At 45.1% G+C, this 144179-nt stretch overlaps 4 protein-coding genes and 1 non-coding gene across 5 annotated transcripts in view; 4 read left to right on the plus strand and 1 right to left on the minus strand.

The window, feature by feature from the left end:
• The window catches only part of LOC120023029 (rhomboid-related protein 3-like), a 52161-nt gene extending 34334 nt beyond the window's left edge, over positions 1 to 17827 (plus strand). Inside the window, exons 4-9 of the mRNA XM_038966982.1 lie at positions 1133 to 1360; positions 1854 to 2002; positions 8291 to 8403; positions 15946 to 16046; positions 16960 to 17020; positions 17556 to 17827. Of these exons, the coding sequence (XP_038822910.1) occupies positions 1133 to 1360; positions 1854 to 2002; positions 8291 to 8403; positions 15946 to 16046; positions 16960 to 17020; positions 17556 to 17827 (924 nt within the window). The remainder of the gene's footprint in view (positions 1 to 1132; positions 1361 to 1853; positions 2003 to 8290; positions 8404 to 15945; positions 16047 to 16959; positions 17021 to 17555) is intronic.
• Positions 17828 to 30600: 12773 nt separating this feature from the next.
• On the plus strand, positions 30601 to 36938 carry LOC120066508 (BUB3-interacting and GLEBS motif-containing protein ZNF207-like). Its single transcript, XM_039017930.1, has 10 exons — positions 30601 to 30758; positions 31290 to 31416; positions 31521 to 31656; positions 31777 to 31968; positions 32207 to 32288; positions 32499 to 32563; positions 33144 to 33277; positions 35314 to 35544; positions 35776 to 35932; positions 36097 to 36938. The coding sequence occupies exons 1-10, from the start codon at positions 30718 to 30720 to the stop codon at positions 36240 to 36242; spliced, it is 1311 nt and encodes a 436-aa protein (XP_038873858.1). The 5' UTR covers positions 30601 to 30717; the 3' UTR covers positions 36243 to 36938.
• LOC120028480 lies at positions 32585 to 32718 on the plus strand. Its single transcript, XR_005473456.1, has one exon. It is a non-coding gene; the product is annotated as a small nucleolar RNA SNORA49 (small nucleolar RNA).
• A 4897-nt stretch (positions 36939 to 41835) lies between the features above and the next one.
• LOC120066523 lies at positions 41836 to 46607 on the plus strand. Its single transcript, XM_039017953.1, has 5 exons — positions 41836 to 41924; positions 42678 to 43034; positions 44417 to 44520; positions 45021 to 45277; positions 45534 to 46607. Exons 1-4 carry the CDS (start codon positions 41870 to 41872, stop codon positions 45267 to 45269), a joined length of 765 nt encoding a protein of 254 aa, XP_038873881.1. The 5' UTR covers positions 41836 to 41869; the 3' UTR covers positions 45270 to 45277; positions 45534 to 46607.
• Positions 46480 to 118658, minus strand: LOC120066515 (trinucleotide repeat-containing gene 6C protein-like). The gene is made up of 20 exons (XM_039017942.1): positions 117896 to 118658; positions 98635 to 98725; positions 96638 to 96659; positions 88184 to 88549; positions 76938 to 79805; positions 73323 to 73532; positions 72473 to 72720; positions 70752 to 70809; positions 68608 to 68753; positions 68156 to 68299; positions 65668 to 65808; positions 65376 to 65495; positions 64538 to 64621; positions 61972 to 62209; positions 61598 to 61762; positions 57054 to 57251; positions 56669 to 56818; positions 55283 to 55504; positions 54289 to 54502; positions 46480 to 53868 (listed from the first exon to the last, which is right to left on the minus strand). Exons 2-20 carry the CDS (start codon positions 98686 to 98688, stop codon positions 53502 to 53504), a joined length of 6015 nt encoding a protein of 2004 aa, XP_038873870.1. The 5' UTR covers positions 98689 to 98725; positions 117896 to 118658; the 3' UTR covers positions 46480 to 53501.
• Between the last annotated feature and the right edge of the window lie 25521 nt (positions 118659 to 144179).

The following is a 144179-nucleotide window of genomic DNA, read 5'->3' on the forward strand; positions in this document are numbered from 1 at the left end:
CTGTCGGTGAATAGATAGAACGTCACTCCCTTTCTCTCTCTTTAGATTGAAAATAAGAGGAGAAGAATCGCCCCAGCACTGCTGGAAGAAAGAAGAGTGTGTCTTTATGCGGTTGGGCCACGTGGGGTGACCTGGAGAGGAATGTGTGTGTTTGGGCGTGTGCGCACGGGTCCATTGTCTTGTACAGTGGGTGCGTGTGTGTGGTGCAGAATGTGTATGTTTGGTACCGTTTGATCCCACTCTCTGTTGGCTTTGGGCTGGGAGTGGCCATGGTAACCTACAGTCATGAAGAATCCCACACTATCTCTTGACTGCAATCAAGACTCACATAATTGGAGATCTGTTCAATTTGAATGGTCATTATAGATTGAAGAATGGTGCTATTGTAAACTACTTTTAGGATCGGAGAGAGAAAGAGAGAGAAAGAGAGAGAGAGAAATGTGTGAATGAGAGAGAGCGAGAGAGAGAGAGAGAGAACGAGAGAGATGGGAATCAGAGGGAGAGGAATCAGGGAGGGAGAGAGAGAGAGAGGTCCACATTCCATGTTCTATAGGAGGACCATGAATATTGCTGATCTGGGTAGAAGGGCTGCGTTGTCAGGCAGCTGCCGCCAGTACTTGGGACGAGGAGAAGGGCTCAGCGGTTGCTAGGTGCTGACGGAGGCATTCTGTTGCTGGGGCGAGGTGGGAGGGTATGGCAGCGTGGTTGCTGTCACAGTGGGATGAAGGATGGGGGGGCTCACGACTTAGGGGAGCTATGACAACACAATTGGGTGTTGTAGGGAAGCCAATAGTGTCAAGACCTGTATGGCTGGAATTTCTCCTAATTGAAAATAGACAATTATTTTATGGCCATGTTTCTATGAAGTTTCTGTCGCTCACATAACAGAACTAAATTACTTATTGCAATGAAAGTCTCACTGAATGGTCTGACTGTCAATGAAGCCTGACCTGCAGATGGACACTGGGTATTTGATTATGTATTTTGACTGACATCTGCACATGTGCTCATAACAGTCTCACTCTCTCCATCTCTCTCTCTCTCTTTCTCCATTCCTCTCTCTCCCCTCTCCCATCCCTCCCTCTCTATAAATCTCTCTCTACTTCTCTCTCTCCCCCCCTCTCCCTGCTAGATGTCCAACAAGCGCAGCAACAGCTTCCGGCGGGCCATCCTCCAGGGAAGTCGTCAGTTGAAAGGGGCCGGGGCCCTGGGGGAGGAGGTGGGTCTGGGTTTGTCCCAGAGGCTGGTGAGGCACATCGCCTACGAGACCCTGCCCCGGGAGATCGACAGGAAGTGGTACTTCGACAGCTACACCTGCTGCCCACCACCCTGGCTCATCCTGGCTATCACCATCGCTGAGGTAACGTTTCGCTCATGGATGGGTAAATCCTAAATTCTACTTCAGTCAAATTTCCCTTAGTCATGCATGAATGTCAATGGGAGACAAAGTGAATATTCGACTGAAGTGTAAAGTTAGGACGTGCCCCTGAGAGATTTAGGGCGTAGGTTCTTCAAGCATCTCTGATGAGGGTTTGATGCTATAAAGTATTGGTTTTGATAACAAAGAGAACTTCTGTTTTCAAGAGAGGGTGAATTGCCTTTTGTACAGTTGGTCTTTCTTTTCTTCTAACTTGGTAGGACTGGGAGATAGCAACAGTATCATTTATCTTTTGCCCTTGGTGTCAACTCTCCATCGAGATAAGCCTTTGAAATCAGTCTAGACTACTGTGAAACGCTACATTCTTCATGGAGACAGCCTAAATATCTCTGTGAAAACTAAAACGTATCTCTTAGCCTAGTACCCAGGCTAGATCTTATATTCCTCAACGATAACTTCCCCTCCCGTCCTCTAGGTGGCAGTGTTCATGTACTATGGCCTGCAGTTGGACCGCTGGGTGCTGCAGGTGTCCAGTCCCCACTTCCTGAGGGGCCCACTGCCATACCACCCCCAGCTACGGATTCAGGCCTGGAGATACCTCAGCTACGCCTTCATGCACGCAGGGTGGGTACCTAGCTTGGCTCGGGGAGGGTAAGACTATGCCCTCCTATAATCAGACTATGTTCAAATATACATACTTGCATACTACTTAGTATTTGGTGATGTATTGACCGTGCATGTTAATGCTAAGTATGAATATTGGGACGGTCTGATCAAATCAAATCAAATGTATTTATAAAGCCCTTCTTACATCAGCTGACATCTCAAAGTGCTGTACAGAAACCCAGCCTAAAACCCCAAACAACAAGCAATGCAGGTGTAGAAGCACGGTGGCTAGGAAAAACTCCCTAGAAAGGTCAGAACCTAGGAAGAAACCTAGATAGGATCCAGGCTATGAGGGGTGACCAGTCCTCTTCTGGCTGTGCCGGGTGGAGATTATAACAGAACATGGCCAAGATGTTCAAATGTTCATAGATGACCAGCAGGGTCAAATAATAATAATCACAGTGGTTGTCGAGGGTGCAACAGGTCAGCACCTCAGGAGTAAATGTCAGTTGGCTTTTCATAGCCGATCATTCAGAGTATCTCTACCGCTCCTGCTGTCTCTAGAGAGTTGAAAACAGCAGGTCTGGGACAGGTAGCATGTCCGGTGAACAGGTCAGGGTTCCATAGCCGCAGGCAGAACAGTTGAAACTGGAGCAGCAGCACAGCCAGGTGGACTGGGGACAGCAAGGAGTCATCAGGCCAGGTAGTCCTGAGGCATGGTCCTAGTGCTCAGGTCCTCCGAGAGAGAGAGAGAAAGAAAGAAAGGAAGAGAGAGAGAATTAGAGAAAGCACACTTAAATTCACACAGGACACCGGATAAGACAGGAGAAATACTCCAGATATAACAGACTGACCCTAGCCCTCCGACACATAAACTACTGCAGCATAAATACTGGAGACTGAGACAGGAGGGGTCGGGAGACACTGTGACCCCATCCGACGGTACTCCCGGACAGGGCCAAACATACGGGATATAACCCCACCCACTTTGCCAAAGCACAGCCCCCACACCACTAGAGGATATCTTCAACCACCAACTTACCATCCTGAGACAAGGCCGAGTATAGCCCACAAAGATCTCCGCCGCGGCACAACCCAAGGGGGGGCGCCAACCCAGACAGGAAGATCACGTCAGTGACTCAACCCACTCAAGTGACGCACCCCACCTAGGGACGGCATGGAAGAACACCAGTAAGCCAGTGACTCAGCCCCTGTAATAGGGTTGGAGGCAGAGAATCCCAGCGGAGAGAGGGGAACCGGCTAGGCAGAGACAGCAAGGGCGGTTCGTTGCTCCAGTGCCTTTCCATTCACCTTCACACTCCTGGGTCAGACTACACTCAATCATAGGACTTACTGAAGAGATGAGTCTTCAATAAAGACTTAAAGGTTGAGACCGAGTCTGCGTCTCTCACATGGGTAGGCAGACCATTCCATAAAAATGGAGCTCTATAGGAGAAAGCCCTGCCTCCAGCTGTTTGCTTAGAAATTCTAGGGACAGTAAGAAGGCCTGCGTCTTGTGACCGTAGTGTACGTGTAGGTATGTACGGCAAGACCAAATTGGAAGATAGGTAGGAGCAAGCCCATGTAATTCTTTGTAGGTTAGCAGTAAAACCGTGAAATCAGCCCTTGCCTTAACTGGAAGCCAGTGTACAGAGGCTAGCACTGGAGTAATATGATCAAATTTTTGGGTTCTAGTCAAGATTCTAGAAGCCGTGTTTAGCACTAACTGAAGTTTATTTAGTGCTTTATCCGGGTAGCCGGAAAGTAGAGCATTGCAGTAGTCTAACCTAGAAGTGACAAAAGCATGGACATTTTCAGATTTTTGCAATGTTACGTAGATGGAAAAAAGCTGTCCTTGAAACAGACTTGATATATTCGTCAAAAGAGAGATCAGGGTCCAGAGTAACGCCGAGACAACTCAACTATTTGAGGCAACTGTACAACCATCAAGATTAATTGTCAGATTCAACAGAAGATCTCTTTGTTTCTTGGGACCTAGAACAAGCATCTCTGTTTTATCCGAGTTTTAAAGTAGAACATTTGCAGCCATCCACTTGATTAGCCCTCCCCAGGGGCAGACTGGCTATCTGGCATTTTGGGTAAATGTAAGATGGGCTGGTCCATTTTTAGCCCCGTGGACCTGTAACTTGGGTTTTTGCACAAAATGATCATTATCTGGATAATAATGGGGGCCTCAAGCAAAAAAAATTGCCAGTGTGTTAAAAATGCTAGGGCCGATTTCTGGTCCCAGTCTGCCCCTGGCCCTCCCCGAATCCTAACCTCTAACGTTTGTCAATCAAGTCCTGGATGATCGTGTCAAAGTCATATACAGTTCTGCAGTGCATTTGGAAAGTATTCAGACCACTTGACTGTTTCTACATTTTGATACGTTACAGCCTTATTCTAAAATGGATTAAATCGTTTTTCCCCCTCATCAATCTACACACAATATCCCATAATGACAATGCAAAAACCTGTTTTTCGAAATTTTTGCCAATGTATAAAAAAAAACTGGAAATATGACATTTACATAAGTATTCAGACCCTTTACTCAGTACTTTGTTGACGCATCTTTGGCAGCGATTACAGCCTCAAGTCTTCTTGGGTATGACGCTACAAGCTTGACACACCTGTATTTGGGGAGTTTCTCCCATTCTTCTCTGCACATCCTCTCAAGCTCTGTCAGGTTGGATGGGGAGCGTCGCTGCACAGCTATTTTCAGGTCTCTCCAGAGATGTTCGGTCGGGTTCAAGTCCTGGCTCTGGCTGGGCCACTCAGGGACATTCAGAGACTTGTCCCAAAGCCATTCCTGCATTGTCTTGGCTGTGTGCTTAGGGTGGTTGTCCTGTGAACCTTTGCCCCAGTCTGAGGTCTTGAGCGTTCTGAAGCAGGTTTTCATCAAGGATCTCTCTGTACTTTGCTCTGTTCATCTTTCCCTTGATCCTGACAAGTCTCCCAGTCTGTGCCGCTGAAAAACATCCCCACAGCATGATGCTGCCACCACCATGCTTCATCGTAGGGATGGTGCCAGGTTTCCTCCAGACGTGATGCTTGGCATTCAGGCCAAAGAGTTCAATCTTGGTTTCATCAGACCAGAGAATCTTGTTTCCCATAGTCTGAGAGTCCTTTAGGTGCCTTTTGGCAAACTCCAAGAGGGCTGTCATGTGCCATTTACAGAGGAATGGCTTCTGTCTGGCCACTCTACCATAAAGGCCTGATTGGTGGATTGCTGCAGAGATGGTTGTCCTCCACAGAAGAACTCTAGAGCTCGGGTTCTTGGTCACCTCCCTGACCAATGCCCTTCTCCCTTCATTGCTCAGTTTGGCTGGGAGGCCAGCTCTAGGAAGAGTCTTGGTGCTTCCAAACTTCTTCCATATAAGAATGATGGAGTCCACTGTGTTCTTGGGGAACGTCAACGCTGCAGAAATGTTTTGGTACCTTTCCCCAGATCTGTGCCTTGTAGAAACATCTCAAGGATGATCAATGGAAAAAGGATGCACCTGAGCTCTATTTCGAGTCTCATAGCAAATGGTCTGAATACTTATGTAAATAAGGTATTTCTGTTTTTTATGTTTAATACATTTGCAAAAATGTTTTTGCTTTGTCATTATGGGGTATTGTGTGTAGATGAATGAGGGGAAAAAATATTTAATCAATTTTAGATTAAGGTTGTAACGTAACAAAATGTGGAAAAAGTCAAGGAGTCTGATTACTTTCCGAATGCACTGTACATACATTGTCATATCTACTCTATGGCTCTGTAGAGCAGTGTTTCTCAATCTATTCCTGGATGTGTGTGTGTCATGATATCACTTAAGTATCAGCTGTCTCCTTTCCAAATGATTATGCTCCCATGATCATACCCTGATAAAGACAGCTTGTCTGTCGAAACCTTGGATATTAGGTTATTAAATTATTGCACCTGAGCTCCTAGTGTGCGGCTCTACTTTAATTTTTAAGCGTTTTACTCCCCTAGCCAGCACCTCGCCTAAATAGGTGTACGTTTCTTTCACCTCTAGATTATGCTCCCACACACACCACATCGGCCTCCTCATGAGAGCACATGGTCGTGGCAAGCCATCCATTATGAAACACACACACGCACACAGCTCTGAGAGAGGCGGAGGCTGCTGGGAATTTAACCAAATATCTAATGTCCCAAAGCTCTGACTCTCTATCAGCAGTGTGTGTAGGAGAGGTCATTCAGTGTTGTGACTGCCACACACACACACAGAATCCACTCACGTGTCCTTTATGCCCACAGGGCCTGTACTCAGCACTGACACATGTGGGTGCCACAGCAGAATCCAAAACACATAAGTTCCCCTAGTTCTCCCTCTCTCTCTCCCAGCTTAGTGGACATACTTTAACCATGTCATTTATACCATAGCGACGATAGCATGCCAAAACCAGGCCCCCCAAAAAACAGTGTGTGTCAGCCTCAGATATTATGAACACATTGGTTTAAAACCCCTACAGCGGATGTATCCATAGAAACAAATCCCCAAACAGAATAAAAGCTATGAGTTGTTTTGTTGAAGCAGACAAGAGCCCTCATGCTGTAGTGAGAGAATGAGACAATCATTCTAGTTGACAATGAGACAAGGGCGATATTGATTGGCTTGTGGAGAAGCAAGGCCCTGTCCAAATACAGAAGGACGTTCCACTGGAGATTAAAAGGACTATTCATTTTCCAGCGCTAACCAGTCCCAGAGGGATGCTTCCGCACACACACACACACACACACACACACACACACACACACACACACACACACACACACACACACACACACACACACACACACACACACACACACACACACACACACACACACACACACACACACGTTCCTATGAGAAGACATCCCGTTGTCTCATAACAATGGCACAGACAAATACATGGATCACTGTCATTCTCTAGACAACCACAAAGGAAAACAAAGAACGCAATGCTGTTTTCACTGAGCTGCTGTACAGTACACTCAATGCCAGCTTAAAGGCGGGAAAATAAGCCAAATCCTGCTTTTATGTTGATGAAAACACAAGGAGTTAAGCAGCCAAAACGTGGTCAAACAGAGGGGCGGTTCAAATCATAAGTGGCTGGGAAACGGCTTAGTCTTTGGTCAATGGTAACCTACTAAAGTTGTCCTAGACCCCCTAAAAACAATTACTAAAATAATACAAATGAAACAAGTTGTCCTAGACCTACCAGACAGAGCAGCTAGTTCCTACCTGTAAGGGTTAGTGGAGTGTTGTCCTGTGCTGTTTCTGGGCTGATATGTGCATTCTGTTTGTGTTGTTGTCGAGGGGTGTAATATGTTGGACTTATCACAGTCAGACAGGTCACTACACGGCCGGTCAGATAGATAGATGGAGAGGAGGGACACTGCCAAAGCCTGTTAGGGATCCTGCATCATCGTTGCAGGATCCCTAACGACGCATCAAATGTGTCAACTGCCAGCACATGGCAGCAGGAGCCAAGCAATGCTGGATCAATACTGAGACATCATCTACAAAAGGTTTACAGGAGGTTTATTGGTGTGTTCTCGGAATGTTGATGCACTAACACTAGAGCCAAAACCAGTGGATAGCACAGCTGCAATACAGTTGGCCTAGTTCGGATGTTGTAGTAAAGCCTACATGCTAACCTCTTTCCCTCCAGAAGCATATTATCCCCAGTCACCATTGGTCCTTAGTCATGTGTTGTTGTTGATAATGGCGGTATGAGCTGCTTCCTAGAGCTACTGTAAGTCCCCCCAGGAGAGACTATTACAGTATGTTCACTGGATAATCAATCTATGTTAAATGTCTTACATGCTCTGTGGGCACGATTATCTTTCAGCAACACATTGCCATCCCTCCATCCATCCATCCCTCCCTCCCTCCATCCATCCATCACTTTCTACGCCCATCGAGTTGGGCTAATTTAATGACAACGAATTTAGTCTGGTGCTCATTGAGCGAGAGGTTACTGATATAGATTCAATTACTTTATGTCACTTACTCTCCTACAAACAGATTCTAAAAGCTATACAGGCATCCAATATAGGGACTTAAAAAAAAATGTCCGGCCCGTATTCATTGAACATCTCAGAGTAGGAATGCTGATCTTGGATCAGTTTGACCTTTTAGATCATAATGCATGAGATTCCATGAACAGGGGGACCTGATCCTAGATCAGGCCTCCTACTTCCAGGATTGAAACATTGCTCTACAGATAAAATAGATAATATGACCATAAACTGTATATGAGTGTGGATGCGTCCTGTCCTCTAACTGACGGTTGTGTGTTGTGACCCAGCAGGATAGAACACCTGGGTCTGAACATGGCCATGCAGCTGCTGGTGGGAGTCCCTCTTGAGATGGTCCATGGAGCGCTGAGGATAGGACTGGTCTACGTGTGTGGTGTACTGGCAGGTGAGTACTGGACTAGGGTACACACACACATGGCGCAGGTGCACACACACACACACACACACACACACACACACACACACACACACACACACACACACACACACACACACACACACACACACACACACACACACACACACACACACACACACACACACACACACACACACACACACACTCACTCACTCACTCACTCAACCCCCTGCTATCAGGCTTCACCCCACTGTGTTTGGATAACAGTCATTCAGAAAACACGTATGTCTGGGACAGATGGGCTTGTGTTCTGACAGGCTTTCTTGCTGAGCATCAATGTTCCCCCACCTGTCCAGAACAACAGAGAGAGCGGGAAGTGAATCATCTTAAAACACACTCCAGAGAGAGAGAGAGCGAGAATGGGGGAGCGAGAGCGTGAAGGAGGGATTGAGGGAGGGAGAGGGAGAGAGGGAGGGAGGGAGGTAAAGGAGAGAACGCAAGGGAGAGAGGGAGAGAGAGAGAGAGAGGGAGGGAGAGAGAGAGAGAGAGAGGGGGAGGGAGAGAGAGAGAGACTTGTCCATGTTCCATAGGAAGTCCATGAATATTGAGAGAGAGCAAAAGGACCAAGCCTCCTGGGATGTTATGCATCAGAGAGAGGAAGAGGACCAAGCCTCCTGGGATGTTATGCATCAGAGAGAGGAAGAGGACCAAGCCTCCTGGGATGTTATGCATCAGAGAGAGGAAGAGGACCAAGCCTACTGGGATGTTATGCATCAGAGAGAGAGGAAGAGGACCAAGCCTACTGGGATGTTATGCATCAGAGAAAGGAAGAGGACCAAGCCTACTGGGATGTTATGCATCAGAGAGAGGAAGAGGACCAAGCCTCCTAGGATGTTATGCATTAGAGAGAGGAAGAGGCTTTGAAGGCAAATGTCATCGCTAGCTCCCTAGTGACATTAGTTGCTAATGTCATTTGAGCGCCCAGCGCCCCTCTCTCCCTCTGCCCCTCTCCCTCCTCTCTCCCCTCTCCCCCCTGGCCCAGCGCGGCTTGGCTCAGTATGGCTCAGTGCTCACTAGATTACCATGTGACCATGGGGTATGTTCTACACTGCCTGCTCATCATGCAGTGTACATGAGGAGTGGAGCGATAATCCAGCTTTAGCTTGAATTACCTCTGGAGCCAAACAAACATTATCAGGGATTTCTGCCTGCTGCCCTCTGGAAACTAAATGCCCAGGAAACATTCAGAGTGGAAATATTTGGATGAAAATTGTTGATATTTAGCAAGGATATAACAGCCCTGTGGGTGGGTGGGAATAAACTGTAGAAGGGCAGGGGATTGCCAGCAGAGAGTGTAATTTTGTACCTTTATTTAACGAGGCAAGTCAATTACGAACAAATTCTTATTTACAATGGCGGCCTAACCCGGACAGCGCTGGGCCAATTGTGCGCCGCACTATGGAACTCCCTATCACGGCCGGTTGTGATACAGCCCGGGATTGAACCAGGGTCTGCAGTGACACCTCTAGCACTGAGTGCCTTAGACCGCTGTGCCACTAGGGAGCCCTATTCCGTGTGTGTGTGTAAAGTTTGTGTGTGTGTTTATTTTACATCGACGTGTGTATTGGTGGAGATAAATATTGTATATACTGTATGTATGAGGTTTTATATCTGGTTGTGTATGAAGATGGCTGTGTACACAGAAGCCTTTTGGCCCCAGCTGTGGTGGCCTGTAGCTAAAAAACCCTCCACACACACACACACACACACACACACACACACACACACACACACACACACACACACACACACACACACACACACACACACACACACACACACACGCGGTGGTGGTACTGAGAGGGCCACTGTCCCCACGGGAACCTGCTGGTTAATTAGATATCGAACCCACTGGAAGGAGGTGTGTGTGTGTGTGTGTGTGTGTGTGTGTGTGTGTGTGTGTGTGTGTGTGTGTAGGGAGGTTGTCTTCTGTGTTGTTTTGTCTGGGATAATGTTGTTATGGTGGAGAGAAGTGCTTAGCTGTACCAACAAGCTCAGGGTCAGAGGTCAAAAGGGACTCAGGTGTCCAATACTCAATATGGGCTTTTAAGGCTGTAATACAAATCAAATCAAATGTTATTTGTCACATGCCCCGAATACAACAGGTGTAGACCTTACAGTGAAATGCTTACTTACAAGCCCCTAACCAACAATGCAGTTTTAAGAAAATACCTAAAAAAATAATAAATAAAAGTAACAAAAAATTAAAGAGCAGCTGTAAAATAACACTAGTGAGACTATATACAGGGGGTACCGGTACAGAGTCAATGTGTGGAGGCACCGGTTAGTCGAGGTAATTGAGGTAATATGTAGATAAAGTTATTAAAGTGACTATGCATAGATAATAAACAGAGAGCAGCAGCAGCGTAAAAGAGGGGGGGGGGGCAATGCAAATAGTCAGTTAGAGAGACTCATGATCGAACGCAGGCACAAACAACAAAAACACATGTTTTACTATACTTGTTGGGACCTAAAATTGATTTCCATTCAAAATCCTATTTTCCTTAACCCCTAACTCTAACTCCTAACCCTTACCCTAATTTATACCATACCCTTAACCTAACCCCTAAGCCTAAAATATTTTTGTCCTCGTGGGGGCCGGCGAAATGTCCCCTTGTTTTACTACCCTTGTGGGGACTTTGGGGGATTTCCTGTATCCACTCTACCTGTCTCTGATGATGAGTAGCACTGATGCTGTGTAGATAATGTGGCCAAACGTAGTATTCCCTCATTGGCAGCAGGATTCATCTCTGTGTCCTAGTTTGGAAGTTTAACCAACAAACAAGATAGATGATACGTCAGTTTCTCACCCAACAACTGACCCAGAGGGCCTCCAGAGAGACTACAAAGGGAAGGAAGTCCTTTAGTGGGTGTGGGGGTTGTTACAGTGATAAAACAATCATATTAACAGAGATAATTGTGGTAATAATGGTCTTCCTATCTGTCTACACACACACACCTTGAGCAGAGGAACCAGGGTGGTGTGTGTTGTCTAACAGGTGTGTGTGTGTGTCTCTCTCTGTGTGTGTCTCTCTGTGTGTGTGTGTGTGTGTGTGTGTGTGTGTGTGTGTGTGTGTGTGTGTGTGTGTGTGTGTGTGTGTGTGTGTGTGTGTGTGTGTGTGTGTGTATTTCTCTCTTTCTCGCTATCTCGTGTGTGTGTGTGTGTGTGTGTGTGTGTGTGTGTGTGTGTGTGTGTGTGTGTGTGTGTGTGTGTGTGTGTGTGTGTGTGTCTCAGGAAACATGTAATCATCTGCTTAGATCTCCATTCAGTGATTGATGCTTAAATACATTTTAATTACACACACACCACCTCTGCTTTGATCTAAATGACACCTGGTAACAGCCTACTCCAGGAGGAGCACTAACTACTACAACTAGTTCAGGTATTTCAGATAATACAGTACATTCATACTTTTTAATTGATGATGTGATGTACTGTTAAACTTCTAAGTGATGATGTAGTGGCTGCTTGGTCTCAGTTTGTGTGTGTGTCTTCAGTGTCTCGTTGCGCTCTCTTTTAGTCTGACATACAGTACTTCCTCACTGTCCTCCTTAAAGGGATATTAATGTTACACTGAAAAAGGTAGATCCGATTTGTCCTTCATCTCCCTCAAATCACTGACAGAAAGGAACCGTTGTCAATGTGGGAATGGGGCTTCTGTTGTGTGTGTGTGTGTGTGTGTGTGTGTGTGTGTGTGTGTGTGTGTGTGTGTGTGTGTGTGTGTGTGTGTGTGTGTGTGTGTGTGTGTGTGTGTGTGTGTGTACATATGTACATGCATGTGTATTTGTATGACCTCACATATGCAGTGGGGTAAAGTACTTAATTAAAAATACTTTAAAGTACTACTTAAGTTGTTTTTGGGGGCGTATTTGTACTTTACTATTTATATTTTTATAATGTACTTTTTACTCCATACATTTTATCTGACACCCAACAGTCACATTTTGAATGATTAGCAGGACAGGAAAATGGTCCAATTCTCCCACTTATCAAGAGAACGTCCCTGGTCGTCCCTACTGTTTCTGGTCTGGCGGACTCACACATGCTTCATTTGTAAATGATGGCTGAGTGTTGGAGTGTGTTCCTGGCTATCCATAAATTACAAAAACAAGAAAATGGTGCCGTCTAGTTAGCTTAGTATAAGGAATGTGAAATGATTTATACTTTTACTTCTGATACTTAAGTATATATTTAACAATTACATTTACTTTTGATACTTAAGTATATTTAAAATCAAATACTTTTAGACTTTTACTCAAGTAGTATTTTACTTGATGACTTTTACTTTTACTCAAGTATGAAAATGGTACTTTTTCCACCACTGCATGTGTGTGTGTGGCTGGGCTCACCCCTGGCTGTTTTTCCAGAAATAGCAGCCTGATTTTGATGACTTATTATCGTATGGTGATTTAACCTTTTACTGCAGTGGGCTAAATCAGAGTCACACAGAGTGATTCTTGGTAGTCTTAAACAAATCTACTTTGAAACAAAAGTATACACCTCACACACATGGTTATGGGCTTAAAAAAGAGGACACCTGTACCATGTCAGATATAGAGTTGATTGTATTACATTTTGAGTTTGCATCCCAATAGTACACTTTATATACGTCGCAGAAGACTGAAATATAACAAAACTGTTTGAAATAGAAACACCGGATTTTCGGCGGGATTTTTGAAATAATGTTGATTTAATTATGAAAAATATGAATAACATTCCACCCATGAGGCCACTAGGTCATTTGACTGCAGGATAGGGCTACTGCTGTGAAGCTCCCATAGAGCGGACTCTTCATGACAGCAGCCATACCTACACACACACACACACACACACACACACACACACACACACACACACACACACACACACACACACACACACACACACACACACACACACACACACACACACACACACACACACACACACAGTGGAGATCATTCATCACCCCACATGTTCCCCAGTGCTGCGTAGGCAGGTGCGTCTCATGTAGTTATCATCCATAATTCAAGCAAGCCAGCCAATGGACGCAGAGCTAAGGAGTGGGGAGAATACACCCCTGGGGTATAGTGTGTGTGGGTCGGTGGGCGAGCGTGCGTGCGTGTACACTTGTGTGTGTTTGTGTGTGTCTGCGCACACATGCCTGCATATAGACTGTGTCAGAACTCCTTTGTCCACACACCTTCCTAGGGAACACTAGGAACTCTCTCTCTATGTGTAATTCAATACTCCCCCTCAGCAAGCAGTTCTCTATTGCTCTGGTTGTGTCTGTTGCTCGTGTTGTGTCTGTTGCTCTGGTTGTGTCTGTTGCTCTGGTTGTGTCTGTTGGTCCGGTTGTGTATGTTGCTCTGGTTGTGTATGTTGCTCTGGTTGTGTATGTTGCTCTGGTTGTTTCTGTTGCTCTGGTTGTGTCTGTTGCTCTGGTTGTGCCTGTTGCTCTGGTTGTGCCTGTTGCTCTGGTTGTGTCTGTTGCTCCGGTTGTGTATGTTGCTCTGGTTGTGTATGTTGCTCTGGTTGTGTATGTTGCTCTGGTTGTGTCTGTTGCTCTGGTTGTGTCTGTTGCTCTGGTTGTGCCTGTTGCTCTGGTTGTGTCTGTTGCTCTGGTTGTATTACACCAATTTTCACTGGGTATTCAATCTTTCACTTGCCCCATATTCACTCCTATCAATGCCTGGTTGACTCTTCTGTGAATGGGGTGAATTGGTGCCACGATGGTACCAGTGGTAAGCCCTATTCAGTGTGTCGTGTCTTTGGCTATGCCGGATTTAGTGATATGACATGCTATTCTATAAAATCCTTTCTCCGTAATTAATATTACCTGATTGAGATAATCATGTAAATGTAATTAACTAGAGAGTCGGGGCACCACGAAAGAATATTTATAGAGCTGTTATCTTCCGAATAAACTCTTAAAGACCTAGTAATATTTTACATCAATAACAGTCAATATTAATCGTCACCTTATTTCAGTCTCATCTGAAAGTTGTAAATTCTTGGTTATCTTCACGAACCCTGGCTAACAAGTTGAATCAGCAATACAAAATTGGGTTTAATTATTTATTTACTAAATACCTAACTAATCACACAGAATTACATATCCACAGAATGAATCATACCTTGATTACAAATTACGTCATAAAGGAAAACGTCCCTAGCGGGCGGAACAGATATGACAGCTGGTTACACAAAATAAAAGGGGCTGGGTTTGAGTGAAAGAGCGGAAAGACTGAGGAACTAAGGGTGAAGCTGTGCTTTCATAAATACAGTATCTTATGCATTCTAAATTACCGCCCATTTGGAAAAGGAAAATGCAACAAATATTTACTCTGAGCTGCGCTTCGGTAGGTTGGTGGTAGATGGAAGGCCGTGTTGCCCAACCTTTGTCCTTTGAAGAATGTCTCTGCTGGTAAATTGGATACATTGTAGTAACGTCGTTGTGTGGTAGACGGGATACTCTGTTCTTTCCTAATTTACGCTTGCAGCTGCTGTTGCTAGCTCAACGTCTAGGAGGTATCACTTCTGTAGTGAAGAAGAGTTCAAAGTTCATACCATTCGCAACCAAAGCTCACGCTGATGTTGGCTTAGTTCTGTAGTTGACAGGTTAGTCCTTTTAACGTATGGACCGTCGTCCTCACATCCTCGGAACAGGAGGTTACATTTTCGTCAAGGGCTTATATAGTGGAGGGAGAAAAGGGGTGTGTTTCATAATTTACAACCTATGTCTCTTCACGTGGGCGGGCCACTGAGTCGGGCCTAATTCACTCATGAAAACCCAATTCTCACATTTTAGAAGCTAAAATCACATTTCATCCCATCACGAATAATTTCATATTCAAATATTTAAATTGAACAACAATTCCATGTGAATCCGATAACTCTGATGTGTAGACTTTCCACTGTAGAGTTTGTCATTCTATCATTGATGAGAATGTCTCAGATGACAACCGAACTGACATCATATTCATTAAGTACCACCGCATATGTTCAATTGGTCGGATTACCAGAATATAGTTAATTTCCCCCCACCTTCTGATGTTCCCAGAATCTCTATGTTAACCAAGGGGTTTTCTAATGTCACATCAGTAGGGTAGAGAGAGGAAAAGGGGGGGAAGAGGTATTTATGACTGTCATAAACCTACCCCCAGGCCAACGTCATGACAAGTGTAACACCAAGAGTCTACTAACGGACCGTGTTGATACGTATTATTCTTAAAATTATCAATGGTTACTCATTGACCAATGTAAGCCTCTGTTTTTGCTTCAATACAGCGACAAAAAACATCAGGAGTGACTGCGTTCATATACAGTATCTACTGTTTCTACCTGTGAATGTTATTTATTTGAAGCTGCTCATTGAATCAATTATCATTATTCGAAGCAGCTCTGAGATACATTATAACGATGGATATGAATTGACATATTCAATATGAATTGCCCTATTGATACAGTGAATATGAAGGTGATTGATTATTTGATTGATTCTAACCTCTGACCTCTGACCCCGGCAGGCTCCCTTGCCGTCTCTGTCACTGATATGACTGCTCCGGTGGTGGGGTCGTCAGGAGGAGTCTACGCCCTGGTCTCAGCACACCTGGCCAACGTCGTCATGGTAAGGATGTGTGTGTGTGTGTGTGCGCGGGCGCGCCTGTGTCAGAGCAGCCCTTTTGTCGTGAGATGACTATCATGCTCAGACATACATCATGTGGCATCAAAGCAGGGCATTTTGGGGCCCAGCAGGTGCTCTGTCAGTCTATGGATTCCATACATTCCTGCCTTTCAGCTTTCCCATTTACAAAGAGTGGAAGGGTGTGTCGACTATCTAGTGTTGAAAGTGTGTGTGTGTGTGTGTTGCACGTGAGTGTGTGTGCACTGCATAGTGTTAAAGAGTGTAATTAGATAATTGTCATATAACTTGATTTTCTCCCATTCTGAGGCTGCATGTAAATTCACCTTTGACCTTAGCTGTGCTCTGATTGGTTCAATCCATGCATACTACCCTACAAGGTTATAACCTTAGAAGCAGGGGCCATAAGGCCATACTGCTGTCTATATAATTGGATGGTCCCTGTCATCGAATATTTACACCAGTGGGCCCTTTACAATCATCGGTGGTGCTTTCTCCTCTCAGACAAATTTCCTACAACAGCAAGAAAAGGGAGAAGGTCAAGGGTCATCACATGATATCTTTATTGGCTCTGAAAGCTATCATGGAAGGGGAAAGATATGTTATTGTTGTAATCTATGTGTCACTCTGAATGTTGACAGTTCTGTAAGTCGCTTTGGATATAGGTGTCTGTTACATTACTATCTTATGTAGGAAATGAAAGATGCTTAGTGTCATGGATTGTAGTATCATTATTAATAGGGCCAGGAGTTTTTCCTGGTCAGGTAACATGGTCAGGGACAAACCCAGGTCCATGTTATCTAACATGGGAAAACTCCTGGCCTGAATCATAAACCCTTTATCTTGCACTCTCTCTCACTCCTTTTCTCATCAACTCACTCTGCTCCTCTCTCCCCAGAACTGGTCGGGTATGAAATGTCAGTTTAAGCTGTTTCGGATGGCCATGGCTCTGGTCTGCAGTAAGTTTTTCTAAACTCTGAAGTTTCTCTATATTAACATCCTATCTGAGATACCCCAGTCAGTCCCTACACCACTGTGTGACTAGCCACAGCCTGCAGGTAACCAAAACCAACACGCGGTTCATTTGGATCATTAAAAAACAAAGTCGCTAGAGGGAACTCCGGTCTTGCGTACTGTTACAACAACCTTGCTCTTGACCTAGTTAGTACCGTGGTGGATGTAGGTTTGGAGACAGAAAGGGCCCTGTGGCTAGCAATAGAAGCTTAGAAAGAACATACCCACTCGTAAGATTAATGTGAGCAACAAGGACGGGTTTGTTGTGGTCTTAACCTTTATAGTACATAACCAACTTCTTATTTTTCACTTTAGTATAAGCATACACTTACAATTTGGCAAGTTACCATGATTTGTAAGAGATAAACATAGCAGTATTTACAATAAAATAAAAAATTAAAATAACAATATCACTTGTTCACTATGGAAACAGGACTATTACCAGCATTATGGTAACACTTCTCTCTCCACCCCCGTCAGTGAGTGTGGAGTTTGGCCGTGCCGTGTGGCTGCGGTTCTACCCGCCGGCCTTCCCGCCCTGCCCCAACCCCAGCTTTGTGGCCCACCTGGGGGGTGTGATGGTGGGGCTCACCCTGGGGGTTGTAGTCCTCCAGAACTACGAGCAGCGTCTCCAAGAGCAGTCTCTATTCTGGATCTTCTTCTCTGTCTACTTACTCTTTGTCCTCTGTGCTGTCTTCTGGAACGTCTTCGCCTACAGCCTGCTGGACGTCCGGCTCCCCCCAACGCTGTGAGCTCCAGAGGTGGCTACATGAGCTGCACCCCCCCCCCCCCCCCCCCAGGCCTCCGAACAAGACTGGTCTCAATAGTGCAGGGCTGCATGCTAAGCCAGTTGGGCTTTTCAGAGAAAACTGAGAGGGCCAACTACGTACCTCAGATCCAATGGAACATAACTATCTAGGCCCAAGACTTCAGAATTTGTATCTTCATTCTAGAGTACTGTATGGAACAGAGTATGGCGGCATCTCCTCTTAAACCCAATGGTGCCTATAACTGTAAGAAAGAGGTTAATATGACAGCTAGCTTCAATAAAGGACAATTTCATAGGGTTGGAGATTGTGATGATACACATGTCTTCAATCTTCAATACTATGAAATTAAGCTATGAAATGTTCCACTGTTGACATGTTACACTGTACTGAGTATCTGATGTGACATGGGTTTGTTCCAACTTCCTGATTTTTGTCTGGTTACCAGACTGTTTATACATTCAACGATGCTACATGTACATTGTTGCCTTTCACAATATGTCTGGCAGGACAAATGGCTAAAGCAGAATGAGATGGGTACTCAAGCTAGATATTTGCAGGGTGAATTGGCTTACGTTTTTGTTGTTGCCTTTGGTGTGTCTTGCTCTAAGTCTTAACTGTGTCAAGCACTCTGGTCACCTCAAAGCAGTGTGTGTGCGCGTGTGTGTGTGAGAGAGAGAGAGAGTTCTCACCTATACAGTATGGCATGCACAGTACTGGAGGAGTGGACAGTATTGGAGGAGTGGACAGTATTGGAGGAGTGGACAGTACTGGAGGAGTGAACAGTATTGGAGGAGTGGACAGTATTGGAGGAGTGGACAGTATTGGAGGAGTGGACAGTATTGGAGGAGTGGACAGTATTGGAGGAGTGGACAGTATTGGAGGAGAGGACAGTATCATCCGGGTTACACTGACTTACATTATTTTGTTATGTGCAAATGGAAATGGAAGTTGAAACGAAGATATATGTGATTTTCAAACCCTCTGTGTTCCTGACTGTTGCCAAAACCATCCCTTAACCAATAGCATACAAAAGACAGAGCACTACAGAGAACATGTACTGTTTTATTAATAGGGGAATATGTTGCCTTTTGGGATGAGTACTGGTTGAGTTGAACGTCAGCATTCTCCCTCTAGCACAGACTTATTGATAGGTATTCAATATTTAACTCTGTTACAGACTGTGGAAATGGTGCTACATGTAAATAGGTCCCTCTCTCCAGAGTTAGCCTTCAGTTAGTACTGTGCTGTCAATGCCCTTATTAAAGAGAACGCTAAGCCATGTTGTATTGGATGCTGTGTTTGCTTCATCAGGAGAACACGTCACATCTCAACCAGCCAAGGCTCAGATTAGCCTGGTCCCAGATCTGTTAGTGCTCTTACCAACTCCATTGCTGTCATTGTCAAGCCACAGATGTTTGGCATGACAATGAGTGACATGGAGTTGACATGGTACCAGGAACAGACGGGCACCCAAGTCTAGCTCAAGAGTGTACTTTAACTTAACCTCACGTTATGCCGCTTCACACAAAATAAATAATAAGAAAGACTGTAAGTATTAACAAATTAATATGTTAACATACAATAGCTGGTTGTTGATTCTTGAATTGGTCTACATTGTGATGTGTAAAATATCCTGTCTATTTAACATTTGTTGATTGTATATAATAAGGTTTATGATACGGAACATGGTGGTAACTGACAATATTTTAACATGTGCATATTTTGTAGATTTGATATGTAAATACTGTACTGGAATACATTAAACTGTTTTTATAATATAGAAACGTATTCTGACCTCTTGGTGTTATTTATGATTCAACCTGCACAAGTGTTTGAAAGACCATTTTCATTCAATGCCTTTTGTTTTACTCCCCCCCCCCCCCCCCCGCACACACACACATACATACAATAACCCTATTGCACAACTACCCCAGCCAGACAGTTTTTTAGCAACACATTTGAACTGAGATGACTGTTCAGCAAACTGATTGTCTAGAGTAGACTAAGGCCTCTTTCACAGAAGCAATCCATGGAGACAACAAGGGACCAACAGAGAAAAGGCCTCAGCGTTGTGAAGATATCTAAACAAACCCAAATGTGTCCTCGCTCCAAACATCATAGTGTCCAGACACACACAGCAGTCTTTCTCTGTGGTCAGGGATCACCCGACCCCCTGTAGTGCGAAGAGACCTCCTCGGACCAAAGCTGTTTCAGTCATAAAACCGGATTAACTTTCCAAATGGTGTTTGGCGAGAGCTCTAGCCTGAGTGGCCGAAGAGGCGTGGGAGAAAACAGTTGATGTCAAAGTAATCAATGAAATGCGTGAGAACATCAGTAATGGCTGATGATGTTGAAAAGGCTTTCGACCGACCGTCTTGAGTGGTGTTTTCTATTCAAAACATTGGAAGCATTCAACTTTCCAGCTAAAATAATACATTTCATAAAAATATTATATAAATATCCTAAAGCAAGAATATACACAAATAATACATTATCTGAATAAATTGCTTTAGAAAGGGGCACCGGACAGGGATGTCCTCTCTCCCCCCTCCTGTTTGCACTGGCAATTGAACCGCTTGCAGAAATAATTGGACAAGAGGACCCAAACGTAACAGGTATCAGTATTGGTAAACATGAATATATACTCAACTTATTTGCCGACGATCTCCTGATATACCTGACTAATATTGAGTTTAATGCCCCCTTTGTTAAAAATATTTTTGGAATACTCTAAAAACTGAAATAATGGCAATAGGAAAAAATAAAAAGAATAACTCATGATCTACAGCAATCCGTTAAGTGGACAACAAAAAATATGAAATACTTAGGATGCTTAATAGGTTAAGACAAAGAAAAAATACATAAAGATAACTTCATCTCATTACTCAACAACTTGAAAGCAGATCTAATTAAATTGATCAATCTCCCCATAAATCTTACAGGTAGAATACACCTCTTTAGAATGGCATTGCTCCCAAAGTTTTTATATTTTGTTTCGGTAATATTAATTACCCCACAGATGACATTCTTAGTATACTTGGCCATAACATACTTTATATGAGCAAATAAAACTCATTAATTAAATAGGAAAGTTTTACATTTCCCTAAGTCTAAGGGTGGTTAGAGACAAAGTAGAGTCGCTCAAACACGAGACGTATGTGGCAGGGTCTACAGTCAATCACGGATTACAAAAAGAAAACCAGCCCCGTAGCGGACATCGACGTCTTGCTCCTAGACAAATTAAACAACTGCGTGCTTTGAGGACAATACAGTGCCACTGACACGGCCCGCTACCAAAGCCTGTGGGCTCTCCTTCACCGTGGCCAACGTGAGTAAAACATTTAAACGTGTTAACCCTCGCAAGGCTGCCGGCCCAGACAGCATCCCTAGCCACATCCTCAGAGCATGCGCAGACCAGCTGGCTGGTGTGTTTACGGACATATTCAATCAATCCCTATCCCAGTCTGCTGTGCCTTCATGCTTCAGGATGGCCACCATTGTTCTTGTTCCCAAGAAATCTAAGGTAACTGAACTAAATGACTATCGCCCCTTAGCACTCACTTCTGTCATCATGAAGTTCTTTGAGAGACTAGTCAAGGATCATATCACCTCCACCCTACCTGATACCCTAGACCCACTCCTATTTGCTTACCGCCCCGATAGGTCCACAGACGATGCAATCGCCATCACACTGCACTCATCCCTATCCCATCTGGACAAGAGGAATACCTATGCAAGAATGCTGTTCATCGACTACAGCTCAGCATTTAACACCATAGTACCTTCCAAAATCGTCATTAAGCTGGACGAGGTCCTGGACTTTCTGACGGGCCGCCCCAGATGATGAGGGTAGGAAACAACATCCACATCCTGCTGATCCTCAACACTGGGGCCCCACAAGGGTGCGTTCTCAGCCCTCTCCTGTACTCCCTGTTCACCCATGACTGCGTGGCCATGCACGCCTACAACTCAATCATCAAGTTTGCAGACGACACTACAGTGGTAGGCTTGATTACCAACAACGACGAGACAGCCTACAGGGAGGAGGTGAGGGCCCTCGGAGTGTGGTGTCAGGAAAATAACCTCTCACTCAACGTCAACAAAACAAAGGAGATGATTGTGGACTTCAGGAAACAGCAGAGGGAGCATCCCCCCATCCACATCGACGGGACAGTAGTGGAGAAGGTATAAAGTTTTAAGTTCCTCGGCGTACACATCACGGACAAACTGAAATGGTCCACTCACACAGACAGCGTGGTGAAGAAGGCGCAACAGCGCCTCTTCAACCTCAGGAGGCTGAAGAAATGTGGCTTGACACCTAAAACACTCACAAACTTTTAGAAATGCAGAGAGCATCCTGTCGGGCTGTATCACCGCCTGGTATGGCAACTGCTCCGCCCACAACCGCAAGGCTCTCCAGAGGGTAGTGCGGTATGCACAACGCATCACCGGGGGCAAACTACCTGCCCTCCAGGACACCTACAGCACCCGATGGCACAGGAAGGCCAAAAAGATCATCAAGGACAACAACCACACGAGCCACTGCCTGTTCACCCCGCGAGGTCAGTACAGGTACATCAAAGCTGGGACCGAGAGACTGAAAAATAGCTTCTATCTCAAGGCCATCAGACTGTTAAACAGCCATCACTAACATAGAGTGGCTGCTGCCAACATACAGACTCAAATCTCTGGCCACTTCAATAAATGTAATATATGGATTCAATAAAGTCACTTTAAATAACACCACTTTAATAATGTCTACATATCCTACATTATTCATCTCATGTGTATATACTGTATTCTTTACCATGCACTGCATCTTGCCTATGCCGCACGGCCATTGCTCATCCATGTACTTACAGTGGGGAGAACAAGTATTTGATACACTGCTGATTTGGCAGGTTTTCCTACTTACAAAGCATGTAGAGGTCTGTCATTTTTTATCATAGGTACACTTCAACTGTGAGAGACGGAATCTAAAACAAAAAAACAGAAAATCACATTGTATGATTTTTAAGTAATTAATTTGCATTTTATTGCATGACATAAGTATTTGATACATCAGAAAAGCAGAACTTAATATTTGGTACAGAAACCTTTGTTTGCAATTACAGAGATCATACGTTTCCTGTAGTTCTTGACCAGGTTTGCACACACTGCAACCCCACACATGAATGGTCTCAGGATGCTTTACTGTTGGCATGACACAGGACTGATGGTAGCGCTCACCTTGTCTTCTCCGGACAAGCTTTTTTCCAGATGGATGCCCCAAACAATCGGAAAGGGGATTCATCAGAGAAAATTACTTTACCCCAGTCCTCAGCAGTCCTATCCCTGTACCTTTTGCAGAATATCAGTCTGTCCCTGATGTTTTTCCTGGAGAGTAGTGGCTTCTTTGCTGCCCTTCTTGACACCAGGCCATCGTCCAAAAGTTTTCGCCTCACTGTGCGTGCAGATGCACTCACACCTGCCTGCTGCCATTCCTGAGCAAGCTCTGTACTGGTGGTGCCCCGATCCCGCAGCTGAATCAACTTTAGGAGGCGGTCCTGGCGCTTGCTGGACATTCTTGGTTCCCCTGAAGCCTTCTTCACAACAATTGAACCACTCTCCTTGAAGTTCTTGATGATCCGATAAATGGTTGATTTAGGTGCAATCTTACTGGCAGCAATATCCTTGCCTGTGAAGCCCTTTTTGTGCAAAGCAATGATGACGGCACGTGTTTCTTTGCAGGGTAACCTTGGTTGACAGAGGAAGAACTATGATTCCAAGCACCACCCTCCTTTTGAAGCTTCCAGTCTGTTATTCGAATGCAATCAGCATGACAGAGTGATCTCCAGCCTTGTCCTCGTCAACACTCACACCTGTGTTAATGAAAGAATCACTGACATGATGTCAGCTGGTCCTTTTGTGGCAGGGCTGAAATGCAGTGGAAATGTTTTTGGGGGATTCAGTTCATTTGCATGGCAAATAGGGACTTTGCAATTAATTGCAATTCATCTGATCACTTCATAACATTCTGGAGTATATGCAAACTGCCATCATACAAACTGAGGCAGCAGACTTTGGGAAAATTAATATTTGTGTAATTCTCAAAACCTTTGGCCACGACTATAGACATTTTCAAATATATGCAACAAAATGTTGACCTAAAAGCTTTTGGACATCAGAGCAATGTTAAGGGAATGCAATTTGAGTCAGAAACAGATACTCATATGATAGATAGGTCCAGTAGCAATTTTAGAATGTAAATCTTGGTGTGGCAAATAGAAAAGAATGGGGGGGATGCATGCAAGCAAAGCCTCTACACAACACAACACTAACCAATACATTAATTGCATTATAAAGGTGAAGAACTGTGGCCACAAACTGTAACGGCCTACATACCTTGCATTCGGAAAGTATTCAAACCCCTTGACTTTTTCTACATTTTGTTACGTTACAGCCTTTTTCTAAAATTAATTACATTGTTTTTTTCCCTTGTCAATCTACACACAATACCCCATAATGACAAAAGAAAAACAGGTTTTTAGAAATGTTTAGAAATGTATTAAAAATAAAAAGCTGAAGTACCACATTTACATAAGTATTCAGACCCTTTACACAGTACTTTGTTGAAGCACCTTTTGCAGCGATTACAGCCTTAAGTCTTCTTGGGTATGACGCTACAAGCTTGGCACACCTGTATTTGGGGAGTTTCTCCCATTCTTCTCTGCGGATCCTCTCAAGATCTGTCAAGTTGGATGGGGAGCGTCGCTGCACAGCTATTTTCAGCTCTCTCCAGAGATGTTCGATCGAGTTCAAGTCCGGGCTCTGGCTGGGCCACTCCAGGACATTCAGAGACTTGTACCGAAGCCACACCTGCATTGTCTTGGCTGTGTGCTTAGGGTTGTTGTCCTGTTGGAAGGTGAACCTTACTAGTCTCCCAGCCCCTGCCGCTGAAAAACATCCCCACAGCATGATGCTGCCACCACCATGCTTCACCCTAGGGATAGTGCCAGGTTTCCTCCAGACATGACGCTTGGCATTCAGGCCAAAGAGTTCAATCTTGGTTTCATCACACCAGAGAATCTTGTTTCTCATTGTCTGAGATTCTTTAGGTGCCTTTTGGCAAACTCCAAGTGGGCTGTCATGTGCCTTTTACTGAGGAGTGGCTTCTGTCTGGCCAGTACCATAAAGGCCTGATTGGTGGAGTGCTGCAGAGATGGCTGTCCTTCTGGAAGATTCTCCCATATCCACAGAGGAACTCTGAAGCTTTGTCAGAGTGATCATCGGGTTCTTGGTCACCTCCCTGACCAAGGCCCTTCTACCCCGATTGCTCAGTTTGGCCGGGTGGCCAGCTCTAGGAAGAGTCTTGGTGGTCCCAAACTTCTTCCATTTAAGAATGATGGAGGCCACTGTGATTTTGGGGACCTTCAATAATGCAGAAATGTTTTGGTCGCCTTCCCTAGATCTGTGCCTCGACACAATCCTGTCTCGAAGCTCTACGGACAATTCCTATGACCTCATAGCTTGGTTTTTGCTCTGACATGCACTGTCAACTGTGGGACCTTATATAGACAGGTGTGTGCCTTTCCAAATCATGTCCAATCAATTGAATTTACCACAGGTGGACTCCAATCAAGTTATAGAAACATCTCAAGGATGATCAATGGAAACATGATTCACCTAAGCTCAATTTCGAGTCTCGTAGCAAAGGGTCTGAATACTTCTGTAAATAAGGAATTTCCATATATATTTTTTAATACATTTGCAAAAATGAATAAAAAACAGTTTTCGCTTTGTCATTATGGGGTATTGTGTGTAGATTGATGAGGGAAAAAAATATTTTATCCATTTTAGAATAAGGCTGTAACGTAACAAAATGTGTAAAAAGTCAAAGGGTCTGAATACTTTCCCGAATGCACTATAAAACTGTCCCAGCAGCAAATCCCAACAACAGTCCCAACACTTAACCACTACCACACCTGGCTATCAGCGGAGCCTTGTCTGGCATCCAAACAGTTCACTCAGACTCATTTACTGTCTTTAAAAAAAACATAGCTGATATGGCATACTTGCTTAAACAAATGCAGTTTCTACTGACAATTGAGATGTTGAAACAATGGCATAAGGGGACGACAAGGGGATAAGAGGCAATCCATAATTTCGATTAAGACATTAATGAGCGAGCTAGGACCGACGTAGTCAATATAACTATTTGTTCAGCACTTTTGAAATGTACAGCGACACCATTCAGAAGATGGGCCGTTCTTACAGTGTTCTCCCTGTACACCAAGTCAGAACCGTAGGATAAATAAAGGGGACATATAAGCAGACAATGAAAGCTCTTACAATATTCGATGATTACATTTCTCTAAAACAGGTTATAGGCTACATGTGCACCACCAAGTCAGAACAGTAACTTTAGGTGAAATTATTAAGAGGGAAAAATAGACCATATTATTAGGGTGCGGCATATGGACGACTAACAGCCTATTACACAACATACACTTAGTATTACTTTCTTAGCTACAGTATACATATCTCCCTGGCATATTACATCATTTATGCAGCAGCATACAAGGCATTTTTGGACTCACCTTGTTGTGCTGTGCAGGACTTGAGCAGATTTTGTCATCAAAGTTAGTCATCAAAGTCTGGCATTCTCTGGATTTATGGTGCTTTCAAGACAACTGGGAACCCTGAAAAAAAAGATTGAATGATGATGACGTCAGTGATCTTCAGGTTGTAGCTCTAGAAAAGGCCAGAGTTCCCGACTTACAATTCCGAATTGGATGACCGTTCAAAAAGTAAACTTGTTTTTTCCCAATTTCCCAGTTGTCTTGAACTCACTGGTCAGATTTCTCAGTTACAAGTTAACAGTTGTTTTGAGCGTGGCAGAAATCATGCTGGATTGACAGCATGGCCAATGTTGAATATTTATCATTTTAAACTTGGAAAAGAGACCCTTAAACCCAGACTTGGGACCACACAGCCACCACTGAATAGCAGGCTAGTGATTGCTTTGCAAAGCTTGCAGTTAGCCACTGATTCCTTCCAAACTCATTGTTGAATTTGCGATTTCCAACTTGTTGTGTAATGTTTAGGTCCAATGGCCGGTTAGCACCGATACGTTTTATCTATAATTTCTCTTCATTATTTCTCTCCATATGACAAGGATAAAAAGGATTTGCCAGTAGATTTTCGACTTGATTCATGATGATGACTGCTAGCTAAGATGTTGAAAGACCTTGAGCCTTCTTGGATGGGCACTTCTAATGTAACTCTATGGCAGCACCCAAGGGGCTTGAGTTTTCGAGCTCCTCATGAGTGACAGAACACTGAGCCAATCACTGTGCAACTATAGACCATTACAAACTGCTACTCTCAGTGTTTTCCGCTGGCTGACCCACCACCACAGAAAATGCTGAAACACATGCATTTTGGATCTGCCTTACTCAAGAAAGCAAAACAAAGTTTGTATGTGGCTTTATTAACTAAATTATTTATTTTCCTTTATTTACATTGTTTGCAAACTGATATGTGACACGTATTAATGGCAAAATAACATGCCCCACATTTGCTAAAAATAACGGGTCGCCACTGGATAGGTCAGATATACAAAACCTTGCAGACAGTCTACTCAACTGACAATCTATTCAAAACATATAGAAACTATTGGATCCAAGACTTAAAAATAACTGATATTGATGGAGGGAGTTTTGAAACATAATAAACGAAATTACATGCCTTATTATTTAAATATATATTTTTAAATCTGGCTACAGACAGAAACAACATAAAACAATTTGAGGTCTTACAAGCATTAGAAACAACATTGGGTGTGGATATGGTGGGAACATGTGGGTCTGAGCAAGTGTGATATCATTAATATTTGTGGAAATGTATGTAAAAGTTAAGTTGTCTATTGTTTTTGATAACGTGTGTTTTAGTTTATTGTAAAAAATAAATACAAGTAAAATAAAAATACATAAAAATAAAATAAATGCTTGAGTACACAAGAGTCAGTCCTAATTCATTCAGAGATGGAGGCCTGCCACTGTGGTCTCTCTTTAGTCTAGTCACTGCCGTATGGGAAACAACAGCAGCTCCCAATGCATACAATTTAACATTCATTAGGAGCCCTGAAATTGGCATCTGTTGTGTTTACTCACTTGCATAAATATCCCATTTTCCAAATGAATCATTTACCTAGGAGAGAGAAAGGGAGGGAGGGGAGAGAAAGGGATGGAGGGGGAGGGATTTAAAGAGAAGGGAGGGAGGATGGAGATGGAGATTCTCTGAAGTAGATTTATTGTTTCCTTTCTGCTCAGACTGCTGAGCACAGCACTGGGTATAGTTATTTTCAGTTATTCAAATGAGTCTGGCTTATATGCAAGGCACTGGGCTGGGGGACTCACAATCTAGGCCCTATTGAGTCTATGTACTGATCTAATACATTTTTCTAGAACATTTTATTGAATCAAATGAAATTGAACATCCATATCATAATGCATGGTATGCATTGCAAGTTTGTGCTATTCAGTATTATAAACGGGGTGGTTCGAGCCCTGAATGCTGATTGGCTGACAGCCGTGGTATATCAGACCGTATAAGTTAGTAACCAGTTTATAATAGCAATAAGGCACCTCGCAAGTTTGTGTTATATGGCCAATATACCACGGCTAATCGGCTGTATCCAGGCACTCCGCGTTGCTCGTAAGAAAAGCCCTTAGCCGTGGTATATTGGACATATACCACATCCCCTCGTGCATTATTGCTTAATTGTTGTTGTTCTATTATAAGGAGGGATATAACTCAATATATTCATATTTATTCAAGTCACGACATCAGTCAGCAGGTCTTAGTCAATGACTATATACACTGCTCAAAAAAATAAAGGGAACACTTAAACAACACAATGTAACGCCAAGTCAATCACACTTCTGTGAAATCAAACTGTCCACTTAGGAAGCAACACTGATTGACAATAAATTTCACATGCTGTTGTGCAAATGGATTAGACAAAAGGTAGAAATTATAGGCAATTAGCAAGACACCCCCAATAAAGGAGTGGTTCTGCAGGTGGTGACCACAGACCACTTCTCAGTTCCTATGCTTCCTGGCTGATGTTTTGGTCACTTTTGAATGCTGGCGGTGCTTTCACTCTAGTGGTAGCATGAGACGGAGTCTACAACCCACACAAGTGGCTCAGGTAGTGCAGCTCATCCAGGATGGCACATCAATGCGAGCTGTGGCAAGAAGGTTTGCTGTGTCTGTCAGCGTAGTGTCCAGAGCATGGAGGCGCTACCAGGAGACAGGCCAGTACATCAGGAGACGTGGAGGAGGCCGTAGGAGGGCAACAACCCGGCAGCAGGGCCGCTACCTCCGCCTTTGTGCAAGGAGGAGCAGGTGGAGCACTGCCAGAGCCCTGCAAAATGACCTCCAGCAGGCCACAAATGTGCATGTGTCTGCTCAAACGGTCAGAAACAGACTCCATGAGGGTGGTATGAGGGCCCGACGTCCACAGGTGGGGGTTGTGCTTACAGCCTAACACCGTGCAGGACGTTTGGCATTTGCCAGAGAACACCAAGATTGGCAAATTCGCCACTGGCGCCCTGTGCTCTTCACAGATGAAAGCAGGTTCGCACTGAGCACGTGACAGACGTGACAGAGTCTGGAGACGCCGTGGAGAACGTTCTGCTGCCTGCAACATCCTCCAGCATGACTGATTTGGTGGTGGGTCAGTCATGGTGTGGGGTGGCATTTCTTTGGGGGCCGCACAGCCCTCCATGTGCTCGCCAGAGGTAGCCTGACTGCCATTAGGTACCGAGATGAGACCCTCGGGCCCCTTGTGAGACCATATGCTGGTGCGGTTGGCCCTGGGTTCCTCCTAATGCAAGACAATGCTAGACCTCATGTGGCTGGAGTGTGTCAGCAGTTCCTGCAAGAGGAAGGCATTGATGCTATGGACTGGCCCGCCCGTTCCCCAGACCTGAATCCAATTGAGCACATCTGGGACATCATGTCTCGCTCCATCCACCAACGCCACGTTGCACCACAGACTGTCCAGGAGTTGGCGGATGCTTTAGTCCAGGTCTGGGAGGAGATCCCTCAGGAGACCACCCGCCACCTCATCAGGAGCATGCCCAGGCGTTGTAGGGAGGTCATACAGGCACGCGGAGGCCACACACACTACTGAGCCTCATTTTGACTTGTTTTAAGGACATTACATCAAAGTTGGATCAGCCTGTAGTGTGGTTTTCCACTTTAATTTTGAGTGTGACTCCAAATCCAGACCTCCATGGGTTGATACATTTGATTTCCATTGATAATTTTTGTGTGATTTTGTTGTCAGCACATTCAACTATGTAAAGAAAAAAGTATTTAATAAGAATATTTCATTCATTCAGATCTAGGATGTGTTATTTTAGTGTTCCCTTTATTTTTTTGAGCAGTGTATATATAATCCATATATATCGACATTTGAATTGGTCACAGCATTGACGCCTTCATCACCATACAATAGTATGGTGCAATGTCGCTCCCATGTGGACATTAAAGTTATTACACCCACACAGAATGCATTGAAATGACGCGAGCAGAAAAACATTAAATAATATAATAATTTGGTATGATTATTCATTTCCGTTTATTTCGGACCAAACTTCGTCAATATACTGGAAAGACGTATTTAAATCACTTTTGTTTAGGGAATTGTGCACGTGTTCCATCAGTACAGCATTGTGGGTGCAAGCATAATCCACTTCCTCCACTTGAAGAAGCGCCATTTTCGGCGTTGTCATACAGCATGTCGCTAATGTTTATGACACAATAAGAACGAATTTCAGTGTTTGTTATTATACGTTAGCTTTCCAAGTACTATCTGAAAGATGGGGCGAAAGAAGAAGAAGCAGATGAAGCCATGGTGCTGGTATCCTTTGGTTTGGGGAATAGACAAAACGCATGAAAAGAAAGTGAGGGCTCGAATGCTTAGCAAGGTAGCTAGCGAAGTAAGATAATGTAGGCCTCACAAGACCTGTTCGCACTTTTGATACTTTGTCGTATTTCTGTAATAATGTTGTGGCAATTACATTTTCCAACACTCTCTTTTAGTTTTATCTCAACAAAGTAAACCCAAATGGTGTATATTGACGAACATTTTAGGCGGAAAACTAGCTATGTTAGCTAAGTAGCTAGCGGCATTATTAGTTAGCAAAGTCAATTATTGTATTCATTATGTAGCTATCTGCAACTACCCAGTTTATGAGGCTTAGTCGGCATACTTTGTCATAGATGGTGGTCAGAAGTTGTGCACAAAGAGTAACTATACCTTACGTTCAAATAAAGGAGTAACGTTAATAGCAGGGAGGAGGCACCCTCGATTGAATGAAACCAACTAGCTAAGTTAGCTTGCTAACGTTAGTATATACTCTATGACATTTCCTTAATTCACAACTTGAAGGTATTGTAATCGAGATTTCGATGATGAAAAGATTCTCATCCAACATCAAAAGGCCAAACATTTTAAGTGCCATATATGTCACAAGAAGTTGTACACTGGTCCAGGGCTGGCAATCCACTGTATGCAGGTTGGTATTCACATTAACAACATGTTGGTTATTCATTAATCTGTGTGGTCATACCTTTTATTTGTGATATGAATCATTGATGGCGTGGGTCGTGTGTGTTTCAGGTTCACAAAGAGACCATTGACGGGGTCCCCAATGCCATACCTGGAAGGGTAGACATAGAATTGGAAATCTATGGCATGGAAGGAATTCCAGAGAAGGATATGCAGGAGAGGAGACGGACATTAGAACAAAAACAGGGTTAGTTAGTGTCAACATAATTTCCTGCATTTGTACTGAGAACCATAGAAGTCTACAGCCATAACAAATCATCTTAAAGAACTGCTGTGTGGCTAAAATACCCCTTTACTTTGTGTTCAGAGAGCCAGAAGAAGAAGCAGAATCAGGACGACTCTGACGAGGATGACGACGATGATGATGCTCCAGGCCCTTCGTTCGTTCAGCAGCAGATGCCTGCTGCCCAGCCCCAGGCTAGCTATGTCCCTCCCATGGCCCAGCCAGGCATCCCCCCCGGGGCCAGGGCTCCAGGCATGCCACCAGGAGCTTACTCAGGTAGAACATGGGCTGAATGGCCATACGATTGCTGTGTTCAGCCAGTAAGACATTCGCATCAAGTAATGATGATTGGCAAAAATGTTCAACTGCTCTGAATTGTGAATGAATCATGCCCATTCTGAACAAACCACAAACTGGAAAAAATACATTCCCAGCATCACCAAATAATGGCTAATAAATTATACCTGGTGTATTGCTTAAAATCTAGTTTCCTTCCCTTTTCTTCCCAATGCAGGAATGCCCCCTATGATGCCAGGTCACGGTGTCCCGCCTATGATGCATGGGATGCCCCCTGGTATGCACGGAATGCCACCAGGGTGAGTACTAACTCATACTACTCAGTGGGTGACATTTTCCTCTCTCAATGACACACAAAGCCATGGTGCGTTTGCTCACTCTTTGCAGGAGTTAAATGTCGCCCTGAACTGGTCCGTCGCTGCAGGATCTGCCTTATTATTAAAACATCAGACAGTTAGATTTGATCATTCAGATTGTAACTCACACCTGTTGGTTTGATCTCCTTACAGCATGATGCATGGGATGGGAGGGATGATGCCTCCAATGATGCAAGGGATGCCTGGTATGCCGCCAGGTAAGCACCGTCGGTACCCCTCTTCCCCTCCCTTACTCCAGTCACTGCACCCAGTGGGGTGGAATGGCATTGACAGGGGCTACAGCACTGTGGCCCTCTCACCTCTCTCATCTAGGACTATTCTCCTATATGAGGCTTGTGAGAGAGCTGACAATTTCAGAAGACTAGCATAGAGCTGGCCGACACTGACACAAATCTATTTAACGATAAGCTTATAACATGAATGTGCACCACAGTTTTAATATTACCCTTAAAAATACTACTACTACTTTGAATGTTGTAGCTATCAATTGTCTGGTTATCAATCACCTATTAGCAAACGTATTTTGTTTCAAACTTCACATTTCTCTAGTAGGGCCCTATAGGTTATCATAATGAACGATATCAGCAATATGCCCACGATAAGTGGTCAATGTCGATCATTTTCGGTTTATTGTCCAAGCTCTAGTAGAGCAAAATCATGTTCATTCTCAATTCTATCATGACCTAGAAACAACCTGCTATGATATTTGTCATGGATTCCCTAACTTCCTGAGAAATAACTGTGATTTGATATTGAGACCTGATGTCTTGTCTTCAGGAATGCCACCACACATGGGTCACCGTCCTGGTATGCCCCACATGGCCCAGGTCCCCACTCCGGCAGGGATGCCCCGACCTGCCGCAGCAGCCCCTGCTGCCGTCAGCAAGCCCCTGTTCCCCAGCGCAGTACAGGTGGGTCACCTTGCCAAGAGGCGAGGTGGGATGTAGCTGTATCTTGTCATAACTGTCTCATTGGTTTACCTTGTTCATTTTAAATGGTGTCCATTGAATAATTCAACAAGAGGATTTCCTCTTTATTAAGATGGTTGTACTGGTGCGCTCATCTCAGGCACATGCATACTATCAGAATATCATCATTAATGATGGGGAGTAGGCTTGGGCAGTATCCAGAGTGTCATACCTTCATACTGACCTTGTGCCATATTGGTATATTCGGTAATACCGGCACTGAACACAAGGGGCACTATTTTCAAACCCCCGCTGAGCTTTTGTAATCCAAAGGTTAGCAATGCTAATAAGTACATGTAAAATCCCATAGAATGCAAACTAAATGATAAAGAGTGCATCGCGAACATTTAGACAGCCTGTGACCTAAACTATTTTCAGGACAGACATCCCAGCTCACAAAGTGACATCCCAGCTAAAAGTAACTCAGAAATGCTACAGGTTGCTGCACGTACAACACAATTATTAGACAGCAAGGCTCTTGATCCAAGAGGGGATTTTCTGCTGTTACCGGCAATATAATACATTTTGTAAGACGCTAACCACTTAGCTAAATAGCGACTAAATTAGCAAACCAAATGTATAGCTGCAGAGCATTTAGTGCATTTTAGACCGTTTTTACTTAAAAGTTGTAAAATATCTAGCTGGTGAACATTTAGTTGTGAATTCCATACTGTAACCTGATCATCTGGCGTGTGCTGCACAACAATGAATGACTCACAAGGCTCTGGTGTCTCGTTATTGTGTGCTTGTAAACAAACACCATGTGACTGGGTACTAGCGGTAAGCTTCATAATGAAAAATTCTGACAGGTGAAATGAAATACGCAATCATTATCGCTTAACATATTGCACAAGTTAACTGCAGGTATTTACTTGAAATGTAGCAACAAATATTCACATTTATGCAATCTTCAAAGAAATAGTTTCAACAGTATTGAAAAACCATCCTGTGGCTATTTCCAAATACCCCGGTATATGGTATACCGCCCAAGTCTAATAGGGAGCAGCAATACCAGCGTTGTATCAGTAATGCATCCATAGTAAGGAACTAAATCTCATTATCAAAATGCCCTCGTTTTCCTCTCCAGAGCTGCTGGTATTCACTCTAGGTTCTGCTAGGGTTGTTCACACTCTGCCTCTCTTCTTTATGCTGCAGATGGGCTCTCATGTTCCAAACACCATCACAGCCTCTCCCAGTAGCACTGCAGACTCTCAGTCTGCTGCCTCTAAGCCTCTGTTCTCTAACACTCCACAAGTAGGCAGGACTCTTTCACTTCCATGTCCCATAGACTCTTGTGGCATGCAGCATATCAGCTTGATTTGGTTGGGAATGCTACAAAATGTCTGTGTTTTGACATATGAACTTAAGTTAATATATTCAACAGGCTTTTTGTCATTCCGTGTGCATTTTTGTGAACCGCTCCACCAAAAGGATGAGCTGACGGTCAGCTTTCCCTTAGGAGGACTTGCTGCATGCCTGTGTGTGGCCTGCCTTAGTTTTCTTAGCACTGGATTGGTGATTTAAAATATGTATTTTTGTTTAGGCACAGCTTGCTTTTTGCTTATTTTTCCCCTCCCCTGACTTGTTGTCATGGATTTCCTCAGATGGTATTTTGCACAATGCAATGCTCATCAGCAATGTGTGATATGATATGAGTTTTTCTTGAGTTTCTCAGCTGAACTGATATTTCAATCACTTTTTGAAACTGATATTTTCCAGTCATTTAAAGTGATAATCTGTTCAGCGTTAGTTTGATGTACAGTGCACTCTGCTTGTGAAAATCTGAGGAATCAACCAATCGCTTGTGATCAAAAATCATGGGACAAATTCTGTTTAGAAAGCACTTCTAAGGAATCAGTAGGTCAAATGTCTGAATATCTGATTCCTATGAGAGGAGAGCATTGTAATCTGTGTGTGTGTGTGTGATCATGATGAGTCACTCACCCATCTGACAGTGCATCTTCCTTCCGGTCTCCCAGGCCCAGCAGAGTGCCTCTGGAGCTGTGCCCCACAGCGCGCCCTCCACCTCCTCTGACCCTCCCAAAGCAACATTCCCCGCCTACACCCAGTCCTCTGCCTCCTCATCCTCCTCTAATCCCCCTAGTAACACTGTGGCCAAGCCCCCCGCCACAGTGACCAATAAGCCAGCCACCCTCACCACCATGAGTGCAACCAGTAAGTTGATCCACCCTGATGAGGATATCTCACTGGTAAGTTGCTCCTGCTTTGCGTTTTGCCCTTTCACAGTAAGTAATGAATGAGAAAGTACATTTTTCTATGTCGCGTTACTGTTGTGATACCTGTAATATTTGTTCAAAACAAATTAGTCAAATATAATGTAATTGAGTTGTGTGATTTGTCCTTGCCGTTGCACTGAAAGGGATAGGCTAGTGTTGTGTCCTGTCTAAGAATCCTCTCTGTGTTTGTCTGCCCGGTAACAGGAGGAGCGACGGGCTCAGTTGCCCCGGTACCAGCGTAACGTGCCCAGGCAGGGGCAGGTTCACATGTCTGCCCCTCCTGTGGCGGCCGTGGGCGGCATGATGCCCCCACAGCAGGGCATGCCTCCGCAGCAGCCTGGCATGAGGCACCCCATGCACGGTAAGATGTTATGGCATCACTAGACCAAAAAATGATCTGATGGAGAGAAACGTGTGGCCTTTGATGGCACGAAAGACCAAGTATCATACCAGTCAAAACATGGGGTTTTTGCGTTTGCTTGCATTGTGATCGTGATGTTTCAATATACTTCCTCCTCCCTCCAGGTCAGTATGGTGGTCCCCCCCAGGGCATGCCTGGCTACATGCAGGGTGGGATGCCTCCGTATGGGCAGGGCCCTCCGATGGGATACCAAGGAGGGCCTCCCATGGGCATGCGGCCCCCCGTCATGTCTCCTGCGGGACGATACTGAAGCAGTCGCAACGACCTGACCCCTCACTAGGTTTGGAGGTTAAACCTTTTCTCACCTTGTGCTTTTTAAAACTAGCCCAAGCCAATGAGCTGTAAGACCAACCAGTGATGGTGAAGAAAAGTATTGATGAAAAAAAATATATATACGCAGCACACGGACATTTAACATGACATCTTTAATGGGGAAAAACATAGAAACAACAAAACACACAAAACAACTTGATGATAATGACAACTTTGTCGTTGTGCAGATTTGATACATGTATGGTGTTTTTCTTATGTTTCACTCAGGTTTGTAGAAGTGAAGTGTGTTAAATATGGTTCATATTGTTTTGACTGCTCGCTGCTGGAGTAACATGATCGTATCGCCCTCCCCTTACAAAAAGGCAAGTTTCCTGTAAATATATGATTTTCTGTTGTGTAGAGTAAGTCGGTGACGAGGCCCTCACAGCACACTTGTGTGTTGTTGGACGCCCTGTCCCCAACCGTATGGTTGGTGAGGGTCCTCCTTTATGATGACGATTCCAACTGTTTAGTAGTTTACCACCAGATCTATGGATTATTATTATTATCTATCAGTCTCTAGCTTCATTCTTATTTCAGGTTTATTCCATGATCAAAAGGGTAACTTGTTTGAATTTATTCTCTGTACTGTTTTAAACAATCTATGTTGTAATAAAACTCACTTAAAATCCAACACTGTTTTCTTCCTGACCCGTGGATGGGGATGAGGCTTCATGAAGGTTTGTACCATGGAGGTTAGTACCTTCATCATGAAGGTTTGTACATAAATGTTGTATTTATGAAATATTGCTCAAATAATAGAATGTCAACATTCCAGATCTGGTATTTTTAAACATGTTTTAATATACAAATAGTCTTGATGCAGATAAGTTTATAGCCTGATGTTCTTTAATAATAGTAATCCAATCATTTAAACCTGCACCCTGAATCAGTTTATCTTCCTCACCTTAGGTTCACTAACATTTGCATGCAAGTGCTCTATACTCTGTGTGAGTGGTTGATGATAAATATACATTTTACTTGATGTTGGGTGTATTTTTCCTAAACTACCTACTCATGTCCTCTGGGTGTCTAGCTTTTCAAGTCAGAGGGCCTTATTTGGTGTTATTCCACTATGGTGCATCAGTGTTTCCCCTATATGTATTTAGCAGCGGCACAACGCCGCTGCTAAACCGTGGCCGCCACTGCAATTTTTTTTTAAATTAAATGACTAAAACCAGGAATATAGATGGCGCAATATATTTTTGAGAACTAAAAATCGCCAAAATAAGGACTAGACAGTTGGAGAATGTAAAATAAAAAAATGTCATGATATAGGGCCCCTTTTGATTTTGTTTGTCATTTAGATAAATTAAGAACAATGCATAAGCCATTGTAGAAAATTTAGCTTTAAAACTAAAATGTTCATGTCAAAATGTGTAGAATTGCAGAAAATTTGTTTTAGAACAGCTACAGGTTCTCTGGCCGAGAGGAGGGCCGCTAAAATGTGCCATTTGTCATGCCCACTACCCCCACATGCTAACTTTGCCACCGCTGTTGGAAACAAAAATACTGGGGGAAACACTGCATAGCATATTAAAATCGAAAAACCATTACTTTGAAACTTTTTGTAAGCCCATGTCTATTTTGATGGTAATGTCCTTATCTGCTTTTCAGCCTAAAACACAGATTTCTTGCGAAACAGGTCAGTTATATCTGTAAGTACCCATTCCCTTACCATAGTGTGGCTGTATCTTGCACCGGATGTACCGTTTAGTAGTAACTAGTTATTGAATCTGAAGTAATGCATTTTGGGAGTTTTTCCAAGATTTGTACATTGTTTTGAGTATTGTAGAGTTATTCTAAAGTACTTGCTCAAGATTTGTTACACCATTTGGTTGCATACAAATGTAATGAATGTTGAATGCTGTGGTGTGCCATTGTTGCCTCTTTCTGTCTGATGGTGAAGGGGGCTGTTCGGTGGAAACTGGACACATTTTTACCCCACTCATTTGGTAAGTAGGATTTCACATCGGCTATGATGTACAGTGGCTTCAGAAAGTATTCATACCCCTTGACTTGTTCCACATTTGGTTGTTACAGCCTGAATTCAACGGATTAAATAGATTCTCACCCATCTACCCACAATACCCCATAATGACAAAGTGAAATCATGTTTGAAAATGAAATACATATGTATTCAACCCCTTGAGTCAATCATTACATGTTAGAATCACCTTTGGCAGCCATTACAGCGCAAGTTTTTTGGGGTAAGTCTCTTAAGAGCTTTCCACACCTGGATTGTATTATGTTAGCATATTCTTCAAACTCGTCAATTTGGTTGTTGATCATTACTGGACAGCCATTTTCAAGTCTTGTCATAGATTTTAAAACAGATTTAAGTCAACTCTTAACTAGGCCATTCAGTAACATTCAAGCAACTCCAGTGTATATTTGACCAGTGTTTTAGGTTATTGTCCTGTTGAAAGGTACATTTGTCTCCCAGTGTTTTTTGGAAAGCAGACTGAATCAGGTTTTCATTTAGGTTTTTTCATGTGCTTAGCTCTATTCTGTTTCTTCTTATCCTAAACTCCCTAGTCCTTGCTGACGACTAGCATACCCATAACATGATGCAGCCGTCACCACCATGCTTGAAAATATAAAGAGGGGGTAGTCATTGATGTGATGGATTTGCCCAAAACATAACAATTTGTATTCAGGACATAAAGTACATTTCTTTGCCACGTCTTTTATGCTGTACAGGCTTCCTTTTCACTCTCATTTAGGTTAGTATTGTGGAGTAACTACAATGTTGATCAATCGTCAGTTTTCGATCACAACCATTAAACTCAAATGTACCTTTTATTTTGAATTTGCAGAACCATCTCATCTTTGCAGATAAATATTTTGTAGTCATTTTGTAATGGTGGGCGTGGCCTCATGGTGAAATCCCTGAACGGTTTCCTCTCCGTAGTGACTGGGTGTATTGTGTGGTAGAAATTCTAATCAATGAGAGACGAGGTCAATCACCAATCAGGACATTACTTTATTCAAAACGTATTAATAAGGAAAGCATAGAGTCATTGCTTCTATAATGATGAGGCTGGTCGGCTCAACACTTCCAAGTGTTGTGGCGAGTAGCTCTGACATACGAAGAATACATATCTTTTATAGAAAAGATACGCCCTTTTAGTCTTCCTGACAAACAACATGCATGGAATGGGTCACAGGGTGAAACTTGATATATGAGAAAGGAGTATCCCGCCAGATAGCATTTGCTTTGAAGACTGTTCTTATTTAGTCTGGCCCCTAAGACGAGGCTCCGATCTCGTTCCTGGTACTTCAAAGCACAGAAACACCAATTAATTCTATGGCATAACTCAATTGTCAACTCCAGATACTTCCATCTCAAGTAAAACCCCTTCTTGACCACACGCCTGGACACTAAGGGGAGTGAGCCTCTAGGTCATACACTCCCCCAGGACAGGTGCAACATCAGAGATGACATACAATGGTTCCAGACACTACCCCACATCTTTTCTCAGACCATATCTCCCCCAAGGAGGGAGTGACTGGCTCACAGACATTGTGGAGACAAGTGGTTCCCCATCAATTACGCCATCCCTTCACATGGTTTAGAATAGGTAAAGACACATTCACATATGAAGACAATGCTCCCTCCTGTCCTCTTCTCTTTCTGATATTCTGCATAGCACTAGCGGCATGTGAAAGACGAGCCTGACTTCTCCCCTCTCTGGGCCCCAGCTGAGGGAGGAAGTGCAACTACCAACACCAGAGTCCAAAGGGATACATTCTAATAACAAGCATATCATATAAGCATATTATGCAGATAAGACATCTTAATTATCTATGTTACCTAACTCATTCTGAGTCTTCCACCACAATTGATATACCATCCAAGTGTTATAACTTCACCATGCCCAAAGGGATATTCAATGTCTGCTTTTTGTTTGAATTGTACCCACCTACCAATAGATACCCTTTGCGAGGCATTTGAAAATCGCCCTGGTCTTTGTGGCGAATCTGTTTTGAAATTCACTGCTCGGCTCGGGGACCTTTTTATCTGTATGTGTGGGGTACAGTAATGAGGTAGTTATTCAAATCATGTTAAGCACTATTATTGCACACAGTGAGTCCATACAACTTTTATTGTGACTTAAGCTAATTTTTACTCCTGAATTTATTTAGGCTTGCCATAACAAAGGGGTTGAATACTTTTTGATTCAAGACGTTTCAGCTTTACATTTAATTAATTTGTAAAAAGTTCGAAATAACAATTCCACTTAAACATTGTGCGGTATTGTGTAAGCCAGTGACACAATCTCAATTTAATCAATTTTTAAATTCTGGCTGTAACACAAAGTAGAAAAAGTCAAGGGGTGTGAGTACTTTTGGAAGGCACTGCTGTTGTAAAATAATGATTGACAAGTTCATTTGAAAACATTCCCAGACCATATTACAGTAATGTTTAAAAAAAAGTTATGATCATTGTTTACAGATTAATAGGTTATTAATACTTATGGATTATAGTATTTGGCCTGTTGGATGTCGTCGTCAACACTCGTCCGAACTCCTCTTCCAACTTTCGCAACAATGCTCAAAACTGTCTTGGATGTGCTGCTGTCATTAATACTTAAAACTGTTACTCGGATTAGCTTCACCATTATAATTGAGTTCTCCCCAGTTTTATAATTGTCAACATGCATCCTATAACGTTCTTTTAAAGGGAACATTGGCCTGTTTGTTCATTAACTATACATTTCACATAAAACAAATAGACATGTTATTTCACAAGACAATGTAGGCAGTATCACAGTTTCTCTCCACTTGCTGATGTGCATAAATGTATCCTAATGTAAAAATCCAAATGCTTTGTATCAAAACACACTATTATAAGAATAAATCATGTGTATTGTGTACAATTTTCACTGTCTGTTTTTTCAAGCCTATCTTGTTAAGAACCCATTTTATACCAGGAACAGGACAGATCTGAACCATCTTTGTAAGAGGACCACTAGATGGTCTTGGGTCGTGAACTTGACTTTCTCAAGTAACTGTTTGCAATATCTCCCACGACGTTACAGTGAATAGTTGGTCATTTGTGATATGTTGTAACTTATATCATAACATTTTATAAACCTTAAACAACTTCAAAGTAACTCATGTTTTGATACCTAAATATATTCTCTTATTAGCAGTATTTGGCTGAAATTGACAGATTTTTGCAGCTTTACAACTGGCTAAATACTCAGTATTTTATACTCTTAGTATAAGGTCAACACACTTTCTGTCTGGCTTCAGTATTTTGCATTTGCAGAACCCTCATCTTTACAGATAAATATTTTGTAGTAATTATGTAAAGGTGGGTGTGGCTTTTTGCTGTGACACGTGTGAGTAGTTTACGAACAACTCTTCCTGTTATGGTTTGAGGTGGAGAAGTTCCTGTAGCTAGTCACCAATTTCCCCTCATCTGGCTGAGACCACCCCCCCTCAGTCAAGTGAGTCACACTCAACAATTCTAGTTTAATACAGACACTTATGTCTGAGGCTCACTGCATGCTGCTCAGTGTGTGATAGCATCATCATATAAGAACAAGGGAAGTCATGACTCTTCATCTGACAGGTGTTTGGCTGTTGCTAATCACACATACAGTGTTGGGTAAGTCTTGTTTTTGCAACTTTTGGTGTGGGGTTAGTTTATTGGGAACTGTGTTGGCCACAGGAGGCTGCTGAGGGGAGGGCGGCTCATAATGGCTGGCGTGAATGGAATGGCATCAAACACATAGAAACCACAGGTTTGATTTATTTGATACCATTCCACTCATTCCTCTCCAGCCATTAACACGAGCTTGTCCTCTCCAATTAAGGTGCTACCGACCTCCTGTGGTGTTGGAATTTTTCTTCTGCCATTGCAAGTTTTGGATGACTTTATCATGGAGTAGTTTAATGTCTATAAAAACAGCACTTGTTTGGTTTGGTCTAACCAGAGGCCTGTATCTGTTCCATATCACTACATTGATCATTATGCAGATGCTTTCTTGACCAGGGTAGGGAGGTCCAAACCATGCGTCAGTACAGTGGGCTTCCCTTATATGACCACCAACAAGCCATAAAAAACAACCAATGACACTTACTGGGCGCCCGAGTGGCGCAGCCGTCTAAGGCACTGCGTCTCAATGCTAGAGGCGTCACTGCAGACAGCCTGTTTCGTTTCCAGGCTGTATCACAATCGGCCGTGATTGGGAGTCCCATAGAGCGGCTCACAGTTGGCCCAGCGTCGTCTGGGGGGTTGCGCCTGGGGAGGCCGCCATTGTAAATAAGAATTCGTTTTTAATGGCACTGCCTAGTTAAATAAAGGTAAAATAAAAACGGAGCTAACGTTGTATTACCTTCTCTATATGTTGCCTCCTAGTGTTCTGTGATATGGAATTCCTGGAGAGAACGCAGGGTGACTCTGTAGAGTTCTACTGTATCTCTGAGTTCAATGCCTCCAGGCCCATTGGGCTCTACCTGAAACGCAAGTGGCTGCAGCCCAACAGAGAGGTCCTGTTCATGTTTACTGAACAAAAGCCTTCGTTTTACGATGACGTCAAAGAGCGCATCCATGTCACGGGAGACCCGAGTACTCACCGGGTCAACGTGACCATCAACCAGCTGAACGGAACAGACACAGACCTCTACTACTGTGAGTTTGTCTTCCCCGATGCCTCCAGCGTCGATCAAAAGATTCCAAGCAATATGGAGTTCTTTCTGTACGTCGACAATGTTGGTGAGTATTCTTTATGGATTCCTTCATTTATTTCCTTTTTTATGTTTCTTGATGCGAATGGAGTTGTTGACACCATGATGTGTGTCAAACAGTCACAGTAGCCTGCGTGTTTTCCCTTTTTTTGGTAATGACTCCAGACGCCACAGCTGAGCCACGCTGTTCATGTTATGCATCCTGCCACTGCTTCCTCCTTAGAATAGCCCTGGTTCTAGCAACATACTCTCCTCTACCCCGTCCACAAAGCCAGTCATACTAGTGTTTGTTTCCCATCTGGAGAAAATGTCCCAGACAACAAGATGGATGTAGGCCTGATAGAGACGTGCGCCGGGGGTTCAGCTGTCCTCCCCTGCCTCGCCCCCTACGGTTCCCCCTCGGCCATGGAAGGGGTATGCCTGAAGAGGCGGTGGGGCCGGGCTCCAGTGGAGGTGCTGTTCCACTCAAAGCGCCCCTCTTCCTCTGCCTCGTTCCCCCCGGAAGAGAGGCTTCACCTGGGCACGGGGCTGGGCGGCCTGGCATACAACCTCACCCTGCTAAAGATCTAGCCGGAAGTTAGCGCCTTTTACAGCTGTGACCCGGCAGGTCCGACAACAGTGCCAGGCTAGGGAGACACGTGTACTTTGTGTCTGTGCAAGGTGGGTGTTTATCATAGGGCTAGTGGATTCAACCTAATAAGACACCTGATTTATATGGGGCTAGTGGATATAAACAAGTAACACTTGATTTAGTAAGGCGTGTTCATTCGTTGAGCTTACACATCACATTGGGAACTTTCTTTGCGTGCCTATGCGTTGTCTGTCTATACAAGTTTTTGACCAGACCTTTACGAAAAGTCTATCCACTTCCCCTCCCCACATCGGTCTCTATACTCATTTTGAAAATAGATAGATGCAGTAGGAAACTGTGGTTTTGGTTTTAACGGATAGTTTGTGATTTTGGCAAGGAACGCAATCTACTTCCCCAGAGTCGGATGAACTAGTGTATATTTTTTTATGTCTGCGTCTAGTATGAAGGAAGTTGGAGGTAGTTTCGCGAGACAATGCTAACTAGCGTTAGCGCAATGATTCAAACTGCACACAGACATAAAATGGTATCCAAAAATGAATCTACCAAAATCCCAAACTATCCCTTTAAACGGTAAATTCATGCCAGTAAATGTCCAGGTCATCTGTGGAAGCTGTTTCTATGACGCTGTATTGTTTATTAACTCTAGTAGCCAATTCAGTAACCCAGGTAACAATTATCAAACAGACAATGGTCTGTTAGTAATTCATTTCATGTCCATCATACACAGTATATGAAAGGTTGTCAATGTATTTTTAATTTAGGAAGTGATTTGACATTCTTTAAAGTCTGACACTACATATTGCTCATTGTTTCCCCAGGTGTTAGGTGTGGCTGTACTGGTTACACTCCACTGCTCTATGCCCTTTCTGCTGTTGTGGGGCTGTTACTCATCTTCCTTATGGCCCTGGGAGTGGCTCATTATGTGAGTAGGACTGTAACCTACTTACTATGGACAAAAAGATTGACACACAGAATATTATTTATATAAATGGTAGCCACTCCAGTTTTTTGCTGCTTTTATTATGGTCATAATTTAAAAAGCATTACAACCTCACATTCTGCAAATTTCTCATATGACATTTTCTTGAAATCAAACAGTTCTTTGCTCTGAGTTTATAAAGCCACTTTGTAACCTCTATGATTGTTGACTGGGGAGACATGATATTGTAATGTATTTAGGTACTTACTCATTTGGTAGCTACTGTATTCCTCAAGTGACAAATTGTCAGTACCATAACAATGATTTCTGACAGGTATGACTAAGAACCAGTGATTTGTCAAACACCTCAAATTGAGGAAGGATGCCACTGAATCAAAGCATCCATCCTCTTACTATTCACATCATTTCACACAGGAAAGACACTAGTTTCACTAGTTGTTTTCACCTGCTGCCTTCTCTGATTGGCTTCTGTCCTCTGTCAGGGTAAGACCCGAGGAGACTGTGTCAAACCGCAGCCCCACCAGGCTTCCACCTACGAGGAGATGGTTGGGGTGCGGCCCCCCAACCAGAATGGAAAAGTGTCTCCCTCTTACCACCCGAGGCCCCCCCTGCATCTGGAGGAAATGGATGCTTCTGCCTATGAAAACCCCCCTCTGAGTTCTCGACAGGAAAACCACTACGAGAGGCCCGAAGAGTCACCGCTAGTATCTGAAACTGCTGGGGAGATGTGAGGAACAAGGTCAGCCCAATCTCACCAACATGGTGTTTGACAATTTATTTATAAACTAGAGTCTGGACTATAACTACAACTTATATAACCTTAAATTTGGACAAACAAACATCCACCTAACTTTGTTGTTTTGTAAATGCTGGCAGCTAAATGTTGTAGCCTTGCTTTACTTTTTTAAAGGTATTGTATTTAAACAAAAAAAAATATTAAAAGTGTAATACTTGTCTTTATTAGTGTTGTATTTTGACATGGTACATTTGTCCAGTCCACAGGGAACTGTCGTTCTTGCCAATCATGGAGATTGATCCTGTGCTGGAAACAGACAAGAATCATGGCCATCCCATTATCAGGACTTACAAAATACCAATTTATACCTGGTGCTAACATCCCGTCCTTTGTCTACGTTCTGAGACAGATGTCGACTATTAAATGCATTGTGATCAGATCTTCCTGACCTCAGAATATAGTCAGGTAAATTGTCTTGATATCAAGTGTAGACTGATATAACCATTATAGCGTCAAGATGTCTCAATATTTTGAATACCGGATGGGACCAGGAAACCTGGTCTTAATGCAGACTGTGGAATGGCTAATATGTGGACAAGCTCCAGGACAAAGGACACATGCTCGCATCAGGTATAAAAGGGGCTAGAGAGCAACAGGGTGCCTTTCCACATTGGTTAATGCAGATAATTTCTGATATGTAGCATGGTCAGAGTCAGTGGGATGGTCCCATGGTGTGCTGAACCACAGCATGGCTTCAAAATCTAATTGTATTTGTCACATGTGCTGAATACAACAGGTGTAGACCTGACAGTGAAATGCTTTACTTACAAGCCCTTAAGAAAAGTTAAGCATATAGAAAAATGAAGAGCAACAAAATAAGTGAGGCTATACACAGGGGGTACCGGTAATATGTAAGCGACTATGCAGTTCAATTGGATGTAAAAGCTGTAATGTCCTTTTGTGATTTGCAAATTCTGAGAACTCACTGACCTGAAAAAAAGTACAATAGAGATTTAACTCAACAGCTTACTGTAAAAAATAAATTTATAACAAGGGGTGCCTCCAGTGTAAAGTGGATTCCTTGGTGGTGTGTGGCTTCTTTGTGTGTGAGTTGTCTAAAGTTGCTTCCTTATCTGGCTTCCTCTGGGGGTTGTGTCGCTAGAGGTGCATTAATACTAAATGTCCACAAGAAATCGACAAGACGCTTTAACAGCCAAGAAAAATGTCAATTTATTAATATATTCCGAAAGAAGCTCCATAACTCATGGAAACATGTTTTTTCCGGTGCATGTCATTAACAATCACATTCTATGAGGAGAAAAATAAACATAAAGCCACAACTTTCTCAGTACAGACATGTCTCCTTAATGTTTTTTTTTTTTTTAAATAAAAAGGCAGAGTACCACCCCCCCCCCCCCCCCCCCCCCCCTACAAAAACCAGACCGCCTTAAAAGTCATGGGCTTTTTCTCAGTATAACCCACAGTGCTTTAGCAGAAGGATAAGCGCTCATTGCTTAAGGATTACACAGCATGGCGAAGCAATAGAAAGTTTTGCCATAAATCTGATGAGGGGGAAGAAAATCTAACATAGCAAATTTGTAGCACAAAGACACACCCCTACATCAAACCCTGAACCCCAGAGTACAAGTCCCAGGCCCCAAGAGAAAAGCAGGCCTAGACTCTCCCTCCCACTTGTGCATAGATCATGATCCTTTAAAAACCAAATATCCCCCCCCCCCTCTCCACTTCAAATCTGTCTCCTGAAAACCATCTATTAGACAGAATCTCTTAACTCATTGAATACCTGCCACAGGAACAGAGACAGTAATGCACAAAGCTCCTGAAAGTTACAGGATGGAACCTCAAAGAAAATGCATAAGTAAAACTATCACTGCCTTTTGACAATTAAAACCATTGATCAATTTTGTTTACATGTAAAGCACTCCACTTTTTCTCTCTCAAAGTTCATTTTCAGTCATTTATTTGGTAAATTATGTAACCACTATGGATTTTTAGAAGCAATGGTATATCATATTCTATTTAAATCCCTAACTTTCAGTGCCTGGAGTTACATTTCTCAAAGTTATTGTAATTTAAAACTCTCAAATTTAAATACAAATGGTGGAGTTTGAACTCTGGAAATCCTGGCCTTTCCGAGACAAGATCCACATCTTTACGAGTGTGCAAGATAGTGAGCAAATTGCGTTGTCTTTTTACAAGACAAAATTCAAATAAATCAATACATACAGTCTGTCGACATCAAAAAAGAGAAATTAGAAATACGACAACACTGATCAATCCCAGAGTTCTGAAAGTAGCATAAATCTTCATTTTGCAAAGTTTGTTTTATGTTCATTTTTTGATGGAAGATGGAATTTGTCTTTTTCAACATTTCTTCTAAATTCCTTTTTCCTCAACTTCAGACAAATGAAATGTTTGTAAACGACAGGTGGCTATGCATAAAAGAAAAGAAAAAGATAGGCACCTCTGAAATGAGTCCTGTAACAAACTCATCTCCCCACATAATCCCTTTCTCCATGAAGTTAACATAGAGATTACTAGTCCTACTATCTATGGCCACAATTCTTAGATCATTTTTTTTGTCTTTTTTTCATTACATTTGTACGTAATCAGAACAAAATGGTGCAATACTCAATGATAATCCTTGTTTTGGATTATTCCACAATAAAAGCCACTATAAGGTAGATAAACATTTTACAGATAAAACAAAAACTTTTTTTCCATTAAGTCCTTGAGTAAACATTTACACATGAATTGTCACCCTCTCCCCTCGTTTGTCTACGATTAGCTGAGTGAGGGGTAGAAGACACTCAGTGCAACGTTAGAAGATAAATGTCTATCAGAATATAGTTTTGACAAGCAACAAATAAACTGAATAAAAGAACAGACAACAATGTCAATACACAACATACTGAATGGAACATGACAGCAGTCCTAAGCCTGCCAAGCACACAGTTGTTTGCACACATACATTTGACTTTCAAGCACACAACCAAATGATTTTTGCACTTTTTTTCTCTCCAATCTTTTTATTTTTTATATATTTTTTAATTGATGACCTCAAAAAGCTTGGAAGTGTACTAGTCAATTTGTTTTTTTTCTTTTTTTCTTTTTACAAAAGAGACTTCACATTACGTTATTGGCGCTCCTTGATTCAAGTATTTGTGTTTATATTTTTGTGTTGATATGTTTAATGATATTTTTCTCTACTGGGAAAGTATGCATTTAAAAAACAGGTGATTTCAGGTTGGGTTATTTAGACAAATTCACATACAGTACAAGTAGTACTGTAATATGTTCATAAATCCAGAACGTGCATATCCAACTCCAGGTAGGAAAGACATTACTCATGATCCATCAAGTACCAGTTTAACCCCTAACCCCATTCCATTTCCTTCATATCACTTATTTGCGGGGGGAATACATATTGCTCATCTTCAGTTTGTATTGAACCCAGACCTTTTAAAAGGAATAAAAAGGTTTCAGAGATTGAGATCCAAGGTGTCTGTTGATGTGCTACCTACCACACACCGTACGTACATATCCGTATATATCTATAGTTAAGCAGTAGAGAGAGAGCATGGCGTGCCCCTCAGTGCTGGTGCACACACACCGAGCGGACGTTTGGAGGCCCCCACCCGGCTAATTGGTCTCTCTGAGCTTGGATCAAGGCAGTTACAGAAACAGGCAATAGTGATTTTTGCTAGTGTGCTGCAGGACGCCGAACAGTCCCAAAAAGGTAGCCTTATGCCATTTTAGTATTTTTATTTTTTTAAGACTTTGTACCTTTTGAAATGCGCCCCCTCTCGTTGCCTACCGCAGACACAGTGAGGCGAGCGACCTGGGCTGATACAGTGGGCCCGAAGTCATCTGGGTCTGTGGAAATATACAGTTGTGGGTCCGCTTTGAGAGGAAACACTAACAAATAGGATAAATACAGCATCCACAAAAAGGCTCCCCAGCCTGCATTCTGACTCCCTGGATGGTAGAAGTTAGAGGTTGCTGGACTGGAGACATTTCAGCTAGAAGTGCAGAGCTTAAGTTTTAACATATTATAGATCTTTTATTTATTTTAGTCTGTTTATTTTTTTAAAGTTTTTTTTAAAAATATTTTGTCAAACTTCATATTAAAATTACGTTAAAATGCAAGAAATTCATTTTTGGTTTAAAAAAATATGTACCCAGGATTACCCAACATCAAACTGACTGTGCACCGTAGGATACTTGGATCCCCCAAACTTAGTAAAGATTATATCCTCGACAACAGGGCATTCCCCACAAATGGCACCCTATGTCCCTATATAATGCACTACATAGTGAACAGGGTGCCATTTGAGACCCGGCCATATTATCTCAGTAGTTCAGGATGAGGTGTGTTGCCCCCACCCATCTGTTTGATCCCTCCTGCCCCCCTGCCTCCATCACAAAGGTAAATCAAAGAGCCTCCATCACAAAGGTAAATCAAAGATCCTCCATCACAAAGGTAAATCAAAGAGCCTCCATCACAAAGGTTATCAAAGATCCTCCATCCTGGGAAGAGAAGAGCTCTTTCTCCAGATCGTATAACATGGGCTAGTTTGAGATCTATATAATTTGATTGTATTGGCACATAGGATAACATTGGCATCTTACATGCATAATGGGCCTCTACATTGTAACATTACAGTAGGCCTATAGTTGGGAAGGGAATTCATTACTATCCCGTTCCCAAAAACAATTCTCCAGCCAAAACAAGTCTATAGTACTACTGCACAGCTTGCCATTAGTTAGTGTAGAACTTGGCTCTCTTACACTACAGCAAAAGGACATACATACAGAGAGCTGCATCTTTTAACGTCGTCTCCTACCCTGAGATCAAGCTGACAGGAGATCTGTCTTCTTCAGCACAGTAAAGAGGCCTACTATACCTCCACTCTAGTGGTACTAACTCCCCATAGAGGGAGGGTGGAAGTTTGGAATACGACAGTGTTGTGGTTTAAACCCAGCTATAAGGACCAGGAGCGGACATATTCTAAGTGCTGAAGGGTACATACAGCAGGAGGTTTGTTGGGTCTAGCTCTGTGAGTCGGTGCTCAACCCTTAAGGCAGGATTGGCACGTTGGCTATAAAGGGCCCGCAGCCTCTAGTCTTTTGCATAGAAACAGAACTGACTGTTTATGTCTGGTCAAGGGGAGGGCCATGGCCGTGGTCTAGGTTGGTTGCTTTGGAGGGGACTGGAGGGTGTAGCGTAGCAGCTGTGTGAGGGGGCGAGAGGGGACAGCCCTGGTGGAACCCAGGTGGAGCAGCTAGGGTCAGGCAGGACACACTCACCCATCTGAGACACCCTATTGGTCTAACTTACACGTCTTGAGATACTACCTGGAAGTACTACAGAATACTGTCCAAAACAAAGCAATGATCAATCAATCAGTTAAGATACTAACTAATAATAGACAATCAATGACGGGCTGTAGTATTGATCCTCGTTTGCATTCAATACACAGGATGAACATACAGAGGCACCTCTGACCAAAGTGTTTCTGCATATGAACAGTGAAAAGGGCTAGTTTCAAGCAGCCATCTTGAAAAGACCACTGCATGTAGACAAAAATAACAAATCAAAAAATACATAACGTCAAACGAAAACTAAATAAAATTCATCAAACACTGGCAAAATTCCAGAAATTTGACTGTCTCTTGACTTCCAGCTAAAGTGATCTTTGTGTGAAAGAAGATTAGGGGAAATGGAGAGGGTTGGTTGAGACGAGGTCGAGTGCTGCTGGCGCGGTCGTTAGCTAGCTAGCTCCGTGCTGATTGGCCAGTCTTGGAGTGAGCGTGGTTTCCTGCCGGGCTGAGGGTGTCCAATGGGAGAGCTTGGTGCCAGCCCAGGAGGAAATGCTGCTGTGGGGGTAGCCTTGCCTAGCGACCATCGCCATGGGCACCACAGCAGAGAGGCACTCAGTGGACCGTCACCGTCCCCCTCCCCACTCCGACCGACCGTTGGCTGGAGACAGGTAACATTGCATGTCTAGCGTCTCCAGACAAGAAAAAGGCTAAACATTTTGGAGTAACAGTGATATTCACTTTGATATAGTTAAAAGAAAATGTCTTTAGAAAAAAATCAAACACTGCAGACTTTTTTTTTTTGTCAGATAAAAGTAGACTTCCTTTTTTTCCTCTTCTCTTCATCCTGCTACCATTTTAAAGTTCATACAAGTCCTTGGACCAAAGAGAAACAAACCAATACCAGAAGTTATTTCCAAGTATAGATACAGTACAAAAAGAGCAAGAGTTATTTTTTGTGTCTTTTTTTTCAGTTTTCAAAGTTGCTGCTCCATTTTTCTGATTTATTGGTTTGCAAGTTGAAGCGTTTAGCTCTCTTCATAAGTGCTATGATAAAACCCTTTGAAATAGACAAAAGGTTACTTAGTCTATCTTTTACATTTTTGTACAGTACCAAATACAAGGAACACTCGTAGTAGATCTACTGCATTAGGAGAAACCCCTCTTATTTGGTATTGTGCCAGATCTCCAGTGACTTCCCCATCTGGATTCAGTCTGTTCGGTGTGGCTGTGGCAACTGGGAGAGGAAGGGCTTTCTGATGGTGCTTTCTCATGTACCCCAGTTCAATGTGTACGTATGAGGAGTTTCAGGGCTGCAGAGACAGTTTCTGAACACACAGTTATAATAGTAACACCATCCTCGCTCCTCCTCTCCGGCAAGAGTTAACGCAACAGTTTTTCATGGGGGGGGGGGGGGGGGGGGGGGGGTCAAGGGGGTGGCCTGGTGGGAATCAAAAATTAGAAAAGGTAAAGTTTCTGTAGTTCTTAAGTTCTTTGCTTTGATCAATGACAACAAATATCAAGAACGAAAAATGTAAAGAAACCAGTTCCTGTTTCGACTTGAGCGTGGACGGAAGAAGAAGGGTCTGGCGTATATATTGCACAATGTAACTGTCACATCAAGTTGAAGCGGGTTTTTTTTGTCGTCGTTTCCAGAAACTGGTGGTCCATAATGGGGACGAGAGGGTCAACAACGGAACCGACAAATAATGTTAATAATTGACAAGAAGCACCTGTAAGTCTCGTTAGGTGAGTATAGCTGAAGTCGTAGTTCTTCTGAGCAGTGGTAATCTGAACTCCCAGACGTGAATGATTAGGTTCCATCAGACATATACTCAAGTACACACATAAAACAGACGCAGCTAGGTCGGTCGATGTGTAATAATCTCTCAGCTTATGTTGCGATAGATATAAAAATGCGCCGATATACAAAAAGAACAAAAACAGCAGTGTAAATCCCTTTAAGAACAAATGAACGACCAAAAAAACAGAAAAAGGTTTTAACTGATGATTGGTTGGGTCAGTGTTGACAGGCCTCATACTGCCGAGTGACTTGGGGTCATATTCATTAGGTGCACACGTGGCAAAACGTTTTGCAACAGCATGCGAAAACAAGCATTTCTTATTGGACAAAGTTCAGGTAGTCCCTCAGTTTCAGTCCGCTTGCTTCCGTTTCGTTCCTAGTGAATACGACCTTGGTTGATCACACTTGTTCTGTTCCATTCACTGGCTCAGAGATGGGAATTGTGCAAGCTTTCAAACTCACAATTTCTCTTCAGTTTCAAAACAATGAAAAAGGCTTGAGATTGAAGGAGGACCTGGGCTGCAGTAGAGCACTTAAGGCTAATATTAGTGCTTGGAAACAAAACAATAACATAAGTAAAAGGTCTCTGAGCCACATCATTGGCCACGGGCATGCTGGGAATGGTCTTTTTTTAATCAATTTGGAGTTTCGTGGGCAAAGGAAAGATTCAAAATGGCAGCTTCTTCGATTGCTTCTCCTAAAAACACTTCACACAGAATGTGCGATATTCATGGAAAACTTAAAAACACTTAATGGTTCTCTCTTCATTGAGTCTTTTCGGCATTTCATTTTTGTTTGCTTCCAACATTTATCAAATACTAAAAACAAAATCCCCTTTAAAAAAGAAGAGAAAGAAAAACGTAAAAACCGAAGGGCGTAGGGGTCAGCAGTCTTGTGTCGTCGCCCCCAGCCTTTCCGGTACACGATTCACAGTTCCGTTGATACTGATTATCGCCACATGATTTGCTTGGTTTTGTTCCTGTTCATTGTCATTTTTTGTGTGTATTTATTATTATTTTTCCACTGTCTGTTCCAGCGTTGAAACATCCATCCTCATGGTTGGTTTGTTAGTGTGTTGTCCTACATGGACTCTCCACTCAGCAGGTCGCCTGGCAACAGCGTGTTGATGGGGTTGGGGCTCCCGATGACGCCGCGACTATCATCGCCACTAGGGGGCCCCCACAGGCTGGAGTACTGGGGCACACCCCCCCACAGCAGGTCTCCGCCTCCGCCGGTCTTGGCTCCTCCCCCCAGGCCGCCGCTGCTCCAGTGATGGCCAATGGCGTGCTGCTGCGAGCCTCCGCCCATGCGCGTCTGATTGGTGCCGGGGTTGGGCTGCCAGCTGGTGGTGGGCGGGAGCTGCTGCTGCTGGCCTTGCGCAAAGTAGCGGTTCACCTCCTCCTCCCCAGCAAACTCTGCCAGGATGGTGGTGTTCCCCAGCACACACCTAAGAGGACAGGGCTCAGTTATATATCACATACTTACAGGTGTTATAGTATCAACATGGATTTTCTTACACGTAGTGAAGTACAGTACAAGCATTTCTTTATAGGCTTTGATATTTTGTCAGTGAGATGTATATAGCCTAGAAGTTGAGACAATATTTGGGGTTTTGTTTAAGGTCAGACTGAGATAATCACTACCCTGAAGAGCATAGAGTATGGATAATAGAGAAAACCCACTCCAAAACTATCTTTTGGTATTTTTTTTTCATTAGTCCACTGATACAGTCCCACAATGCTTTTTTGTGTCAGCAGTCAAGTTCACACGATATTGGACTTTCAAGAAGCAAACGAGTCACCGGCCACATCATCATGACGACACAAAATCCAGATTGGTTTTCCCCATTCAAGTTCGGTAGTCTTACATGTGCAGGGACTTCTGGGCCTTGGCAGCTTCCTCCTTGGAGCTGTATCGCACCACAGCGTTTCCCTGGGTCAGGAAGAGGTGGAATGTGATGAGGGGGCCGTGCTGCATGCACAGCGTCCGCAGGGTGGAGCCGTCTATCTGGGGGGTGAGGTTCCTCAGTACCAGCCAGCTACTGGTCCTGTTGGAGCTGTCTGTGCTCCAGGTTGTGCCCTCTGAGAGAAACAGAGAAGGGAACATGATCAGTCAATATTCAGGTCCACATAAAATATAAAGCAATCATTTTTGGTCAATAACTTGTCTTCTATTGATGACAACATATTTGTATGGATGTTCATAAGTTGTCCATTGTTTTTGTCTATGGATGTTCTTTTTATCAAAAATACATATTTTCATTGTCTCATGTAAGCACTTTTACACTTGTACTATTACCTTAGTGTGACCTTAGGACTCATGTCAAAATAAGGTCACACGGTTTAGGTTCTCTTTGAAGACATGACAAAAGTCCTTTAAGTCTTATCTGGTAAGCTGCAAGACTTCAGTTTGACAAGGGCCTCTAACCACAGCGGGGTGTGTATTGCTCCACCTTGCTACAGCGAGTGACGAGGGGAGAGGAGCTCAAAACATAGTGGGGGAGAATCACACTCTACAATGAACACACCTAGGAAAATGACACGCCTATGTGGTTTCCTACACTATGCTTCTTTAGGTAAATGTGTCAAAAACATTATGTTAGGGTAGGGTGTTGACAAAGCACAAGGTAGTGTAGTCGAACATCTAGGGTCAGCTCAATTCCAGAGTCAATGGTTTTCAATGAGCATCAAGTCATGAATTGACTTTAAAAATCAAATCTCAAAACGACTAACTCCAAACCACAGCGTTCATTGATTTTCCTCTACTAGGTATATTACCAGGTTTAAGTCTTTCCAGTCTTCTTACAGAGCAACTCCCCCAGTCTATATTTCAGGCTGAGGAGTTCTACTGTGGCATCTCACCTGAGGTGTATGAGCTGCTCCAGCCTTGGGCCAGGCCCAGGGAGTTTCCTCCCCAGGTGGAGGAGGGCTTGGTGGGGTTGGTGAGGCCCGGAGGTGGCCTGGAGGGGGCTGTGTTGTTGCGGGGCCCCTGGGGGACCTTCCACAGCTCGTGGGACAGAGAGGCCTGGGAGGGGTGGGAGATGGGCCCCGGGGACCAGGTGGACTTCATGTCAGATAGTTTACCTGAGAGCGAGAGAGAGAAGAGGGGAACCTATGAGATACTGTTGTAGAGATGGAGACCCTCTGTGGAAGCCTATGTTCTATGACAGAATGAGGTCATTTATCTAGGCCTATAATCTGCTATTAGAAAGATTCTTAGACCTCTAACTTTGGGCAGATGCAAAGTTTAAAAGAAGCCCCACATTAACACTTGTTCATCAACAATAAACCTCGGCTTCATGGGTTTATATGTTTCATATATCGGAGATCACATTGAGGACTACAGGAAACATGAAGGTAAAAACAGAATGCGGGTCACTCAGACATTTAAAAAGGGGACAGTTTTTAAATATTCATAACAATTCTCAGTGGGTTGCTTAGCGGCAACAAAAATGTCACGTCAACACATGCTTATGTATAGGGGTCTAGGGCCACAACATTCAAAGCATTTCTTAATTCAAACACTCAAACTTTTAATTCCATGAGGAGCACAATGCAATCACATCGTGGAGCACTTGATACACCAGCACTGGGTAGTTGGTAGTAGGATTACATTTGGCAAAGGAAGGACCTATCTACCGTAACACTCAACAAACACAGACCACAGACAAACAATAGGATAAAGGTGTGTTGCTATGGTGGTAATTAGGGGAAAGGAGGGGGGTCAAGCATGGGGACCATGGGTCAGCTTGTCCACATAGGGGGCTGGAACCCCCTAGGGGGCTGTGGTCTGTACCTGCACTCTCCTCATCCGGGGAGGACAGACTGAAAGAGCTAGTGAAGCAGCCACTGACTGGCCAGTCCATGGACGGGGGCAGAGCACCGTTCTGAGGCGGTGAAGGAGGGGAGGAGCCTAGCCGTGGTGGCCCATTGTTATGGACAGAGGGGGTGGTGGGGAAAGAAACATGTACAACTTGATTTAAAGAAAGTATAAATACAATAGGACCTGTGCTACTGGGTGGCACGGTCACAACAAGTGAGGTAGTACTGTAACCCCTTCAGTGCCATGGAAAGGAATAGGATATAAGCTTAAAGTTGTCAATACAGTGAAATGTCAACACAGTAATACAAGTCAACACATGTGAGACCTGCCCTGTTAATGAATGTATATAGTCTATTTGACGATCCGTGTATCTTAAAGCCAACTATCTCCAGACCCTGTCTCCCTGATAGACCCCCCCTCCTCACCTCCGCTGCGGTCCCGGAGCAGGTAGCGGTTGACGTCCTGGATGTTGGTGTTGATGGTGGGGCCGCTGGGAACACTTCCTGGGGTCATGTTGGGGTCGTTCTCAGGGTCAATGTTCTGCAGGCCCTTCCAGGGCACACCTGGACAGAACTCTGAGACGACAACATGGAGGACAATACAGTCAGTACATTGGTTATTTAACATTTAAAAACTCACATGTTGTGGGGAACAATTTAAATGCGTTTATCTTTGTAAAATCAAAAGCGTTTAGAAGAGTTTTAAATCGCTTTTCTTTGTCCTCCATCAGTAAAGTGTGTCAGGATCATGTGTGAAATAAAGTTTGATCTGATTGAAAGGGAGTTAGGAATGTCGGTCTTCTCTACCAACCTGGGGGCCAGTTGATATTTGTTCCGTTGGTGATCTGGTCCTTGGGGCTCTTTCCCGGTCCCTGGCCCCAGCTGTCAGGGGGAACCAGGGGGGAGGTGGGGGACTCAGACCCACCCATCATACTGTAGGGGCTGTAGGAGTCATCCATGTGGGGGGGCTTTCCAGGGGGGCCCAGATTAGAAGCAGCAGAAATGGCACCTAGGAAAAGTCAAAGGAATTCATTAATTAATTTATTTGACATTTAAAATACATACAGTACCAGTCAGAAGTTGACACATCTACTCATGAGTTTCTTTATTTTTTTTACTATTTTCTACATTGTAGAATAATTCTCTCAACCAGCTTCATGAGGTAGTCACCTGGAATGCATTTCAATTAACAGGTGTTCCTTGTTAAGTTAATTTGCGTTCTTAAAGCGTTTCAGCCAATCAGTTGTGTTGTGACATGGTAGGGGTGGTATACAGAAGGAAGACCCAGAGTAACCTCTGCTGTAGAGGATAAGTTCATTGTTACCAGACTCAGAAATTTCAGCCCACTAAGCCACTGCATCGCAGTGATAGCTGTGCCACTAGAGATCCTGGTTCGAGTCCAGGCCCTGTCGCAGACAGCCGTGACCGGGAGTCCCATGGGGCGGCACACAATTGGCCCAGCGTCATCCGGGTTAGGGGAGGGTTTGGCCGGCCGGCAAGTCCGTGTCCCATAGCGCTCTAGCAACTCCTGTGGCGGGCCGAGCGCATGCACGCTGACACGGTCGCCAGGTGTGCATTGTTTCCTCGGACACATTGGTGCAGCTGGCTTCTGGGTTAAGCAGGCATTGTGTCAAGAAGCAGTGTGGCTTGGCGGTGCTGTGTTTCGGAGGACGCATGGCTCTCGACCTTCGCCTCTCCCGAGTACGTACGGGAGTTGCAGCGATAGGACTAGACTAACTACCAATTGGATACCACAAAATTGGGGAGAAAAGGGGATAACAAAAAAAAAGATTGCAGCCCAAATGCTTCAAGGTTCAAGTAACAGACACATCGCAACATCAACTGTTCAGAGAAGACTGCGTGAATCAGGCCTTCATGGTCGATTGGTGCATAGAAACCACGACTAAAGGACACCAATAAGAAGATGAGACTTGCTTGGGCCAAGAAACAGGCAATGGACATTAGACCGGTGGAAATGTGTCCTTTGGTCTGATGAGTCCAAATTTTAGATTTTTGGTTCCAACCACCGTGTCTTTGTGAGCCGCAGAGTAGGTGAACGGATGATCTCCGCATGTGTGGTTCCCACCGCGAAGCATGGAGGTTGTGGTGTAATGGTGCTTTGCTGGCGACACTGATTTATTTAGAATTCAAGCACACTTAACCAGCATGGCTACCACAGCACTCTGCCATCCCATCTGGTTTGCGCTTAGTGGGACTATCACTTGTTTTTCAAAAGGACAAATCAAATCAAACTGTCACATGCGCCGAATACAACAAGTATATCAAGAAAGAGTTTTAAAAATATTTACCAAATAAACAAAAAAAATTACAAAAAAAAGTAACAAAACAACAAGGCTATATACAGGGGGTACCGGTACCGAGTCAATGTGCGGGGGTACAGGTTAGTCGAGGTAACTTGTACATGTAGGTCGGGGTGAAGTGACTATTCATAGATAATAAACAGAGAGAAGCAGCAGTGTACAAAACAAATGGAACGGTCATTGTAAATAGTCCGATGGCCAATTGATTTGTTCAGCAGTTTTATGGTTTGGGGGTAGAAGCTGTTAAGGAGCCTTTTGGTCCTAGACTTGGTGCTCCAGTACCGCTCGCCGTGCGGTAGCAGAGAAAACAGTCTATGACTTGGTGACTGGAGTCTGCCAATTTTTTGGTCTTTCCCCTGACATCGCCTAGTATATAGGTCCTGGATGGCAGGAAGTTTGGCCGCAGTGATGTACTGGGTCATACGCACTACCCTCTGTAGTGCCTTACGGTCAGATGCCGAGCAGTTGCCATACCAGGCAGTGATGCAACCGGTCAGGATGCTCTCGATGGTCCAGCTGTAAAACTTTAAGGATCTGGGGACCCATGCCAAAACTTGAGGGGGAAAAGGTGTTGTCGTGCCCTCTTAACTGTCTTGGTGTGTTTGGACCATGATAGTTTGTTGGTGATGTGTACACCAAGGAACTTGAAACTCGACCCGCTCCACTACAGCCCCCACGATGTTAATGTGAGCCTGTTCAGCCCGCGTTTTCCTGTAGTCCTCCTTTGTCTTGCTCACATTGAGGGAGAGGTTGTTGTCCTAGCACCACACTGCCAGGTCTCTGACCTCCTCCCTATAGGCTGTCTCATTGTTGTCGGGTGATCAGGCCTACCACTGTTGTGTCGTCAGCAAACTTAATGACGGTGTTGGAGTCGTGTCTGGCCAGGCAATCGTGGGTGATCAGGGAGTACAGGAGGGGACTAAGTGTTGAGGATCAGCGTGGCAGATGTATTGTTGCCTACCCTTACCACCTGAGGGCAGCCCGTCAGGAAGTCCAGGATCCAGTTGCAGAGGGAGGTGTTTAGTCCCAGGGTCCTTAGCTTAGTGATGGGCTTCATGGGTACTATGGTGTTGAACGCTGAGCTGTAGTCAATGAACAGCATTCTCACATAGGTGTTCCTTTTGTCCAGGTGGGAATGGGCAGTGTGGAGTGTGATTGAGATTGCGTCATCTGTGGATCTGTTGGGGCGGTATGCAAATTGGAGTGGGCTAGGTTGTCCGGGAGGATGCTGTTGATGTGAGCCATGATCAGTCTTTCAAAGCACTTCATGGCTACCGACGTGAGTGCTACAGGGTGGTAATCATTTAGGCAGGTTACCTTCGCTTCCATGGGCACAGGGACTATGGCGGTCTGCTTGAAACATGTAGGTATTACAGACTTGGTCAGGGAGAGGTTGAAAATGTCAGTGAAGACACTTGCCAGTTGCATACTCAAAGCATGAGCGGACCGTCCTGGTAATCCGTCTGGCCCTGCGTTTTTGTGAATATGACCCGTTTAAAAGTCTTGCTCACATCGGCTACCGAGAGCGTTATCACACAGTTGTCAAGAACATCTGGTGCTCTCATGCATACTTCAGTGTTACTTGCCTCGATGCGAGCATAAAAGGTATTTAGCTCATCTGTTGCCTGTAATCCATGACTTCTGGTTGGGATATGTAAATACGGTCACTGTGGGGACGATGCACTTATGGATGAAGCCGGTGACTTAGGTGGTATACTCCTCAATGCCATTGGATGAATCCCGGAACATATTCCAGTCTGTGCTAGCAAAACAGTCCTGTAATGTAGCATCCGCATCATCTGACCACTTCCGTATTGAGCGAGGCCACTGGTAGTTTTTGCTTGTAAGCAGAAGGATAGAATTATGGTCAGATTTGCCAAATGGACGGCGGGGGAGAGCTTTGAACGCATCTCTGTGTGTGGAGTAAAAAGCCTGAGGTCAGGTAACTGAGGTCGAGAAGTTACCTGACCACCTGACCTCAACCTGACCTCAACCCAATTGAGATGGTTTGGGATGAGTTGGACTGCAGAGTGAAGGAAAAGCAGCCAACAAGTGCTCAGCATATGTGGAAACTCCTTCAAGACGGTTGGAAAAGCATTCCAGAGGAAGCTGGTTGAGAGAATGCCAAGAGTGTGCAAAGTTGTCATCAAGGCAAAGGGTGGCTTCTTTGCAGAATCTCAAATTTGTTTAACACGTTTTTGGTTACTACATGATTCCATGTGTTATTTCATAGTTTGTCTTCACTATTATTCTATAATGCAGAAAATAGAAAAACCCTTGAATGAGTGTGTCCAAACTTTTTACTGGTACTGTATATAGCCACTGGCATACAAAAATACATAAATGACAATTATAGAGGCTTAAAAACATGACAAAGCAAGAGTGGTTGTCAGTGTTGCTCTTAGAGGGGTATGGAGGGCAAAAGGAACAGTGGATCGCAAGGATATCATTTGAGAAATAGATATGGATTTAAATAGTCATTTTAACACTAAAGATATAAAAGATACACTAAAGACACTAAAGATATAAACAACTGATTTCCTACTAAATACTTCCAGTTGAGATTTCCCACACCGTTTCATCACTGAGATATGTGGAAACATACAAAAGCCTTCGAGTAACGACAACGCCTGTTTACTGGTGCAAGTTGATTACTATAAGAAGGGCAGAACAGCAGCTTGATGCTCACGCTACAGTGGGAGAGGTTAGGGGACGTGGTGTTTGTGGCTCACACGTTATATTTCCAGTGTTAACGTGTCTGTTGTGAATGCCAAACAGTGTGACAGAAACCAAGAGAATGTCTGTGTTGGGTGGTGAGAGAGTTGGTGTGAAATACGTTAATGTTATTCAGAGCGAGTCAACTGAAAGTCACTATTTCTTAGAAGAAAGCGACTTAGTGAGCAGCAAACCCAATTTTGCTATTGAGAAGACTAATAGATTGATTTCTTGTTTGACAGCGTGTATATTTATTGCCCTCGAGGGAAAAACAGAATTGAATGGGACTTTGTCCTACAGTTCCTAGTGTTCCTCCTACCGTGCTTATTGAGGTTGGCCTCCATGTGGGAGGAGTTTCCAGAGAGGCTGTCCATGGAGTTGGGGTGGGTCCACTGGGACAGACGGGACTGGGGCTGGGGAGGCTCCTTCATGGACAGGCCCCCCACCTCCATGCAGTTTACATTCATGTTTAGATTGAGTCCAGCTAAGAGAGAAAAAAATCTAACATTGAAAACAAAGCTCAACACAAACCAGATAGATAAAGTAGGACATTGCAGGGACTTATACTGACGTATATAAAGCTTACTAGTTATACAAACAGCTTGTTTGTGAGAGAAGTAGCGAGAGCGTAGTGGCTGAAGGAGTGCGTGTTTGAGTGACAATGTGCGTGTATGACCTGTGTGCTGGACTCACAGAGGGGGTAGGGGCTGTAGGAGCTGGGAGAAGAATGCGGCTCTTTGGTGTGCAGGTCGGAGAGGCCCGGAGCCTGGGGGTGGCCTGGGAACGAGTCCAGGGCTGATTTGCCTTGGCCGGGGTGCAGGCCGGAGGAGGAGTGGGAGCCGGGGGGCTGCTGCTTCATCAGCAAGGCCTGGTACAGCTGACGCTGGTGCTGTTGGATCTGCTGCTGCATGTTATTGATTGTACGTGCAACCTGGGGGGGGGGAGCATAAGAGAGCGAGAAAGAGAGAAAGAAACAGAACGGGAAAAAGAGGGGGACAAAGGAGAGAGAAAGAGAATGGGGGCATAAGGCTACAATGACCAAGTCCAACAGACCATGGCATGACTCCTACAATCAGCACCTCATCAAGAGTCACTTTATCTAGTGGGAAAAGACTGCCTTTAGTGCAGCGGTTCCCAAACTAGGGATCTATGAAAATGGGGCCAGGTTTGTCTCTCAAAATCATTGTAAATGTGTTTAACCTTAAATCTAAATCAAAATTATTAAAATCTAAAAGTATAAATTCAACCAGAGAGCGCCTTTAGGTCGTGGGAAAAGGCCGCACTTGACCATTGCACTTGAATCATTCTCACGGTCAATGAATAAGAAACCACACACTATTGCAGAGACTGATATTACCGACCGCAATCGATATGGTGAAAACGTGTGTGGAAGCAGAGGCACAGAAAAATTACATCAATACCTTGGTCAGATAACACTGAATTGATGCTATAGCTAGCAATCAAGATACAGATGAGTGACCAAATCAGCGAAATCCGTTTATGTCAACTGAGCCAGGATCACATCGGTAAGTGAAAAGGAACAGCTGATCGAGCTGTGATGTGACCGTATGTTGCAGACAACGCATTCACGGGTCACTATTGAGGAGTTTTGGTTCCTGACAAAAGGGAATACAGTGTTGTCTCCCTCCGAGCATTAGAACTCATAGTACGCCCATTCAGTGCTCTCGTCTGCATTCAAAACAAATATGGATCCAGGTTGGATGTGACAGGAGAGATGAGGTGCGCACTGTGGACCACTTCCCTTGACTTTAAGACGCTCAGACGCGACATGTATCACGTACACCCATATCATTAGTGGTGGTGAGATAATTGATCTTATGTCAGACTAATTTGTAATTGACTCTCATAGGCCCACATTAAAAATACGTGATGGCGAGTTGAGAATACATATCAGAAATACTGTTAGAATGTTTTGCAATTGACTGCCATAGCCCCAATTAAAGAAGTAAACATTGGCTGTTAACCACATGGTTGGGGTCGCGAGAACTTTCAGATATCAAAATGGGGTCGTGTGCCAAAAGCGTTTGGGAACCCCTGCTTTAGTGTCTTATCACAGATTATTTTAAAGAAGTTCCTAATTTGCAAGAAAAAAAGGATCCAACCACACAAACAACCAACTTCCGTAACTACTTCTCCATACATTCTAGAGAAATAGCACGTTTGAGCAACTGGAGATGCTTTTGACAAACACATTTCTCCTGCAACTTTAAGTAAGCATATCCGGTCTATTTCAACACTCACACACAATACAATGTATAGCACATACCTACGCTGTTATAGATTTTTTTAATCGTAATTTTAAACTTTATGTCAATGATCAAAAAATGTGTAAAGTGATTGCAGATGTTGTAGCTTAGACCCGATTTTGATATAATCTTCGGTGTTGGTTGAGAGCATGAGACACACCATGCTCTTGAGACACCATGCTCTTCAACACAGCGTGGATGTTCTAAAATGGGAATACATTTTAAATGTCAACTTTCAAAATGGTAGCACAAACATGGTTGGAGGTCCACACATCAGAATGTTGACTTGAAAGGTGAATATCAGTTGTACATTATACTGTTAGTCTTCCATAGGAAACCTATTGAAATAAAACAAATAATAGGACATTTATGTTCACATTCGACAGTGGGTGGACCAGCGGCCATCTTTGTCGTAGTAATTGGAATTAAACGTTTCAATTCAAATGTCAATGGTGTACCAGCTAAATTGCACCGGTTTGAAGAGATATGTCCATTCTGTTTCTATGATTGAAATTACACACACATTGTATTCAAGAGCACGCCGTGTCTCAATCGATTGCGGGCACAACAACAACCTCAGATGACGTCAAATAGGGTCAAAGCTACAACATATTCAGAAATGCCCCCCCAAAAATCAGAGTTCATGCGGTTTTTGATCAACGACGGTAAAGGATATTCTTTTTTTGTATACTTAACATTTTTCAAGAAATTATAAAATAGTTTGTAAGCGTTTAAATGATATCAAACTCAACGGTTTATCTTCTCCAGTGATGAAGACATGGATGTAGGTAGGGTGGGGTATGCAAAATGGGTCAACTTTGTGGCTCCATCTTCTCACTTTGACCACTTGTACCATGGGCAAATACGTATGGAAAGTTTAGTTCAAAATCAAAAAGGAGTGCGGTCAAAAAGTGATTGAAATCAAATGTAACGAGCCAGAGGGTCACACACAGTGATGAGAATGTATTGGGGTTGAAACAGGGGCCTCTTACTTGCTGCTCTTGTTGTCTGATGGGACCGGAGACGTTGCGCTGAGCTTGCATCATCTGCTGCTGGATTTGTAAACGCTGGTACGCCTAGAAACACACACACACAGAGAGAGAGAGCGCAAGAGAGCGAGAGAAAGAAAAAGAGATGGCAAGAGAGGCGCAACGTGAGAGAGACAGAGAAAGAGAGAAAGGGTCATCACCTTATCCAAAAGACTGTGGGGTACCCCTGAGGGTGTCCATAAAAAATACAATAAGAATAGCCCATCCTGTCTGGTTCAGTTAGTACGAACCCCGTTTCTAATGCAGATCGGCCCATCCTGTCTGGTTCAGTTAGTACGAACCCCGTTTCTAATGCAGATCGGCCCATCCTGTCTGGTTCAGTTAGTACGAACCCCGTTTCTAATGCAGATCGGCCCATCCTGTCTGGTTCAGTTAGTACGAACCCCGTTTCTAATGCAGATCGGCCCATCCTGTCTGGTTCGGTTAGTACGAACCCCGTTTCTAATGCAGATCGGCCCATCCTGTCTGGTTCGGTTAGTACGAACCCCGTTTCTAATGCAGATCGGCCCATCCTGTCTGGTTCGATTAGTACGAACCCTGTTTCTAATGCAGATCGGCCCATCCTGTCTGGTTCGATTAGTACGAACCCTGTTTCTAATGCAGATCGGCCCATCCTGTCTGGTTCGATTAGTACGAACCCTGTTTCTAATGCAGATCGGCCCATCCTGTCTGGTTCGATTAGTACGAACCCTGTTTCTAATGCAGATCGGCCCATCCTGTCTGGTTCGATTAGTACGAACCCCGTTTCTAATGCAGTCAGGGGACTTTGGCTTTCACTCACCATTTGCAGTTGCTGAAGTTGGTACAACAGGGTCATTTGTTGAGGGTTTATTGGTGAGGTTAAAAGTGCAGGGTTCAGACCAATGTTTTTTGCAGCAAACTGCAAGAGCTGTGCTTGAACCTGGAGGGGAGGACAAGGAGACAGAGAGAGGAGATGAGAGTTGGTCAGAACACCTCAAAATATCTTCAAACAGAGTAAAGGAGTCATGAGGAGAGCCTGGGGCTGGGGGACAGAAAACAAGGTGGTGTGTGTATGGAGAGGAACTTGGCTGAGGTATAGTGTATGTGTGTACCTGAGGGGTGAGAAACTGAGGCACTTGAGCGCGTAGACTAGGCTGGGAGGAGCCGAGAGGCGGCACTGACGGCTGAGGAGGAGGCTGCTGCATGGCCCGGGATAGTGCTGCTCCACTACTGCCCAACATTCCACTCTGCATCTACACACACACACACACGAGAGAGGAAATGACTAAATGTCAATAAGAGTTGACATGGCAATCACTCATTCTCTACAGACAGCCGATGAATAGGATGTCCCTCACAATACCCAACTCTGGTATTTGCTCACAGTCTCAGAGAAACCACAAATAAAGACACTACAGTAGTGATCAGCTTATTTCTCCACCACTTTCCAAATCATCCAGGGTCCATTTGAAAGAAAATAGTTGAAAACCTAAGGTCTACCTTATCGAACCACTTACCAATACTGGAGAAGCTGGCACATTTGGAGTGCATTCAGTTGGATTAAATGGTGATCGTGATTAAATAATAGTGCTGTTTAAATGCCTCCCGCAATATGCCAATAAAAGGAAAATGGGACAAGTCGGGTAAAGAGAATTTTGTTCAGTGTCAGGCAAGAAGTTGTTCAATTCAATACTGTTATGACAGAGTTACAGTGCTTTGTTGGGCTTTAAAGGACTCTTATTTTCTATTCAATATCAATGGGCTCTCCATGCAAGGTTACCGACACTTGAGACAGAGTGGTGGCAAGCTGAATGGAATTCTCAACTACATCCGAAGTGTTTTCTCGAGGCCCCTATATTCTCCAGCTCCTGGCAATGGGTTCGTTCGTGTGTGAGCGAGATTGTCATGTAAGCATAATGTGTATCTGTGGGTGGGTGCTACTGTATACTTATCTACAGTAAATGTGTTTGTGGGTGTGTGTGTATACCTAAACTCAGCAAAAAGCCCTTTGTCAGGACCCTGTCTTTCAAAGATAATTCAAAAAAATCCAAATAACTTAACAGATCTTCATTGTAAAGGGTTTAAACACTGTTTTCCATGCTTGTTCAATGAACCATAAATAATTCATGAACATGCACCTGTGGAACGGTCCTTAAGACACTAACAGCTTACAGACGGTAGGCAATTAAGGTCACAGTTATGAAAACTTAGGACACTAAAGAGCCCTTTCTACTGACTGAAAAACACCAAAAGAAAGATGCCCAGGGTCCCTGCTCACCTGCGTGAACATGCCTTAGAAATGTTGCAAGGAGGCATGAGGACTGCAGATGTGGCCAGGGCAATAAATTGCAATGTCCGTACTGTGAGACGCCTAAGACAGCGCTACAGGGAGACAGGACAGACAGCTGATTGTCCTCGCAGTGGCAGACACCTGCGCAGGATCGGTACATCCGAACATCACACCTGCAGGACAGGTACAGGATGGCAACAACAACTGCCCGAGTTACACCTAGAACGCACAATCCCTCCATCAGTGCTCAGACGGTCCGCAATAGGCTGAGAGAGGCTGGACTGAGGGCTTGTAGGCTGTTGTAAGGCAGGTCCTCACCAGACATCACCGGCAACAACGTCACCTATGGGCACAAACCCACCGTCACTGGACCAGACAGGACTAGCAAAAAGTGCTCTTCACTGATGAGTCACGGTTTTGTCACACCAGGGGTGATGGTCGGATTCACGGTTATCGTCGAAGGAATGAGAGTTACACTGAGGCCTGTACTCTGGAGCGGGATCGATTTAGAGGTGGAGGGTCCGTCATGGTCTGGGGCGGTGTCACAGCATCAGCGGACTGAGCTTGTTGTCATTGCAGGCAATCTCAGCACTGTGTGTTACAGGGAAGACATCCTCCTTCCTCATGTGATACCCTTCCTGTAGGCTCATCCTGACATGACCCTCCAGCATGACAATCCACCAGCCATACTGCTCGTTCTGTGCGTGATTTCCCGCAAGACAGAAATGTCAGTGTTCTGCCATGGCCAGCGAAGAGCCCGGATCTCAATCCTATTGAGCACATCTGGGACCTGTTGGATCGGAGGGTGAGGGCTAGGGCCATTCCCCCCAGAAATGTCCGGGAACTTGCAGGTGCCTTGGTGGAAGAGTGGGATAACATCTCACAGCAAGAACTGGCAAATCTGGTGCAGTCCATTAGGAGGAGATGCACTGCAGTACTTAATGCAGCTGGTGGCCACACCAGATACTGACTGTTACTTTTGATTTTAACCCCCCCTTTGTTCAGGGACACATTATTCCATTTCTGTCAGTCACATGTCTGTGGAACTTATTCAGTTTATGTCTCAGTTGTTGAATCTTGTTATGTTCATACAAATATTTACACATGTTAAGTTTGCTGAAAATAAACGCAGTTGACAGTGAGAGGACGTTTCTTTTTTTGCTAAATTTATTTGTGTGTATGTATGTGTCACAGACGGGATCTGAACCAACGTCTTAACAGTAAATCGCAGGAAGGACTACCTCATTACGAGACTTTGATCCTGACTCCTGTCCTCTACAGGTGCAGCGCATGCCTTTCACCCCCCTTACCTGTCTGTTGTTTAAGTTTTGCATGTTGAGCCCCGGGGAGCCCAGGGCCAGCCCAGGCTGCAGGTTGTTAACCAGAGGGAGCTTCAGGCTGACGGGAGAAGGCAGAAACGGTGAGGGGGGGGCGTCATCTGACAGACCACCGTCCTGGAACCAGGGAGGAGGGGAGACAAGATCAGTCAGTAAATCATTTCAGTTAATCACTTTTTTTGTATGGCACGTTTTACAAAGGATGTAAACTTCTCATAATCCCAACCCCGGTAATAAGAAAAGGTGGGACTGAAAAACTCAAAGACCTCTGTATTTTCACCATTTCATTTTCATTGGCAGGTGTGTGTGTGTGTGTGTGGTTTAATCCTTCGTCAATGGACATGCCTTTCACTAGCTAGCTTTCTATTGTATGGACAGAACTGCGGTCGATTCCTGATACAATGCTAGTGGCATTCATATAGTACCTTGTCTAGGAATGGGCTGCGGTCCGAGGAGGGGTCTTTGGAGAGGGCCTGGGGACGGCAACCCAGCGGCTTGTTCATCCCGTTGTTGTAGTCTGACATGCCCATGCCCCGCTTGTCCAGTTCAGTCTTCTTCTCCAACAAAGCGCCTTAGGAGAGAGAAAGGTCAGATAAATATGGAATACGCATACACACACACGCACACAGACAGTCAGACCCACACACACAGACAGTCAGACCCACACACACAGTCAGACCCACACACACAGACACACACACACACACACAGTCAGACCCACACACACACACAGTCAGACCCACACAGACAGTCACACAGACAGTCACACAGACAGTCAGACCCCCCCCCCCCACACACACACACAGTCAGACCCCCACACACACACAGTCAGACCCACACACACACACACACACACACACAGTCAGACCCACACACAGTCAGACCCACACACACACACACACAGTCAGACCCACACACACACACAGTCAGACCCACACACACACACACAGTCAGACCCACACACACACACACACACACACACACAGTCAGACCCACACACACACACACACACACAGTCAGACCCACACACACACACACACAGTCAGACCCACACACACACACACACACACAGTCAGACCCACACACACACACACACACACAGTCAGACCCACACACACACACACACACACACACACAGTCAGACCCACACACACACACACCCACACACAGCCAGTTAGGCACACACACAGCCAGTTAGGCACACACACAGCCAGTTAGGCACACACACAGCCAGTTAGGCACACACACAGCCAGTTAGGCACACACACAGTCAGACACACACAGTCAGACACACAGACAGACAGACAGACAGACAGACAGACAGACAGACAGACAGACACACACACACACACACACACACACACACAGTCAGACAGACACACAGTCAGACAGACACACACACACACACACACACACAGTGACACACAGTCAGACAGTCAGACAGACACACACAGTCAGACAGACACACACAGTCAGACAGACACACACACAGTCAGTCAGGCACACACACAGTCAGTCAGGCACACACACAGCCAGTTAGGCACACACACACAGCCAGTTACGCACACACACAGTCAGACAGACACACAGTCAGACAGACAGACAGACAGACAGACAGACAGACAGACAGACCCACACACACACAGTCAGACAGACCCACACACACACAGTCAGACAGACCCACACACAGTCAGTCAGTCAGACCCACACACAGTCAGTCAGTCAGACCCACACACAGTCAGTCAGTCAGACCCACACAGTCAGTCAGTCAGACCCACACACACAGTCAGTCAGACCCACACACACAGTCAGTCAGACCCACACACACAGTCAGTCAGGCACACACACACAGTCAGTCAGGCACACACACACAGTCAGTCAGGCACACACACACAGTCAGTCAGGCACACACACACAGTCAGTCAGGCACACACACACAGTCAGTCAGGCACACACACACAGTCAGTCAGGCACACACACACAGCCAGTCAGGCACACACACACAGCCAGTCAGGCACACACACACAGCCAGTCAGGCACACACACACAGCCAGTCAGGCACACACACACAGCCAGTCAGGCACACACACACAGCCAGTTACGCACACACACAGTCAGACAGACACACAGTCAGACAGACAGACAGACAGACAGACACACACACACACACACACACAGTCAGACACACACAGTCAGACAGACACACACACACACAGTCAGACAGACAGACAGACAGACAGACAGTCAGACAGACAGACACACACACAGTCAGACAGACAGACAGACACACACTCAGACAGACACACACACAGTCAGACAGACACACACACAGTCAGACAGACACACACACAGTCAGACAGACACACACACAGTCAGACAGACACACACACAGTCAGACAGACAGACAGACAGACACACACACACACACAGTCAGACACACAGACACACACACAGTCAGACAGACACAGTCAGACAGACACAGTCAGACACACACAGTCAGACACACACAGTCAGTCAGAGATATACACACACACACACACACAGTCAGAGATACAGAGGGAAAACCTACTCATGGCCTGGTCCAGGTTCATGTTGTTGCTCTTCAGAGCCTCCTCAGCAGGATCCCTCTGTAACACAATGACAACATGAGACACCAAGTCAGTGACAACCTCAACTATACAACACACTGACTACATGCTTGATACAGTTGAAGTAGGAAGTGTACATACACTCAATTAGTATTTGGTAGCATTGCCTTTCAATTGTTTAACGTGGGTCAAACATTTTGGGTAGCCTTCCAACAATAAGTTGGGTGAATTTTGGCCCATTCCTCCTGACAGAGCTGGTGTAACTAAGTCAGGTTTGTAGGCCTCCTTGCTCGCACACGCTTTTTCAGTTCTGCCCACAAATTTTTCTATAGGATTGAGGTCAGGGCTTTGTGATGGCCATTCCAATACCTTGACTTTGTTGTCCTTAAACCATTTTGCCACAACTTTGGAAGTATGCTTAGGTCATTATCCATTTGGAAGACCCATTTGCGACCACTGACTGATGTCTTGAGATGTTGCTTCAAAATATCCACATAATTTTTCTTCCTCATGAAGTCATCTATTTTGTGAAGTGCACTAGTCCCTCCTGCAGCAAAGCACCCCCACAACATGATGCTGCCACCCCCGTGGTTCACGGTTGGGATGGTGTCTTCAGCTTGCAAGCCTCCCCCTTTTTCCTCCAAACATAACAATGGTCATTATGGCCAAACAGTTATATTTTTGTTTCATCAGACCAGAGGACATTTCTCCAAAAAGTACAATCTTTGTCCCCATGTGCAGTTGCAAACCGTAGTCTGGCTTTTTTATGGCTGTTTTGGAGCAGTGGCTTCTTCCTTGCTGAGCAGCCTTTCAGGTTATGTCGATATAGGACTCGTTTTACTGTGGATATAGATACTTTTGTACCCGTTTCCTCCAGCATCTTCACAAGGTCCTTCGCTGTTGTTCTGGGATTGATTTGCACTTTTCGCACCAAAGTACGTTCATCTCTAGGAGACAGAACGCGTTTCGTTCCTGAGCGGTATGATGGCTGCATGCTCCCATGGTGTTTATACTTGCGTACTATTGTTTGTACAGATGAACGTGGTACCTTCAGGCGTTTGGAAATTGCTCCCAAGGATGAACCAGACTTGGGAAAATCAAAAGAACTCGGCCATGTCAAGCAAAGAGGCAGTGAGTTTGAAGGTAGGCCTAAATCCACAGGTACACCTCCAATTGACTCAAATTATGACAATTCGCCTATCAGAAGCTTCTAAAGCCATGACTTAATTTTCTGGAATTTTCCAAGCTGTTTAAAGGCACAATCAACTTAGTGTATGTAAACTTCTGACCCACTGGAATTGTGATAGTGAATTATAAGTGAAATAATCTGTCTGTAAACAATTGTTAGAAAAATGACTTGTGTCATGCACAAAGTAGATGTCCTAACCTACTTGCCAAAACTATAGTTTGGTAACAATACAGTTGAAGTGGTTGAAAAACTAGTTTTAATGACTCCAACCTAAGTGTATGTAAACTTCCGACTTCAACTGTACATGCATTTAAATACATGGATTCTGAAACAATTTCAAATAATTTCAAATACTGTGCTTGACAGAACTTGCCTGGCTTAATGGACAAAATCATCACAAAACTGTAACCCCCCCCCCCCTCCAGGAGGCTGGAGTAAAAGTTATTGAAATATATCAAATAGTATTTGAAACCAGGTCTGATTCTGACATTGCAAAATGTATCACATTCATACCGGGAAACCCATGTCAGTGAGCTGCTTGATGAGACGGTTCATGATCCAGGCTTCGTCTGGCTGGTTGCCCATCTTACCCTTGGGCGGGCCCTTCTTGGGTGGCTGGCCCCACGAGTTACAGGAGGTGCTGTTCTCCTGGGAGGCGGGGCTGTTCCACATGTCTCCGGCATCAGCATCCCATTGGCCAGAAGACATGCCCATCTCCTCCTCCCTCCCACCTCCCCAACCGTCTTGCATAGATTTGAGGGCTGGAAGAGGAGCAGTGCAGTGTAAATGTGAATGTTGTGGAGTTGAATACTAATTAAAGATTATTTAGTAAGTGCCTTCTTGTAATCTAGCTAGTTCACTGAAATCTGACACCTGACTGCAGTGCCAAACAATAGTCTCAAGCTAACCTTAGTATCTGTGTTTCTGCTGAACCAATATACTGCAGTCTTTGGAGTCTAAGCATAGCACGTTGACAAGCAAGAATTTAACTGTACTATGTGCATGGGACCAATACACTTTGATTTGAGTTTTGACTGCTTGCAAAGATCAAGGGCAACTCCTTTGCGTGCAATTGGCAATGCAACCACTTGGTGCCAGTATTGTCACACAAGTCCCTTCATTTCTTGCTTGCCTTCTTGTATAACAGTTATTTAAAAAGCACAAACAAGAACTGCCAAATTGATCAAAGCATGCAACCAGGGAAACCTCTAGTGACACAATGTTATTCAAGACATCTAGAAAAGCAAATCTTTAACAGAAACTTTCAGATGCATACAAACACAATAGAGTATTATTTTTGTTGTTGTTTACTGATAAGATGAGTGTTGACCATGTTTGTACACCAACGGCGTGTGGCCCTAACCTGGCTTGCAGGGTGCAGGTCCAGAGGGTCCGTTGTTTCCCCTCCTGTAGGGTCCATTGGGCTCGTGCCCCCCATCGCCCCAGCCTCCAGGAACACCAGGGGGTTTGCCCCAGGCAGAGGTGCCGTTGTCCACTGCAGGAGAGGGGCCAGCGGGCTCCCCCCATGCCGGCTCTGGCTTGGGCTGCTGGACACTGGGCAGCTCCCCCCAGCCTGGGAGAGGAGAGGACATATTTATAATGTATGCTTTAAAGTAGTGTGCGCAACACTATTGCAAGTATTTTCACTTACAAGACCAGCAAACAGTGATCTGACATATTGTTAGCAATTGCAGTCTGGCAGTCTAGTTTTACTGCCAACTAACTGGTTCCATTACTGATGAAAATGTAACCATAAAACTACTGAGGAACAGTGTGTGCTAGCTTCCATTCATTCACTTGCACTACACCCCGTTCTACTCTCAATCCTCGGGCTTTTCCTCGTAAAACAGTGAGCCAAGTTGTTACATGTTAAATCAGAGGCAGTATTGTTTTGTACCAAATGGCACCCTATTCTTTATATAGTACACTACCTTTGACCAAACCCATAGGGCTCTGGCCAAAAGTAGTGCACTATATAGGGAATAGGGTGCCATTTTGGACTAGAACATAGGTTGACTCTGTGCCATGATGGTGCTCTATATAGTCAGATGGCTTTTAGGCTCTGACAGAAAAGTCTGGCGGAGAAGGGGAGGGAGAGAGGAAGGCGGAGAAGGGGAGGGAGAGAGGAAGGCGGAGAAGGGGAGGGAGAGAGGAAGGCGGAGAAGGGGAGGGAGAGAGGAAGGCGGAGAAGGGGAGGGAGAGAGGAAGGCGGAGAAGGGGAGGGAGAGAAGAAGGCGGAGAAGGGGAGGGAGAGAAGAAGGCGGAGAAGGGGAGGGAGAGAGGAAGGCAGAGAAGGGGAGGGAGAGAGGAAGGCAGAGAAGGCGAGGGAGAGAGGAGGACGGCAGCCATGACTGTTTAATTCCTGGCCCAGTTCCCAGACCCTCTTGTCCGAGCTGGCTGAGTCCACTGAGGAGGACTGTAAGCAGGCAGACTAGAGCAGTGTGTGCCAAGCCTGGCTGATCAGTCTCTGGTTACAGGGGTTGTACATAGAAAAACAGCAGGGGGCACTGGTCTCACTCATCCATAACCTTTTAGCGAGAACAGTGCCTTCCTGCCAGTCAGCTTTCACTGAAGCTTTTGTCTTTGCAGTGGGGTGCCTTGAAAAGCCCTGGCATTGTGCATGTTCAATAATGCTGAGCGATTAGTGCTTTTTGAGATCGTTTCGGTTTCGATTAAACACATTTCAATTCCAATAATTTTACATTAAATGCACTATGCATTATGTGGGTTAAATGCTGTAACACACAATAAAACAATAAATAAAAGTCCCATGATGGTAGTGACTGTCCATTACGGCTTATCACCTATTAACCTTCATTCACATTACTTTACTCAAATATCTCACTTGTTGTGTATATTAAATGTGTTTTATTTGATGACTATTATTTAATTCCAAAACATTATCTCATCTCTATAGAGTTGCTGCCTGTATTGTCTGACAAAATCAGTATTTTGTAGTTCAAAGTAAATAAGGCATGACTGCTGAATACCAACTATCAATCATTTAGATCATGTATTTTCAGTTAGAGAACTGCTATGCAACTGCTCTCTATCACTCTTGATCACACATTCTTCTGTCTCTTATGTAGCAGGCGTAAAAGACACAGACCGGACAAGTAGGCACGCAATGGATTATGATCATTGTAGGTAATTACCAAACTCCTTACCACATCGCAGTTAGGGCTTCATCTGTTCCATATCTAGCGCTGTGCGCTGTGTGTGTGCATTGAGCTCACAGAAAACCCCAAACAAAATAGAATTTCAATAATTGAACCATAGTCGCTCAATTAGTTGTTTAAAAACGATTAATAAAACATTTTGGTTAATCGCACTGCACTAATATTTAATGACAAAATATATACTTCAACATTGGATATTTCTTTAGACATACGACATAAGTCTCTCACTTGCAGTCTTTCCAGTATAGGTTAATCACAGGGCTAATACCACAATACATTACAGCGGTGCATAATAACCAGTTTAACTTCTTATGGATGGGGGGCAGAATTGAGTAGCTTGGATGAATAAGGTGCCCAGAGTAAACTGCCTGCTACTCAGGCCCAGAAGCTAAGATATGCATATTATTAGTATATTTGGATAGAAAACACTCTGACGTTTCTAAAACTGTTTGAATGATGTCTATGAGTATAACAGAACTCATATGGCAGGCAAGAATCTGAGAGAAAATCTAACCAGGAAGTGGGAAATCTGAGGATTGTAGGTTTTCAAGTCTTTGCCTATCCAAGATAGTGTAAATTTGGTCCGAATGCACTTCCTAAGGCTTCCACTAGATGTCAACCGTCTTTAGAACCTTGTTTCAGGCTTCTACTGTGAAGGGGGAGAGAATAAGAGCTGTTTGACTAAGGGGTCTGGCAGAATGCCATGAGCTAAATCATGCGCGCACCCGTGAGAGCGAGCTGCGTTCCTTTTCATTTCTAAAGACAAAGGAATTGTCTGGTTGAAACATTATTGAAGATTTATGATAAAAACATCCTAAAGATTGATTCTATACATCGTTTGACATGTTTCTACGAACTGTAATGGAACTTTTTGACTTTGTCTGGACTAAGTGTGCCTGCGCCTCATGAATTTGGATTTGTGAACTAAATGCGAACAAAAAGGAGTTATTTGGACATAAATGATGGACTTTATCAAACAAAACAAACATTTATTGTGGAACTCGGATTCCTGGGATTGTATTCCGATGAAGATCATCAAAGTTAAGTGAATATTTATAATACTATTTATGACTTCTGTTGACTCCACAACATGGCGGGTATCTTATCTGTATGGCTTGTTTTGGTGCCTGAGCGCTGTACTCAGATTATTGCATGGGGTGCTTTTTCCGTAAAGCTTTTTTGAAATCTGACACAGCGGTTGCATTAAGGAGAAGTATATCTTTATTTCCATGCATAACACTTGTATTTTCATCAACATTTATGATGAGTATTTCTGTAATTTGATGTGGCTCTCTGCACTTTCACCAGATGTTTGTTTGAGAATGCATTTCTGAACATAACGCGCCAATGTAAACAGATTTTTGGATATAAATATGAACTTTATCGAACAAAACATAACATGTATTGTGTAACATGAAGTCCTATGAGTGCCAACTGATGAAGATCATCAAAGTTTAGTGATTAATTTTATCTCTATTTCTGCTTTTTGTGACTCCTCTCTTTGGCTGGAAAAATGGCTGTGTTTCTGTGACTAGGTGCTGCCCTAACATAATCGCATGGTATGCTTTCGTCGTAAAGCCTTTTTGAAATCAGACACTGTGGTGGGATTAACAACAAGTTTATCTTTAAAATGGTTTATAATACTTGTATGTTTGAGGATTTTTAATTATGAGATTTCTGTTGTTTGAATTTGGCGCCATGCACTTTCACTGGCTGTTGTCAAATCGATCCCGTTAACGGGATTTCAGCCGTAAGAAGTTAACAGACATTTCAGACAGTGAATGGGGTCTGTTTCTTACCTGGGTTGGCCATAGACGGTCTGCCCTGGGGTCCTCCGCCCTGGTGCGGGGCAGCGGTGTTGGCGGATCCATTGTTGTTGCCGTGGTGCTGGCTGTGTGGCGGGGGCTGTCCGTGGTGCAGGTGGTGGTGGTTCATGTGGTGGTGATTGTTGTTGCTAGGGGGGACGGAGGAGTGGTTGTTGTGGCTGTTGTTGACGGTCAAGCATCCGCTACTCTTGCTGGTCGGCGGCTGGGTGGGGTTGTTCCCTTGGCTACCGTTACCTCCAGTGGGGTTGTTGCGGTCCCACATATTCACGGTCTTGTTGTAGGCGCTGGGGTCTCCCCAGGTGGACGTGCCGTCATCGATCTCCATCTTGCGGCGGATGGAGGGAGGAGAGGGTTCCTCCCAGCCAGTGGGCTCCATCGCTGGGTCGGGTTTGGCTCCGGAGCTCCCCGGGCCCCAGCCGGGGTTGGAACTCTGCCTTACAGATGCAGGGCCGCCCCAGGACCCCATGCTGCCTCCTCCTGGTCCACCTCCTCCACTATTGCAGTTGGGGCTTTCTTGAGGCTTGGAGCCCCATCCTGGGGAAGGACCGTTGGGGCTTTCCTGGGGCTTAGAGCCCCATCCTGGTGCTGGGCCGTTGGGGCCTTCCTGGGGCTTGGAGCCCCATCCTGGTGCTGGGCCGCTGTGGCTTTCCTGGGGCTTGGAGCCCCATCCTGGTGCTGGGCCGCTGGGGCTTTCCTGGGGCTTGGAGCCCCATCCTGGTGCTGGGCCGCTGGGGCTTTCCTGGGGCTTGGAGCCCCATCCTGGTGCTGGGCCACTGGGGCTTTCCTGGGGCTTGGAGCCCCATCCTGGTGCTGGGCCGCTGGGGCTTTCCTGGGGCTTGGAGCCCCATCCTGGTGCTGGGCCGCTGGGGCTTTCCTGGGGCTTGGAGCCCCATCCTGGTGCTGGGCCGTTGGGGTGCTGGGTCTGGGTCTCCCCCCAGCCACCAACTCCAACAGCAGGGGCAGGCTTCGACCCCCAGCCGCCCCCATTTCCTCCACCCCCTCTGGGGCTGTCCTTCCACCCTCCTCGTCCATTTCCTCCTTCTCCTTCCCACATGTGGCTGGAGGACCCATTCTTCTTCACCTCGGCCGGTTCTCTCCACTCTCCGCCGTTGGATCCATTGCTGCCACTTCCGTGGCCGGAGCCCCAGCCGTGGGAGGAGGACTTGGGCCCCTCTCCACAGCTCTGGGTTTGGTTCTGCTGGGTCTTGGCTGGCCCGTCGTCCCAGGTAGGGGAGGACTTCTCCTCAGGGACACCCCAGGATTGACCTCCACTCTTTGGGCCATTGTTTGTGGTATTGGGGCCTTGGGCCATGGGGTCCCCCCAGCCACTGACGGAACCGTTGGGGGCCTTGTTGACAGGCTGCTCCCCCCAGCCTGAGGGTGGAGGGCCTCCCCAGCCTGAGGGGCCTTCGCTCTTGCCTCCGGAGCCCCCTGAGCCTGGCCTCTGAGATGGTCCCAGGTTGGGGTTGGCTCCCCCGTTCCGGGGATCTGGTGGGGATCCGGAAGAGGGGCTGTTGGAGCCCCTCCATGTGTCCCCTCCACCGCCTCCCCTCATCTCGCTGGTCTTCCTCTCGTTGGCGACACGCTGCTCCTCCATCTCCCAGGAGGTGTGCTGGCGGACGGGCGTCTGGCCCCAGCCTGTGTTGCAGAGCACACGGGGGTCCAGGTCCTGCCGAGGCAGGGAAGGGGGGCCTCCGTCCTCGCTGCCAGTCTGATCCCTGCGATGGATGCGCCCCTCGCTGCCACCGCTCCCGCTACCCTCACTAGCCGGGGCCGGGGTTGGCTGGCCCCAGGAGCTCACCTGCTGGTCCTGGGCTGGGCCATCTGAGGAATCCCAGCCTCCTTTGACCTCTCCTCCACCGCTGGAGTGCTTCCCCCAGTCTCCTCCCCAGCCTCCTTCTCCACTGCCACTCCCGCTGCCAGAGTGGCCCCAGCCGGACATGCCTCCGGAGGGTGCTGAGTCCCAGCCTGAGTTCTTGGAGGAGGAGTCAGCAGATGTCTTGGTGTCTCCGTTGCCCCAGACGGAGCTCCCTGAGTCTCCGTTGAGCTGGGAGGACTCAGTAGGGGACTGGCCTCCCCAGCCGGGCAGACCGTGGATGGGGCTGAGGGGTTGCTTAGTGTGATGGCTGTTTTGTCCGTCAGTGTTAAGGTTGGGGTGTTCCATGCTGCTGAAAGACACATTCTTATTGGAGGACGGGGCATCAGGGCTCATCATGCCTCCCCAGGTGCTGCTGCTGTTGTTCTCGTCCCCTCCCAGGCTACCGTTGGGTGGTAGTGAGGCGGGGTTCGGGCCACCTCCAGCCCCCTCTTGCCCCAGCACGGGCCAGGCCGAGGGGTTGGCGTTGGGGTTCAGGTTCAGGCTAAAGCTGGGCTGGGAGTTCCAGCTGGGTGCTCCTCCACTCCGACCCATGTTGGGCCCAAGGCCGTCGGGTTTGGCTCCCTCAGTGGGGCCCATGGTGATGGGGCCTGGTCCGGAGCCCCAGCCCCTGCTGCCGATGGCTCCAACTCCCTGGCCACCGCTAGGCTGCATCATGCTAGCGACGTTAGCTTTGAGAGAGGAGGGGTAGTGGGCCTGCTGGCTAGTAGCCCCCGCGGCCATGCTCATGTTGCTGCTTGTCTCTGGGTTTGTACAGTCAGCGGCTGTGGCACATTCTGGAGGATTCGCTGGTCGGCTGACGCTGCTGCGACTGATGGAGGGCCAGGCCTCGGTGTCGCTCCCGTCGATGATCACTTGATCCCAGCTACTACTGGTGGTGGTGTTGCTGCGGTCGGTGGCTGGTGGTAAGGCTCCCCAGTGGGGATTCTCATACTGGGCACCAGGACTACTCTGGAAGGGCAGGTCTGGAGGAGAAAAAGAGAGAAAGTTGTATTTATTTAACCAGGAGAAAACATTTGAGAGAGAGACAGAGAAACAGAGAGAACACCAACTCCCTCAGCTCCTGGAAGAAGTCATTGTACTGTATCTCCTTGGTTGGTTAAACTGTTACCATCCGACTTGGCGGCAGTGAGAGGAGAGCAATGGTCACGCTCTCCTGGTCTGTTCTCCAGTCAGATGCCTGCCATAATCAGAATGTACAGCAGACCATGCTCCATATCCTATTAGCTATGGCATATCCATATATTCCTGCTTTGGTGCAGTCAGATGTGGAGTGACTGGGTGAGAGATAGGAGCCCTCCCTCTCCTACTTTCACTCCCACTAGCCCTCCTTCCTTCCTACTCTTCCTCTATGTGAGTGGGTGAAATGGAACACTCCCTCCCACCTGCTCTCTCCCTCTTCCCCCTTCCCTCCCTACTCTCTCCCCCTGAACTGAGAGGCCCATTAGTCTCCATGTTTTCTCCCCTAGCTGTGGCCGTGAAGGGAAGCCCAAGTGGAAAGCTGCTCATTTATTGAAATGAAACCAAGATGGCTCCTCATCTATCACTCCCTATGCTCCAGCAGGTCCCCACAAAGCACTACCAGGTCTGGGCTGCTAGACACAGCTATACTCCGACACTGTGGAGACTGCAGAGTACGCACATTAAAACTCTGCTGTCTTCAATTCTATATTTCTTTCCTTCACACACACACACTGAAAAAACAAAATAAAATAAATCATAAAACAGCATAAAATTGTATAATAATCAGAACACAAAAAAATGCTCCTATTAATATATGTCCTCACACCAAAAGAGGGAGAAAAACAAGATATACACTACCGTTCAAAAGTTTGGGGTCACTTAGAAATGTCCTTGTTTTTGAAAGAAAAGCACATTTTTTGTTCCTCGTCAGTCTATTCTTGTTCTGAGAAATGAAGGCTATTCCATGTGAGAAATTGCCAAGAAACTGAAGATCTTGTACAACGCTGTGTACTACTACCTTCACAGAACAGCACAAACTGGCTCTAACTAGAATAGAAAGAGGAGTGGGAGGCCCCGGTGCACAACTGAGTAAGAGGACAAGTACATTTGTTTCTCAAACTAGACACTCTGACGCCTCACAAGTCCTCAACTGGCAGCTTCATTAAATAGTACCCGCAAAACACCAGTCTCAACGTCAACAGTGAAGAGGCGACTCCGGGATGCCGGCCTTCTAAAGCAGAGCTGCAAAGAAAAAGCTATATCTCAGACTGGCCCATAAAAAGAAAAGATTAAGATGGGCAAAAAAACACAGACACTGGACAGAGGAACAGGGCCTAGAAGGCCAGAATCCTGGAGTCACCTCTTCACTGTTGACGTTGAGACTGGTGAGTGGAATAGCCTTCATGTCTCAGAACAAGAATAGACTGACGAGTTTCAGAAGAAAATTCTTTGTTTCTGGCCATTTTGAGCCTGTAATCGAACCCACAAATGCTGATGCTGCAGATACTCAACTAATCTAAAGGCCAGTTTTATTGCTTCTTTAAATCAGCACAACAGTTTTCAGCCGTGCTAACATAATTGCAAAAAGGGTTTTCTAATGATCAATTAGCCTTTTAAAATGATAAACTTGGATTAGCTAACAACGTGCCATTGAAACACAGGAGTGATGGTTGTATGGTTAAATGTAAATGGTTGCTGATAATTGGCCTCTGTACACCTATGTAGATATTCCATTAAAAATCATTAAAAGTTTCCAGCTACAATAGCCGTTTACAACATTAACAATGTCTACACTGTATTTCTGATCAATTTGATGTTATTTTAAAAATGGACCATTTTTAAAAATTTTCTTTCAAAAACAAGGACATTTCTAAGTGACCCCAAACCTTTGAACGGTAGTGTAAGTCTAGCCCACACTGTGCAACATAGCCTCAGCCTACAGACACACAATACTCTCACTAACACCGATGAGAGAAACCAGTCCCGGTAACAACTAATAATAGGCTCATTTCATGCCATGAGGCTGTAATGAATCAATGAGAGGCAGCTAATCCAATGGCCTTATTAATGCTGCTGGAGAGAGGTGGTATTGATCCACCAACCACCATGCAAAGCCAAACCAACCACTAAACTGGTCTTATCTACAGAGAGGAACTAAGAACACTGCTGTTCCCACTCGCCTTCATTACTTTAGAGCAGGGTCGGGGCCCATTTTAATTTCAATTGAGTAAATTCAGACTACATAGAAATGAGACTGACCTCAATCCTGCTTATGTTATGAAACTGCTCATTGTTGAAGGCTGTATTATAATATATTTGTTTTTGTAATTCACGAATCCAATAAGCTCATCAATTGTCATATCAAAAAGAAAGGTATCCCATTGCTAGCTATATTATCTATGACAAAAGCATTCAATGTCAAAGTTGTCTTAGACATTTAGAAAACGTATAGCCTCCGGCTTTCCTTTGACGCGTCACGGAATTTTTTATTAATATGCGTTTGTGTGAAACAGTCGGGTAGGCCGTATTTGGTCATCACCTCGTTTCAAATAGAGATTCTTACCTTCTATTAGCTCGCTATTGGAGTCCATTGGATTCTATCAGATCGTTCCGTGATTTGCATAATTACCTGGAGTTTATCCATCACAGATAAAGCTATGGTCAACACAATCCTGTCAAATAGTGGGGGGACTAGCTTCCGTTTGAGACGCACTGACTGACAGATATGTGGTTAGGCTTAAGATACTGCGCAACACGCCTCTGAGTCCCTCCAAATGCAATTTTCCCCTCAACATACTTATCTCCTCTTCTCAGACTGCCTTATCACAAAGAGTCGTCACTGTAGGCTATATAGCTCTACGCATGCACACACACAACCTGCAATCAGCTCTACACTTCCTAGAAAGTGTAACCACAGAGGTACCACAAAATTCCCATCTCAAATCCTAACTTCCAACAATGTTGCAAAAGATTTCCCATTAAAAGTTTCTCCTATTACATTTTTGGTGAGCAGGCTGTTCGGTTCCGCCTCTCCCACCCCCCCTCTCAAAACAGCACAAATAGAAAACATCTGGGGCATCTAGGGTCAAGCTGAGCTGCCCGTCCAAGACACATCATCCCACAATGCACAGTGACAGACCAGCATGCATTAGGCTGAGTGATCCTTATGTAAGCACACCATGGATCCTTATGCAAGTACCCTATATGCTCTGTTCAAAAGTAGTGCACTATAAAAAGGGAATCGGGTGCCATTTGGGACAACTTTTCTATGGCTTTGTTCACTTAGGAACACATATCTCCATACCACATTGATCGTAACTCTCCATTGTTACTCACCGGGACTATTTAATACAACTTAAACCCACAACTGAACCACAACCACCATCACTTCCTCATGGCCTTCGAGAAACAAATGCATTAAAGTCAGTACACATAACATCTAATGTCAGTGGCCAGCGCCCACAACAACCAAAGAGGTTTTGCATGATTTGCATATTTTAGGAGTCGTTCCAACAGAGAGCCCTGTGTGGGTGTGGGAGAGTCAGCGTCTTCGGCAGGCTTTTGCTTTGGTAGGTTTGGCACCGTTTCTACACCATTGTTTTGTTGCCGTACGCCTGCCTGCCTTTCAGTCAAATCGGAGAGTTAGCTAACCGCTAACCTAACATAGAAAAGCTCATTGTGGGTGTTGGCGTCAGCAAAAGAATGTCAATCCATATACCTGCAAGGCGGCTAGGTTTTTGTTTATATGTGAGAGGAAGGAGCGAGAGAGAGGACGACAGCACCAGCGGTTCTGACGCACACTAGAGTCGCTCCCCCCCCCTCTCTCTGGGTCTCTTCAAGCCCGCCGAGCAGCAAGGAACGCCATTTTATCAGGCAGACCTGAAACTCAGCCAAGAGCTCAGAGGCTGCTGCCTGCAGCAAGAACGTCTCGCTCTGCCCTCTGCTTTCTCCCTCTCATTTAGTCGCTCCCCCGCTCTCTCTCTCGCACACATTTTCTCTGAAGGGGCATAAAAATAGGTTGCATGATATCTCAATCACATACTACACAGAAAAGCGTGCAGCTCAGCCCTATTTTTTTCCGTCACTGCCTGTCACGGACAACTCTACGAGCAAAACAAAATATAAACCCTGGAGTAGAGAGAGAGAGAGAAAAAGAGAAGAGAGCTGACGGCAGCTGTAAAGAAGGGGGTCAGGGGTTGAGCGGAAAAATACCTGAAGAGAGGTGGTGCTGCTGCAACACCATGCTGTGAGGCGCTACGCAGAGCGGGGAGACGCGGCAGCCATCGCCATCCTCCTCCATTCAATATGTCTGCTACTGCTCGCTGCAAAGCGTCGCAACTGCTTACTTGACATGATGCCAAGAAATTGAGGCTGGCTGCGTAGTGTGTACGTGTGAGTCACTGTGTGTTTGTGTGTGTGTGTGTGGGTGTCACGTCTCTTAGGTCTACTCAACCTTGCCCACTCTTTTCCTTACAACTCTGTACGACCTTATTTCTGGTAGGCATTCCAATAGATTAGTGAGAAGTCTTCCTGCTTTGGGGAAAAAGGTGTGTGTGAGAGAGAGAAACGGGGGGACAATACCAAAACAAGGAAAAAAGGGGACAGTTCTATTCCATCTCTGTTTGCGTTCAACCGTCAGTAAGTCTAGCTGCTTCCATTCTGGTCCCAATTAGGAGGGCATTGGGTACGATTGTGCACGCTGAATGAATAGCGGCGTCAGAAATAAAAACAAAAGGGCTTCTATTCTTTGGTTCTGCTGCGGCTCCCTGGCACCAAAGATGCAGTGCTGTGAGAGCACGCACACACAACATCTATCTGCATCAACGAAAACACTTCACATACCAGCTCAGCTTCCTATCATAGAGCACTAGTCCACTACTCAGAATAAGACAAGGCGACAGTGCTGCTAGTAGCCCTGCCAGGGAAACAACTACCAGGAGATCAAGCTGCTGCTGATAAATGAGGATGCTGCTAGCAGGCAGCTCACATGGGGAACATGGGCAGGTAGCCAGAAGTTAGACACCGCCTTTCTCTCCCTATGAAAGCCAGGGTGACAGGGAGAGGGGGAATGGGGGAGGGGTTGACAGTGGCAAAGGAAGAGAGAGAGAGCGGAGAGAGAGTATGTATGAAGAGAAAGAAAGACACGGTGCACCAAAAAGGATAAAGTGCCTGAAGCCAACATCATGAGCAATAGCGTAGCCTTGGAGCTAGCTGTGAAATGCAGCAGAGAGCCATACGAACGGGGCCGAACCGGACGCCATTATTCTCCCATTCATTCAACACCGCCAATCCACCACATTATCTCCAGCCAAACCGCACGGTGACGCACCACAAGCAGTAAACGCACCATTTAATCCCCTTTGTCCTCAAAATAGACCCTCTTTCCCCTTTCAGGAACTTCTGAGTTCCGGTCTCTGGGATCAAAAGATTCTGGTTAGTTTTCCAGAAATGGAGAGACAGAGAGAGAAAGGGAGTGAGAGTGGGCACAGGAGGGTTTAAAACCGGAGAGGTAGTTTCCTCTTGGTTCCCTGGCAGAGTCTGGGCTAATGAGGCCACTAGGGGCTAGAGGGGAGAGCGAGCGAGAGAAAGGGGAGAGCGAGCGCGAGAGAGAGGGGAGAGGGCTGGCATTCTCTCTAGCCTAGTCTGGCTCGAGAACGGCATGTGCTTTAGCCAACTCCATTGACTAGTGCAGTCATTGTCATGCATATACCTCTGAACATTGTTTACTTACGTGGCCCTGACAACGATGATCAAAGGAATCGCCTTACAGCTAAAGCACATCAGGCAGTGATCACTGATGGGAATACCTGGCTGAACAGTCATCAATGGGACGTGTTATGGATTGGTCTTTATCCGCAGACAAAACAATAGCGTCTGGAAGTGGAATCAAAAGAACAAATATGCCACCTCACCCAGGCGTTTGAAGACAAAGCCAAGGGGCCAAATGAGAAGGGCGGCAGGGCCAATGCGTGTTAACAACATCTAGCCAACAGTATGCCTTCTGCCACACATGCTATGTCACCCGGGGGCTTAGGAGACAGAGCCATGAATGAACCAGCTGTTGTAGACCACTGAGTGCGTTTCCCACAGCATGGCTTGCATCTCAGACCCCCACTGTAGCACCTGCTATGCTACTAGACGAAGGGTTGTAATGCCATCAGCTGTTGTATTGGAGAGAGTGGGGAGGGGGGGTTGAGATTGTGTCTCAAGACATTGGGGTGTGGAGGTTGGGTTGTGTCTAATGAGGACCACAATGGAAATAGGCCCACAATGGAAATAGGCCTACGACTTACGTGTTTGTGTCCATTTAGATTTTTAATGCATTGCTGTTCTCGCACTCGAGTCATGTGCATTTTAAAATGGTCAGACAAAATGTATTCATTATTGAATTGTTTGATTGTGTTGTGACCATCCAGGCCTACAGTGTGTATAGCCAGCTGAGCCTGTGGGCAGACAGATGTGAGAGGATGTATCTGGATCAAGGCAGTAACTGGCCACAGCAGGCATCTGGGGCTGGAAGCGCCTGTGTCGTCTGTGTACCCTCTGAAACATGATGACTACACCAGCAGGGAGGTCAAAGATAAGCTGACCCCAAAGACAGAGCTCATCTACATACACAGTCTCTCACATTCAGCCTGGGGACAAATTAGATTGGCCCATGTTTGCATGAATTTTGTACCATGCTGGCAGGAAAAACGATGTTTTCCTCCTAAAATTGAGAGAACGCAGCTAGATACCAAATCAAATGCATACTTCTCAATACTGCATCCATCCAAAATCTGTATTCCTCACTGTCAGTGCCAAGACTAATGCTGTATCTCTTTCCATAATTGGCAGTGGAGTACAGCAGTAGAAAAATAAGCTATTCATGGTATGACAAGGCAGACAGCCAGAGGGAAGAACAGTTGATCAGAAACCCCAGGGACTTAAAGCCTTCCCCAGCATGGGCCTCTCCTGCCTGGGGCCGTGTTGTGCAGAGGGCCCCTGGGAGAGTTGTCCAGCCAGTCAGTTAAAAAAACGTTGGATATCAGACCATCAGTGTGTGTGCTTGAGTGCGTATACACACACTGTGTGTGTGGCGACATGTGTCTGCAATGCCCTGTGCTGCCCAGGGTTCTGCAGAGAAATTCTGTTTACAGTGAAGCTGCAGGCAGCCCCCTCAGAGTAAACATGTCAGTCAGTAATGGAAGACAGCACCACCGAGGAGGAGAGAGATTGGAGTAAAATAAAAATGTGAACAGACACCGGAGCAAGCTCTTCCTCCGTCTCGTCCTCTAAGTGTCGTACAACAATTCACGGTGTGCTCATCTGTGTATGTTCTGCATTTAAAGACAACAGATACTAGAGGTGTTGGTTGAAATACCTTCCATTGGGATGTGAAGACTGGTGGTCAGAGAAAAGCTGCAGGGTCGAGGCTTAAAAAGGAAGACGGTAGGCTAACATAGTGGTTCACCAGATAGCTTGCAGAGACAGCACGACTCCACTCCCTCACTGGAGGAAAAACAATGCTGAGAGAGATCTACTCAAGGCTCATATTGTTTGTCCACTCAACTCTTTCTTTTGCTCGAAATTAAAGCCCACTGCCAGAGTGGGTCTCTTGGCCTGACATGTTTCTCTACGCGGTCCACAGATCCAGTCACTGTTGAGTTAATTAAAAAAGGTGACCGCAGGCGGTACAGGTCCTGAGTGCTCTCCAGTCTCCACAGCACGTACACTCAGCGGCTAAACACCATCACGGCCATATTTCAATAGCGTCAAGCTAAAGCCTATCTGCAGTGCACAGAGCCCCTGTAGAAACACAGTTGAACCAATGGGTCAGAGTGGAGGAGAATCTGAGAGTAACACACCATCATCAATTCCCTAATGTCAGTGGACTAGTACGGAGCGAGAACAGGGGTAGTATCACCTGCCCTGAGTAACACCAAGGTTTCGGACTGACCCACAGATGGACCCATCATACGAATTTGCGATTCGCCCCATTCTTCCTCAACCTGTTGCAGGGCTCTAACACTGCGACAATTTTACTCGCATATCTGCCTTAAATATTTTGCTGTCAACCTGGAATTTGAATTCTAGCGCACCTAGGGATTTTTGGGATTATAGCTTTAATATCTCAAATACTATTCATTGCGCTCCTAAATGTATTTGTGTGCTACTACAATTTTTCAAGTTAAGCGCACACGTGTGCCTTGTAAAGGTCAACGTAGAGCCCCGTGTTGAACAGCCTCATCCATCTACCATGATGACCTGTGACACTTCATTTCATGGGACCAATTTAGTAACATCAGCTTCTCTATCAAGTTACACGGAGAAACGGGCCACATTCCTACTGAGGAAACAGATCTAGCCAAGGGTAAGATGCAATAAGCAGGGAACTGACCTGTGTGGCGCTTGCCTGCGGAGGAGGAAGAAGCGGGGGCACCGGGGATGAGCGGGTCAGAGGCAGGGGTCACGGTGAGGCTACTCAGGGCTCCGGCTGGCAGTGGCTGACCCCTCTTCAGTAGCTGCTTGTGCTCCTGCTGGCGGAAACGCGGGGGCACCTCACGGGGCGGGTAGCGGGGGCCTGAGGACGACGACGGCGGAGGTGGGGTCAGCTGCTGTGGTGTTTGCTGGGTGCTAGGGGGGGCGCGCTTCCCATTGGTTCTGACTGAAGAGGAGTAGGAGGGGGGATGTGAGGCCTGGGGCAGGGTCACACTGGTGGTGGGGTGGTGGAGGGGACCGGGGCTGGGCTTAGCTGGCTCTGGCACTGGAGGAGGACGCAAACACAACACAGGAAGCAAGGTATTAGCTAATGCTGCACAGCACACATCACTAATCCACTGTACTTTACAAGACAACATTGTTGGTTGTAGCACCCAGAGCACCCTCTGCACATGAGCTGTGCACTCCTGAATGTGTTATCATTTCCCTGATCCGAGTATGACATGAACACACTGATCATTTGAACTGATGTTCATAGGTGGATTTGAACTGATGTTCATAGGTTGAAACATCAAGCGACCTCTAACCCTAGAGCAACCAGGCATGGTTTTATTCTAAAAAACGTTATACCCCAAATATCTGACACCCGTATAACATGGATTGAAAACATATCCCTTAAGGAGAAATCAAGCGAAACGTGGTTAGTAATAACATGTACTAACCTTCCTTATGAGCCGACCTGTGCTTGAACACCACCGACAGACAGCCCAGACAACATGAAAGGGCAGGTTCTTACACATACACACTCACCTCTGCCTGACCCTGTGCATTCCTCTGTCTTAGTTCCCCAGAGAGAACAGCCCTCTAATCAAGCCTTGCCCAGACTGAGTGGTATTAGTAGTCGGTACTAGCAGGACCTACTGTGTCAGCCTACTGTGGCTAAAGGAGCTTAGCTGAGCCCTCTGGGTGAGCAGGAGGCTGAGGCTGGACAGGCTAAGAGCTGCCCGCGAGGGCTGGAGGGGAAACGGCACAGAGGCTTACGGAAGTGTGTGTGTGGGTGTGTGTGTGTCCGCACCAAGGCTTATGTAGCACAAGTGTGTGGGTGCGGATTACGCAACTGCATTGGAAAGAGGTTAACACCCTGCATATGTGTGCTCACTGTCCATGCTGAATAGAAGAGCATGGCAGCCATATTGTCTCTCAATACTTTATGACCTTCATGAGCTGCTACCTCAGTTTGGTGAATGTGAACACTGTTTGTTGTGGTTCTATACTCCCTAGGTGGCTACAGAGGAGAATTCATAGGCTGCTTTTAAAAACAACAGGCTGGCAGCTATGCCTCAGGGGGGGAAAAAGAAGAGAGAGAGAGAAGACGGGAGAGAGCGAAGGGATTGGCACAGGAGAGATGCAGATACGCAACCAGGCAACAGATCTCTCACTCTTCTGGGAACACAGGAGCCACTGTCAGGACTCTGTCACGACACACATGAACACATATAAATGCACACAATGACATTTGAGGTCATATCATTCTGACCAATTAGGACAACTGCAGCTTTTGTCATTTTTTCATGTTTACCAAGTTGTGGCTCCAGAGAAAATCGAGCAAGAAGCTAACAGGGTGTGACTGTGTAGAATCCCACACGTGAACAGTTGAGGCCTGATGTGGCTGACTAGCTGTCCTGTGCTGCAGCAGCGGGGGTTAAAGCAAACACTGCAGGCAGGCCCACGTATTCCCTCTGCCTGCCAAAGGCCTGTCCCACTGCCAACACCGTTTCTATAAACAGAGCACCCTCTGCACATGAGCTGTGCACCCCTGTGCCTCTGACACACACACTCAATATACTTTCAAATATGCGCATACACAACTAGGTTCTCTCGCTCATAAACTGCATACTGCCTGCTGATCTACCTCCATCTCTGGTCAGAGCTGGCCCCTCCAGCAGCAGGAGCTAGCTAGCTGGTTGGGCGCTGTACCAGGCAGCTGGTGACGCACATATCTGATTAAATTCAGCCTCAGCCCGCCTGACGCAGTCACAGCCAATCAGCAGGCAGGGTGCTGTGTTCTCACCACGCACCCCCCTCGGCTCTCTCCCTCTCCTTCGTCCTGCGCCTCTCTCTCCTTCCTCGCTCTTGCCTTTTACAATGTCCACCCTCTCCTGTTTCGTTTCACCCTTCGCTCAGCCATTCCATTCTCTCCCTTCAACCTGTCCCTCGCCCTCCCTTTTATTCTCTGGTGCTCCCTCCCCCTCGTTCATCCAATTCAGTCTCTCTCATTGTTCACCGCTGCTCTGAATCCATTAGAGGAAGCAGATGGACTGCTGGGCTGTTACTGGGCCGGCAGCCTCTCACACACACCCTATGAATCACAGCTTCTATGACGTAGGGGGAGGGTGTGCGGGTGTACATTGTGAGTGTGGATATCCCTTATTATGTGAGTGTATCCGAGGGGGGTTGGTTGGGTGTGTTTCCAGTCTATTCTCCAGTAGCCTCTGTTTAGGACAACACTGGTGCTTTTACAACACAATTAAATAGCTATTAAAGCACTATGTTGTGCGTGTAAATGATCACAGTTTATCTGGTCTATGATGGGAAATTGCTGTTATTCCAGCCAGCTGGGTATTGTGTATCCATCTTTGGAATAATCTGCATTTAATAACTCAGTGAAAAAGAGTGTACTCAGGAGAGAGTAGCTGTGTGTGTGTGTGCACACGAGCGTGTGTGTGTGAGCATGAATGGCAGCTACGATACGACGTCTCTCGGCTCTAAATAAAAGAGATCTAGCAAGACATTACTCCTTTTCTTTGAGGGAAGAGTTTGTTTTTAATCCATAACGGACACTAAAGCGCTTCGCGGGAGATTTCCGAAGCGAGGGGAAACCAAATCCCTTCACCAGGATGAGAGAAAGCGATATCAAAATGATGTCTAGTCAAGTTCTCTAGCGCCATCATTTGTGAGAGAGAACTTTTTTTATATATATATGGGAGATTCACCTGTATGTCTGATGGGAGAGATAGCAGGTGATACGTGTGACATTGTCCTACACCAAAGACTTAGAGGGGAGATTGAGAGATCGTAGGAACACCCAGAGCAAGAGGCAAAGTAAAGGGAGAGAATGAAAGATGGAATGAATGGAGAATGAGAGAGTCAGAGAATGGTATAGAGAATTCGAGAGAGAGCGCAAATATGAGTGTGAGAACGAGAGAGAATGAAAGAGAAGGAGCGCAAACAAACTGCAATACTAGACCCTTTCGGGTCGCTAAAGCCTTAAAAACACTATTTGATGTTCAAAGGAGAGTCAATTAAATAAACCATTATAACGAGACACACACTGTAAATTCCATTAAACCCTCAATGGAGAAGCACTCCTAACCAAACTTGTAATTTTGGCCTCCTGTCCTCCACTCAATGGTTAACTAAGCCGAAAGAGAAGAAAAAGCTTGAGCGAAAAGGATGATGGTCAAGAGGGCAGGCCCTGGTGCATAAGGAGCCATTGGCTCGGTTGTGGAGTATGTGCCTGGCTTTGAAGGGTTCTGGGAATCATCCATGTCAGAGGTTAGCTACGTGCTGCCATTGTGTGATGAGGACGCATTTTAATATGTGACCGTGTTTATAGTGGGGGAGGGCTGTGTGTAGAACACATAAGTGGACTACAGAAGAGGTTTATCTGCATCCTGTATGTTGTTACATACATGACTCTCATTGGAAATCAAATGTTAATGTGACTCCATGAAAATACATATTTTTCATATCCAAGAAACACATTGGGAAAGAAGTGATGTAGCGGAGATTTAACTAAACCATTTGACCGATGAGGTGTATTTGTGTTTAGTGGCCTTGTTTAAGTGGATACAGGGTAGTTGAGAGGACTGACAGTACTAAAGGTTAAGAGGGGCTATAGACTTTAGTGGTACTGAAAGATCAGTAGCTTTGATGGTTGATGGTTGATTGTTAAGATGCACCCAGACAGTCTCTTGTGAGTGCGTGCCATGGGTTCCATCTGTCAGTAGTAAATCCTGTAGCAGGTCAGAGAACCCCACACACACATAGAGACTAAAAGGCACAGCTTTCCACCCTTCACCCTTCCCTGGGTACTAGGCCGTCGCCATGGAGATGAGCAACTGTTTCCCTGCCTAATGCACCTCTGCTCTGCGGGCCTCCTGTGACCCACCACCCCACCCTGAGCCCCGACACACACACTAATGAGCAGAGGGCTCATCTCAGCAGTGTCGACCCATTCTCTCCACACTTTCTACGTGCTTTAGGAGTCTGGTTGATCCATAGAGACGATTCATAGAGACGGCTTGTTAGAATTCACTGCAGTTAACTATGGGTAGATAACACTAAGCCAAAATCCCACACTTAGATACGATTCAGTCAGTCTTCCCTTATCCATACAGTGTATCCAAAGGAGATTGTTGCCCAAAGACTGATCTAAGGTCAGAGGTGTGTTTTCTTCGCGCTACGGTGAGGAGAAGGTAAGCTGATCCTAGAACTGTGCACAAGGACAGCTTCTATCAACGTGCCTTAGGAGTCATGTGTATACCACTGAGCCAATGTTTCCCACGTAGATATGATTCGTCAGCATATCCTCGCCAACACACAAAAATGGCATAGTGGTGTTGGTGGTTTGGACATGAAAAGGCAGAATGTGACCTGAAGCAGAAGACAGGAGGGCAGCCTCTTCCAGACAGTCCTGCTCAGCAACACATACCGTCTCCCCCATACAAAGCCTCATCGTTAAATGCCATTAATATCAGCACATACGCTTTTCTATTAATCTGCCTTTAAATGTGACTTGAGCCCTCTCAGCTATGATATAATGGAGGGTATATTGAATTGCCTCTTGTCTGCAGCATGTGAGTGATAATCCAACATGAATACATGCAGAAAATCCCCCCCCCCCCGCCTTCTGTCCCCTCCCTTTCGCTTCATCCCCCTCTCTACCCCTAAATCAACCCCCTCTACTTGACATGCAAGCAAAGAGACAAAGCAATTATCCTTCGCATCCATAAATCCACAGGACATAAACCAGGATCCATTCACTCACTATTCATTTACAGAGTATTTATTAATGTTGCAGTTTGACACAGAAAGGCGACGGCGCCCCTCCCCCACGGGAAAGTCAATTATCCCCCAATTAGATTGCGATTCAAGAAATCCAACTAAAAAGTGTTGACAATTAATTGAATGTGAAATCGCAAATTAATCCAATATGCATATTACGATGTGATGTCGTCCGGTTTCCCGGGTGGAAATAATGCAGTTCTCCTGTCGCCGCGGTGACACCTTGTAAATATGTCATTCGCTGTGGCAATTGTTGGGTTGCCATGGTAGCAGGGCGGGGGGGTCTCCTGGGAAGGGGAGAAAACAGCATGGGTGAAGGTGTCCGCATGCTTCCCAACCGAAAACAGTTCGGTAGAGTACGTGCATATAATGACGACATTGTGACGTTTTTTAATTTTTTTTTTAATTTAATTTAAATTTTATCCCATTTTCTCCCCAATTTTCGTGGTATCCAATCGCTAGTAATTACTATCTTGTCTCATCGCTACAACTCCCGTACGGGCTCGGGAGAGACGAAGGTTGAAAGCCATGCGTCCTCCGAAGCACAACCCAACCAAGCCGCACTGCTTCTTAACACAGCGCACCTCCAACCCGGAAGCCAGCCGCACCAATGTGTCGGAGAAAACACCGTGTACCTGGCCCCCTTGGTTAGCGCGCACTGCGCCCGGCCCGCCACAGGAGTCGCTGGAGCGTGATGAGACAAGGATATCCCTACCGGCCAAACCCTCCCTAACCCGGACGACGCTATGCCAATTGTGCGTCGCCCCACGGACCTCCCGGTCGCGGCCGGCTGCGACAGAGCCTGGGCGCGAACCCAGAGACTCTGGTGGCGCAGTTAGCACTGCGATGCAGTGCCCTAGACCACTGCGCCACCCGGGAGGCCGACATTGTGACGTTTTTGTTCATTTTTTTTTGTTGGTACGTTTATCTGGCGCTGTTCGGGCACAGAATTTCTCTCGAATCAAGCCGAAGTCAGTAGCCTAAGTCTACGCCCTTTCGTCGGTGATTGGTCAACAGTAGTGATTCTTCAATAAAATACTTGTCATTCAACAAGAGACAACTCCTTTTCATGCATTTCTCATTGAGAAATACTACACCAAACATCTTACTTAGATGTAAAATTGCATAACTAAGAGCTCTTGGATTAATTCGGACTATTTTAAGATGGTGTATACTGGCTATGGCGTCTCAAATGGACAAACCGCACTATAGCCGCTTTTTTCATCAAAGGACTTTTAAGGGAGTATGCAAGTACACTCATTCGGGTCGCCTAGCCAGCCGAACTGAAGCATGCCGAAGATTGACACGCATTACAGTTTGTTCTATAACACTTGAAAAAGGCAGGCGCTGTTTTTCTGATTACACCAGGCCAGGGCTGGGTAGAGAATGCGTCCGGCATACCCGGGTATTACTGATGGCTTTCGCTCACGAAAACTCGGAAGCCGCCACCTGTTTCCATTAATTGCGTCACTCTGAGCAGGGGGGGTATGGTGCATTATGTGTATGCGCGCAGCAAGATGGGGTTTGATTGTGGGGAATAATCAGCGTTCCCCTGCCCTCCATACTAATAGAGGGCTGAGGCGCTCTCATTCTACCCCAACAGGGACTGCCTGGGTGGGGGAGGCTGGTGGCTGGTCCCCCGTCTCACTGGAGCTCCATGGCTCATGGGGGGCACAGGAGTTAATTCCACAGCGCCAGCGCCTTATCTAATTTTCATACATATGAACGTACCAGGCAAGACCGATTACCGCAAACAAATTTGAAACGTGAGCGGAAGGGAGGAGAAGGAAGCGGGAGAGGTGATTGGAGAAGGGATGAGGCAGCGGGGTTGTGGGTGTACAAACGTGTGTTAGAGAGTGATGAGAGATCATTGATATGGACGAAGAGACATCACAGCTGCATACTGATTTGCCCACACACACCTTATTAGTGACATGGATGCTAACTGAAGTAAAACAGTCCTATGCTACTTAGAGGACTCTGTAGCAAATTGAGCGGAGAACATTTTCTCTCTTGCTTACTTTAAAAGTAGGCTATACTGTGTCCATTTAGTTGTTTCAGCTCTACAAGTTCCTTTTTGGTCCTATTCTCTGTAGGCTGACACTTGAATGCACTCATCCCACTTTCTTTCCGACTCACTTCCTTTCCCTCTCAGTTTGTACACTCCTCTGTCATCTGACTTCAAACTAACCTTCTCAGTCTGCTGTTAGACGCCCTAAGTCACCCCTCGGCTTAAAATGGTTCCTTCTCGCTTGGTGACTCCCCAACAGACGGAGCAGAGTCTCCCCCCAGAGATAATGAGACAGACCTTAACGAGGTCAGAGGTCAAGAAAGTGCCATTGACCTCTACACAATGCAAACGGACGTCGGGCCAAACCCCAATGCCTATTGGCGAGGGCTGTTAGCTGTTGGGGTGTGTTGGGGCCAATCCCCGGTAACACAAACAGGACACACACACACACCTTTTAGAGGGCGAGGTGCTGACCAGCGCAACCTGAACAGATGCTCTAATGGGCTTTAGAGTGAACCAAAGCCCTGGCCCCATCTGTCTAATGCCTGCCTGCAGGGCTTTAACACCTACACGCATTAACAACAACCCCCTGGCTTATTCACACGCAATGACACACATTCTTCACACACGCTAGACTAATTTGTTGACTAAATACAATAGGAAACGTTTGATGTGGGGGACCGAGCGGCGCAGCGGTCTAAGGCACTGCATCGCAGTGCTAGAGGCGTCACTACAGACACTACAGCTGTATCACAACCGGATGTGATCGGGAGTCGCATAGGGCGGCGCACAATTGTCCCAGCATCGTCCAGGTTAGGAGAGGTTTTGGCCGGGGTAGGCCGTCATTGTAAATAAGAATTTGCTCTTAACTGACTTGCCTAGTTTCAATAAAGGTTAAATTAAAAACGCGCTGAATGGAAACGCATGCAGAAATAGCATACATACTACCGATGTTGAGCACACATGCTGCTGGGAGAGAGCGGAACAAGTCACCATAGAAGGCAAGATGTCCCCTTAAATAATGTCGCCCCTGGAACTGACTGAACTCCTTACCCTCCCAAATCCCCTCCCCACACTGTTAGGAGCTCCCATCTGGGTGCCGTCTTCACAAATCATTGGCCAGCACTGCTGAGCTCAGAGGAGAAGTCATTGTGTATCTATGTGTTAGACGACACTGCGCCTGCTCCTACACAGCCCTTATCTGTATGTATACACCTTTATGGCTCATATGAACTCCCTTAAAATCAGAGCCGATTAGGGCCGTGTGTGTCAATCATTTTCATGTATTTTTAAAAAGCTATGCGGCTATGAGCGGCAGTTAGTCATTCCACTCACCTTTGGTTTTCGTGTCAGCAGCCTAGAAGACACACAGGGAGAGAGAAGTCAACAGCTGTAAACGTAAAGTTGTTTTTGTTCAATGATTCATGTGGAGCTAGCAAAATGGTGTGTCGTAAAAGTTTGTCATTAACTAAAACATTAGTGCATTACAGGAAGGAATGTATGTACTTTTACACAACAGGGAAGGAAACTTTTAAACTCATAATCAAAGTAAACATGAGAAATTATATTCCCAGTAGAACGTCATCACATTGCAGGCTGCCAAATTGGATGCAGCCCACAATCACATATTCATACAACGAATGGGCAAATATCTTAAATGAAAAGCCAATTGAAATTAGTTGAAAATGTAGGGATGTGGGACAGTGAGACATATAACTGGCAAGGTAAAACGCCCCAGTCTTCAAGACCCAAACAGCCCCACCTGGGAAGACGCCTGCTATAAAGTGCCTTGGCACGGCTGCTGGCTAGTGGAAGTGATAATTACAGGCTGTCTGTCTAATCTGTCTGAGTGCAAATGTGTGTGTTAGCAGCTCGATCAATATGGGATGTGGGTCCGATACCGATACCAGGAAGGCAAAGGTCACCGATATACACACCAATATGTTTTCTTTCTTTTAGGAGGCAGAATGAAAAAAATATTTTTCACAAATTTCACTCCAAAGGATTAACAGATAGTCTAAATGATGATTTATTAACTAAATATTAAAATTAACAATATTTAAGAACATTTTATCTGTGGCCTACATAACCACCAAAAAGCCACTACACCCTCTATGAATACAAAAGTAAATAAACTTATTCAGTTGACCTTAGGTACATCTTTAAGTTGTGTCCATCTATGGCAGTGGATAAGAATGCAGAAGTGAAGCACGACAAGCACACTAATATACAACAATGTCTGAAAGAGTTCCTAATGTCACCACTAGATGTCAGCATCTGTATTGAGTAGATTCACTACAGTGCTTTAAACAGTCAAGTAAAGAACCACTGTCAACCTCGCAACAAGAGCTTGTTATGACAAGCACGCGCTAGACGTTCATTCCGAAAATGTTTTCTTACTGAAACAATAATGTGAATTATACTGTTATTCAATACAAAATGTATGTATTTGGCTATATATTTCAACTGCAGATGGCATGCGCTGATGTCTGAAAACACTGGTTTTAGTCACACACGTTCACAGATGTATCACGGATGAGTCAGTGTTCACTTTGGCGCCAGTCCAGTCGCATAAGTAGCACAGATTGCTAGCTAGCTAGCTAGGCTAACTACCTTGCTGGCTAGCTAAGTGAGCATACGATGAGGACAGGGCTCATTGCTTGGTAAAGGGTACTTTTGATTATTTCCTCATTGAAATACGCCGCCGCTGGCTGTGGAAAGCCACCATGCCCACTCTCCCACGTCCTGGCGGGCTGAAGGATGTTCAAGGAGCAGCTCTCAGAGCGCCCCCTTCAGGCAAACATTGAAAACAAATTTGTTCATTCTATGTATATAATATCAGCGCTTTATCTGTGGAATAAAGACAGAAACAAATATTTCTGTGAAAAGGCTAATATCGGCCGATAACGTCGGGTATGTCTCGAGTATGTGTTTGAGCATATCATTGTGTTTTTATATGCCTGTGTGTACAATTGTATGACTGTGCGAATGACGTGTGTCTATGTGCGACAGCAACATCTCCTTGGTTACCAGAGCCAGGCTAGTGTTTCCAACAGAGCAGTGTGTGTAGCTACTGTGCCAGCTCTAATCTGTCTTTAAATAGGGTCCATACACCTTGCAGTGTGCTGCCTGCAGGGTTATAGGCTCCAGGCTAATCCATGAGGTTAAACTAGGGAGGAACTCCCACACTCAGTCATATAGAGACTATACTGAACACACCTACCTGGGGAACAGAGGTGAATGAAGGAGAGGGAGGGAGAAGGTGTAGCCTGATGGAGACGTTTTTCAGAAGGAGGTACTCAGTTTGAGGAGAGAGACGTAACACAACTCACCTGTTTCTGAGCAGCTTCCTTCTTGGTCTTTTCTTGCTTTTTATTTTCTTCCATCAAATGGTTCTCTTCTCGTGTTGTTCGCTTCTTTCAGCTGCAAACAGAAAGGGAGAGGTTTTCAGAACAGGGCAGAGAGGAGCAGCAGGCTTTAAGTTCAGTAACCTAGGGCTACAATTTCCCTTTCATCCGCTTAGAGGTCAATGTCAGAGCTAGCAAGCTTTCTCCAGAGAAGACTTTTAGAAGCCAAGCACATTCAGCATTTCAGAAGTAACACATTGAGTTGCTTCTTAAATGCAATTTCCTTCAAGGCCAGAGAGAGATTGGGGGCGGGGGGGAGCAACGGAGACACCCGGAAACTGACAGAGGGAGAAATGGGGGGGAAGAGATAGAAAAAAAGGAAAGAATGAGAAAGAACAAACTCAAAGCCTTTCCCAAAGTCGGTCTCCAGTGGCCTGCCAAGCAGCCAAAGGAGAGATCAGATAGCTGGAGAGCCTGCGAGAGAAAGTGGTTTATTTAAGCCTTTATTTGTTTTGGCTGAAGTTCGGTGACGGTTCCTGGAAACTATTAAAAGGCATGAGGAGAGGGACTGGGGGAGCCTGTGTGTGTATACGTATGTGTGTGTGTGTGTGTGTGTGTGTGACTAAAGCCTGCTAGTGCCGGTTAGCCATTTCAATCTGGTCAGTGTTGCCAGCTAAGTGCGTGCCACTCAGTGGACATTCTGGTTATTATCTGGTCAATGGGAAAACTCAAAAGTGTGATCAATACTAGACAGCTTCCAACTGACTGGCTGTTCCTCTCACCGCAAATCCAGCCCGTTATCGTGGAACTCTGGGATCTCAACGTACTCTTCAACTCCCTCCACACAAACAAATCGGCCATTGTGCTCTTTCCTCAGCAATAGTAAGGCCATAAACACACATTTTTCTCAGTGCCTGAGTGACTGACACACACCGGAGCTGACCGGAGTTTCTCCAGCCTCAGACAGTGTCCATAGGGGCCTGCACATGAATACATTGATGAATTATCATAATAATGACGGGAGAGTAATGACATGCCCGCCTCCCAGTGTGTTGCCTGTTGGTAGGGGAATGGAACTGTCAATCAGAGTGACAGGCAGAGGCAGGCTGAGAGTGAGTAAATGGTGGGGAGGAGTGTCCATAGGGACAGCCATGTTGAGAGAGAGAGAGAGAGAGAGAGAGAGAGAGAGAGGGGAGAAGGGAGAGGGGAGAAGGGAGAGGGGAGAGGGACCTGTTGCCTCAAGTTAAGGGCAACCAGTGAAGAACAAACACCATTGTAAATACAACCTATATTTATGTTTATTTATTTTCCCTTTTGTACTTTAATGATGTGCACATCATTACAACACTATATATATATATATATATATATATATATATATATATAGACATTCTTTTGGAACTTTTGTGAGTGTAATGTATACTGTTAATTTTTTATTGTTTATGTCACTTATATTTATTATCTATTTCACTTTATATGGTAATGTCAACATGTGTTTCCCATGTCAATAAAGCCCCTTAAATTGAATGGAGAGAGTGCGAGAGAGAGAAATTGGCAGGCATGGCCATTAACTGTCAATCTACAGTACAGCTAGTGTACTGCTTAACAGCAAGGAATACTGACAGAGGCCTTGTCTAGCTGTAATGACTGAGGGAGTACAGTACAACGCACTATCAGCTTCCTATTCATTATAGAGGGAACTGTGTGTGTGGTGCACTAGTATCTAATCAGGCAGAAAGGCTGGTTGATCTCTGCCTGGTAATAAGTAGGAGCTCAATAGTGTCTCCTCTCTCAGACCTGCCTATCAACCAGACCAGCGCTCCTGCACAGCACTAACAATCCAACAACCTCATAGGCTACCACTCCCCCTTCACCCGCCCCCTACTACCCCCTCGACCAATCACAATGCCTGGTCAGTCTAACTGGCATCTCCCCACCACCATCCTCCCTGCTGATATTCCTTGGCACCTGTCCAAAAAGCAGGGGGGGGAAGCTCGCTGGCACTGTTCTGAATGTTGAAATCACCCTCAGAATAGAAAGGGGTGGAAGGAGGGGGAAGGGGACATTGGATCGGGATATAAAAATATCCGGTGGAACCCTTCAAGTGCTGGAATTTTCCGAAAGATAGCCTCCGACTCAGTCCATCTACTGCTTAGTGACTACTAGCCTACCGCTGTCCTAGTTGTTGTTAACATGGGATCTCCCATACAGCCCATCTGGTGGGCCAGCTTATGACTGAGAGGAGACAGAAGCGGGGGAAGAGTTATGACAATAATAGTACACCACGCGTATTTACTTATTGACCTCACTTCCTAGAAAATACACGGTTAAGGAAACGGATGAAGGATGACAGATGGTCTATTTTGGTAGCAGGCTAGTAGAGGTTGATCTAACACACCACGCTGTACAGTACACAACCACCTGACTGTGTTCCTGTATCCAAGATCATAACAAGCCATTGTTCCCTGCTGTGCTGCCCCACTCATCCATAGGAGCAGCATTGAAATCGAAACCTGTGTATTGATGTGTAGCCTATATTTTGGGTAATTACAGGGCTCATCCGTAAAAGAGACATTGGTCTCAGAATGACTTCCTGTCAAAATACAAGGTTAAATGAAACATTTAACCTGCGTGTATGTGATTCCAAAAATATCATGTTACAGATATCCATTTCTGCACTGCAGCAGACAATTTTTTTAATTTTTTAATTTTATTATAAATATCCGTAACATACAATATACTTGCAGTGAAGCCACTCAACTACAGAATACCAGTCATTCAACACACTCCCATTCAGAGCGACACAGAAGCATCCAGGGTCAATGCACTGCTCAAGGGAACGTTGAAAGATCTCCAACGAGCCCAAAAAACGTGAACCTGAACCCTCCAAGATTTCCCCAATGTTCCTCAACCATTCGAGACCCCAACCACAGCCCCAAAAGGAAAAAAATACAATTAATTCCATTCCCCACCCCCAAGAACCCCCCAATGCACCAACAACCAAGAGAATGAACTAAAGAGCAAAATATCCCACCCCCAAAAATAAAAAATAAAGTTAAAACAAAAGGACATCAAGGACAACTAAAATCAAAACAGCAATGCCAACTGTATATGTTTGTGTGCATGTCTGGGACTATTACATGTATGTGTGTGTTCTTGTATGTGTTTATTTGAATGAGAGTGTGTGTATATGCATGTGTACAAACACCTGCACGGCATCAGCCTCAGGCAAGCCGGCATTAGCTGTAAAAACACTGCCCCTCAGTGTCATTCAAATGTACTTTTTATTATGTTTTATTTTTACTTTTACCTTTGACCATCATTCTAACTCCACTCGTCGCCAATTCCACATCCCAAACCTCAGCCCATCCCATCTGTCTCTGCTGGCCACCCACGTCGGGTTTCTACGCAACACATATCTTTCAACTATGCTGTGATGTTTAACGTACAATTTCAAATCTATCTAATCGAATAGAATCCACAAATTGCGAGTTGAAGATAAATACTTTTACTAAGAGTATTAGTATATTAGTAATTGACTGACCCGGTCTCTCCAGATCTCCTAACAGTACTATTTCTAAGGTCAATTTTAGATCAATGCTATGTATTTTCAGCCATTCCTGAACCTGAGACCAGAAACAGGCTACCTGAGGGCAATACCAAAATAAATGGTCTATTGATTCTGTATCCTCACATCAAAATCTGCAGAGCCTCGATGATTTTATGCCCCAAATATTCAACATTTTGTTGGTGGCAAGAACTCAATATAATAATTTTAGCTGAAAAGCACGAAGTCTTGAATCTTGCGTTGTTTTATATATCAACTCATACCATGGAATCGGTACACCAAAAATCTCTTCCCAACTATTTTGCAATATGTATGGCACAGTTGTCAACATCCTGGTCCTCAAATCAAACTGGTATACTTTCCTATTTATGCTATTTTTATTCCTCCTCCAGTTTAGATCCTTTATATTGGGCAGACAGACCAGTTCCCTAACTCCTCCCGTTGCCACCTGCCTCCTCCATTTTTGGGGTAATGCTGTAATCAATTGGTTGTACTCTTGGATTGAGCAGACCTTTCCGTACAATTCTGATTACTCCAAGGACATAACTCTACCATTCCAATTTACAATATCATTTAATAACAAAATACCCTTTTCAAACATCTTTCCCATAAATACTGGTATTTTATCAACCAGCACATTTGAGTTCAGCCATAATATTTTACTATCTTTACAGGGTGATGAAATTGAAATTGTAGCCAGCTCTGCAATGCTTGTTTGAAAAAGAGAGATACTTTGAAAAAAAGTATAATTTTCAATTAATTGAAAATGAGACATGGCAATCTGCACAAAGGCAAAAAGGCAATTTTTAAACAATGGATGAGCTTTTCTTGGTAATCTACTTGAGAACCATTTAGGGTTCAAGTAAAACGTTTGAATAAGTGAAGCTTTTAGAGAGGTTTAGTGCTTTTATATTTAATAATCTCAACCCACCCAATTCATATTCATAATATAGATAGGCACGTTTTATTTTGTCTGGTTTAGCGTCCCAGATAAAGCAAAATATTTTTTGCTCATATGATTTAAAAAACGAATCAGGATTAGGCAGCGCCATAAGTGAGTAAACAGATATGACTAAGGAGTTAATCAGGGCAATTTTTCCATAAATAGACAGGTATTTACCTCTCCATGGTTGCAGGATCTTGTCTATTTTTACAAGTTTTCTATTGAAATTCATTGTGGAGAGCTTATTTATATATTTTGTGATATGAATACCGAGTATGTCTACTTCATCAGCCCATTTTCTAGGTAAACTGCAGGGTAATGTAAAAGCTGTATTTTTTTTAAAGATCCAATACATAATATTGTACACTTATCATAATTAGGTTTTAGTACAGAGAGCACAGAAAAGGTATCTAGATCTTCAATGAGACACTGCAGGGATCTATCTAGCTTGGGGACAGAATAAAAAATTTGAGTCATCAGCATACATGGGCACCTTTGTTTTTAAGCCTTGGATTTCTAATCCTCTAATGTTGTTATTGGATCTGATTTTAATAGCTAGCATTTCGATGGCCATAACGAATAGATATGGTAACAGCGGGCACCCTTGTTTAACCCCTCCTGACAATTCAAAACTCTGAGAAGTAGCCGTTTACTATTTTACACCTGGGGTTGCTATACATTATTTTACCCCATTTTATAAGAGAATTACCGAAATTGAAAAAATTCCAGGCATTTATAAATAAAATCCAGTCTTACTTTATCAAATGCCTTTTCAAAATCTGCTATAAATACCAGGCCTGGCTTTTTAGAGGTTTCATGATGTTCTATTATTTCTAGTAGTTGTCGTATATTATCTCCAATGTATCTTCCATGTAAAAAAATCTGTCTGATGAGGATGAACAATACCTGCTAAAACCCTTTAAATTCTGAGCTCTATACATTTCGCTAGTATTTTTGCATCACAACATTGAAGTGTAAGGGGCCTCCATTTATATAGGAGTAGTTAAAACAATCTAACAATGGATCTTTCGTATATCAAAAAACACCTGATATACCTCTACCGGTATGCCATCAAGCCCTGGGGTTTTTCCAGGCTGAAAGGATTTAACAGCCTCAAAAAGTTATTCCTTCGCACTGATCTTTCTGTACATTTGTTAAATTTTTTAATTGTATATTATTTGGAAAGAATTACTTACCGTAATCTTCATTCAGTGGGAGAGGATGAGACGGAAAGAGAACATCTGCCTAAAATAATTAGCTTCCTCTTAAAATATAATTCGGAGAATCATAGATGACGTCGTCTTCAGTAACGAGTTTCTGCTAATTATTTTTGTTAGCGTTCCTGTATTGGAGATTCAGGAACAATTTTGTGAATTTCTCCATATACCATCCAGTTTGCTTTATTTTTGTAATAGATTACATTAGATCGTTCTTGAATAAGTTCAAGTTCTTTTTGTTTTTCCTCTTACTTATTTTGTATCTCTGGAGTATCATTTGTATTGCTATCTACCTGTACTATTAGTTCAGGGATTTCCCTTGTTAGTCTTGTCTCTTTAGCCAGGAACTGCTTTTTTATTATTGATATTGAATGACCCCTGAAGATACATTTAAAGGTATCCCAAACAATAAGGGGATTTGCTGAACGTATATTATACTGGAAAAATTCAGTTAAAAATGATTTTGTCTTAGTTAAAAATAAGTTGTCCTCCAGTAAACTTTGATTAAATTTACAATATCTCAGTCCACGTGGAAACTCTATAGGACTTTTGTGAATGCCAATTAGATGATCCGATCGCAGAGAAAGAGACAAGAATGTCGTCAAAACGACTAGTCTCTATGTATATCTCACTAGGTCGGGGATTTTTAGTCTCCAAAGATCCACTATTTCTAATGTGTCCATAATATTTGTGATTTCCTTAAGGGCACGGTGATGATAGTTTGTAGAGTGATTACCTTCACGGTCCATTGAGGTACTTAACTATGTTCTAGTCTCCTACCATAATGATTTGATCATTTGTTGGCTGTAAGTTCAATACATTTGAATGTTTTCGAAGAAGTATGGCTCATCCTGATTTGGACCATATAGAATAATGAGCCAAATCACTTTTTCGTTCACTTTCATATTTAAAAGGATCCACCTTCCTTTTTTATTTATTTATTTTTTATTTCACCAGGTAGGCTAGTTGAGAATGAGTTCTCATTTGCAGCTGCGACCTGGCCAAGATAAAGCAAAGCAGTTTGACACATACAACAACAGAGTTACACATGGAATAAACAAACATAGTCAATAATACAGTAGAAAAATCTATAAACAGCATGTGCAAATCAGGTAGGATAAGTGAGGTAAGGCCATAAATAGGCCATGGTGGCGAAGTAATTACAATATAGCAATTAAACACTGCAATGGTAGGGTGTGCAGAAGATGAATGTGCATGTAGAGATACTGGGGTGCAAAGGAGCAAGATAAATAAATAAATACAGTATGGGGATGAGGTAGATTGGATGGGCTATTTACAGATGAGCTATGTACAAGTGCAGTGATCTGTGAGCTGCTCTGACAGCTGGTGCTTAAAGCTAGTGAGGGAGGAAAGAGTCTCCAGCTTCAGAGATTTTTGCAGTTCGTTCCAATCATTGGTAGCATAGAACTGGAAGGAGAGGCGGCCAAAGAAAGAATTGGCTTGGGGGTGACCAGTGAGATAAACCTGCTGGAGCGCGTGCTACGGGTGGGTGTTGCTATGGTGACCAGTGAGCTTAGATAAGGCGGGGCTTTACCTAGCAGAGACTTGTAAATGACCTGGAGCCAGTGGGTTTGGCGACGAGTATGAAGCGAGGGCCAGCCAACGAGAGCATACAGGTCGCAGTGGTGGGTAGTATATGGGGCTTTGGTGACAAAACGGATGGCACTGTGATAGATTGCATCCAATTTGTTGAGTGGAGTGTTGGAGGCTATTTTGTAAATGACATCGCCGAAGTCGAGGATCGGTAGGATGGTCAGTTTTACGAGGGTATGTTTGGCAGCATGAGTGAAGGATGCTTTGTTGCGAAATAGGAAGCCGATTCTAGATTGGAGATGTTTAATGTGAGTCTGGAAGGAGAGTTTACAGTCTAACCAGACACCTAGGTATTTGTAGTTGTATACATATTCTAAGTCAGAACCGTCCAGAGTAGTGATGCTGGACGGGCGGGCAGCGAACGGTTGAAGAGCATGCATTTAGCTTTACTTGCATTTAAGAGCAGTTGGAGGCCACGGAAGGAGAGCGAATCATTCCTGACTATTTGCACATTCAAATCGAAATTTTTGTTCGTTAATATCACCACACCTTTTGAGTTCCTTTGTCCATGACAGAGAATTATTTCACCACCCCATTCCTTTTTCCACGCAACTTCATCTAAGGATGTAGAGTGAGTTTCCTGTAAGTTTCCTGTTATATTCCTTTTCTTTTAGCCATGTAAAGACAGATTTTTTTAATAATCTGCTAAACCGTTATAATTATAACTGGCTATACTTATTTCACCCCTTACCATAACTAGATACTATTCTTAGTCTAAATTGACCATAATTAGTGCTTGTAAAGTTATTGCCATCAGAGGTATTATGATGGTCAAAACTAGAGCTTTCAAATGTCTGATATTTAGAATTCAAGAAATAGGTTCAAGCAATATTTGTTTTATTCCCTTGCCTGTGAGCCAAGGCCATAGTTGTTATAAAATTAAGATTTGTTTGTTACAATATATAATTACAAGATATTATGTGTGTAGTAAATCTGAGTCGGTTGATGTGTATGATATTGGATGTGATTTAGTGAGAGTGTGTACGATGTCTGTATAAGAATAAGACTATAATGTGTGATGTCCAAATAAAAAAATAACTCCACCAATTTGCATGGTTGAGTGTCTATGTGTGTAACATGTAGTGCGTATATCCTTAATATTCATGATAATTGTAATCCATATCGTATCACCGTCATAATTACATCATAATTACCTTTATCATTGAAAAACACATCCCAGCATTTCCATAGCAATTGACGTTTCACATGGTCATGAAAGAGACTTTGCATTACTCTAGAGATGGCTTCACTACAGTACAAATGTTGTGAGCTTATATAAACTTGTAGACAAATGCAGAAGACAAACAATAAACACATTAAATTATTAAACAGTTTGACAACAGAGAGGAAGAGAAGAGAAAGAGAGAGTGAAGAGAGCGAGATCGTGTGTGTGTATGTATAAGCGAGCCTGTAATTAAGTACGTGTGTTCATATACACTTCATGATGTTGAGATATTTTTACAGTTCCCATACTTTCTTTTTTTGGTAATCTGAAATTGAGATACTGTAGAATTTAGTACGGCCATGGTGTTATGGAGCTGTCTCGAAATAGCTGTCCATCTACAAAGAGTTTGTCCACAATGAGAAAGGCACGCTTACCCTTCTCCCTTTGTTGCCTTCGTACCGGATACAGTCTCTTACGACGTTCGTTTATCTCCCTTGGGAAATAATTTATTGTTATTGTGCTGAATGTGCCCTGCTGCCCTTCATAGAAATAGATTCAATATAACGGTCATCCCCATTCAAGTCAATGTTCTACTCGTCTGGTCTGAGCCAGAGATTTAACATGACAGCACAGTGCCAGTGCTCTGTCCCTAACAGAGTCTTAGTGTTGTTACTGTCTCACACTAAACCCAAAGTAGTTGCCATTCAATCTAAATCCTAGAAAGCACAGTACAATTTGAAGACTTAACTAGCAGCTGGGCCTAATCCGAAAAGAGCCAAAAAAGCAGCATAATTGTGCCGACTAAGACAAGAGACAGTACTGCATCCAGCTACGACACTGAAGCAACCGCTCTGTCTGCTCCAGGAGTTCCTCCTCACAGGAGTTCCCTCCAGAGAGAGCACAGACTCGCAAGGGGTGGTGGTGAGCATGGTGCCCTGCTTCTCACTTCTAATTACCCTCAAGGAAGCCAGGTGAGAGGAGAGGGGAAGAAAAGGAGAAAAGCAAAAGGGGATGAGAGAATGAAAAGCGAGAAAGAGAGAAATGTACAGTAAAGGTCGTCAAATAGCATAGTTGTCCCATGACAGAATGAGAGAGAAAGAGACAGGAAGCAAGCAATATAGCGATACAGACAGAGAGGGCACCAGTTTAGGGGAAATGACAAGGGCAGTGTGACTGTGCCCTTGTGTCCCTGCCCGTCTCCACTGAGCTGCTGACACCGTCACCCCCAGAGTCAGGCTGACACGTTGGGTTGGCTGGGGATCAAGTTACACCTGCCTGACAGAGGCACTCCACACAGAGAGAGACTAGCTGACACACTCAAGTGAAGCAGTGCTCTCTGAACCTGGTTGGCACTCCAGTCTAATAGGCCTATAGAGTGTCATATGCCTGTGTTATATACTGTGGAAGACCTATAGCCTAGATACATGTAAACTCAGCAAAAAAAGAAACGGCCCTTTTCAGGACCATATCTTTCAAAGATAATTTGCAAAAACCCAAATAACTCCACAGATCTTCATTGTAAAGGGTTTAAACACTGTTTTCCATGCTTGTTCAATGAACCATAAATAATTCATGAACATGCACCTGTGGAACGGTCGTTAAGACACTAACAGCTTACAGATGGTAGGCAATTAAGGTCACAGTTATGAAAACTTAGGACACTAAAGAGGCCTTTCTACTGACTCTGAAAAACACCAAAAGAAAGATGCCCAGGGTCCCTGCTCATCTGTGTGAACGCGCCTTAGGCATGCTGCAATGAGGCATGAGGACTGCAGATGTGGCCAGGGCAATGAATTGCAATGTCCGTACTGTGAGACACCTAAGACAGCGCTACAGGGAGACAGGATCGACAGCTGATCATCCTCGCAGTGGCAGACCACGTGTAACAACGTCTGTTGTTGAATCTGATGTTCATACAAATATTTACACATGTTAAGTTTGCTGAAAATAAACGCAGTTAACAGTGAGAGGACATTTCTTCTTCTGCTGAGTTTATATCGCCTTTCCCCATGTTTTTGGATTACACACCCTTTGTACATATAGATTGATTTGCTTAGCCACTTTATAGCACACCTCTAACAATTGTTTATGGATAAAAATAGTAGCAGTGTTGAGCATTCAAAGGCATTGCAAAGGTTTCCTTCCATCTGTGAGCTGTATATAAACTCTGCATGACCAGAATCAAAGCAGACAGAAAGCATAACAGGGAGGAAAGACTTTTATGGTCTGTGAGGATCCTGCTACACAAAAATAGCAGCGCTTGTTAAGAGGGACTAACTGGTGTGTGTGTGTGTGTGTGTGTGTGTGTGTGTGTGTGTGTGTGTGTGTGTGTGTGTGTGTGTGTGTGTGTGTGAGATGCACAGCGGCACAGGGAGTCAGATGTGTTCACAGAGAGATGCTGGAGCTGCTGCTCACACCGGGGAGGAAGAGAGGAAAACCGGAGGATGAAAAGAGAGGCAGAGCAACACCAATTAAGAACGACAGCCGTCGGGAGAGGGAGATAGGGCAAGAAGAGACGAGAGAGAGGGGGGAGAGCATCTGTGAAGGGAGAGGGAAGAGAGAAAGCTCACTGGGGAGCAGAGGAAAAACGCAAAACGCAGCAGGATAGAGGAAGGCGAGAGAGAGAGATATGGAGAAAAGAGAAGCTTAATAATATCCATGCACCTTGGGTGAGCAAGCGAGGAGAGCCAGAGGAGAAGAGGGGGCTATAGCAGGGGGGAGAGAGAAAGAGAGAGACAGTCAGGCTTGGGCAGTGTGCAGAGCAGAACTAGACGTCCCTGACACAGAAACAAGGTTGCCGTGATGGCCGCAAGGCAAACAGTGCTGCTGCGTGTTCTGGAGCCCTTCCGGCTAACACTGCCACTGTACGAACGAACGACGGAGCAAAGCCATGGCGGATGAGGAAGGGAAGAGAGGGGGGTGAAGCCACCACAGTCTCCATCCCCCTTCCTTTTGCTTTCCTGCAGCCAGGCATTAGGAAAGCCACAGCTCTCCTGAGCCCTTTCACACGGCCATTATCCAGGACGGCTACCAACAACCTGGCTGGAGAGTAATAATCCCACAGCCACCATTAAAGACTGAGGAGACTAGTGTAATCTTAGGCTGTGTCCAAAATGGCACCCTTTTCCATATAAAGTGCACTGCTTTTGGCAAGCTCTGGCAATAGCCTTAGTCTAGTTCAGTTTTAAAGGATCAGTCAGCAGTTAATACATACATTTTTGGATTTATAAATGAATGATATGTACCCATTGACTGTGGAAAAAATAACTTATAAATGCCTCATGCGCTTAGTTTAACTGCCGTACCACATCAGAATCAAAAATAGGCTTGTTTTAATCCAATGTTCGTAAACAAAGTAAATGTAAACACTATTTAGCTTCAAAACATGCACAGAAATATACATTTTTAAATCATGGATGGTCAGTACTTGCATCCATAGCCCGGTCTATGAATTTGAGGGTGGTTACATTTCTCCAGCCCCATCCCTCAGCTTTTTACCGAAACAGTGGTGGGGAGTTGGCTTTGTTATCGTTTCAATTGCTCATTGCCGCTTTAATGCTGATGGACGGGAAAACACGCCTGTAAATTCCCCAACTGAAGTAATAAAAACAGTGTGTCAATCTCAGTTTTGGAGCATTCTGCTCATTCCAGTCACCAGTGCACTGCTGCTTTAAAGCCAGGTGGAGATCAGCATGTGGAAATATGCCGCCTGCTCTTATGAGTGGGAACAACAGCCATCTCAACTATGCTGCTGGGCTGACTCAATGAATGGAAAAGAGGGGGGCGGTTTTCATGCTCTTGGTTGCTGGCGGCGAGAGCCCAATGAAAGCTAAGAATAAAACTCCTTTTAAGTTTTCATTTAGAAATTATTAGTCGTCAATGTCGTCCATAGCTGCTTCCTCACCAAGTCGACAGGGAACTTTTGTTCTGGCAGTTCATTAGGTAAAGAAATCAAACTTCAAGTTGATAAAAAGCTTCTGTTGTGCCAAAGGCTCTCGACTATTGAGCATATTGCAGTGTATAGAGACGGCACGGAGAGTCTGTCAGTTTCTATACTTTTATTTATTTAACGAGACAAGTCAGTTAAGAATAAATTCTTATTTACAATGACAGCCTACCCCTGCCAAATCCTCCCCTAACCTCGGACGACGCCGGGCCAGTCACGGGATCGAACCAGGGTATGTAGTGACGCCTCGAGCACTGCCTTAGACCGCTGCGCCACTCGGGAGCCTAAAGGACAAGGCTGTCAATGGCTGCGTTTAGACAGGCAGCCCAAATCTGATATTTTCCCCCACTAATTAGTCTTTTCACATCAGATCTTTTTCAGAGCTGATCTGATTGGTCAAAAGGAGAGAAAAAAAGATCAAATTGGGCTGCCTGTCTAAAAGCAGCCTAAGCTGCCAGAGAAATGTGGATTGTGGACTATGAACCCGACAATAAGGAAAAGTACCCTAGTACTTTTTTCTAAGGCTGAGAAGAGTTACATGACCATAACGGTAATTGAGAAAAGCTCTTAGTAGAGCACTGTACTCTGATAACCTGTACTTTAGCTGGGTTGACAAGCCACATAGGCCACTGAAGAGGTGAGAGAAAAGTGGCTTCATTTGTGAGACAGTCATTCTACATTTTTTCCCCCCACCTTTATTTAACCAGGTAGGCCAGCTGAGAACATGTTCTCATTTACAACTGCGACCTGGCCAAGATAAAGCAAAGTAGTGCGGCAAAAGCAACAGAGTTACACATGGGATAAACAAACGTACAGTCAATAATACAATGGAAAATCTGTGTACAGTGTGAGCAAATTAAGTAAGGAGGTCAGGCAATAAATAGGCCAATAGGGGCAAAGTAATTTCAATTTAGCAATTTACACTGGAGTGATATATGTGCAGATGAGGACGTGCAAGTAGAAATACTGGTGTGCAAAAGAGCAGAAAAACAAAACAAATATGGGGATGAGGTTGGTAGTTGGTTGGATGGGCTATTTACAGATGGGCTGTGTACAGCTGCAGCGATCGGTAAGCTGCTCTGACAGCTGACGCTTGGAAGGAACTGGAAGGAAAGGCGGCAAAAGGGGGTGTTGGCTTTGGGGATGACCAGTGAAATATACCTGCTGGAGCACGTGCTACGAGTGGGTGTTGCTATGGTGACCATTGAGCTGAGATATGGCGGAGCTTTACCTAGCAAAGACTTATAGATGACCTGGAACCAGTGGGTTTGGCGACAAATATGTAGCGAGGACCAGCCAACGAGAGCATAGAGGTCGCAGTGGTGGGTAGTATATGGGGCTTTAGTGACAAAACGGATGGCACTGTGATATATTGGATGCAGTCTGAGTAGAGTGTTGGAGGCTATTTTGTAAATGACATCAATGTAAATGACATTGATGTACACAGAGAAAAGAGTCGGCCCGAGAATTGAATCCTGTGGCACCCCCATAGACTGCCAGAGTTCCGGACAACACGCCCTCCGATTTGGCACACTGAACTCTGAGAAGTAGTTAGTGAACCAAGCGAGGCAGTCATTAGAGAAACCAAGGCTGTTGAGTCTGCCGATAAGAATACGGTGATTGACAGAGCCAAAAGCCTTGGCCAGGTCGATGAAGACGGCTGCACAGTACTGTCTTTTATCGATGGTGGTTATGATATCGTTTAGGACCTTGAGTGTGGCTGAGGTGCACCAGCTCGGAAACGAGATTGCATAGCAGAGAAGGTACGGTGGGATTCGTTTGTTCTGTTTGTTCACTTGGCTTTCGAAGACTTTAGAAAGGCAGGGCAGGATGGATATAGGTCTGCAACAGTTTGGGTCTAGAGTGTCTCCCCCTTTGAAGAGTGGGATGATCGCGCCCGCTTTCCAATCTTCAGGAATCTCAGACAATACGAAAGAGGTTGAACAGACTAGTAAATAGGGGTTGCAACAATGGCGGTGGATAATTTTCGGAAGAGAGGGTCCAGACTGTCTAGCCCAGCTAATTTGTAGGGATCCAGATTTTGCAGCTCTTTCAGAACATCAGCTATCTGGATTTGGGTGAAGGAGAAGCGGGGGGGCTTGGGCCAGCCGTAGAGAAATGCTTATTGAAATTCTCAATTATCGTGGATTTATCAAGGTACGGGAGTTACCCCATAAGTAGTTTAATACAAAAGCTGTTTGTCATTTAGTGCAGTGTGCAACTCATGGAAATCTATGACGTCTTGTAAGATGCTGAGAAAAACAGCTAACTTGTATGTAGGCTAAATGCAAACATAGACTCCAACCTGAAATGCAAGCCAATGTTACTTCAACTCAAGATAGAGTGTAACATTGGCTGGTTGACAACAGTGCTGGGGCAACCTTTACAAACTCAGCTTTTGTTAATGTTATGAGGTTGTTTTTATTACTTCATCAAGATAACTACACAGATCAAGAAGTTTATCAGGACCAAGACGAATGGGAGTCCAGGACAAGCTGCAAAGCACCAAGCGAAGACTCCAGTATCTACTATTTAGGCATTGCAAAGCCTCGAGGACTCAACGAAATGAAACCGACAGAAGAAAAAGGCAAACAGTTGGTCTCCTGAATGGAGCCAGTTGACTACATTCCCTCAAGGTTGCTCTGACATTGACTGTCTGCCTTTCACTGCTGCCAACCACAGCAGAGAGACAGGATCTGTCAAAAGAAAAAAAAGCAGAAAGCACAACAGTCTGAGAAAGAGGAAAAATAATATAGCTCAGATCTGATATGTTTGATGCTGCGAGGAGAGAGACTGGGGGGGTCTGAACTTACTAATGCCTTCATGAAATGGCTGATAAGATAGATGGGAAATTGAGCTAATCTGCAATAGGACAATCAGGCCATCTTATCAAGGTACTGAAGTTACCTCATAAGTCGTTTATTGCAAAAAATGTTTGGCATTTAGTGCAGTGTTCAACTCATGGAAATCTATGACGTCTTGTAAGATGCTGAGAAAAACAGCTAACGTGCATGTAGGCTAAATGCAAACATGGACTCCAACCTGAAATGCAAGCCAATGTTGAAATATTTTTCCATTCAAAAGTGAAGTGCACAAACAAGTTCTCAATTGCCATGTGTAATAAAGCACTGTCAACACTACGCAGTCAAACTATGCCAAGTATGAATGCCATTCATTTCACTGGGCTGATTTAAAAACATTTTTTTTACATTGAACCTTTATTCAGATGTGAGTGGGGATTTTGGCAGGTATGTTCAAAATAAACAAAGTCTCAATCTGACCTGGAAAAGCCTTAGCCTTAGCACATGTGACTTATCCCACAGCATGTAGCCTAATATAACTTAGTTATCCACATAACGGCAAAACAAGCATTGGCTATCCCAGAGAATTTTTAAGAGTAAGTAAATTGTCATTACATTGTCTAATAGTCTGACAAACAGTACGATAAGTTCAGGTTCTCACTGTCCTCGACATGTTATGATGCCTCTCCTCACGTCTCTCCAATTAGCCAACATAACGGGGAGGCGGGAGAGGGAGGCCCCCACCGGCCCCCGCCTCGACTGGACATTCCCCTAGATTGCTGCCAGACAGTTCCTGCCTGGGCTCCCCCTCCCGACCCCTGCCAGGCACTCCCCTCTAACATGGACCGGACGTGCACAGGCAGGCTGCACCATCGTTAGTTACAGCCTTCTACATTATGGGTCCTGGCCGATCGACCTCACCCACACCATCCACATAAGCAACGGTTATGGCACTGGGGCCCTTGGGGGAGGGGGGGATATTTCCATTTCCCACTTTCAACCTCTCCTGGCCTCACACACGAGAGGCCGACCCCCCTTGAAGTAATGACATATTGATTTTGTTTACTTTCAAGGAAGACTGCCTTAGTAGGAACTGACAAGTGTTGGCAGGAAAATAACTAAAAACTAGCCGCCACCGTCCACCCCATTGAAAGATCTTCAATTCATTCCAATTTTGATTACATTACACCAGTCAGACAACAGCTGTTTGGCCCAAGCTTTACCCCGGGATTTATAAAGAACACCACACTGCTATAGGATAATGGGTTTGGCAGAAGCCCTCATTGAATTACGTTGATTTCACTGTTGATGCCCCTCTACCGCCAGCCACTGACCAGCCTCAGCCATGATGGCCCCTTGGCACACAGAGAGAGCATGTCATCCATCAGGACTGGGTTGTTGTTTTTTGTTTTAAAGGCTCGTAATCGGCAGGCTTAGTATTGCAGCGGTGCGCGGCAGCCTGGGCGAGACTGAGATCAGTGTGGGATGTGGATGGATGGATAGACTGAGGCAAATGACACCCCGTGGGTTTGCCTACTCTGCTCATGATGTTTTGTCTGCAAGGCTGTTGAGGACGTCGATGGAGAGAATCCAAAACGGCTTGTGTTCTTACATCCGCCTCAGGCAGCCTTCACTCTAATTTCAAACAAATGATCCTTCTGAACAGGAGATAAGGAAGGGTTTTGGTGTAGTGTTGCTAGGCAGCCATCCCTCGGCTCCTTTACAAGACTCTAATCAAAACAAACGTGTCGTAATCAGTCCGGGAATGAAACAGCTCCCTCTCCAGTTCCATGCATATTTCATTCCCTAAGCACAGCTCTACATTGTTTTATAACATCAAAACTGTCAAGTCAAATATTTTAATAAAGAACGCTTTTATTCATGAAATAAATAAAAATTGTAACTGAAGGCAAAACAATACCTGTAGGTTACAGGAATGTCATAAGTAGCCAACATCCTCATCATGTTAATACAACATGCCCAGTCAGTCCCTACACTGCCCCTTCCTTCCCCATTGCCCTATCACCTGCTGTTGTCTGGAGAGGGTAATGTGTCCGCATGTCTCCAATCCCAAACAGTTTATACATATATTATGACAACATTGTGACTTTTTTCGTTTCGGTTTTCAGCAAGGGTTTTCCCCCAGCTGTTCGCAGAGCCGAAGTCTACGCCCCATCGCCGGTCAACAGTAGGGATGCTTCAAATAAGTGTCTGTTGTCCATAAACGATGTTCGGTGCAGTATTTTCTCAAAAAACACTTGAGAAATACTGCACCAAACATCTTAGTTAGATGTCAAATTAAAGTGACTAAGATCTCCTTGGAAAAAACATACACATTTGTGAAAGATTTGTTGAGTTATCCTAGATTAATTCGTAATTCGACTATTTTAAGGAATTGTATACTGGTTACGGCATCTCCAGATGGACAAAGAGTACTATTGTAGCTTTTTCTCATTTTTCAAGCGAAGGTATTTTAAGGGAGTATGCGAGCACACTCGTTCAGCCAGCTGAACCGAAGCATGCAGAAACCCTAAGCCACCAAACAGTATGGCAACCGACATAACTCCCCTTCACCAGCGACTGGCTTCCCCCCCACCCCTTTTTCACATCCACTGAGTACATACAGACCCCTAAAACGTCTTTACAATTTTCCCATCCCCTCCCCCTTGAATGCCCCCTGCAGGGGGGTTGAACAGGGTTGGCAAATGAGGGGGGGGCAGTCCCCCTGACCCTGGGAGAGAGGAAGGTTGCTGGGGTGGAGGGTTTGGGTGCTGTCAGCTGGGCGTTGCAGGGTGGAGGGAGAGGGGAGGCACCTTTACAAACTGATTAAGAACTGCAGCGCATTAACCAACTGGCAGCCAGAGCCTTCAGATTGACATTAATGGTCACACTCCTCCCGGTAAGCACGTTAAGCATACTATATACCCACCATGTCCCCCACTCCCGGTCTCTCTCACTGCTCGCTATGCATTTCATTATTGCCCCACTGGTGTCTGACGATTGAGATAAGATGGGGGTGGGGACTATAGGATCTACTCCACCACTTTGGTACGGGAGGATGCATACGGATAGCAGGGGGAAAGCGACAGTTCAATCACAACTCATACCTTCCTCTACTGTATGAAAAGGGGGTAGTGATGTCTAACAAATAAACAAACACTGCCCAGTGCAGTCCACATTATTGTAGCAATTTGATGGAATGGAATCAGAGGAATAACAATGAAAGGTCTCAAATATTATGGTGTGTGGGGTCTGCCTTTAGCCTACATTTCAAGATCAATATGACACAATCAACTGACTTGACATGGAAAGTATTCCCACTTCAAGAAAAGCTGCTCAGTTCCTACAACACACATGTATTCGCTAGAATCAGGAGAGCCAGTCCATTCCAGTGCCATTTCGACCACTAATTAGATTATGATATAATCTGCCTCTGGTGTTCCTGGTTTGCGATTCTGAACACAAAACCCTCGTGCATTTCCATCCAAACCCATGGATAAATCATGGTTTGTATTTTAGAGAAGACAACCCCTGTCAATAACAGCTAACGTTACTAACGAGTTCTCATCAAATTCTTTATAACCGTGAAACTAAGCTGATCAGCAATGCGCGTTACCCTTTAGTTATATTTAAAGCTTCAGATAATTGGTATCAAGTCTTATCAGCCTAGCTACTATCATTTACATTGGCTCGTTGACTAAAGCAAAATAAATACTGACTAGGCTCGATGTAATTTCATGGTGGTAGGAATTTAACTTGCCATCTAATATAGCTGACGTTACCCTTTCCCATAATGTATTGCTATAATTCATCAGCTAATACAAGTTAGTAAATAAAAGCAACGTAACTATGAAAACTGGAAGAGTAGAAAAACGAACGGTAGTGTTAGTGCTCGAGTCACATAATAATAGAACACAATGTATGGGGCTCGAGCTGGTGTGACGCCGCTTGTCAAACAAGCTGTGGTTGGATTTCAATAAAGTATTCCTTACCTTGCGTAATCACACGTTGAGCTTTGGCAGCTTTCAATACAGAGTTGGTGCATGACAGAGAATGATGCAGAAAAGCATTCTGCTGTGCCTTTTCCGAAAAATACCCGTAAATGACAAATCAGGAATTCAGTCTTCGCAGTTATCCAGCTAGCTAGCATTAGCCAAGTTCAGCTCTCCTGCTGCAGGGGCTTACTGACTGGATAACTGTTTGAGCAGCTTAACAAAAAATACCGAGATCGATACTTGGAAAAACACACAGTAAGAACTTTGTATTTTAGCGCAACGATGCACTAAAAGTAAAACTTTCGCAACAAAAAAACATGCTAAACGTTAAAGTATCACGATATAGAAAAAAAGCAGCAAGACGAAAAAGCAAGAGAAACAATTCCGATTCGAAAAGTAGCGGAGTTAAGGTTAGCTAGTTGGCATTAGTCATCGACTGTTGTAAGGAGTAATTTGCAAATGAAAGTAAATAGGCAGATTTCACTAAATTGTCGACGAAAATGGCTAGCTAGCTAGGAAACTTGGGTTAAAGTGCAAAATGAAATAATTTGTGTTTAGGCCGCTAGCTGAGGAGCTAGCAGGTTAGCAACAACATCTGACCGACGACCTTGCTACTACGAATGCAAATTGAAAAACGAATCCAAGAAAATACATTCTCGAAAAATCCAAATGTAGGAGTGGACAGTCATAATGCGTTCAGTGAGCTCTCGTTGACAGCGTTCTTGCAGCCATTTTGTTCAAACTAAGACCGCTCGCTCTCTCCTCTGAGCAGAAATAATGTAGGAAGTGGCCCCCATGCCCAAGCAGCCAATCCACGTGATCTCCCACTAACAACACAGCATGATCCAGCCCCGTCGTACCCTTGACAATGGCAGTCTGATTTGCTCAGTAGAATAAATGATGGACAGGCAGATACAGAGGATGATAAAATAGTGCATATCTTATTTGCAGCCTACCTTGGGCACTCTTCGGTTGCATTTGTGTGGTAAATGTGTGGTAATCACTACCATATAGGTTATTTCTGTAGGCCATGTACATCACCAATATGTTTATATTTATGGCAATGCAAAATAACACATTGAGTTCTGTGAATAAAAGACTAAATAGTTTCAGTAATGTATCAACATAGTATGTGATTAGTTTGCAAATTAGAAGTTTATGCAAGAAGAATAAATATTTTTACAAGGGCCCTTGATTCTATCACACAACCTTCCTCAAAATCTTGAAGTCACATGAAGTCCACCAAGAAGGAGCATATTTAAATTCCAGACTAATTAACAATTGGTTGATGAAGGACGACTATTCCCCTTGTTCTGCTTCTCAGATTCAAGAAAGGATTCTGGCCCCAACTCATTCTCAATGCCTCTTTTCTTATGGAAATGACCATGCATCGTGCAGTATGCACACAGTGGGAATAGGTCAAAGTTGTGGTCCACAAAGGGGAGAACTGACCAGTGAGAACAGCCTAGACTAGACTGCACAGCCCCATAGATCACAGCAGAGACTGTCAATGAGAAAGCCAGAGCCCAGACAAAGTTTCTTCCTATTCAAGGCAAGCTGCCCAAAGCTATTGCGAAAGCCAACTCTAGCTGAATGGGAAAAACAGCTGTTTAAACTTGGGGGTTAAGGGAGGTGAGCAGAGAAGGCTGCATTCCTTGGAGTTTTCATGTGATAACAAACTTGTAATACTGCCACACACACAGTGAGCTCCAAAAGTACAACTATGAGGTTAAAGTACAGACTGCCAGCTTTAATTTGAGTGTATGTTCATCCATATTGGGTGAACAGTTTAGAAATTATAACCCTTTTTGTACATAGTCCCCCCCATTTTTGGGGACCAAAAGTATTCTGACAAATTCACTAATATGTGTATTAAAGTAGTAAAAAGTTAAGTATTTGGTCCCATATTCATAGCACGCAATGACTACATACATCAAGCTTGTGACTACACATTTGCTGGATGCATTTGCTGTTTGTTTTCGTTATGTTTAAGATTATTTTGTGCCCAATAGAAATTCATTGTAAATAATGTATTGTATCATTTTAGAGTCAATTTTATTGTAAATAAGAATATAATATTTTCTAAACACTTCTATATTAATGTGGATTCTACCATGATAATGTGGATGCTACCATGAATCCTGAATTAATTGTGAATAATGATGAGTGAGAAAGTTAGACGCACAAATATCCTACCCCCAAGACATGCTAACCTCTCACCATTACAATAACAGGGGAGGTTAGCATTTGGGGGGGTATGATATTTGTGTTGGCGTAGATGTCAGTGTCACTGTCCCAATACTTTTGGAGGTCACTGTATATACTGTAGGTAGGTGTGAGGTTATTTACGTTACAATACTGAACTTTTGTAGAGTGCATTTTGCAAGCACCTGCCAGCATCAGAGCAAGCCTGCCATCCAGGCAGGATAATGCAGAACTAACATCCACGTTTGCAGAACTCTCATCACCAATTCTGTGACCTCACAAGTCATTAGTGCACTTTAAAAAGAGAGATGGAGATCTATGCCCCCACATAGGACACCATCACATCTCCCACTGTAACAGTGAGTGGCAAATAGATGGACGTGAATACTGAGAAGAACAAAAGGGTAAACAATTGACATCTATTCTGAGTTTACATCCCAAATGGCACCTTTTTCCATACATAGTGCACTACTTTTGACCAGAGCCAGTCAAAAGTAGTGCACTACATAGGGAATAGGGTGCCATTCGGGACAATACATAATCAGTAACGCATTTTTTTTTTTAGGTGTCTCGGATTATTCTTTGACTTGGGCCAATTTCCCTAATTGCTTTCACATTTAAGATAGCCGTCTGATGGAGTGGCGGCAATGAGAAAGGTCTGGTTGATATTCTGTTAAGAGGAAATCCAGACGTGAGGCGAGGCGGACGGACTGCGGCGCTGGCAATCACTCACTTTCTCCTCTCCTGGGATACTCCTCTCCTCCGTCTTTCCCTTTCTTTCTTTTCTTCGTTTAGGCGCCCTGTGCGCATGTCTTTTGTTTTAATTCCAGTTCAATCATGAGTGCGTTCCACAGAAGGTTTTAATTTCATGCCTGCCGTAAGATCTTGCTAGCAGAGAGACACTCCCACACACAAGTTACTGTATATCTGCGCACACACACTATTGTGGCTACGGTGTACATGTATATCTGATTCATGTGCTTTGGCAACAGTTTAACATTTTTAACATTTTATACTTTAAGCATGCTTGCCATGAGGGGAAGTATCACTCCCTTCTGAAACATTTATAGACAGTCAAAACTGAGACAGACACATAATCAGGAACCAATTGTACAAAGCGAATCTCAATAGGTTTGGCATTTCTTTAAGAAACAGACAGACATATTCCATGTGTTATGATGATGAAGAATACTAGCCTGGTCCCAGATCGGTTTGTGCTGTCTTGCCAACTCCTATGGTCATTGGCGAGCTTAACATTGAAGTTGTCAAGCCCACAGAAACAGATCTTGAACCAGGTCAGAAGAATAGTACATCTAAATGACAATCCAGCTTTTCCAACAGTCTACAATTTAGCAGTTCTCATAACACTTAAGACCCTTTCCCAATTTCAGTTTATTGCCTTATCTTGTGGAATTAGGAATTAACAAAATAAATATGACCGGGTGAGAACCCAAACAATTCACTGAACGATGAGCCAAAAAGTGGATCTTTGTTTAGACTCCCTCCCTTGTCATTACGTCTGAAAATGGCACCCTATTCCCTATATAGTGCACTACTTAGTATTGTAACTAATGCACTATATGCAGTAGACAGGGAACCCATCACTGGTTCCCTGTCTGGTGCAGAATGATAGATGATAGGCCAGGTTTTTGGTATTGATCATGAATCCTGAATCATCCAGTCTGGAGATTATGCCTAGGAGTAATCAAAATGCAGACAGTGGCTGCCGCTCCGTTCAAAGTGACATTTCCAAAGGCATGACTTGACGTATGCTAAATGCTACAGTGATGATAATTCTGACATGGGAGTACCAAAAGATAACAACCAAAGTAGAGCCTGAGTGTCCCCAACTCTGCTGTTTTCACCCTACTGAATACAGGTGACTATCAACGCTCCACGCACCAATAATACAAACAAAAACATAATTCCATGCCGCTACAGATTCATTTAGCAATCTATAAACTGTGAAACTAGTATTTTTTTTTTTACTGTATTAGTGGTAGGGCTGTCATATTACCAATACTGCCATCTTCTCTGAGGGCCATACCATTGTAATGTGAGAAGAGGGGCTTTAGAAAGCATATTACCATACCCATCAGGTGGACAGGCCTTTTTTTATTATATGCCTTGTAAACATTACAGTGAATTACCCAGAGAACAAGGCCAATAAAATCTGTGAAAGAGAGCGAGAGGAATATAATCTGAAATAGAGAGAGAGGCAGAGCCTGTTCACCGGTGCAGTGTGTAGTGGACCTTGGCCACAGAGTGACTGATTCAATTTCTATACAGGGGACAACAAACAAGCAGAGCTTCGACAGAATAGCCGGTTACAGCAGCAGGCCTGGGGGACTGTATCGACTGAGGGAGGGGTGTGTGTGTGTCTGTGTGTGTGTGTGTGTGTGTGTGTGTGTGTGTGTGTGTGTGTGTGTGTGTGTGTGTGTGTGTGTTGTAGTGCTGGTGGTTTGTTATATGGGCCGAGAGGAGAGTGGAGCAGTGTGGTGCAGTAGGACAGCGTTTCTGAGCTGTGGTAATTTCCCCCGAGAGTACTGGCCAGGGAGAGGGAGGAGAAGGAGGGAGGAGTGGAAGAGGAAGAGGAAAGGAGGGAGGAAGAGAGAGTGGGTTCAGAAATAATGAGGCATGATACAAACAGCATGGACTGGAGTAATGGAAAGAGTGGTGAAAGAGAGGAAAGGAAGGTTCATCCAACGCACAGAATCATTAAAAACTATTTTCAAGCTTTAGTTTTGTGACCATTCCTGTCAACACATTTAATAAGCCCATTTCTATTCTCCTCTCCAACGTGTCATTTTTATCAATAAGCATTTTAAGTCTATTAATTACACTTCAGGTTTACTGATGAGCTTGCTTATTTTGTTATTCGTGGTGCCCCTGAATATTATCATACATTAAGCCCAGCTTATCTTTCATCCCCAATGAATAGCCGTTTGCATCTTGTTTTGTGTGTGTGTGTGTGTGTGTGTGTGTGTGTGTGTGTGTGTGTGTGTGTGTGTGTGTGTGTGTGTGTGTGTGTGTGTGTGTGTACATGTGAATGTGTGTATACCGTTCTGTTTGTGTGTGTGTGTACAGTGCTTGACTTGGGCAGGAGCTCACCGGAGCAGAGTACCGGCAACTTATTTTCTACTTCTAGAGCTCCTGTTCCGCTTATAGAATATTAGCGCTAAAGTATTGTGGATCTCCTGCACCTAAATATAAACAGTACCGGCACCCAAAATTAGTACCGGAACCTATTTCAGTCATAGTTAAGCACTGTGTGTGTGTGTGTGTGTTTGTGTGCATACATGAACGTATGCATGGGTATTTGCCCCCGCCTCTCCACAAATTAATTAAAGGGAATAAGACCTGCGTGGATTTTATGGTGTTTTGGTAACCGACTGGCTAATCAGATTTATTGCACACTTAAGCTTAATTAATTGCCTTTATGGATTCAAATGAATAATGACGTGCTAACAAGCGTTGTTTCTGTTTCATCAACCTGCAGAGAGGCAAGCCGCTGGAACGATGATAATGACCTGGGGATGGGACAGGAGAGCTGTCAATCTACTAAGGTTCAACTCAACAATATCTACTCTTACTGTATAGAATGCCATGTTCCTCTAACTACCAATGAAATTAGCCAAATGTAGCCTATTAGATGTATTTCATATGGAGTTGGAATAATTCGTTTTGTATGCAAATATGGCTTCTGGTTTAGAAATCTATGATTATAGGAATAGACAACTGATTCAACCACTAACAGATTTACAACAGAGGGGAAAAATAAGTGTGTGTGTCTGCACGCACGCTCTACGTCTTTGTCCTCATTGGACCTCCCCATACGCTCCAAGATTCTATTAGAAAAGGTGGCACTTGTTCAATGAAAGCCAATGTGTATTACTGTGTATTACTACCTGGGCCTCCACAAACAGACAACATATCCTGACCTTCATATGATCTACCACCAGATCAATAGCATCATCCTTGCAGAGGACTGTCCACAGATTAACCCAGCCAGGGCCCTGGCACGCACGGCTTCCCCCAGCAGGGCCCCATCGTCTTCGATCAGCCTGTATTGACTGACACAGAGCCACAGAGCTGCCGAGTGTATTGTACACACACACACACACACACACACACACACACACACACACACACACACACACACACACACACACACACACACACACACACACACACACACACACACACACACACACACACACACACCACACACACCGCTGTTGACTTTAATTTTCACTGGCTGCCTGGCTGGTGTGGAGATTACTGGGGGGAGGGAGAGTGTGGGTGTTTTGGAATAGGAGCGATGGCTTGACCTTTGACTTGAGAGCACATACTGTACACAATGTTGGTGGGACATGCTGTGGTTTCACATTAGCTGGCAGAGTCACAATGTTATGTCTATGGATGGAAATCATATTATGCACACACACACACACACAAAGACAAACCACATCTCCATAAACATGCACCCACACACAAACAAAACAACAATGCGAGGAACAAGCAAATCAATAACAACACGGCTTTTATCGCCAGAAGACAGCCAAGTCATTCCCTCTCCCATGTAAATGTAGGTGGCATATCCAAAGGCTAGGGCTGATATTTAGGAGTCCATTAACAGAGGTCTGAGATGGGTTAATTCACTGTTTGCAGCACCAGGAACCCCAGGGCCTCAGGGCACAGAGAGAGAAGGGAGGGATGCAGAGAAGATGGAGGGGGTAGGGTGTTGGTTGGGCGTTGGAGAGATGGGTTTGTGTTGAGCAATATCATCCCTTTCCCCTCTTTCTCTCTTTGCCTCTCTGCCCACCGCCGCGTCATTTTGATTAAGAAAAGGTCACAGGAATAGTGGGAACTCAGCACCCCCCCCCCCCCACACACACACACACACACACACCAGCACTGGAGGGGGGTAACGGCGGCATAATTCACTCCCTGGTGAAAGCTGTGCTCTCTCCACGGCGGCTGTGGCTCTAATCTGAAATGTAATCAAAACTGTCCATAATGCAATGTGTTTCAAGAGGCTAGAGAGAGATGGAGGGAGTGGAGGAGGGAATGGAGGGAGTGGAGGATGGAGGAGTCCTGAAAGGGGTTATTGGGGCACACACTGATGCTCAGATATATAAATATACAGTACCAGTCAAAAGTTGGGACACACACAATACTCATTCAAGGGTTTTTCTTTATTTTTACTGTTTTCAACATTGTAGAATAATAGTGGACATCAAAACTATGAAATAACACATGGAATCATGTAGTAACCAAAAAACTGTTAAACAAATCAAAATATATTTTATATTTGAGATTCTTCAAAGTAGCCACCCTTTGCCTTGATGACAGCTGTACACACTCTTTACATTTCAATTAACAGGTGTGCCTTGTTAAAAGTTAAATTTGTGGAATTTCTTTCCTTCTTAATTCGTTTGAGCCAATCAGCTGTGTTGTGACAAGGTAGGGGTGGTATACAGAAGATAGCCTTATTTGGTAAAAGACCAAGTCCATATTATAGCAGGAACAGCTGAAATATGCAAAGAGAAACGACAGCCCATCATTACTTTAAGACATGAAGGTCAGTCAATGCAGAACATTTCAAGAATTTCAAGAACTTCAAGTGCAGTCGCAAAAACCATCAAGCGCTATGATGAAAATGGCTCTCATGAGGACAGCCACAGGAAAAGAAGACCCAGAGTTGCATAAGCCCAGTATATCATGAACAGAGAGGAGGTTGTTGGGTTGGTCGCAGGAGTGTCAGGGGAGGTGTCTCTCTGTGTCAATCTGTGCCACCTCCGTGGAAAGTCCGGACCAGGCCACCCACGTCCCTATCCCGGAGGAGTACCGGGACCTACAAGTTGACTTTTCGAAGACTCGTGCCACGTGCCTGCCCCTTCATCGCCCAATCAATCTACTGTCTGGTTCTACCCTCCCGCGGGTGCACATCTACCCTGTCTCGCATGCAGAGACCGAAGCCATGGAGGCCTACATCCAGGAGGCGCTGGCCCAGGGATTCATCCGTCCGTCCACCTCTCCGGCCACCTCCAGCTTATTTTATGTGAAGAAGGAGGGAGGTCTGCACCCCTGTATCGATTACCGGACAATGAATAAGGCTACTGTTAAATTCAGTTATCCCCTGCCTCTCATACCCACTGTGACCGAACAGATGCATGGTGCTAAGTACTTTACTAAATTGGATTTACACACTGCCTACAACCTGGTGCGCATCAGAGAGGGGGATGAATGGAAGACCGCCTTCAGCACCAGCACCGGGTACTACGAATACAGGGTAATGCCCTACGGCCTGACAAATGCACCCTCTGTTTTTCAATCATTCATTAATGAGGTGTTTAGAGACATGTTGGGTCGCTGTGTAGTGGTGTACATAGACGACATCTTGGTGTACTCCACTACACGCGAGCAACATGTCTCTCATGTCAAGTCCGTTTTGGGGAGGCTGATAGGGAATCACCTGTATGCCAAAGCGGAGAAGTGCCTGTTCTTTCAGCAGGCAGTCTCCTTCCTAGGCTATCGGATATCCACCGCGGGAGTGGAGATGGAAGAGCATAGGATCAGTGCAGTACGGTCGCGGCCTGTTCCATCCCACATCAAGGAGGTGCAGCGCTTCCTTGGTTTTGTCAACTATTTCAGGCTTTTCGTTAGGGGTTTCAGCAAAGTGGTGGACCCTCTCACCTCCCTCCTGAAGGGAGGTCCTCGACAGCTGCGCTGGACTGGGGAGGCCAACGAAGCCTTCCGTGCGCTCAAGGAACGTTTTACTAACGCACATGTTCTGGCTCACCCTGACCCGTCTCTGTCCATCGTGGAGGTGGACGCCTCCGAGGTTGGAGTAGGGGCTGTTCTCTCCCAACACAATGGATCGCCGCCTAAGCTCCATCCATGCGCCTTCTACTCACGGAAGCTGTCTCCTGCGGAGTGGAATTACGACGTAGGGGATCATGAGTTGTTGGCCGTCAAGAAGGCGCTGAAAGCATGGCGGCACTGGCTGGAGGGTGCTAAATACCCATTCATTGTCTAGACGGACCACAGGAACTTGGAGTACATTCAAGCAGCGAAGAGGCTGAAACCGCATCAGGCCAGGTGGGCCCTATTCTTCACCAGGTTTGACTTTACCCTCTCCTACCGGCCGGGATCAAATAACTTTAAGGCCGATGCTTTGTCCCGGGTGCATGACACAGAGGATCGGAGGGAGAAAGTGACACCCATTATTCCCCTGAACCACATTGTGGCTCCTGTCGTGTGGAATGTGGACCCGGACATGCGACAGGAGCCCTCACCTGCCCACTGTCCCGAGGGGCGTACCTACGTGCTCTCTGATGTGTGGGACCGTCTCCTCGCCTGGGCACACACAGCACCTGTGTCGGGGCACCCGGGTATAGCCTGTACTATCGACTGTCTCTCTGCCAAGTACTGGTGGTCCACCTTGGCCCAGGACATCCGGGTTTACTTCTCTTCCTGCTCTGCGCACAGTGCAAGACAACTAGACACCTCCCCTATGGCAAACTCCACCCGCTGCCGGTTCCACAACGACCCTGGTCCCATCTCTCCGTGGACTTTGTCACAGACCTTCCCCCCTCAGAGGGGCAAAGCACCATCCTTGTCATTGTGGGCCGGTTTTCCAAAGCCTGATGTTTGATTCCTCTGACTGGTCTCCCTACGGCCCTGCAGATGGCGGAGGCTCTCTTCTCTCACGTCTTCCGGCACTACGGGATCCCAGAGGACATCGTGTCTGACTGTGGTCCTCAGTTCACCTGCCGTGTCTGGAAGGCCTTCATGGCACGACTGGGGGTCACAGTCAGCCTCACCTACGGGTACTGTCCCCAATCAAATGGGCAAGTGGAAAGGGTAAATCAGGAACTGGATAGGTACCGTCGTAGTTACAGTCAGGACCAGCCGGGGGAGTGGGCTGCGTTTCTGCCTTGGGCAGAATATGCACAAAACTCCCTCCTCCACTAACCTCACACCCTTTCATTGTGTTCGAGGCTATCAGCCGGCCCTGGCACCGGAGTCAGATCGAGGCTCCTGTGGTGGACGATTGGTTCCGGCGCGCCAAGGAGGTATGGAACACCGCACACACCTGTCTCCAGCGCGTCGTCCTCCAGCAGAAGGCGCAGGCTGATCGTCACCGCAGTGTGGCCCTAGTCTTTCACTCTGGTGACTGGGTCTGGCTTTCTGCCGGAAGCTGAGCCCGCAGTTTGTGGGGCCGTTCAAAGTCCTAAGGAGAGTCAATGAGGTGACCTACAGATTACAGCTCCCCGTATCTCACCCTCATTTCATGTATCTCTCCTCAGGCCGGTGGCAGCTAGTCCCTTGGCTAGTGCTGGACCCCACGACGCACCTCCCCTCCCTTGGACGTTGAGGGGGCCCCGGCGTACCTCGTCCGCAGCCTGTTGGACTCACGGCGTCGTGGGGGCTTCTCCAGTACCGGTTCGACTGGGAGGGGTATGGTCTCGAAGAGCGGTGCTGGGTTCCGGCGTGGGACGTTCTGGATCGTTCAGCCTTCGCTTTGGCTCCCCCTCCTGTCCAGCTCAGGCGTTCAGCATCACCGGCCTTCTAGCTGCTGCCGAACCTACTGCTGGCAAACGCCCTTCACTCATCAACCCCGGACTTGTCTCGTCATCATTACACACACTTGGTTCCAATCCCCACTCTATCACTGTATATATACTCCCTCTGCCATATGTCTTTGTCGGTCCTTGTAAACTTGTCAATGTGTTTTCCTGAGAGGAATCTCTCCTACTATTTCCTGAGCACTTTATATTTTGCACTTTGGGTTCACCCTGTGCCTTTTTGTTTATGAAGATATATTTTGAGCACAACAGCATTTGGGTTTCGTCCCTCTTTGTTTTTTTTAACATTAATTTAACTAGGCAGGTCAGTTAAGAACACTTTTTTATTTCCATTGAAGGCCTAGGAACAGTGGGTTAACTGCCTTGTTCAGGGGCAGAACGACAGGAAAGAACGACAGATTTTTACCTTGTTAGCTCGGGGATTCGATCTTGCAACCTTTCGGTTACTAGTCCAACGTGCCAACCACGAGGCTACCTGCCGCCTGTTCTATGGAGTTTAAATAAATTCAGTAGTTCTAAACCTGCGACTGCCTCCTGCCTACTCCTCTCTACACCAGTGACAAATAGACTCCCGAAGACACATACTGACACACACAAATACAAACACACATACTGTACATCATAAATGGACACTGACACATCAGCATTCTATGTTTGCTTCAAAGCCACAACACGAGTCCTCCTCCTCCTTTCCCATACCCATTCCCAGATGACTACCAGAGTGATGTCACAATCTTATGAATAGAGATGTGTTGGCTTGGCTCTGTCACCATGCTTCCTTTGGCCATGGCAGCTCTTCGCCACCGATGCCCCAGTCACCCACCCACCCCCCCAGTTTCAGTCTGCCCCGGCTTGGCACAGACCTCATAGGATACGTTCCAAATGGCAACCTACTCCCTATATACTCCAGAACCCTATGGGCCCTGGTCAAAGGTAGTGCACTAAAAAGGAAATAGGGTGCAATTTGGGACGCAGCCATAGACCAGACTGGAGCACGGGAGAGTGTGCCAGCCTGATTAACTCCATCATTATCACAGCACATGTTAGTACAGCAGACGCCCTCTGCTCTCTCCGTCTGCTCTGAATTCAATACTGGTCCATCAGAGAAGCATGGAGCTCTATGGCCTACGGTCTATTTGAAAGCCCATTAGAGACAATGCTTCAGAAAGAGGGCATATAGGTTCTGTGAGTCAGTAGTGTGTGTGTGTGTGCGACCCTTGCATGTGTTTGATGTGTACGTGTGTTTTTTGTGTGTGAGGGGGTCAGTGACCAGTGCAGTGAACCGCAGGCCTGACCAACCAAGATGGCCGCCTCTGACTTTGGTCAAAGGAGACGCCTGTAATCTCAGCCTGGAAGCCAGTCCTGCTGTGCACCATCAATTTGTCTCTCACTTCTTTCTCCCCCTCCCCCTCTTGCCTTTCTTCTCTCCCTGCTCCCTTTTTCCAGTCGGCGTGCACACACACACACACACACACACACACACACACACACACACACACACACACACACACACACACACACACACACACACACACACACACACACACCGGATCGTCATGAATCTTTCATGGCATCACCCTCTATAATCCCTGAGGCGTGCTCCCCCGAGACCCACACACACCCCGCCTCCATCACCTCATGCCAGGCGAGAGAGAGGGAGGGAGGGATGGCGAGAGAGAGGGAGGGAGAGAGAGAGAAAGAGATGGGGAAAAGGCGAGAGGGAGAGAAGGGGGAGAAGGGCGGGAGAGCGAGAGTGACAGAAAGGGGAAGGGAAGATAGATGGAGAGGGGGAGATGGAGAGGGAGGGAAGAGAGAGAGAGAGAGGTAGTCAAAGACAATTTGTAGGTGTGCAGAAGTACGGGCTTCACAGGGGTCTGAGTCCACCACACCTTGGACCAAAGAGAGCGACTGACTGATGAAAGGAGGAGGAGATAACAAAAGAAAGGTTTGTTCTTTTCTTTCGCGCTCCGGGCATCAGTGCAAAGTCAATTGGCTGAGGAATGGTCTGAGCGAAACACTGCTGAAGATATCGATCCCTATGATAATAAAAAGAGCTGTGTGTGTGTGGTGTGATTAAAAACGTACACATGTACTTAATATGTATTGTGTAATAAATGTGTAACTTATGCTACGTAACTAAATTCCCATGATGTAACGTAATACAAGCTTAATAAATTCAGCTTAATAAATGCTGAATATTTTAACCTCGTGATGTCACATAATTAACGTCATATAATACATGCAGAGTATGCTTAAATGCTTAATAGTAAATGTATTCCGGTGCAGTGGGTTTTTGAGAGAGAAAGTATCTTGGGGACATAAGTCAACGTGGGAGCAGCAATGCACCCTGGGAGAGATGAGGTCTAGTGTGTGTGTGATGTATTCATGGTAGGAGGAGGGATGGATTAGATGCGTTAATTATGAGGAAAAACACACGGGAGGCGTCAAGGCATGGAGAATATCTCCTCACAGCCCAGATGAGCTTATTACGCCTCCTGATTTACACTGACACTGATTAAGAAGGCTGTCCAGAAGTGAAAGTATGTGTGATAAAACAATAGAAAGAGGTCATTCCTCGACTGAGGTTGCAAAGTCCCCATACATGCAGAGAAAAAGAAAGAGAGAGAGAAAGAAAGAAAGAAAGAAAGAAAGAAAGAAAGAAAGAAAGAAAGAAAGAAAGAAAGAAAGAAAGAAAGAAAGAAAGAAAGAAAGAAAGAACGAAAGAAAGAGAAATAATGTCATTACGCTGCTGAGGTTACAAGGTTGCAATATACAGTATGTGCCATATATACTCAAGACATAAGGCACCCCTCTCACCTTAAAGGAGGAGGGTACACTTCAAGGTCTTTGATAAACAGGTTAGATAAAGGGTAACGTGTGTGTGTGTCATAAATATCAGTGCATTTGGAGGGTCAAAAGTAGTGCACTATATAGGGAAAAGGGTGCCATTTGAGGTGCATACTAAGAGGTCAGTAATGTGTCCCTGCTGGACCTCTGCCCTTCTTTCCATTACGGCTCCCATAAATCCTGCTGTATTAAACATAGCAGAGGCTCTTTGCACATCACACACATACACACTGCTCTGCCATGCGCTCTGTGTTTGAGCACCACCTACGAAATGTAATTAGGGTGAGTTATGGCCAGGCTGTAGTGGTGGGGGAAGGGGGAGGGAGCGGAGGCTAAGGGGTGAGAGGGGGATGCATCCCCTCAGCAGCACAGCAACAACCTCACCCTCTGCAGCCCAGCCCAGCCAGCCAGCCGGTAAGCCAGCCAGCCATCTATGGTCCTTCCAGTCAGTCAGTCAATCAGCCAGGCAGCAGCTCCTTGGCAAGCAGAGAGAGAGGGGGCAAATGGAGGGGGCAGTGCCAATTTCACGCCTCTGCTCCTGCCTCTTCAAGGTGCACGTTGCCTGCCTCGCTCGCTTCAAAACCTCCCTATCCTATCACCCTTCCTCCACTGACTATACCCTCTCTCCCTCCCTCCCTTCATCTCCTCCTCCCCCGGTCAGAGAGTGACAACGCGGTGGCATGGGCATCCATCTCCAGATAATAACCCAGCTGCACAATAACCCGCCGCCCGCCACATCTGAGCTGCCGAGGAGGAATAAAAAAAGAACATTTAGCATCAGCCAGCAGCAGCATGACAAACCATGTCCCCTTTTAGCAGCTCTGCAGCGATGCCTCGCTACGAGAAGACAAATGCCTCGCTGTAGTCGCTAGTACATACCCAGTACAAGGACAAAAGGAGGGCATAAAAACGCCTTTATTTGCATGCGTAAAGGTAACATTTGTTTACCATTTGCGCAACACGGCACCAGATTGAAGCGCCTGCTAATTAGCCGTAATTGCTCAACAATAGAATCAGCAATTAATGTGAGATGCAGATGTACGTTGACATATTCCCACCTGTGCAAATGTCAAAAATGCATTATTAAATGCCTGCTGTGGCTACCGCTATCTAAACAGTCATTAACATCAGTTGCTAACGTGTATATCTTGTAGCTGTCCGCACGCATAACACACACGGTGAAACACACTACAGGACTACAATACGTTCTCTTTTTCCCAGTAACATGGCAAACAACACCCCTGATGAGTTTCCTGCCGCTAATTGGTGGCAGCAGTTGGATTTTCAAAGGCAGGGGCCGGTGAGGGTTTCCCTTTTTAGTGGAACACTGTTTACAGCCTCCACTGCAGAGCCATAGAGCAGAGATGCAGGCTGAGTCCCAAATGGCACCCTATTCCCTATTTAGGCACTATGTTTGACCAGGGCCCTGGTCAAAAGTAGTGCCCTAAATAGGGAATAGGTTACCATTTGGGAGTCAACCAGAGCCAGGGCCGCATGGCTGCCTTTGTTTGTACAGCAGCTCCTCCACGCAGTAACAGATAATCTCCACTGCTGCTCAGAACAACAGACTGCTGGCTAGCAGAGAGCCATGGTAGTCTAGCGAGAAGCCCCCCGAGGGAGAAGGATGGGGGGGTGGATCGTTGTGAATGTCTGGGTGGGAGGATGGAGGTAAGGGTGATGAGGAGAGGGGTGGGGTAGAATGAGCAGTGTGGATGTCTGGGTGGCTGGGGTGGGTTGGATGGAAGGCTGATGAGGAGAGATGTGGGGGTAGAGTAGCATGGATGTCAGGGGTGGGTCAGCTGGATGGTGGATGGATGGAGGTAAGGGTGATGGTTATGGTGGAGGTAGAAGTGGGGAGCAGGACGTATTCTGTTCAGCCAGACATGAGATGAACGCAGTCTTGTATAGACACCTCATTTGAGATAGAAGAGCACAGGAGGTTGGTGTCACCTTAATTGGGGAAGATGGGCTTTTGGTAATAGCTGGAGCATAATAAATGGAATGGTATCAAATACATCAAACATTGTTTGATGCAATTCCAAACACTCCGTTCCAGCCATTATGATGAGCCGTCCTCCCGTCAGCAGCCTCCTGTGGAGAGGGGGTACTGTATAGGGAGGGAGTTTGGGGGAGGGGGGAAGGGGTTTGACAACTTAGAAATCGAGAGCGTCCCTCCCAAGGCCATCAATGGGATTAAGCAGTGCTACCAAGATACTTTTATTGAACCAGGGGGACCAATTGAATCAGGGGACAAATTTCATCCAGATTTTCTCACCATTATATACATATGGTGCCTTGCCTTTTCCCCCATGATTTAAGGGAAAGAGACCGTGTCACCTGTGCTCCCTCTCCGGCCTCTAGGGCACCAGGCTGCTCGTTATGGCGCACCCTTGTCACCATCGTTACGTGCACCTGCGTGTCATCACTCACCTGGACTCCATCACCTCCCTGATTACCTTCCCTATATAAACTCAGCAAAAACGGCCTCTCACTGTCAACTGTTTTTATTTTCAGCAAACTTAACATGTGTAAATATTTGTATGAACATAACACGATTCAACAACTGAGACATAAACTGAACAAGCTCCACAGACCTGTGACTGACAGAAATGGAATAATGTGTCCCTGAACTAACAGTAAGTATCTGGTGTGGCCACCAGCTGCATTAAGTACTGCAGTGCATCTCCTCCTCATGGACTGCACCAGATTTGCCAGTTCTTGCTGTGAGATGTTACCCCACTCTTCCACCAAGGCACCTGCAAGTTCCCGGACATTTCTGGGGGGAATGGCCCTAGCCCTCACCCTCCGATCCAACAGGTCCCAGATGTGCTCAATAGGATTGAGATCCGGGCTCTTCGCTGGCCATGGCAGAACACTGACATTCCTGTCTTGCAGGAAATCACTCACAGAACGAGCAGTATGGTTGGTGACATTATCATGCTGGAGGGTCATGTCAGGATGAGCCTGCAGGAAGGGTACCACATGAGGGAGGAGGATGTCTGTCTGTAACACACAGCATTGAGATTGCCTGCAATGACAACAAGCTCAGTCCGATGATGCTGTGACACACCGCCTCAGGCCATGACGGACCCTCCACCTCCAAATCGATCCCGCTCCAGAGTACAGGCCTCGGTGTAACGCTCAACATTAAACGTGAATCTGACCATCACCCCTGGTGAGACAAAACCGTGACTCATCAGTGAAGAGCACTTTTTGCCAGTACTGTCTGGTCCAACGACGGTGGGTTTGTGCCCATAGGCGACGTTGTTGCAGGTTATGTCTGGTGAGGACCTGTCTTATAACAGGCCTACAAGCCCTCAGTCCAGCCTCTCTCAACGGACAGTCTGAGCACTGATGGAGGGATTGTGCATTCCTGGTGTAACTCGGGCAGATGTTGTTGCCATCCTGTACCTGTCCTGCAGGTGTGATGTCCGGATGCACCGATCCTTTGCAGGTGTTGTTACACGTGGTCTGCCACTGCGAGAACGATCAGCTGTCCATCCTGTCTCCCTGTAGCGCTGTCTCACAGTACGGACATTGCAATCTTTTGCCCAGGCCACATCTGCAGTCCTCATGCCTCCTTGCAGCATGCCTAAGGCACGTTCACGCAGATGAGCAGGGACCCTGGGCATCTTTCTTTTGGTGTTTTTCAGAGTCAGTAGAAAGACCTCTTTAGTGTCCTAAATGTTCATAACTGTGACCTTAATGGCCTACCATCTGTAAGCTGTTAGTGTCTGAACGACCGTTCCACAGGTGCATGGTCATTCATTGTTTATGGTTCATTGAACAAGCATGGGAAACAGTGTTTAAACCCTTTACAATGAAGATCTGTGAAGTTATTTGGATTTTTACGAATTATCTTTGAAAAGAGTTCACCGTTTGGTTCATTCCCCAGGCGTTATTGTTTTCAGTTTCATGTCTGTGTGCTGTTAGTGTTTCTTGTTTTGTATTATGTTCCGTTTATTTTATTAAAACACTCACTCCCTGAACTTGCTTCCCGACTCTCAGCGCACATCATTACAGAATGACGCCTCACCTAAGGGAAGCAGCAGGGAGTGTTTTTTGTTTCGGTGGGCATAATGTCGGGTCCGGAAGCTGCTACAGGCTCTCATGCCTCAGACAGATCGTCAGGCTCCCCTGCCTCAGCCGGTTCGTCAGGCTCTCATGCCTCAGCCGGATCGCCAGGCTCCCCTGCTAAAGCCGGCTCGTCGGGCTTTCATGCCTTCACCAGATCGCCAGGATCCGGTCCGCTCCTGATCCCCGGGATCGTCCTTTTGGTTAGCGTCCTGCGGCTCGAGCCGAACGCGCCGGGGACGGTGCACCGTCACGTATGCTCTCTCCGGCGCTCTAGGTCGCCATGCTCCTGCGTCTCAGCCGGACTGACAGGTTTCCCGTGCCTCAGCAGAGGTGACTGGTCCGCTCCTGATCCCCAGGATTGTCATTATGGTCGGCGTCCTGCGGCTGGAGCCACGGGAAGGGGGTACTGTCACCTGTGCTCCCTCTCTGGTCACCAGGCTGCTCGTTATGGCGCACACCTGTCACCATCGTTACACGCACCTGCGTGTCATCAGACTCACCTGGACTCCATCACCTCCCTGATTACCTTCCCTATATATCTCACTCCCTTTGGTTCCTTCCCCAGACGTTATTGTTTCAGTTTCATGTCTGTGTGTAGTTAGTGTTTCTTGTTTTGTATTATGTTCCGTTTTGTTTTTTAAAACACTCACTGCCTGAACTTGCTTCACGACTCTCAGCGCTCATCGTTACAGACAGCCAATTTGTGATCTACAAATGAATATAATCACCAACATGGATTGCCAAGACCACCTCAGAACTCACGATACCTGAAAATTCCATGATTCCCTGGAATATCCCTGGAGAACGCCAGAAATGGATTTCACACAAATTAACTGTGAGATTCCTTTTTTTCCCTAAGGCATCTTTCAGAGCGTTGAGAAAATCCTGCCTTTTCTGGTCAATCTTTCCTTATTCCCTGGCACGTTGTCCCAATTACACATTAGTCTTGGATTTTCCAGAAAAACGGGAATAGCCTACATTAACGGTCTAAGAGAGGTCCTTTTGCAAATGACACATTATCCATGCGCGGGAAGTGGAGACCTATTAAAGTTGAATCAGACATCCACGCTGTACGTATCTGGAGAACAATCCCCCGGTTACGTTAATAACGGGCAATTAATCACCGGTCACTTAGCAGACGGATAACGACATGCTGTTAAAGACGTCCTAATCTGTCCGTCCGCCGAGGGAAGGATGGAAGCAGAGAGTAGGATGAGGAAATTCGCACAGTGTAATCTGTCCGTCAATGGAGACAAGGGTGGGGGAAATTGGCACAAAGTGTAATCTGTCCATCCGTCGATAGAGGAAAGAGGTAGATACAGATGGAGGGAAATTGGCAAAGTGTAAAATCTAAGAAGAGAGCTGGGTGTTTTTCCTTGACAGCCTGCCAAGGTGAGGGGGTTATAGCCTGGTCCCAGATCTGTTTGTGCCTTCTTGCCAACTTGGCTAGATAGCAATAACAGATCAGGGACCAGACCATGAGGGGGTAGCTGGCTGCTGAGATCCCTTGCCCAGAACAGTGCCCAGAAACTGGGCATGGCAAGGGATCTCAGCAAGGGATCTGAAAGATGGAATGGGGATTAGATATGGGCAACAGCACTGGATAATGGCATAATGATCCAATATGTTCACTACATGTCTCTATTGCTAAGAGTTCTGAGGATGGACCTGTGACAGAAAACCATTCCATTGTTCTGTCAGAAAACCGAGAGAGAAGAGACAAGGGAGTAGGCAAGGAGAAACCAGTGGCGTAAAACATTTTGCAACAGAGCTGCATCCCCTCTCATATTCACTCCCTCCCTTCTCTCCCTCTCCCATCTCCTCTTCATCAACCCCCTCTTTAAACCCTTTATATCCCCCCCTCTACCCCCCCCCCCCCCCCATGGTGGTCTACGCCAGTGACACTTCCCTATAGAGTTCTCACTGTACAACAACAAACTACCCTGTCCCTGAACCTGTGAAGTCTACCCCCTCTCCAAACAAAACAATGACTGCACTTCCACCTACTACAATACCTGATAGATGGGAGGGGTCAACCGAGATTAAACCTGAGCATTGAATATTAGAGTGGGTGAATTGCGCACAACAAAGGACATAATTGAGACGCTCCAACAAAGCAATTACATCCTTTAATAAAGCCATAATTGTGTTTCATTACGACGCACGCGGTAGCGACATCTATTTGCGGCCTCCTTTTATTCTCTCCACTTCAAGTGTTGTGTGGGCCGCTAACCTCCGAGTGCCTCAAACAATGCCTACTATTCTTTTGCTGGTGATCAGAGCACATACGTACACGAACACAAAGTGCGCACACACACACACACACACACACACACACACACACACACACACACACACACACACACACACACACACACACACACACACACCAGCGAGACACTCTGCTCGCAGCGACACCGTGGAGATCTCTCCATTGAGAACCTGTAATTATAGACTCTCAAGATAAATCAATTAACGAGAACATATAGCCTTTAATTTAATCCACAGCTAATTAAAGAGGGATACAAGGGTGAGGAGAGGGAGAGGGAATGAGTTATGGGTGGTGTGTGTATCTAATGTTGTGAGTGAACGAGGCTGGGGGATTGTTAGGGTATAGAGAGAGTATAATTGCGTCACAAATGGCACCCTATTCCCTTTGTAGTGCACTACTTTTGAGCAGGGCCCATAGTGGCTCTGGTCAAAAGACGTGCACTATATAGGGAACAGGGTGCCATTTGGAACATACATATGAATAGCCTGATTGAAGCCAAATCCATTGGTAGTTAAATCTCCAATGTTAGTTCAACCAACTAAAACATCACCTGGAGGTAGAGAGACTGACAGGTGACACTTTAATTGAAATGAATGAGAAGTTGATTAGAGAAAAGGTAGGTCTGATGGGAGTGTGGGGTAAGAGGGGTATAAATGAACGCTGGAGGCAGACACAAAAGAACCTTGATGAACGAATTGTGGAGAGCTCGAAACACGTAATCCTCCATCCTGCAGACCCGAATCTGTCACGATCTTGGAAATGAGCGGACCAAGGCGCAGCGTGATTGGAGTTCCACATCTTTATTTTTTGTGAAACTTAAAACAAACAACGACCGTGCAGTACTGAGGTGCAACATGCACTCACTCAAAAACAATATCCCACAAAGCAGGTGGGAACAGGGAACCCTTAAGTATGATCCCCAATTAGAGACAACGAACATCAGCTGCCTCTAATTGGGAACCATACCAAGAGCACCAACATAGAAATATATAACCTAGAACACCCCCTAGTCACGCCCTGCCCTACTACACCATAGAGAACCAAGGGCTCTCTTGGTTTCTCCAAGGTCAGGGCGTGACAGAATCTCTATGCGCAAATAAACATTCATTCTCACCTTCACTTTACTATACCAGCAGTCTATTCGCAAGATGTTGTGTGTCTCTTGCAGTGGTAGTCAATGGGAAGCATTTAAACAGGATATGACAAGTGTGTGTGTGTGGATATTGGAGAAACTCACTTCGCACATATCCCCCAATCGGGGATGGGAATCTGCATCAGCTGGTTGTATGTATGCGGCCCTGCTCTGCGCTGATGGCAATCTCCCGGTTTCAATTTAGCCGAGCGGCACGGAGATGTCGGTGTGTTCCGGTCCCGCTGACTATCTCCTTTTTCAATCCCCCTCACCTCCACATCTTGCCGCGTCCGTCTCTCACACCGGCAAATTGAACAGAGTGGAACCGGAAGGAGGTGACAGACATCAAACTGTCCCGGTTAGGATAGGTTTGAACAGTTGAGTCCCTGGGATGGAGGGGTACCAGGGGTGGGGGTGGGGGGAAGTGGGTCTAGTCTTGTGATAAGGCTAGACCCAGAGTTTTCAGTGTGATACCAAGGTGCAAGGCAAGGGTTACAGTATAAGCCCTAACTTTACAATATTTTGATCTGATAATTTATGATAGCAACTGTATTTTTACTGAATTTTGAAAAGTAATGTTAGCTGGTATTACTCTAATGGTACACTATGCTGAGAAAAGTGATATTGGATGATATTCCAAGAAGTTAATCAATAATCACATGTAGTAAAATGTGTATAACTATCGTGAAACGATGTCAAACTCAGAGGGACTTACAGGAATCTCTTTGATCGATAAGAGAGAGGGGGAAAGAGAAAGGATAGGAAAAATGAAAGAGAAGCCTTGACTGTGTCAATGTGAAACATGATGGATTCCTCCTACTTACGGTAATTTCTCTTCCTTGCGTGGCGTGCTGAGCGTGATGTCACCACAACACTACCACTACTGTTTATGACACAGGGAGTGTCTCTGGTCCGCCCCACACTGGGCACCAGTGGTGTAAAGTACTTAAGTAAAAAATACTTAAGTAGTTTTTGGGGGTATTTGTACTTCACTATTAATATTTTGGCCAACTTTTACTTTACTACATTTCTAAAGAAGATAAAATACTTTTTAATCCATAAATTCTCCCTGACACCCAAAAGTACTCCTTAGCATGACAGGAAAATTGTCTAATTCACACATCAAGAGACCATCCTAAACACATGCTTATTTTGTAAATTATGTCTGAGTGTTGGAGAGTGCCCTGGCTATCCGTAAATTGAAAAAACAAGAAAATGGTGGCGTCTGGTTTGCTTAATATAAGGAATTTGAAATGATTTATACTTTTGATACTTAAGTACATTTTAGAAATTACATTTCCTTTTGATAATTAAGTACAGTGGGGCAAAAAAATATTTAGTCAGCCACCAATTGTGCAAGTTCTCCCACTTAAAAAGATGAGAGAGGCCTGTAATTTTCATCATAGGTACACTTCAACTATGACAGACAAAATGACAAAAGAAAATCCAGAAAATCACATTGTAGGATTTTTCATGAATTTATTTGCAAATTATGGTGGAAAATAAGTATTTGGTCAATAACAAAAGTTTATCTCAATACTTTGTTATATACCCTTTGTTGGCAATGACAGAGGTCAAACGTTTTCTGTAAGTCTTCACAAGGTTTTCACACACTGTTGCTGGTATTTTGGCCCATTCCTCCATGCAGATCTCCTCTAGAGCAGTGATGTTTTGGGGCTGTTGCTGGGCAACACGGACTTTCAACTCCCTCCAAAGATTTTCTATGGGGTTGAGATCTGGAGACTGGCTAGGCCACTCCAGGACCTTGAAATGCTTCTTACGAAGCCACTCCTTCGTTGCCCGGGCGGTGTGTTTGGGATCATTGTCATGCTGAAAGACCCAGCCACGTTTCATCTTCAATGCCCTTGCTGATGGTAGGCTTTGTTACTTTGGTCCCAGCTCTCTGCAGGTCATTCACTAGGTCCCCCCGTGTGGTTCTGGGATTTTTGCTCACCGTTCTTGTGATCATTTTGACCCCACGGGGTGAGATCTTGCGTGGAGCCCCAGATCGAGGGAGATTATCAGTGGTCTTGTATGTCTTCCATTTCCTAATAATTGCTCCCACAGTTGATTTCTTCAAACCAAGCTGCTTACCTATTGCAGATTCAGTCTTCCCAGCCTGGTGCAGGTCTACAATTTTGTTTCTGGTGTCCTTTGACAGCTCTTTGGTCTTGGCCATAGTGGAGTTTGGAGTGTGACTGTTTGAGGTTGTGGACAGGTGTCTTTTATACTGATAACAAGTTCAAACAGGTGCCATTAATACAGGTAACGAGTGGAGGACAGAGGAGCCTCTTAAAGAAGAAGTTACAGGTCTGTGAGAGCCTGAAATCTTGCTTGTTTGTAGGTGACCAAATACTTATTTTCCACCATAATTTGCAAATAAATTCATTAAAAATCCTACAATGTGATTTTCTGGATTTTTTTTCTAATTTGTCTGTCATAGTTGAAGTGTACCTATGATGAAAATTACAGGCCTCTCTCATCTTTTTAAGTGGGAGAACTTGCACAATTGGTGGCTGACTAAATACTTTTTTGCCCCACTGTATATTTAAAACCAAATACTTAAGACTTTTACTCCAGCAGGATTTTACTGGGTGACTTTCCCTTTTACTTGAGTCATTTTCTTTTAAGGGTATCTTTACTTTTACTCAAGTATGACAATTGAGTACCTTTTCTACCACTGCTGGGTACATAAATATTCATCTGGAGCTAATGCCTTTAGTCAGGAGGATTTGGAAGACCTGAGAGTCTGTGTCTATCTGACAAAATCCACAAAATATATCGTACCACTTAGAGTGAGACAATGTATAGGGCATACATTTGGCGTAGTCGGCAGGATTAATTACTCAGATCTATCAGTAAATCATCCTAAGCGGTGTTCTAAGTGTTACGCTAGTATGGACATTGATACGAAGCCTGGAACTGGAGGGAAGCACAGCATGGTTGAGGCTGGCTGGCTGTGGAATGACTGACTGGCTGGCAGAGCTGCTTTTCATTGGTATTAATGTAATTACAGCCACAGATTAGCTCTGTGATGCTATTGATTTTCTCTGTCCCAAACACTGGGGATGGAGAGAGGGAGTGAGAAAGTGAGGGGGTATGGAGATTTCATTTATGTACAACCTTGAATCAAGATAAGGACAAAAGAGAACCAGTGTAAGAGAAAAAATATAGGCATCTGAGCTGTATCTAAATGTATATGCATCATAAAGCTACCTTCAAGCTAACGAAGATAGACTTCCAACCAACTGCACTACATCTAAGGTAACCTATAGGCTACTGAGTGCATATAGATGGATTATATGCGTACATTCCGCACATACACACTGCACACATACTCTCCCCCCTCTGGGCTCATAGAGAGCTCATTAATTCCATAAATTAGCTTAAATGCCCTTATTTGATAATACCTTTCATGATTATTTGGACCTTAAGTATTCCCTAAGTGGGCCGCCGCCTGCGTGCCTCTGGTTCTGACAGTTTAGGGAAGGGGCTGTGTCCCAAATGGAACCCCATTCCCTATAGGGCTCTGGTCAAAAGTAGTGCACTACATAGGGAGGCAGGGCAGCTAGACCTCTCTTGCCAAGCACCGAGGGTCTTCACTAGCACGGTTACCTAGGCAACGGGCATCTCACGGCTGGCAGCCGATATAAAGGCTGCCAAATGGAAAATGTCAATTACAGGAGAATATGTAGATCTAGAGGAGAGAGGTGGGGGTGGAGGGAGGGAGGCTAGTGCCTCGGAGGGGGAAGAGGTAGACAACAGGCAGAGAAAGGCAGGGAGGATGGAGAGAGGGATGGGAGGGAGGAAGGGGTGTTATTTATGCTGCTGTAATTTATGTGTCAGGGGGCTAGGGTCAGTTTGTTATATCTGGAGTACTTCTCCTGCCTTATCCGGTGTCCTGTGTGAATTTAAGTATGCTCTCTCTAATTCTCTCTTTCTCTCTTTCTTTCTCTCTCTCTGAGGACCTGAGCCCTAGGACCATGCCTCAGGACTACCTGGCATGATGACTCCTTGCTGTCCCCAGTCCACCTGGCCGTGCTGCTGCTCCAGTTTCAACTGTTCTGCCTGCGGCTATGGAACCCTGACCTGTTCACCGGGCGTGCTACCTGTCCCAGACCTGCTGTTTTCAACTCTCTAGAGACAGCAGGAGCGGTAGAGATACTCTTAATGATCGGCTATGAAAAGCTACTACAACTACTGTGATTATTATTTGACCATGCTGGTCATTTATGAACATTTGAACATCTTGGCCATGTTCTGTTATAATCTCCACCCGGCACAGCCAGAAAAGGACTGGCCACCCCTCATAGCCTGGTTCCTCTCTAGGTTTCTTCCTAGGTTTTGGCCTTTCTAGGGAGTTTTTCCTAGCCACCGTGCTTCTACACCTGCATTGCTTACTGTTTGGGGTTTTAGGCTGGGTTTCTGTACAGCACTTTGAGATATCAGCTGATGTAAGAAGGGCTATATAAATACATTTGATTTTATTAATGCAGAGATGAGAGGCTGGCTGGATTTGGAGAGAGAGCACAGTGCTGACAGGGAACGTCTGTCTACATCCATTATAACACCTTTCCCTTTGGAGAAGAGAGCCTGCTGTCTGTGTGGAAGTCTCACCTAACTCTCTCTCCCTTTCTTTCTCTCTCCCACATCTCGCTCTCTCGCTGCCTTCCCCACCACCGCCTGCCACCTCGACTGGCAATTTGATTACGCTTGTGAGATAAGGTCGGAGGGGTGAGCGGGGGATAGCGAGAGCGAGAGAGAACAGGATAGAGGGACAAATAGAGAGAGAGAGAGGAGAGAGAGAGAGAGAACCATTCTGTGGGTAATCAAAACATTGATCTCCTACCATGTGGCAAGTGCTGATTGTGGAAGAGAGTTAGGTCCATCATGGGGTGACTATAAAATGGAGAGACCATGGGGAGGGGAGTGTGTGTGTGTTCTACTGATCTATACAGCAGGAGTGATGAGATAATGCTGAATTAATGTCCCCCAAACCTCCCTCGCCCCTACCACCATCTGAGGTTCCTTGACCCAAGCACTCACTGGAATACACAATGGTTCATTCGAGGTTTGGAGGAGACCATTGCTGGAGAAAACAGGGCTGAGGCTATTTCCATAACATTGGGACATGTACATGTATTACCCCACTCC

This window comes from Salvelinus namaycush, chromosome 2 (assembly GCF_016432855.1).
Source record: "Salvelinus namaycush isolate Seneca chromosome 2, SaNama_1.0, whole genome shotgun sequence".
NCBI lineage: Eukaryota > Metazoa > Chordata > Actinopteri > Salmoniformes > Salmonidae > Salvelinus > Salvelinus namaycush.

What these genes read in the sequence shown, in the direction of transcription:
- LOC120066508 (XM_039017930.1), top strand. Translation starts at nt 30,718, where the DNA reads ATGGGGCGAAAGAAGAAGAAGCAGATGAAGCCATGGTGCTG. An exon ending in TGGCAATCCACTGTATGCAG is followed by an intron (nt 31,417 to 31,520) that starts GTTGGTATTCAC and finishes TGTGTGTTTCAG; the next exon opens with GTTCACAAAGAGACCATTGA. An exon ending in CTGATGAGGATATCTCACTG is followed by an intron (nt 35,545 to 35,775) that starts GTAAGTTGCTCC and finishes GCCCGGTAACAG; the next exon opens with GAGGAGCGACGGGCTCAGTT.
- LOC120066523 (XM_039017953.1), top strand. Translation starts at nt 41,870, where the DNA reads ATGACTCTTCATCTGACAGGTGTTTGGCTGTTGCTAATCACACATACA. An exon ending in TCTGTACGTCGACAATGTTG is followed by an intron (nt 43,035 to 44,416) that starts GTGAGTATTCTT and finishes TTGTTTCCCCAG; the next exon opens with GTGTTAGGTGTGGCTGTACT. An exon ending in CCCTGGGAGTGGCTCATTAT is followed by an intron (nt 44,521 to 45,020) that starts GTGAGTAGGACT and finishes GTCCTCTGTCAG; the next exon opens with GGTAAGACCCGAGGAGACTG.
- LOC120066515 (XM_039017942.1), bottom strand. Translation starts at nt 98,688, where the DNA reads ATGGAAGAAAATAAAAAGCAAGAAAAGACCAAGAAGGAAGCTGCTCAG. An exon ending in GAACCTGGACCAGGCCATGA is followed by an intron (nt 68,754 to 70,751) that starts GTAGGTTTTCCC and finishes CTCTCTCCTAAG; the next exon opens with GCGCTTTGTTGGAGAAGAAG. An exon ending in CTCAGTTTCTCACCCCTCAG is followed by an intron (nt 65,496 to 65,667) that starts GTACACACATAC and finishes CCTCCCCTCCAG; the next exon opens with GTTCAAGCACAGCTCTTGCA.